We start from the raw sequence: 144,179 nt of genomic DNA on the forward strand, positions 1-144,179 counted from the left end.
AGGGGAAGGGAAGGGGAAGGGAAGGGGAAGGGAAGGGAAACTGAGTCTCTAGAAAGTTTCAGACTCAGGTGAAAATAAACATGCTATTTTACTTGGAGATCCAGTCTCTAGATTGATTTAGATAAATTTGTTTGGCTTTAGACTTCTTTCCTTATATTTTCCTTATCATATTTTCCTTTAGGGAGGCAACTAGGAAAGCTAAGGCCTCCTTAGAATTAAACCTGGTGAGAGGGGTCAAGGACAACAGAAAAAGCTTTTTCAAGATAAAACTAACACCAGAGGCAATATAGGCCCACTGATAACGAGGTGGGTGCCCTGGTGACAGAAGATACAGAGATGGCAAAGTTACTGAATACCTTCTTTGTCTCTGTCTACTCTGCCAGAGGCTGTCCTGAGGAGCCTCATACTTCTGAGGCCCCAGAGGAAGTCAGGACAATGGAGGAGTTTGCCTTGGGTGATGAGGACTGGGTTAGGGAGCAATTAAGCAATCTGGACATCCATAAATCCATGGATCCAGATGAGATGCACCCGCGGGTGCTGAGGGAGCTGGCTGAGGTCATTGCTGGGCCACTCTCCATCATCTTTGCCAAGTCTTGGGAAATGGGAGAGATGCTTGAGGACTGGAAGAAAGCAAATGTCACTCCAGTCTTGAAAAAGGGCAAGAAGGAGGACCCAGGTAATTATAGACCAGTCAGCCTCACCTCCATCCCTGCATAACTGCATCATTTGCATAACTGCAAAACTTGACGACATAGCTATCTAAACCATAAAAGGCATGAAACTTGTTTATCAGCACTCTCTAATTTCAACAGATTTCTGAGATACAAGCATTATTACCTGTTTGTGTTGATTTGCATTTCAAATCATGACAACACTTCAAGATGAACTAAAACACTATATTCCTGTGTTAAGTAGTCCATCAGAGATCTTTATTTCCAGCTTATTCAAATGCACGGATGGCATACAAGAACTACAGAATGCATGCCGGTCATCTGTATCATATCACGTTATTTGGCATGAAAAAAAAATGGAATAAGCCATGACACTGGAAGAGTTATATTTGACAATGCTGCTAAATAAAAGACGACAAAGGAATGGTGTTTTTTTTCAGAGTTCTAATGGCATCTCCAGTCTCATCTCACATTGTAGTCAGATCTTTCTACCAAAAAAGAAAAAAAATACAACCAAATTTAGAACAGTCAGAAACAGTCAGGGAAGATGTTAATAACTGTGTTGTGTGTAGATGGCAAGGGGTGATGCCAGGCACCCTCTGTGAGGAGAGTCCTGAACTACCCCATGCCAGATGCAGCTGGTTCCATCCAGCTCCAACCAACCCATTGCAGGGCACAGGTGAGTGTCTCAGTCAAAGAAACATTAGAAATATTGCATAGGCAATGAGGAAAAAAGTGAGAAACAATCCTGTAGTCAGAAAGGTGACGGAAGAATGTTGGAGACGAGGGAGAGAGTGGATGTTCCAAGCAAACAGAGCAAAGATTCCCTTGCAGCCCATGAAAGACAGTGCAGAAGATATCCACGCTGTAGCCCATGGAGGACTCCATGTCATGGCAGATGAAAGTGCCCTGAAGGAAGCTGCAACCCGTGGGAAAGACCCACACTGTAACAGCGGAAAAGTGCGAGGAGAAAGGAACAGCAGAGAGAAACTGTTATGGACAGCGTTCTATTCCCGATCTCACTCAAGTCACTCAGGAGTGCGAGGCAGAGAATGGAGGAATAAAGGAGTGAAGCTGAACCTGGGAAGAAGGTGTGTCTGGGAAAAGGTGTTTTAGTTTTCTGTCTTTGTTTCTTATTATCTTACTCTGTTTTAGGTTATCAATAAATTAAATATTCCCTGGGTTGGCTCTGTTCTGCCTGTTACAGTAACTGTCAAGTGATGTCCCTTTCTTTATACTGACCTCTGAGCTTTCTCATCTTATTTTCTCCCCCTATTGTGTTGAGAAATTGCAGAATGAGAGAACAGCTGGATAAGTGTCTGGCAGCTGGACAAAGTCACCCCATCACAGCAACGAGCAGGGTGTTCAATCCCTACTCCAATACATGAATACAAAGAGTGCCCTTCTTTTATAATATTTGAAAGTAATGGTATACTCAAGACTAAAGGTACTAGAAAAAAAGAGTGTCAATTGCTTTCTTAAGGTCTGAAGAGAAAAAGCTTTTACCATGTGAAATAAAAAACCAAAAAATTAGGAAGCTACAATTGTATCCTATAGAAGACAACAACTTCCATTTTTGTAGATTTAGAAAATTTCACAGTCTGACCTCTTGTACAACATGGCCATGGGCCATAGAATCTGATCTGGTGATTTCTGCAATTAGTTTTTAGCCAAGGAATGCTTCCTTGACTTTTTCTGATTTAGGTCTACTATTGAACTTTTGTGTTTAAAGGATAACTTTTATTTTAGTTAGAAATAAATATTAGTTGGGGAGATGTAAAGCTTTTGGAAATTGTTCCTTTAAACCTCACTTATCATAATTCCTTTTTATTATTTGTGTATGATTAGTTTTTTGGTGCCATGGAGATATCTGCCTATATGTTGCTAATTATATAGATTTTCATGTAGTCTCTTTGTAATGTGAAAGGAAAAAATTATCAACATTTATTGTTATTTCTTTCCCACCAGTCTAGGTACCAGTACCTGGTTTAGCCTACCACTAAAAAGCCAACCTACAGAAATGCTATCATTTATTCCATTATTGTGGAATTTGAAATACAGAAGGGATTTAGCTACTAAAATTTGTTATTTTAGAAGAGTATCTCATGTAGTAGAGTGTGGTAACTGTGGGTATTTTCTAATAGACCAAATAAATACAGTAAATCTAAAAAGGCTGAGGAGTGCAGATCCACTGCATGGGACAAAGATCTGTTACTGCATACATGAAATTTCTGATCCTATTATAATAAGCTGTCCCAAACTGTAGGCTCTGTAAGTCTTCATAAAATAAAAAGACAGAAGCACATTGTTCCCATACCATTCTAGAGTTCCTAATCCCAGCACATATTATATTTCTTGATTGTGTAGAGAACTTTTAAACTGACTCTTACACATATAGATCAGGAGAATAGAAGAATAAGCAAACAGAAAACATTCCCATGCAGAATTTGAGGAGCCCTGAAAGATACTCTCTGCACGTGCATACACCCACAGAGAAGCTTGTGGGTGGTAAATTCACTGACAAACAGTTAAAAATAAAAGTCAAAGCCCCCTTGGATAATTGATCTTCTTGCCTGCTTTCACAGTTGGCATTGTCTCAAACAAAAATGAACTACTTTTTTCCAATGTAAGACTTTTAGGACAACAGAAATGTTCAGCTAATTACAAACCCAGTAAACCATTTCCAGAATAGAATGTTTTTAACTTTCAAATGTAACACAGGAGAGAACCAGCAGAACAACAGCAGTTACCACCAATTTTAGTATTTTAGGTCAATGTATAAATTTGAACTAAGTTAATTGTGATCAGTACAATGACACTTAAAAGGAAATCAAGTAAATTAGAGTTGTCATATGATATGACAGGATTAAAATCTTTAATTGTTTCATTGCTTTCCTGTGAGCAATCTACAGGTATTTATGTACTGAAAAGTCATTTCACAAATTCTGTGATTAAAGCAGCCGTAGTTCTTTTAAGATCCAATTGGTGAGTGGACCAAAACCATTGTCTTAGCTGAAGCTATTCCCTCAAGTGATCGGCCTAATTGGTGTGTAACAGCAACCGTCACTTGCTATGCAGCACATGAGTGATGTGCTCCAAGTGCTTCTTTTCTCCTCTGACTATAATTGAATCTTTGAATGTCACAGTCAGATTTCTTAGTCTGCATTGTTGATTTCAACAGCTGGATGAGATGAATCCCCTGGCTATACTGATCCACAAATTCTTGGAAGGAATTAATAACAATTTAGTTGTACAGAAGGTGCAGAAAACATCTTGAGGATGTGATTCTAATTAATAGTTTTTATTCTAATTAATAGAGAAGAACTGGTTGGGAATATTGAGGTGGGATCTAGTTAGGTAGGCTAAGTAGGAAATGTTTACCTTCATAGTCTTCAGACAGGGAAAGAGGAAATACAATAGAAATGAAACAGGAAGGCAGGCTTGAAGAGAAATAGGAATTAGTTTGGAAGAATTCCGAGAAGCTGTGTCACCTTGTAGAGGGAAATTTGAAGAGTTAGGAGTCACAAACATGGCTACATTGCATACTTCTAATTGAACTCAAACACAATTGAAACAGTTTTATTGGTACAAAAATAAGGATGAAGACCCAGAACAAAGTGAAGACATTAAATCAAACAACCAGAAGATGTAGGCAGGCAACTAGGAAAGCTAAGGCCTCCTTAGAATTAAACCTGGTGAGAGGGGTCAAGGACAACAGAAAAAGCTTTTTCAAATACATAGCAGATAGAACTAACACCAGAGGCAACGTAGGCCCACTGACGAATGGGGTGGGTGCCCTGGTGACAGAAGATACAGAGAAGGCAGTTACTGAATGCCTTCTTTGTCTCTGTCTACTCTGCCAGAGGCTGTCCTGAGGAGCCCCATACTTCTGAGGCCCCAGAGGAAGTCAGGACAATGGAGGAGTTTGCCTTGGGTGATGAGGACTGGGTTAGGGAGCAATTAAGCAATCTGGACATCCATAAATCCATGGGTCCAGATGCGATGCACCCGCGGGTGCTGAGGGAGCTGGCTGAGGTCATTGCTGGGCCACTCTCCATCATCTTTGCCAAGTCTTGGGAAATGGGAGAGACGCCTGAGGACTGGAAGAAAGCAAATGTCACTCCAGTCTTGAAAAAGGGCAAGAAGGAGGACCTAGGTAACTCACCTCCATCCCTGGGAAATTAATGGAACAACTTATCCTTGGTGCCATCTCAAGGCATATCAAGGATAAGAGAGTCATTAGGGGCAGTCAACATGGCTTCACCAAGGGGAAGTCATGCTTGACCAACCTCATCACCTTTTATGAGGATATAACGAGGTGGCTAGATGATGGCAAAGCAGTGGATGTGGTCTACCTTGACTTCAGTAAAGCATTTGATAAAGTCTCCCACAGCATCCTTAGAGCTAAACTTAGGGAGTGCAGTCTGGACAATTGGGTAGTGAGGTGGACTGTGAACTGGCTGAAGGGAAGAAGCCAGAGAGTTGTGATCTGTGGAGCAGAGTCTAGTTGGAGGCCTGTATCTAGTTGAGTGCCTGAAGGGTCAGTACTAGGACCAGTATTATTCAATATATTAATTGATGACTTGGATGAGGGAACAGAGTGTAGTATAAGCAAGTTTGCTGATGACACCAAACTGGGAGGAGAAGCTGGCATGCTAGAAGGCTGTGCTGCCATCCAGTGAGACCTGGACGGGCTGGAGAGTTGGGCAGGGAAAAAATTAATGAAATATAACAAGGGAAAGTGTAGAGTCTTGCATCTGGGTAGGAACAATCCCAGGTTCCAGTATAAGTTGGGGAATGACCTATTAGAGAGCAGTGTAGGGGAAAGGGACCTGGTGGTCTTCATGGATAGCAGGATGGCCATGAGCCAGCACAGTGCCCTTGTGGCCAAGAAGGCCAATGGCATTCTGGGGTGTATTAGAAGGAGGGTGCTTAGTAGGTCGAGAGAGGTCCTTCTTTCCCTCTTCCTTGATGAGACTGCATCTGAAATACTGTGTCCTGTTCTGGACCTCTCAGTTCAAGAAGGAGAGGGAACTTCTTGGGAGTGTCCAGTGCAGAGCAACCGAGATGATTAAGGGAGTGGAGAATCTCCCTTATGAGGAAAGGCTGAGGGAACTGGTTCTCTTTAGCTTGGAGGATACTGAGGGGTGACCTCATTAATGTTTATAAATATGCAAAGGGTGAGTGTCATGAGGATGGAGCCAGGCTCTTCTCAGTGACAACCAATGATAGGACAAGGGGCAGTGGGTACAAAATGGAACACAGGAGGTTCCACTTAAATATGAGAAGAAAGTTCTTCTCAGTGAGGATAACAGAACACTGGAATATGCTGCCCAGGGAGGTTGTGGAGCCTCCTATTCTGGAGACATTCAAAAGGTCCTAGACTCCTTCCTGTATAGCCTCATCTAGGTGTTCCTGCTCTGGCAGGGGGATTGGACTAGATGAAATTTTGAGGTCCTTTCCAATCCCTAACATTTTGTGATTCTGTTAACTCAAATGACCTAGTAACTGTTCTCTGGTTTTCACTAACAATTTTACCACATAAGTAATATACAGCACTTAGCTCTGGATCTGATATAATATGGAGACTCTGTTGCAGTGAGGATCTGAGACCATATCTACATCAGCAAAGTTAACATGGCCAGGAACTGATGTCAGCTAACACTATATAGCTTGCAAACTGAATTTCCAAACTGTGGATGCAGGGAAATTCTCTATTGGACATAGCCCCAGTAAAGTTATAACTGCCAAGCTGTGCTGGGGAATGGCTGGTGCTAGCTTGAATGTGCCAAAACCCTACTGGGGATACTCCATCAGTTTGTGAGCAGAGAAAATTGTATTCCCTTGCCTGAGACTGCTCCTATGTGTAGCTGAATTTATATATACAGCTGGAAGATATGTATTGTTGCCTGCAGTGTATGACATGAGGGTATGTAGTGAGGATGGCCAGTGTAAAGCTTACTGCAATAGTTTTGGGGAACTGTAGAAAGCTCAGGGAATGAAATCTGATATAGTCTTGTTCAAATTACTGTACTGTACCTCCGTGATGCCTCAGGCAGTATGAGATGTAGTGAGCCAAACCACTGCCAAATGATGTGTAAATAATTATTAATATGAGCAATATTGATAATTTATTTAGCAGCAGAGATGTGGCTGGAAAGTTGTGGAGGCTTCTATTTGTTTTAAGAAAAGCCATCTATTATCCTCTGGTTAATGAAGTCTGTCAACAACTTCAGTGCAGGATCAGATCTCATCCTTGAATGAAGAAGAACAGGTTAGATACAATTTTCACAAATTACAGGTTTTCAGATTGTCTGGAACTATTGAGTTTCAGCCTCCATTATTTAAAATGTAAGCTGATGGAATCTGAGAACCATTAGTAATTATTTTTGAGAAGTCATTAAGCCTTTTTGAAAATACATGATCTTCTGTCAAAAGTCTGGAGGAAAATGGCCTTGGTCTCATCTTCAAAAAGAGGAAAGTAGAGAATGATACTCTTGTCACCTTGACACCCAGGACAGATAAACAAATAAATATTTGGAGACACCTATAGGAAAACAAGAAGAATTGTGACCTGTATGGGTTTATAAGGAATCAGTTAGTTTCTATGTATTAAAATGATGGAAGTGTTGTAAACAAAGGAGCAACAAGGCTCACATGTATCTTGATTTTAGTGAAGTCTGAATCAAATTGAGCAAGGCCATAAAAACAAACAAACAAACAAACAAAGAAACAAAACAACAACAACAAAAAAGCAAGAATAATAGGAAGAAGTAACCAGGAAGTATAACTTGGAAGATATGAAACAAGCTTTCTGCTCTGCTGAACACTGTATGATCTCCATAGCAATACTGCTTCCACTTTTGGGCCCCATATTTATTGACAGAAATATTTGGGCAACTGTGAATAGTCAAGCAATAGGCAAAATAAGAATAAAACATGAAATGTTTGGTGTAAAGGATCAAATGGAGAAACCCTGAATAAATTAGTATGTGCAGTTGAAAAAGAGAAAAGGAAGGCTGAGGCGTGAATGGAGTAAGCAGCTTCATAAAAAGACATATGTAATAGAGAACATAATAATTTTCTTTTCTATATTCCAAGCAGTGTAGGCCAAGAAGTAGTGAAGCTTAATCACACTGAGGAAAACCAGACAGCAGGAAAAAAATATATAATTTAAATGCTAAGCACTGGAATGGATTATTCCAGGGGTTTAGGATCCTCTTTAACTGAAAGGCAGACAAATTTGGCAGTAGTGATTACATCTACTTGATGAATGGAATATCTTATCTTTTGGAGTTCCTTCTAAAATTAAGATTTAAAGAAGTACTGTGGTCTTTCACAAAGTGTCAACTTATATTTCTGTGAATAATCATAGGAAGCTTAAACCTGATTTCATGTTACTCAATTCCTTTTTTCTCTGTGTTGTTTTGTTTTGTTTGTTTGTTTTTGTTTTGTTTTGTTTTGTTTTAACTGAGCCTTCCTACCTCTTGGCATGTTGTGGTGTTCTTTAATAAATCCAAATTATTCTGATGACCAGACTGAAACAGGTTTTTGTTTGATTGTTTTAAGCTTACTTTCAGATTCTGCTGATTTACTGAAATGAAATATACCTGAAAAATAGTTATAAGTATCTTGACTTTACAGATAATACTGAAAACTCCATTAGATGTAGTGCAGAATAACTAGTGAGATCTCAGTGGCATACACTTCCCTAAAATATGATGAGAAAAAATTATGAAAGTGGGGAGCTGATATTGGCAATTCTTCCTGTGGACTGCTTAGGAGATTTTTTATTTAAAAAAAAAAAAATCTATATTTAAATAATAGGGACATAATTTCCAAGTTGTATTTATTTGTACCTATTGCATTATAAATTCCGGTTTCTCGTTAGTTGTGTGGCCTTTTATTAAAAAGGAAAATACAGAATGACAAATCAGTAATGATTGTAGCTCCCAGTCTTCAGATAATAACTTCCTTTTCTGTTACTTCCTCCTTCCCTTTATTGTATCATATGGTGGAAGTGACGAACTATACAAGGGTGTGAGAGCTGATGGCACTAGCAGCTGTGCAGAACTTCAGCTTGTGAGGAACTCAAAAGGAGCTGCAACATTAAGCAGCAGCCAAAGTTTGGAGCACCAATGAGAACACAGAAGAAGTGAGGACAGATGTGCTAGATTCCTATTTTCAGGAATGCATTACCTTATTGTTAAGGTATTTCAAATTGATAAAAAAGATTTATTTGTGATTTTTTTAGAAAGATCCCTGCCCATCACTTCTTTGCTCATCAAAAGAGCTCTTGTATTTTTCAACTGTTTCTAATTTTCTCATTAATAAAAGCCTTTATCCTCTAATGTAAGAATAATTTTTTTCTTAATCTATTTTACTACAAGAAAAGCAAGAGAATACCTCTACATTTGATTATTCACTCATGAATGGAAGAATTTAGAATCTATTTGGTGAAATACCTAGCAGATAGCTGATGGATTCAACCAAAACTTCCCACTCAGTAAGACGCTAGGTAGCAATGATGAAAACTAGCATTACATTTGTACTCTGCATGACTCATATTAACCTGGGATGGTGAAAGCATAGCTGAATGAGTTTGTACAAGGTATTGAAGCCAATCATGTCAATAAGAAGCTCAGACAGATGTTTTATAATGTGCCATTGTATATTGATAATATTGAATACTGATACTACAATTCTATGCACTTCATCTTCTGAAGAAAGCTATTGCTGATGTGGGGGGCGGGGATGATGGGTGGTTTTGCATGTTTGCTTGTTTGTTCACAACATGAGATTAAACAGATACTGAGACTTTAAAAGTTTCTAGGGAAATGGAATTGTCATTCTCTAGTGAGTACCACCTTTTAGTGCTATTTGTACAGAAGTTTCCAAGGCTTGAGTTATATGTTTTTTTTCCTTTAAAGGCTCATTGAAAACAGTTTTGAATACATACGCTCCTATTTGAACTCTGAAAGTGTTTTCCATCATTCTGAGGCCTTCATATATATCTGCCAATTTATGAGCTCATGGCTGCAAAGTATATTTTGCTACAGCTGTTGAAATCAGTAATACAGTTTTCTTGACATGATTGCTCATGCAAGAAGTGAAATGTGACTATCTACTGAATCAGTAATCTTATTTTTTTCCCATGTCTTCTTCAGTCTTTACAATTCTTTGACCTCTAGCCCTAGTGTAGGTTCACTGCCTACACATTTGATAACTATAGAATATTTAATGCCACAGAAGAAAGGGAAAAAAAAAGCTTTCTGCCCTACTTTATGTTCTAGTACTGTCACTAAGTCTTACAAAAGAAGCATCTTGCACTTTGCACATAGGTGTTTTAAAGGAAAAAAATGGAGCTAACCTTTAAACACCGTAGGTAGTTGCTGCCTTCTGCTTCAGTAAAACACTCTGGAGGAAACTTCCTTACAGACTGTTCTTGAAAATTATGCAGGATAATATATCCCATAACAAGCTGAAAAAAAAAAAAAAAAAAAAAAAAAGTACAAATACTGAAAAAATCTATTCTTGAAAATATTGTAAAATCTTCTGCACAGATGGACTGAGAGTTTAATTACAGCAACCTCTGAGTGTCAAAGACATCACTGTTATCTTAGAACTGGAGACACAGGAACAAAAATATCCATCAGGAGGTAGTTTGACAGGTCTGTATCAGTTATGATTGCAAACAGATGCTATTTCATCTGTGTCACCCAAGCATCCAAAAATGTTGCAATGTCCTTATTACTATAGGGATGTCTATTTTTAGACATTTAATGGGATATTTCAAATACAGCAGGAAAAAAATGTCAATATACAAAGACCTAATTAATGACGTAATTTACTTAAAATGATGCTCTGAATACTTGCTTTTTGGCACATATGTGGAGACAACATATACACAATGGAATTCTCATTTGAGAATACCTGCTATTGAGATGCTGCACTTCAGCTGAAGAGCTATTCTACAATATTGTTTTAGTAATAGCCTAATAATAGTCTATGGTGATATATACAATATTGCAGTATATCACCACACATTTTTCTGATAAAGTGTAAGACACTTTGTCAAAACTGGATTGACTGTTATTATGATGAATCTGAATACAAATGACATAATATTCCTTTTGTTTTATTTTTTTTTCTTTCCTACCACGCAAAAAAAAATCTATGTTTGTTGTTTAAAAAAAAAATCTAAAAAAAAAAAAGAAAGTAATTATATTGCTCATAATCAGAAAGATATTTTTTGAAAACAATAGGTAGTGAATAATAACCTAAGTAGGCAGCACTGTGGCACAGTAGAGCAAAACAATCACTATCGGGAAGAAAATCACTCAATAAAGTAAATATCATTCTACTGATTTTATGGAATAGTACATGTGTAATGTCACAGTACGGGGGGATTTAATTATCCTCAAAATAATATACAACAAATACCATCTTTTGACTTAATCATATGACAGTACTTATTTTGTATGTCTTGCTTATATATGTGGGTACTACTTGTATTATAGAAGTCACTGGGGATATGCACTTTCCTTCAGCTTCCACAATGTCTTGCAATAATTAGGAAATATTTAAAAGGGTGGATGCAGATCGGCTGAATTTATTGCAGTAGTGCTTAGAGGTGGCTGGATGTGAGACAGTTATAGTATGGAAGCCAGTTACTCTGATGTGGCAGTGTGCATGATCTAGTATATCTTAGTGTACAGTATAACTTTTTATCAGAAGTGTTGACCTGCCATCAGAATTTTATTTTGTTCAATGGGTGACTAAAACTCAAGATGAAATGCTCAGTTTCTGATGAAAATATGAGGACAGTTATGTTTCCAGAATGCTGATGAAAATTCAAATTACATTGGTTAGTTTATGCTATTCATGATAAGGTAAACTGAGCAGAAGAAAGACAAAGTTCACACTGTAGTTTCTACCTTAACTATTGGCATAGTTCTTAATTTAGACAAAACACAGGAATTTGTGTGTAAATCTTGAAAATATGACAAAAACCAGTCTGATTTTGTTGCTAAACAGAAGTGGAGCTGAATAAGTGCTTCATGTTCAGCAAATAAGCTTACACAAAGACCATTTCTCAAACACTTTATTTTTAAATGCAGATGTTTTGTGAAGTTAATAATTTTGGTATTTTCATTTTTCTACCCTATTTGAAAGTATTATAATGGAAGGATTTGACATAATTATTACATCTCCCTTGTGTTTTATGGATAGGACTTATAAAGCCAAGTGCTTCTTGTAACCACTTTTTCATTTCTAAAAAGGCAATTATGAATTCCCTATCCATGGTAAACATTTAACCTCTCATGGTAGCAGGGCCTATCTTGTTTTCCTAAAGAGATTTTAGCTGTGAAGTGCAGATATATTGCATTAAGTGTTTCAGCTCCCTGGAAATTATATGAGCATCCTACCAACATCAGTCTAATCAGATCACTATTTCCACTCTTTTGCCTTAAATAGCTTCAGTTTGGGATGTGTATAGGGAGGAGAAGAATTGCTTTAACAAATTTTGCTACCAACTGATCCTCAAATGGTACAAAATGACATTGGTAGTGAATAGAGGGTGCTGAGTCTTATCTGTGGTTAATAATGTCTTTCACTGGCTCCCATTCAGCTGCCAGTTAGCACAAAGCCACGTCTGCATGACTTTTAAAGGGTCTGCATTAATACACCCAGCCAATCAATGGTTTCTGCCCCTTCCACAAGGACACTGGTCTGTTACCATTACTAGATGCTGTCAACAGAAAATGACACAGGAGTCACAAAAGGTAAAATGCTGTCAATTTAATCAGAGAGCACAAAAAAGGCAAACAATGCTGCCCTGGAAAGAAGTATAGCAAGGAGACTTAGAGGCTGGCATAAGCCACACTCGGCAGGTCCCAGTGAAATCAGATAGAAATTCAATGATACAAAATCCAGCAATGTGACACAAAGGATGAGAGCTGTTGTTTCCATTCAATTAAAATCAGTGACTGCTGCTGGCATAAAGTAAATTTGACAAAATACCAAGAGAATCTGTTTTGTAGGTCAAATTGTTTTCCTTCTAAACTGAAGGAAAGTAACAGCAATAAATGTGTTAGTGCAATTGCTGTCTAAATTACACACACTAATAACAATAACAATAATAATAATAATAATAATAATAATGATGATGATGATGTTGTCCTCCTGCAGTTTCCTGTTCACTGTGAAGTTAAACAAAACTCTAATGATTGAGATGGTTCCACCGTAAAAATTAAGCAATTTTAAGTGTTTACATATTTATAAAAATGGGCTGTAAGAAATATAAGATTCTTCCTTTTGCAATTAATATTGCGTTGTGCACATAACTTACTAGAAACTTATTTATTTTCAAGGATTCATGGAAAAACAACCTCAAATCAGTTCATGTTTGTGTAGTGAATTGAATATATGGGTTATTATCCAACCATATAAGGCTTTACAGCCAGTCTAGCTATGCATTTCTTTAATGTGGGTGTCCTGCACTGTCAGGATACTGGAACCTGACTGTATGTCAACACAAAGTTTGCAGCTTCATCCTTCCTCTCTGTGATCTTTCTTGTAAGGATACCTTGGTGCTTAGTGAAGGAGGGATCCAAATACTATCTGATCTGACCTTCCAGGCTTAGGAAAATGAATCTCACCTGTCAGAAGAAGGAATTTCACATGTCCTGCAACTTAGATGGAAGTTTACAAATATTGAGACTCAAGTTCTTTTTGTCAAATGTTAAGCATCAACATTTCATTTCTAGCTCATATAAATCCAAAGGGCTTTTTAATGTTTCCAACATCTGGATAAATTGGAGATATTCTGTTTCTTTCTCTACTATCTACATGAGAAATGGAAAGCTTAGGTTTTTAATATTAGATGGGATAACTTTGGTATGTCTACATAGAAAATAATCATGTGATGAACTATGAAGATAATTGTTAGAGTTCTGAAAACTCTTCAGATTCTTCTGCCTTCCATGTAAACGGAATGTAAAAAGAGATTAGAAATAAAATCTTTGGTTGTAAATATGCACTCTAAAAATTAAAATTGCAAGATCCTCAAGTTGATATAAAAAGCCATGGTCAGATGAACCAACTGTTTATCAATTATTGGTAATATATGGAAGCTTATATTAATGAACTCTTTGATTAATTTATCTGTTTAACATTCATGTTCTGTTTTACTGATTATTTATTGGGGTATAGCAAGAATTTTTGACTATTTGCAAAGAGTTTTACGTATGTATACTTCCTTGACCTACATAATATGACTAGAACAGAGTTGAATATTCTGAAGACCTTTCTGGTCATCCACATATTATTTCTGCATGCAAAGTACTTAAAAATAAATGAAAGTAACTATAATCAAAATGGCTTTGTAAGATGTAAAGTGACGAGGGCAGGTGCCAGCCTGGTAATAGCTCTTCAGTAATATAGCTTCCCACAGTGGAAAACAGCTGGACTGTGATTTATGAATGAGGATTCATTAAAAAAACATTAGTATAATCTGGCATGGACAATTAATCTAGTGGGAAGCCACCTAAGCTTGAATCCAGTGTAAGGCAGACTGCTGCTTTTCAGAAATAGTGTGGTCATTCTCCTTGATGAGGGAGTAACTTGTGTTGTAAGCAGTCACAAGTAAGTAGACAGTGACATGAGTTGAAGATGTAACTGCCTAAACCTAATATGTTGTCAAAAACAGGTGACTTATCTTTGGTTTTATCTATGTTAACATCAAGTACCTGAAAGATAAGAAGTTATCATGAACTAGGTGTTTATGCCTCCTATAAAACAGATGGAAAGAAGTCTCTCTAGGAAGACAGACACAGGCCACGCTAAAAGTTTGGATAGGATCACTTGTGCCCTGGAAGTGTATAGTTTTCTCTTTTGATAGACATACTATTTTTTAGCCTAAGCTCCTTATTTTCAGGAGCTTTAACGTTAGATAACATTAAACAGAAGCCTGATTTAATGATGTTCTAGTTAATTTCTGAGCAACATCAAGGTTTACACAAAAGTGTGATTTTGAAAAGCTACTTTAACGAGCTTTGCCACTGTAACATTTCAGAAAATATGTTTGGAATTAGTCATGATGATGAAAATATTACTGAGAAAAGTAAAAGTTTTTCCTTCTTCTAGTGTACAGTCATTGGATCTCGTGTGACAGAAATGATGTACTTAGATTTTCTCTATTTGAAGTAATATCTTTTCTACAGAGTGTGATTCAAAATTATTTGGGTAATATTACCTTTAGTGGATCTGGGAAGAGAGAAACACCCTTCAGTATTGATTTTTAATGAAAATTAATTTATATGAATAGGGGATTAATTTTACTGCATAATGATAGATGTATGATAAACAAATACAATGTGGTTTTATTAGCCCATCCTTAACATTTAAATTTATAAATTTTTCACTTAATTTATTTTGGTCTTTTTGACCAATAATTGTTTTTTTAGTATTTCTCTGCCTGTAGGTTATTCATAGAGAAGAAAGCAAGATATTGCATGACATTTGACATTACAGTACACTTATGGCTCAGAATGTTTAATGTAACACTAGTCTTTAACATTTGCTTGTATCTTATCTTGCTTTTTCTAGAGATTATTTCATTGCATATTGCATTGTAATAACAGCCACTACTGATGAAGTATATATGTACATTATAAAATTTATATTAATTTTACTTTTATTTATATTCAATAAATGTGTATCTATTTCTGTAAGTATATATAATAAAAATATATATTATATCATAGTGGGTGTAAAGAGCTGGTGTAGACATGACACATTTCTTTACTAGGATTCTTGATTTAAAATGTATCTGACATTTTAATGGGCTATGTTTAGCAATTATTTTTAATAAGACAATTGCTAATTTATTTCTAAATCCAAATTTCTAATTAGTATAACAAGTTGATATGCATATTGATATACCACTGAAACAGTAGATGTTGAATAGATTTATGAACCTCCAGTGTGCTACTCAGACATGCAACCCATGCTATACATATCCTTTTATGAGGTGTGATGGAAAGTACTCTATTTTTCTGCAGTAAAACATTATACAGGTGTACATAGACATTTTTTTCCAAAACAAATGTAAAGAAATTGTCTAAAAAAACAAATTCTTTTGGTTTTTTGTGACTGAGAAAAAAAAAAAAATAATTAGACATCCTTGGGAAAACATAACAAAAGAAAAGAAAACAGTGCTAATAGTTTTCAGTATAATAAAAAATGTTAGAGCTAGAGCTGTAAGACATAAGATTACAGAGACTTGAAACACATTAATAAGTTTCTACAGATTTCCAAGACTGTTCTGTTTGTCTATCAGGCTTCTGCACAAACTAGAAGCTGAAGTAATTGAATTGCTGTACCTTCAAATAACCTAATATCTAACTTCCTGAACTTGAAAATGAGTAGAGTCACTGACAATATATGACAATCACCAGATTCAGAGTTTGAGCCTCTTTCCAAATATTAATATTTACTTTGGAGTTGATTCTATGTATCTATGCTACCAAGTGACTAGCATGAGAATTTTTTAAATGTGTGAGCTTTTGTGTTCATAATTCTGCGAGCAGAATTATTTAACATTAATGAGAACAGAATAGGAAAAAAAATGTCAAAAATAGTAAAAAGCAATTTACATTTAAGTGGCAGTTACATACAAAACAGTAAACATGTTAAAAATTGAAAACCAAATAAAAAATAGACAAACAAAACCAACCAACTAACCAAATAAAACCCTTTAATTGTTTTGTGCTATCTTTTTCTTAGGGTTTTCTTGGGTTGGTGTGTGTGTATGTGTGTGTGAGTGGATCCTAAATGTAGCCACTACGTGCACCATTCTGGTTTTGTCATGTGTCTGGATTAAACATTTTCCAGACAGCATTTTTTCTACTCTTGAGGTAGAAGTTTAAGATAGGTCAAGTACATCCTGAAAATTACTATTTTTTCTTCTTACATACTTAAAGGAGGCTAGATGACTAGTTCATGTGGGTAACTACATAGTAAAAGTCTAAAGCTATTAAGGTTAATCCCATTCTATGCATATGTTTCAGGAGCGATCTTATGTTTGGTTCAATGCAGATGTCAACAAAATCTTGCATATGGAGCTCCAATAGACAGAAATAATGTGACTGAATTCTAGACTTCTCTATACTATATTATTCTTGTTTTATCTGCACTATTTTGAAATCCATAGGATAAGTTTTGATGTGTTGTATTTTTAGAGCAGAGCATTAACTATCTTACTCATTAATATAGCTTGGACATTCAACACCTTAAGAGAAAGCAGTCTGATTTAGTTTTTGATTGGAACCTTTCCTAGCATTTCTGTAAACTCTAGGGTTTTTTTCTAGCAAAGTATTTGAAAATGTTAGAATAAAGAAAATACATTTCAAAACCGGCAATACAATAGATGACATATTTTACCTATTTTCAGATTAATGGATTTATTTCTCAACTTCACTGAAAACTCATAATAAAGTGAATAACATGCAGGAGTACTTAAGCAATAAAGCATCAAATTTTAAAGTATAAGGGGACAGAGACAGTCCAGCTACTTATTAAAAACCACTTCTCCATGACTGTGTTAGGTAGAAGATTGTACTCATACATGAACTTCTGCAGAACTAAAGAAAAAAATACAGTTCAAGAGGTGTTTCTGATAGTTGTACAGCTCAGGTACACAATATTGGTAGCCCAAGTTATGTCCAAGCCTATTTTATGGCTATTTTGTAATTCTAGAATTAAACTTTATAAATTATCATTTTCTGTAGCTTTATTCAGTGGAAAGTGTCATTTAACTAGATTTAATTGTGAATGACTTTCTATTTGATCAAAGGGATTCTTAAAATAGCAGAAACTGTAACTGAGTATCCAGACTGGATAAAGCCCTGAGTAACTAATCCAATTTCACAGCTGACCCTGTTTTCAGCCAGAGACCTCCTGAAGTCCTTCCAGCCTGAACTATCATGCAATCCTATTCAATTCTCATCATACCAATACTTTTTTCCTTCCCATTCCAAGAATTATATAGAATTTCTATGGTTCAAAAGTATTAATTAGATACATATGCCTTGTTCTGCCTCTGCACTCTAAACTGTGCCAGACAACATTATAGATGGAATCATCACGTAAATCTGCAAATCTCCTAATCTACACATCACTAGAGTTTCTACATGCCAAATGATCAGGTATTTTCCCGCTCAGGAAACCATCCTAAATTCTATACTTGCATTTACTTTTCCACACCTTTATGAACTTTTGTACAATAGTTGCCTCATGGGATGTAAGAGTTTGAGAATGTTATAGCAAAATAGGAGAGAATCTCACAGAGACCTCTAAGTTAAGAACTATTCAACATTATGAATGTACCTTGAAATTTCTAAAAGAATGACAATGTAACAATTCAAGGGAAAAAAAAAAAAAAAAAGGATAAAGCTGAGGGCTGCTTGAGGAGTCTTCATCAGTACTAGGGAGAAATAGGTCCTGAAACATGCACCTGTGGAGGACAATAGAAGTATTTTCAAGAGATAAGAAGAATATTATAGGCACCTTAAAAACATCTAAGAAAATCTGTGTGCAAAGAGGAGTTGAGCTGAACCCTGAGAAAAAGAAAGGCAAAGTGCCAAGTTTGGATGGAATAAAAGAGCTAGTTAAGACACATTAATTATGTTGACTTTAAAATCTCTGTTCAGTTGATTTTGCTGTATTCTGATTCTATTTATTTCTGATTATGATGTATCAGAAGATTAAAAAAAAAAAAAAAAAAAGTGTAAAACCAGTGGTAATGTGTTCAAAGCAAAAGAAACAATTATGTGAGTTAAGATCTTTTTTCAGATGCATATTAGGATGTCATTGCTGGGTTTGGGCCATTTATTTCTTTGAGTGGGTTGCCTGCATAGCCTCCACTGTTACTGTTGACCAGAAAGGAGTGAATGCTTTTCCTCTGCAAATGTAGCAGGCACACCTTTATTCTGGCTCTCCAATACTCAGTAATATTAGAGACTCTGGCAGTCAAATTTTCCCCATTACAATTGGGGCAATGCCAGTTTTGAACTATTGACTTTTATAACTGACTTTCTTCTAATATTTAAAATTATATTGATCCTACCTGCTAGTGGGGGGAAAAAAAAAAAAAAAAAAAAAAAAAGATGATGATGTTTAAATCCTCCTTGAAAATAGTCATGATCTAGTACTTCTACATGTTCCTGTCATTCTCCTTGAAGACAACTGAGACAACTGTAGCAGTTGCACTCTTGCCCACTCTGAGAACTGCTGTGTGGCAGCTGTACATCCCCACATCCCCCTCTCTTTCAACGGGGCAGTTAATGGCTCTTTCGTGGCACTGGAGTCAGTTGGGCAGGGTTGTTAGCAGAGGAGCAGGGGCCCAGAGAAGGCTAGGAGCTTCTGGAATGCCAACAGCCAGATCTGATCAGACTACAAAATGGGGTCCCCGATGAAGATTCCCTTTGTGTGGTCTTAGAGCAGCAGGTCTCTACCAGAGCCCTCCCCTTAGGCAGAAATGCTGTCTAAGGAAACTTCCCAGGATTGGAAGTACCTCACCTCCTCGTTTGGGTGAGTGATAATCTACTGTAGTTCTTGCTGACCAGGCAATTGTACTCCTTGCTGAATCAGGCGAATGTAGTATCCTGGACTCAGAGGTCTCTGGCTTTGTTTCTTGTGAATGTGTGCATGCACGCTGTGGATCCTCATTATTCTCATTTGCTGCACCCCAATAATCTCCTCAACTGATATCCAAACCTTTATCTTATGTTACCAGAGTGATAACTAATTGTATAAACCCTGTTTTGGTCTATTCATTGGCTGTACTTTTCCGGCCAGAATAAAAAGTCTGTTTTGGAACTTGTTTTGTCCCCTAAAACTGACTTTGAGGTCTCTCCGTGACAACAACAGAGAAAAAAAAAAGGGCTTTGGTAATTTTTTTTTTTTTTTTTTTTTCCTCAGGAATACTGTAATTAGTTTCTCTTTTCCCTAAATCCATGAAGAAACATATCACCTCTTGATCACATAGTTAAAAGCATCTCGGGCTTCCAATGAGTTTATCAAGTCAGTTGACCACATATAAGCAGGACCTCCCATTAAGCTACCTTCCATTTTACAGACACAGGGGGAAAATGATGCTTTCCCCCAGAATGCTTATTCTGGTTTCAGGTACCTGACTCAAACAAAGTGTTTTCAGAGTTTATCTATTTTAGAACCATAGTCACCCCAAGCTATTTCTATGGTCATTTAAAGACTATAGAATATTCCTACAAGTGATTCAGTCCACTTCTGACCATCATTTCTGAAACATTTTTCCTCTTTCTCTCTCTGGACAAAAATGTGACTTACATTCTAATTTAGAGTATTCCTCCAGTTGCAGAAAGAAATCAGGGTCCAAATGTCCAGTATCTTCTTAAAGAGCTGAGTAACAACAACAACAACAACAAAAGAGATTAAATTATGGCATATTTATTCTAAATTCCTCATCTTTTCAAATATAATTTTCATATGATATTTTGTAAATGTTAAGTAAGCCATTTTCTAAACGATGTACATTTCAGAAAGTTGTGGTAGTCATTAGGATTGCTTCTACATTCATGACCTCCTTGTCCCAAGGTATTGCTACAAGTGGGTTGCAAGTACTGTCAAAGCTTGTTGTCTTGTATCAAAGGTGTGACAGTAAATGTAATTTAAAAGCATATTCAGAGAGGAACATTATAATCTGTGAACTGTCTCAGAAACACTTCTGTCTTTGATACTATCGAACAGTGGTTCTATACTAACCCCTCCGGGTTTCCCTGCCACGTCCCTGTCCAAGGTTCCCTGTGCCTCTGGTCTAGAATGCAGATTTAGATTACTTTAATAGGCTTGCTCTGAAATTTATCTTCAAATGAAGATAACTTAGCACCTGCTGAAAGAATAATATACTGGTTACTGGAGATGGAATTTGTCTGGACTATCACTTAAAAAAGAATATTTTTTTTTGTAAAGTAACTACTTCCTTGAGCTTTTTTCACCTTCCATTTTTATTTGTAATGTACTAAGTGATGTGAAAGTCTTGCTTTATGGTGCAAATTGTTATTCATGAGGAATCCAGTCTTGGAAAGATGCACAAACAGTACAGACTCTTAAATAAAATATTTTATTAAAGAATCATATGTACTATAAGGTAATTAATTACCCCCCCTATTTAAGTAAGTGCTGTTTTGTTCTTAAGGTTGTTGTATATTGAATGAGTCATTGAACAAACTCTGAAAGATCTTTCTTATTTCCCACCAGCATGCATGCATGGGCAAAATCAGTCAAGCTAGGAAAATAAAGAGATAATCAGAAACTAAGCATCTATTTACATTCCCGAGAGGCTGCATTTGTTCAGATGTGATAGTTCCTCTGTAACTTCAGAGTTTAAAAGGAGGATTTCACCTGAATTCCTCAGTGAATGATTATTGATCCAGAAGAATGAAAAATAAGAAAGACAGTAAAATTACCTTCTTCCCCAGAGGGGCAAAATTGTAATTTATTTTTTTTTTCCCCTAAATCTCTCATTCTAAAATGAGAAAAAGGAAAAAAAAAAAAAAGGCACAGAGATATATCCTGTAGATATGCAGTTATTTTCTGGACAGATGGATAAACTGACAGATACTTACAAACATCTCTGTGCATAGATAAAAAAAGAGCTTGCTGTTCTGAAAGAGTAAAGAGGTTGGAGCTTTTTCAGGATTGTGGAGCATCTTATTTTTGTTTTAAAGCTAAAAAACACTAAAAACAAACAAAAACAAACAAACAAAAAATACACACAAAAAAAACCCACCAAAAAATATCAGGATGTAATACTTTCGGGTTTTTTCAGTGTTTATTTATTTGTTTTTAGCAAAAGTTTTCTGAATATTCTTATAGGAAAACATACATTTAAAGACAATCACTGCAAGCACTAATCGAATGTATGGAGAATTAGCATCTGAACTTGAATGCTTGAATGAATACAATTACACATTTTAAATACATGCCTAAATACCTTATGTATTTATTCCAGTGTGGTTTATTCATTATATCTTTTATTATCTTTCTAAATGCTGAGGTAAATGCTTCTGCTTATTATACGGTTTTTACAAAATCATTTGTTAACCACTTCATGTAATATTAATGAATATTGGAAGACTATGGTGAAGCTTACTGACATAATTTCTGAATAAGAGTACAGATGTAAGAAGAATTTGTACTTGTTAGTTCTTATTTAATGTCAGTATTATGTGGAAGTAGGCAAACCAGATTTAAATATTAAAACACAATGTTGTATAAGAAAAGCTAAAATGGCATATAACTGCTTCAGTTAGATAACAGAGATGCGCTAAATATTGTAACAGGTACATAGCACAGAGGAACAAAGTTTTTATTCTTTCACTGGCCAGCCTTCCTGTATTACTTGGTTCAAATCACAGCCTTGTCTGACTTTTAAGACTAATTGAACTTCTCAGTTTTCAAAAGCCTTTAATTTCACCATTGTTTCTTCAACTTACTCAAAAATGTGGATGGTGATATATTTTTATTTTATATAGCTGTGCAGGAACTACTACAGTATGTGTTTGTCATTGAGTCTTGCTAATTGAAACATAAAGTACAGATTATGCATATCAAAAAGACCTTTCTAGTGACTAAATTAATCCATGTTATTCATAGTACAAACATGGTGCTAGTGGTTCCTTTAAGAAATCAGACTTTCTAGATCAGCTAAACATCAAACACTCCTATTTGCACACAAAGTGCCTTCATAATAACAAAAAAAAAAAAAAAAAAAGCGCTGCTTGGTTTTGATGTCTTCTGCATGTTATGGGAACTTTCTGTAAAGACTTCGGTGACGCCTCATGGAAAACTTCGAAAGTTCCTTTTTTTCCAAGTAATTCTGCAAATATTGTAAAGTATTTGTTTTTCCTTTCTTATTGTAAGATTCATTATCTAAGATAACATCTGTTCTATCTCTGTTATGAGCCTTTCTAAAGGTAGTAACCCATTATTTGTGTATGACATCTATTCTGAGTCACAATATACACTGTCATTACATTTCTTTATATTTAAGGTCAGGAAAGGAGCAATAATGGCTATATTTCCATTTTGGCCACTGTAGTTGTGAATGTCAGTCTTAAATAAACTTATCTAGTCTGAGGCATCCTTAGAGGACTACAGTAATAACTTTTTTCTTATCCCCTCACCCTATGTTATGAAATAAGTTTATCATTCTACAATATAGCTAACCCAATAACACTATATATGCATGGGCTTAACATCAGATATAGCACAGTTCCTGTTTATGCTTAAGCATTTTACTCTCTGTCATGTGCACTGTCTTAATATCTCTCCGTTAACTTTCATTTTCTTAGATGACAGTGAACTGGTGAAAATAAAGGATGAAGGCTTGTGGTAGTGGAAGGGAGTTGTTTAAATGTGATTGGAAAGAACTTAACTCTGAATAAAATTATGTGACTATGTTGCATTGATTTACCACCCATATATTTTTGCATTCAGCTGAAATAGAAAAGAGAGTGGAGGGTGCAAAAAGACAAGGAAATAAAATATTGTAAAGATCACCATAAATAATCAATTTAAAATAAAAGGATTTTTCTTCTTTCTAATAACAAAAGTTCAGCATTCCAAAGAAACTAAATGCTATATGTATTCTATTTCTTTTTCCTCTAAGCAATCTGATTCTTTGAAAGACTATGTGAAATCCAGATATAACAATATATTTTTTTTTAATGTAAATCAACAATGTATCTGTTTTTTTCTTTGCTTCCACACCTGTGCACATTTCCCAGCCAATGAAACAAAGGAAGGAAAGACAGCAGAAAGCCATTGACAGTGGCTTCATAATGAAAGCCAGTTTTGCACTTAAAGAAGGAATATACTTGTTATGTTTGAAGTACACTGTATAGTCCCCAAAATTACACTGTTTACAACAGGATTTACTGCTTGAGTTTTTAAGTATGCATAGAGTTTTCTTAGAACTTATAAGTAAATCTGTTTCTTAGTATGAGCTAATTTGAAAACTGGTTTAAAAAATTTAGCAATTTCTGTCAGAATTTGTCACAAATCATTTAAATAATAAAATAGCTCTTCAGACCTCTTGCTTGGCAAAATCAGATTCAGTGTTGATACGCAGGCATTACCTATGAACTGAATACTCTTTTTTTTTTTTGTTTTTCATTTTCCTGAGAATTTAGTTTCAGTGACTTGAAATACTGGCAACTTTATTTTTTTTTTTTTTTTCAAAATGGCACTAAATTTAATCTATGAACACAAGAACACTAGTGTTTTTGAGATGTGCAGGCCTAACTTTATTTGCTTTAAAATTGTTCCTATTTATTTTACTCCCCACTCTTTTTTTTCTTTCAGATATCTTCCCTGATTCTACTTTTTTCATATATTACGGAAAGAGATTTCTACTTTTTACATCTTTTAGTGTTCTTAAAGCGGAAAAGCGAATGCTGTACACCCCCAAATTTGAATTTAATTCCCTTAGATGTTCATTATACTGGACCTAGAAATCTAGAACCTTTATACTTCTGATTTCAAAGGTTCCAGAATTTCAAGTTCTTCCTGCTTTTGCATAAATATGTGAAAAAGAGAAAATTCTACTCTGGTAGGCAATTCAAAGAGAGATGATTAAGTTTTACAGAGCAACAAAACCGGCAATGTCAATCTGTGAGCTCAAATCAAGTTCCCTCTGACAAAAGCCTAAAAATTAGTTGAGTAGAATTGATAAGAACGTAATTATCATTCTTATTATCTGTTTGTTATTCCTACCTGTTACGGAACACAGATTGCTAATGGCAGGAGCTTGGCAAAAAAGAGGGAAGGCATAGTAAACCTAAAACTCATTAATATTTTAGTAGAATAGTTCATCTAATTGATTTCTTGGTTCAGGTTATTTTAAGTAATGCAATGAAGACATAGACATTTTCTGATGAATTTTTAGAGTATTGTAGGTAAAAACAGGAGCTCTTTTATCAATGGCCATGTTCTCTTGCTTAAAATTATGCATTTATTCAATCTGATAGTCATTCTGATTATGTTCCCTCCCTTCAGTTCTATAGAGTAGCTCTGTGTTGAGAGATACAGTAGAGTAACTTTCCAGGATCAGTAAGGATATCTCATGTCTTTTATGTTTTTGTCTGCAGGTATACTCTTTAGGTCTTTGGAACACTGAGAATTCATTAAACTTGGAAAAAAAAAAAAGTATCTAGAAGTCTTGTGAGATGTCATTTCCATATATCATTGTTTTTCAACACGTCTTTTCAACACTGTTATCATCTATGATGATAGCGCTACTAATTTTCATATCAAAAATGTTAATTAAAGTTATAAAACACTTAGTCAAAAGGTTTAACATTATAAAATGTTATTTCATTAATAATTTCTTCATTACATCTAAAACAATCTCAGACTGATTTAACTTCCTTTTCTTCTTGTTTATCTACAAATTAATCTTTCAAGTTGATTTAATGTATTTATTCATAAAAAGATTCTTATGAAATGTTCAAATAAGTTAAAAAATATTATGAGTTGTACATTTTATGCAATTTGACAAAACTGAAGGTGTATCTTACTGATTATTATACATAATCCTTTTTATCTCCAGCTTTAAATTAGTCTTCTGCATCTATCTGATTTAGAAATGCTTTGTAATAGGATGAAAATCCTGTACAGTTAGCTCTAGTACCATTTCAGGCAATCTAATTAATGTTGATAGCTATCATGAGTTAAGGAGCTTGCCTGGGTGAAAGGATTGGTTAAATTAAAGACAAAGGAATTTGCTTCAGCAGTGAGAACCCTGGTTAAAACACTAGCATTCCTGTAATACTGAACAGACACTACCAAGTCCAGTCTTCATCAAGAAACTGGAGAAAATCATTGTCTTTCTAAATTATAAATACACACACTTATAAGCATGTATGTCACATGTGCATAAATTTGTTTTCACTCGTAAGCATAGTGCCCATATAAAACAAGGAATAAAACCTAAACCAAACCTCAGACCAAGAAAAGTAGCAGGATATCATGCATTGAATTTTGAAAATTCAAAATTAATAAACCAAGCCAATATGTGTGTGCATATTTGTATATGTTTTCAAGTGAGACTCATCATTAGCACTGTCTTACAATACTCAAGTTCTGCACAGAGAGTGAGAATTCAGTAAAACAAATTTCTTTGCATAGTCAGTTTAGCTTACTCCTTCTGTTGTATTTTCATTGTATACATAAACATAGGAAAGCTCAGATCTTAGAAAAGAGCTTTCTTGATATGCAGCAGAAATATTGCTTGTATTTTTCAGAAACAGTGCCACCCAACTCTGTTAAGAGATTTTACCTTCTCAGCAGGTTGTTTTGTTCTGTATACTCAGCAGCAGGCAGGTCTTCACTTCCATAAAACAGTGTCTAAGTTCCATGAAGGATCCATTGTCTGTAGAATCCTAAATACAGTCCTTACACAGAGGAAGCACTCTCATCAGACACCATCTAACAAGAACATCATAGGAACATTCCTTTGGCAGAGGTGATTGGTATCTTTAGACTATTCATGTAGAACTGTGATAATTGAGGCCTCTCAGCCAGGTCATAGCTGGTCTCGTGCTTCTGCAGTTTGTTAGCCAGCTGTAATAATACAGCTGTATTGCACCAAATGTCAAATTGTACCAAAATGTACAGAAGTACCACTCAGGAAAAATTTTTGATGTTTTGCTCATCTACTCATTTTTTCTTGCTTGCTAATAGCTGTTGCCATAGACTTCTTTCACCTTTCTTCTAACTTTTTTCTACTTTAGGTTGCTAAGATTTTTTTTATTTTTTTTCTTTTTTGCTAAGATATGCTTCTTCATGGAAGTGAAAAGCTTTCATGGAAAATCCTGGTTACAATAAAACTTACTGAGCTTCAAGGTGAAATTATTAATTATAGAAGACCACTCCAGAGAGTAGCCAAAGGCTTAGTGGTTCAGTTAATCATCCCAAGAGTGAGAAAAATTGTAATGTCTACACTAAGTTATTTAAAGCAAGAAGTTTGACTCTTCCAAGAACCAAATAAGCACCCTACATGGCGCTGTGTCTTTGAAGGGATTGTTTGATTTATAAGAAATTTCAGTTTAATGCTGGTAAAAAATGAAAATTAATTTTGACCTCTTGACATTATATATGTGAAACTGAATTCTTGTTTACCAGACAATTTCAATATTTCTAATAAAGTTTTCTCATTTACTTCCCACAGACTCAGCCTGTGGTGATCTCTTGCATTCTGACAGTTTGAAAACTTAATTGTTCGTCTTTACCCTATAGCAATTAATATAACATTGTTCTGGGTTTGGAATCTCATGCAGCCCATAGTTCTTTTCTGATGTAAATAATCACATATATACAATTATTTGAATCCAGTTAAATAGTGATATTCATGACATTATCACAGTAAAATGGAAAAATAGACATAAAAGAGTATGTGACGTAAGCACATGAAACATGACTTTCTGTCTAAATACATTTAAGGTATAAATCCTAAGGTTCAGATGACAGGTATATTTCATCCTCCAGTTCCTAAAATGAAGGAAAATTGTACAAATGGGGCAAGTAGGAAAGAAAGAGAGTAATTTCCTTTGACCAAACATATTATCATTTAGAATGACGAACAGTATCCCCAATAGTCACTAACTGCCATGGATTCGGTATTGTGACTGCCTGTCTCTTATACTTTGGATATCTCAGAGGAACTCAAATGACACTTCAAGCTTCTGTTTAGGTTGCTGGCTTGGTTTCTGTATAATTATTTGTTTTTCATCAAGGATAACATAGAAAGATAAGCTTAGAACAGAATTGTCTGGTACCACAGGTAGATAGACCATGTAAATCTTTCATGTATCCCCCATCAGTGCAATTTCATTCCAAAGATGTGACTGTAATTTAAAGTTACAGTGAGTAGATTATGGTTATTATGTATTTTGATTATTTTATTTTTAATTACAATTAATAACTCTAGTACTAATAATATACTCTTATAGTCACAATAACATGCACTTTGAAACTACCTTTGATATTTACATGTAAATTTATGAAGTCAGCAATTCAAACAAAAAAAAACTAGTTATTATTTGAAAGTTATGTAAAGAGGCATGAATTCATATTTAAATAACAATAGCAATTTCCATTCAGGAAGTCTTTAATTCTTAGAATGAATTCCAAGTCCCAAAAGAAATGTACAATTTATAGCTGCTGGAACACAAAGCATGTGCTATATTATTTTTCCCTAGTAGTTCTTTCTTTCTACAGATACAAAAGCAGGGTTTTTAAACATCATCCTCACCAAGCTTTGTGGCAAGATGTCTCAGTTCAGAAAACTACATTTACGAACTGTTTAGTTTTGCCTTTTTCTTGCTTTACAAAGACAACTCTGCAGAATTTCTCTCCAAAATATCTTCTAAGCTACAGAATAGGAATTTCCTGTGTTGCCTGGGAAATAGCTTTAGGTAAACCAAAAAGCCACACTTAGTTTGGTGTAAAAATGTGGACACAGAGAATTATACTGGTATAAGTTCAGAATTTTAAGTGTGCTGGCATATATTGCGCTGGTGCAACTGGTAAAATTTCTGCAAACATTAATTGTTACTGTTGGTAATGGGTACCTCTGTATTAGGAAGCTTTCTGGTGGTCGCTTTGCCAGGACATGGAAAAACATTATGGGCTTAGTAGACAGTTGCCAAGGAATTTTCTACCAGACAGTTGATAAACTTATTATGGATCCTTCAGAGGCTACAAACTAGTTCATAGAGACCATTACTTCCAGGAGAATCGGGACAAAAGTTTTAAGTATCTGCTTTTAAAAGATCATCAAGATCAAATGAATCATGGACTCACCAGTTAACACAGATCCAGACGCAGCACTATGAATCTGGTAGATGTCATCATAATTTCTTTGGATTACCATCTCAAATGCTTTTATCAAGACACATTTTACTTGCTTGACTCTTAGCATCTAGCATCCTTTAAAATGTTCTAGACCAGGGGTGTCAAACTCATTTTCACCAGGGAACACATCAACCTCACGGCTGCCTTCAAAGGACCGAATGTAATTTTAGTACTGTATAAATGTAACTACTCACTTTAGAGATCTGTTTGTTTCATTTACTCCTATGCAGGAGTCTCATGTCATTTTAGATGCTCCATGGAACTCACTTCACCTCTAGCTGCATCATATCTATCAGCTTTTGTGGATGTCTTGGACATCATAGAGGCACCAGGTGCCTATGTTGCCTAAACTCTGCCCTTGACTTCTGAAAGCCAGCAATCTGTGCCTGAGAGTGTTCTTCTGGAGACCATTTTACACATACTCACAAAATGTCATTTGTGATGCCCTTCAGCTACCTGTCTGCTAGGCATACCCTGCAGACTCAAGCATGGTATATGTCTTCCACAGGTCTTCTGACATATCTACCCCACATTCTCCAAGGGTGCTTATCTGTGGGCCTTTAAACTCCTTGTGCAATCATTCAGTGGAGAGAAATAATCTTTTCCAGAGACATGAATCTGAACAGTTTGAGACACCAATCTTAGGATGAAACTAAATGAACCTGGAGGTGATTTTCTCAGACTTAAGTATCCAACACACAAGCTTTTTATCACTGTTTCAAATGCTGTGGGATATTGAAGTCTTCCTTGTGTGGCTGATAAATATGTCTTGGTAACTGTGGGAGACCTGTGGCCTGGAGTAGCAACTGAAACACAGACAGGATAACCAACTGCATTTTTAATGGTACTGCAAACAGATGGCTGAATCAACACCTTAACTTTTAGAAACTGAAGCTAGAGAAGAAGAATCCCACCACTGGCCTATTGAAAAAAGAAGGCTGAAGTTCACTGGTGTTAAGCAAATTATTGAAAAATTACTGAACCTTCAGTCTTTCAAAGAGACTGCTTTCATGCATTCCAGAAGGAGATTAAGCCTGGTGAAATCTGGCTACCTCTATTCAGTAGTGAAATATAAATGGGTATAACTTCAGATACATCATGGGCCTCACTCTTCCCTGTCATATTAATTACATTCTCAGAATATATGAAAGCACTATTGTATGGATGCATGCAGGTAGATGCATGTTTCTCTATAATCTGATGTGTCTATATGCTAGGCTAATGTGGATACAGGACTTCTAAGATGAAGCTGGTTAATAACCAATTGGCTTGGAGCATATATAACGTCTGCATTTTTCTGCATATACATGTGTATCTAAATCCTTTTAATTTTCATAAAGAGGAGAGCTCTGATTATGGCAGGATTTATGAAAAAAAAAAGTTTTGGAAATAAAGTATGGACTAATATAATACCTTCTGAGGAAAAACTTAAGTTTTATTATAAATGGAGAATGAGTCCATAAAAAGGGTAATTCTGAAGCCCTTTAAACATGTGTTTTAATTGACATAGATGCCCTTGAAACCTTTGAGATGAACTATGCAATTCCTATACTAAGACTTATTAGTTTTATTCAATCTTTTTGATAGCTGTATAACACAATTGTCTCTGCCGTTTCAGATATGTTCATGATATCAAACACTAAAAAATGTTTTCAAGAAAACATTAAAATACTATATCTGACTGATGGTTACCTTGTTCAGAAACTTACTTATGACAAAATCAGGGATTTTTTTTTACATTTTTTAAAAATGTGTATGTTCACTCATTAGCTTCAACATGATTTTTTTCCCCATCCTTGCAAAGTGGTCTCTGTGGGAATGTATGTAGTATATGTTTGTGTGTGAGAGATGACTAGAGGAAAGGAATACAAAGAACCTTTAAACACTTCACTTTTGTGAAAAGTAGCAAAATAATGCATTTTCTGGTGACCAAGCTGACTGCTGGATATAACATCTTGGTACTCACCAGAGATGCATAAATCGTTTGAAAGTGTCTCACTAGTAATTTATTGTATTCTAGCTTTTTAGTATATTAAAATCATATATAATAAAGTCTAGAACTAGTCTTCTTACGTGATATTAATTATGCCCGTAAAGACCCCTATGGGAGAGTGAACCTTGATTAAGTACTTTTAGGACTGTTAGCTATAATAAATCAGTTATAATAAAGCAGTTGGCTTTAGGTATTATTTCTACATACACAATTATGGTCTTGGCATTTCCAACTCCTTTAAAAATTTGTTACATTTTTATTGGTTAGGAAAAGGAGCATCATGCACTTTGTGGCAAACATGAAAGTTATCCAGAAACTCTGTATACTTACTTTTATTATAGTTGTCAAGATTTAGTCCTGGTATACATAGGCTGTAACAATATTAGTCACATAGCTTGGGAAGAAAATAGGTTACAAATAAACTATTTTTAGGGTGAGCATGAGTTTCAACTCCACTACCGAGAGCAGTGTGAATCTTTCATCAATATTTTATTAGATCAAATAATTTACAAATAACAATAATGTTGTTAGAGCAGGAACTGGGAAGAATCTTTGGTTATGTATCAATTGTACTGCAATACAAGTGCAGTGTCTAGAAAGCTCTAGCTCAACTTGGTCAGAGTTAAATTCAAAGCTCTTGACAAAATAGTAATAGACAGACAGTTTCTATAGACATTTGCTCCATATCCCTCTTTTAGGTAGCAAGACAGATCAAGTTAATAGCTTAATTTGCCATACAAACCAAACTATGTGATGTGCTTGCCAATATATACCTGTAAGGATGTAAACATTAGAAAAAAATAGAAAACATATTCAAACTGTATTTTTATGATTATCCAAGAATTTCCATCTAAATAAAAGCATGTGTTTCTGTATTTTTTTGAGACCTGATTCACCTGTTGGAAATGTTTATCTGTCTTAATAGACTATACAAGGACATTTCAATTATACATGTTTGTTACCTAAAATTAGATAAGAGCAATTGAAGTCAATAAGGAAAACTGAAGGCATGAATCACTAACTGTACACACTGCATCTGTACAACTAGAATGAACCTTGTCTTTTATTGATTTTTTTAAAGACTTCCTTTAAAATATGTATTTTAAGTTATTTCCCCTTGTTTTGTGAAAATTAACAGTCCACAGCTTTCATGAGAGCTGTCCTGTGCCTTGGTTTGCAGTAGTTTGGTGTTTAACCTAAGTAACTTTGGTAGCTCAAAATGTTTATTTCTTTGTAAAGCATAGCACATGCTACAGTTTTATATAAATGATTGCTAGTAATAATGATATAGCTATATTTTCTATTAGTGCTAATATTTACCAACAGTGAAATTCATTCCCTATTCTGTAGAAAGTCTGAATGATAGGCTTTTGTATAGAGCACAACAAGATGAGAGTATATATAAATATGAGAGATTATTAATAGATAATTCAGATATCTTGAATTTTAATTAGAATAAGTAAAAGACAGTAATGTATTTATTTTCATTGTCTAATCCTAGTGTGCAAGTAGGCTAAGGGTTCTTAGAAAATAAGGTAGTTTATTCTTAGTACAGCACTAGAGCTTTAGGAAGAGCTATTGTCCTTCTTTGTCCCTCCAGTCTTGAAAGTCCATATCTGTGAAAGCAGATGAACAGGTAAAGTATGTACAAGGGCACAAAGACTTGTTACAAAAAGCAACATATAAAGAAATTGGTATCACAAACATGACAGTCCTTGAGGACAGCAGAGAGATCATAACAGGAATAGTGTTGTACTTAGCAATATTTGTTTCCTATGCCTTGGGCAGAAAAAATTTGTTGCTGATGTGCTCAGTGTGAGAGACAATACGGTATTTTTAAGACCTTTCACCTTTGATATAAGACTTCTAGTTACCTTTTTCTAAAAAACCCCCTGAAATTACCCAAGTACAAATAAGCTACTGTGTTGGGTTTTTTTAAAGTTCAAATTAATAAGCTGCCTGCTTTCATGCCAAAACATTGCAACTTTTACTATTCATATGTTAGAATGATAGAATCATAAAATCATAGAATGTCCTGAGTTGGAAGGGACCCACAAGGATCATGGAGTCCAACTCCTGTCCCTGCATATGACAACCCCACAGTTCACACCATGTGTCTGAGAGCGTTGTCCAGTCTCTTCTTGAATACTGCCAGGCTTGGAGCCGTGACTGCCTCCTTGAGGAGCCTGTTCCAATGTTCCACTACCCTCTGGGTGAAGAACATTTTTCTAATGTCCAACCTAAACCTCCCCTGGCACATCTTCCTGTCATTCCATTGGATTCTGTAATTGGTCATCAGAGAGAACAGTGCCTGCCCCTCCTCTTCCCCTTGTGAGGAAGCTGTAGATGCAATGAGGTCCCCCCTCAGTCTCCTCTTCTCCAAGCTGAACAAAGTGTTGTTTTTATCTATCAGGGCTTTTTGAAAAATACTTTGGAAGCAGTTCAGAATATAACTTCAATTGACCTCAGCAACTAGTCAAAGTTCAGAACTCAGAGTTTCATGTTGGTTTTGTTTGTTTGTTTGTTTGTGGTTTTTGTTTGTTTTTGTTGTGGTTTTTTTTGTTTGTTTTTGTTTTTGTTTTTGTTTTAAATCCCTGAACACAGGATGACTTAAGCAACAAGGGACCCATTTCCTTTATCTTTTCGATTGATCAGCATACAGTTCCCCAAAAGTTTCCCCTCCCCCCTAATTCTGCTGCTACTACCTCGTTTCTGCACTTATCCATTATTATTTCTCTGCCTTGTCTCTCTGCTGGTACTTCTACTCATGCACTTACAGGTAAACTTCAAAATTCTCAGTGATACTTCCATTTCATTTAAGTCTTAATCTTGAGCATACTTAATGTATGTTTTCCCTGACCAGAGACTTTCACTCTCTATGGATACTTGAGTTTCAGAAAGCATTATTGTTTCTACTGTATTAAATGAAGGACACTGATTATGACCACTAGCTCCAACAGTATTTTCTTTATCTCAAAGAAAGCTTTCTTTACTTTTCAATGGGTGAGTTACAAACTACATCTGGCCTTATTAGTATGTGACTAGGACAGGTAATCAAGGCTGCTACATAAAGCAGACTCAAAGCATTAACTCAATCATTATCAGACTTCTGGGAAGAAATGGTCTGTTTCACTTAGAACTTTTCCAGAAAGTACCTTGGCACAGTTCCCAGCAGAGTGCCTTTCAGGTACTGTTAATAGTAATAATGTGTAGAAGTGGCTACTCACTATAAGGGACAAATGGAAGGAGAGCCAAATTTGATAGTGCAATCTGGACCATGTCACTTGGTGAAAAATTATCTCTGTTTTCTTTTATTTAGATATAAAAGTGTGAACATGTAGCTATGATAAATAACTCACTCAGGACTAGAAACATCAGTCTACATCTGTAAGATATTGTGCTGTTCACATTTTTTCTTTATTGGTTTATCTATACAAAGTGAAGCCTCACCTCTGTTCACTTTTTATCTTTTCCACTCCGCATGCAAAGAAAAGTGATTAAAAAAGCATATGGTATCTGTACTTGGAGTTGTACTAAGTTGTAGGAAGCTAGTGAAAGTGAGAGAGTCAAGTGGCTATGCCTCAAATGTCTTGTGAACTGAAACCTGTCATTCAGTGTAACCTCATCTAGGTGTTCCTGCTCCGGCAGGGGGATTGGACTAGATGATCTTTCGAGGACCCTTCCAAGCCCTAACATTCTGTGATTCTGTGATTCTGTCTACTGTGTTTTTGTTCTTTCCAGTACTCAGGTTTAGTGCTTGTGGGACTATGGAATAATCAAGTACACTTTATGTGTGTACACCTCTTTATCATATTCTCTTTTATAGTGCTCTCTACCTGTGAGCACCAAGATTAGCTAATCACTTGTCACATATTTCGATGGGTCTGAAGTGGCCAATCTCAGGTAGACTACCTAGCTCTCCCTAGGTTCACCCCTATGAGTCATAATTATCATGTGTCTACAGGACAGACATCATTTTAGGCAGTCTGAGGCTGGACTATCAATGTAAAATTGTAAATATCTTCTGATTAGCTACAGATAGACTGTAGAGGCAGTGAGGATATGAATTTCTGACTTGGACCTTTTCTTACATTCACCATTTTTTGTGGCAGTGCTGATGTAACTAGTGCTTCATTTCTTCCTAGGCTACCTGAAAGACATATGGTCCCATTACTTATTTTCCACCCATTACTTTGTACTTAGTGGCATCAATCACCTAATCAGACAAAATTGATTATGCTTAATTGAAAAGTCATTAAGGTATGTCTTGTGGAGGAGTTTGTGGAAGTATAATAGATAAAGGACCTTCTATAATGAGAAAGTAGACACCTTGCTCATATTTAGACATTTCAGACAGCTAGTGCTGAGTTCTGCTGATCAAACAACATCATCTATTGCTATTCCAGATGTTATTAGTGTAGCTCTTCTGTTCTTCAGACATAGAATACAGGATTTCAACTGGTGATGTTTAGTGTCTACCAGCTCCATGGAGATATCTCAGACATCTTTGGGTACTAGAAATGTGTAGAAAATAAATACAATTCCTAAATTTAAATAAAGTGAATGATACTCAGGGTGATTTCCATCTGTGCTTTGATTTAGCTTTTTTAATATTGTTTTTAAAAGAATGATTGCCCAAGACTTCTTTTCTTCATTATTACTGGTTGTTTATGGATGATGTCGTTGATGCCTGAATATTTTAGGATAAATAAACAACAGGAGTATTTTATAAAACTGTGTAAATAAGCACACATTTGTGAAAATTTGGAAATGTACCAGTATGTTAATTAATGGACAATTAGATAAATATATGTCCAAGAAAATTGCTCTAGTTTCTAATTCAACTTTAAAGGAACCTATGTTGACTGCAAAGAGGTTTTCTCACAGAAAGCATCAGCAAGTGAAGGATCAGCAAGGTATACATGAGCTAGAATATGTTTGTAGCTAACACAAACTTATCAGCTACCAGTATGCTAAGTTCTGAAACTTAATACTAGGTGAACTTGCCTTGTTTTGTGCATGTTTCTACTAATACAGCAAGTGGTGACTTTTCTAACATGTCAGATGAAGGGAAAAAAAAACAAAACAAAACACAACAACAGAGATACAAAGGTATACTTTCTTCTTAGGTTAGTTGCATTTCCTAGTGATTCAACTGAATGATCAATGACACCAAAAACTGGTTTATAACTTAGTTTGACAGCTAGTATGGTCTCAAGATTGCTCTTCTGTAATCTACTCTGTCTTCCTCGGTTAGCAAACATTATTCCAATTACAGCTATGCCAAATATAGACAGAAGTGATGCACCTCTTAACCAGCAATTAATTTCCAACTGAAAATTTATAAATATAAAAACACTGATTGCTAGGTCCAGGTGCATCCCATCAATGTTTAAAAGAGAAAAATGTTAAACTATGATGTGGTCTCATCAGAGCCAACTACTACAGACAAGCCGAAATCTTTAGTGATGTTTCTGTGGAAATGGGATTACAGTTATAGGGCTGGGTAGAGATTAAACTAAAAGGTAGAAGGAATCCTGACAGAATCCTTCCAAAAAGAATTTCAGTTCCAGTTCTCTCTGATGGAGAAAGATACTATAATTAGAACAGTTACAGTAGATGTACAGTTATAAACAGAATGCATAATTTCCACATAAATTCATCATAAACAATGGAGAAAAACCATCAAGTTAGACATGTGGAAAAAAAAAAAGTAAAAAATACGTTTTTGCTTCTACAATTGCTATCCTTTGGGTACTATCAGTACTGTATTAATACTTTCAGACAGAGGAAAAGTATTTCCTGTGGAAAGATAACAAAGTTGTACCAGATTTCTAACTCAGTATCATGGTACTAAATGGGTTTAATAGTAGATGCCTAGGAAACAGAATAAGAATATAACAATCAATATAAGTTCTTGGAATAGTTTATTTTTCTACATAATACCGGTATAGCCATAAGTAGTCTGCATACAGGTGGTTCAAGATTCTTGTTTAAAATTAGAAAAGTAACTTTAGGTGAAGAACTTAGAAAAATGCTATAAAACTATAAAGGCTTGAGAACAAAATAAGGGAACATGAATGTCAAATTTATCACAGATAATGACAAGTACTTTTTTATTTCTATGGGAACTGACCTTGTTTCTCTTTGGTTTTCTAGTCAGTCTGTATGACCAGAAAATAAAACAGATTGTTGTTCTTAGTTTGAAAATTTTATAAAGTGAATGAACATAGCATTATTTACTTTTCTTCAGTACACGTTCCTCAAAAGCATGTAATGAATTAACCTGTTGATCCTTGCCACTGGTTTCAAGAATGGGATGAGAAACCTGAATTTGAACATCCTCATGTTAAGAAGTATATTGAGACTGGATCTCCCAGTTCCTGAATGAGTAAAACTATGATATAATATTTAATAAGGATAATGTTATCTTTTTTTTTTTTTTTTCCTATCCTCACTTCCACATTTGTCAGTTGAAGGAGCAGCGGCTGCTGAATGCTGTGTCGCCCTGATTTTTTAGTGTGTTTTAGCTGTACTAAAGAATATCTCCCATTCCAACTGAGGTCTTTGGCAAAGCATGACTATGCAGATTACTAATGGAGCTAAGTATCAAACAAGTGTGTAGCAGCTCAGCCATACCAAGATGGCAACAATCCTGGCCATTCATGGCAGCAACATCCTGTGCATCTTGAGAATTTTCCTAAGGCAATCTTATGTGTCAGTAATCTCTGCTCGGGATGTTTTGAGGACTATAGCCTTTAATTTTGGTACTTAAATCCTGAGGACCACGTTTCATGCCTAGGAGCCTCACATTTGCAAACCAAAGCTTGGATTAGAAATTTTGTCTGCTTTCATAGCTCCTAAGTTCAAACTGTTATTTTAATAATTTCACTTGCAAATACTTTGGAAGAATAGAATTTTGAGATACTTTTGCATAATTATTCTTTATATCAGATGTATTTTTATTTGTTTGATTCCTATTATATTCCTGCTTAAATGGTTCAGACAAGCAATATTTTCAGAAAGAGTGTGACTGAATGGGTAATTAATACAAGTTCCCAAGTATGGATTAATGAACTTGTCAATTTCTTTGGGATTTTACAGCCAATAGTGATGTTTTATCCTTTATCATGTTCGGGAAGACTGGTAATACAAAGAATCTGAAACTGCATCAAGAAGCAGTGCAGACTTACAGGCAAGAGAGAGCATACTCAGGTCAAGAAATGATGTAGAGCTTTGACCAAAACAACAATGTGTTTTAGTCCTACCCATACTGATGGTTAAGAATGACTTAACAGTTGAGATATTACCTGTTTAAGAATGTTAAGCGTTATCTTCTTCTACTTTCAGGCAGGCTTGATAGGGTTATTTTTTGTTCAAAATTATTTTTTTCTTAACAGAGCTAACTAAATCACTAAATAATCCACTGTTAACCCCTGACAAAAGACTAGAGTACAGGAACAGTATTACTCAATAACTATAAATTTCAGAGACTGAAGAATAAAATGTCCAGTCCAGAAGACCTTGGCTGCCTATCCCAAGAGGGGGAAACTTTAGTGGAAGTTTTGCAGAATGCTGGCATTTGTGTAGAAGTTTAAGTAAATCTTTCCCTGTAAGGAAGGAAGCATGATTGCATGATTAAATTTTGCACAAAATGCTGGAAGATCAAGAAGGTTGTACTTCCCTATCTGTGATTTTTTATTTTTTTTTTTTTTCTGTACTGATTTGGATAGCAATAGTGTAGAAGTCCATGTACAAAGAATTATGTAATCTCAGATGATAAAAAGCAATCTTTTAAAGAATTCAATCAGGATTATATATGGTGTTTTGATCATTTATTCTGCTTGTGTATGTGGTGATGGTGGGAAATCAGTTTTTGTAGTTTCATCTTACATTATTTATATATTACTTAGATAAGAAATTTCAGCTCTCAGATATTAATTCTGGGTTCTATTGCAGCACAAATGTTTATAACATTTAGAAGTGAAACTGTAAAAATTGCCTTTACCAGTTTTCTTGATGTTCTTTCCTGAAAAATTTAGTAGGAGATCTTGGTGCAGATATTGTAAATTGTCTCCACTTATCAGGACTTAAGAGGAACAACTTTAGCCTTCATAATCTACAGAAAGCCGTAATGTGAAAAAGATGACACTGTAAAATCACAGAATCACAAAGTAAAAGTTGCATTAGTCTTCAGTGGAATGTATTCAACAACTTCATTGTATATATCACCTCTTCCTTAAGAAATCTAGTTCTACTTAAATAACCTGCTGACATAAATTAGGGTTTTAAAATTCTGGAGAGATGAGATCTGCTGAAAGAGCCTGTGAATAACAATCCTCATATCATCAGCGAATATTCTCCAGCACCTGATAGTGATCTAGTAAAAATCCTCTCTGGGAATCCTGTGTTTCACAACCTACAGTGCAAAAAGATGAAACAACTATGTAATTCTTACATAAGAATTTCACAGACTTGCTATAGTTGAAACTCTGAAAGATTTTCCATTATTTTTTTTCTCTTTTTCAGAGGTTTATAGCACTAAGTTAAAAAAAAAAAAATACAAAAAAAAAAAAACCCAAAACCAAACAAACAAAACCAAAAACAAACAAACAAAACATGATGATTTAGAATTTCACACATATAGCCTTAATGTTCTTTTGTCACATTATAGTGAAGTTATTAAACATCAGTTGTCAGAACAGGTTAGGAATGTATCATGAAATGTCTCAGGTTACCACACAGGATATGCAACACAAATCTGGAGCATGGGTGTGGGCTACAATTCAGATACATCCCTTGGCTATCTTTTACACACTAAATCCACAGCCAAGTGACCATCAGTGAATAGTTGTGTAGGAAATTCAAGCACGTGGCACTATTTAGTACAGATCTTCTCTGTGTTAGTTATCTGCAGTTTAAAATACATACATTGTGTCTGACCCGAAGAGGTCTATGTCTTCTTCTAGGGAATGCTGTGATGACATGGGTGGTTTTATTCTCTGAGGTAATAATGAGCCGTACCACAGCACAGTATTTTACAGTTGCTGTGTATCTCTGTAGGAACAGTTAAATGTTATGAGTATGATCACATTCAAGGTATGAAGTATGGAAGTATTAACCACACTACTTCACTGAATTACAGCTTGACCACACAGAATTCAAAGTGTCCTGTGTTAATTCATGACCTCCACTAAGGGCAGTTTCATGTGGGAATAATTAGCTGATCAAAACTTGAAATCATCACTTCTATACCAAAGTACCAGTATCACTTCCCAACTTGGATCTTTCTTGAGGCTAACAGAACACAGAGGAGTTAAGAAGGCAATATTTTTGATAGATCCTAGTCTAGCAGAAGCTGTTGCTTAAGGATAAAGTTGAGTAAAGATTAATATGAGGACATACTCATGGTTATTCTATATAATGTTGCTTAACAGCTCAACTCCTTTTGTCTGTCCTGAGAATTACATTCAAATCTCCCACTCATACTGCTAGAGTGTTGAAGGGGCTGTGACCTAACTGGTCTTTTCCATGAGCAGCACTACAGTATAAAGCTAATCATGTGAATCTGTTATTGATATAGATCCTCAAAACAAAACCAAAACAGGACAAGAAAACACACACTCTTTAGCATTTAGTAGAGTGCCTTGTCCTTTCTTTAAGGTTACAGTCTGCAATTTATTTTAAATACCACTTAAGGAAAATATTTCACAAGTTGCACAAAGGACAAAACAATGACATTAACTATTTAAGAGTGTTTTAAACCTGTTGACCTTCAATCTACTAAAAATCATCCTGGCCCACTGAGGAAAGTATTATTCCTATCAATACTTCTTTGGACAATGTGAGCTATCTTCTGCTATTTATCTGTATTATTCAGTAGCACTGATAATACTGACTTAAACTAAGGTAGAAACACAATTATTTACTGTTGTCTTTTGGATTATTTTCCCTCTGTAACACAGAAGATTAAACATAATCAGTTCCAGCTGGAAATACTTCTAAGCTTCATCAAGGACAAGCTCACAAATTAAGTTTGCCTGTTATTTAACATTCCATACAATAAATTGCTTAGAAAGTTTTTGTTGTGGGTTTTTTTTTTTTGTAAGGAAAACTATTTTTACATCAAAGTGTCAATAGTTATGTGAAAGGAAATTATATTTATTTTTCTGCAAACTAGGAAAATTTAGTGAAATATTAAAGTTTTGGAGTTGTGTTTTCTTTAAAAAAATGCGGTAAGAAAAATACACTATTTACTTAAAAGAAATAACAGTATAAAAACATGTGAAGATACTATAGTGTTGGTTGTCAAAATTTTAGTCTGTTTTTCACAGTTGTTTTGAAAGATATATCATTATGTTAGCATTATGTTAGTAATTCTGAAAGTAATTACTAACTACAAAGTAAGTAATTACTTACTTTCTATTTTCTGACCCTTTTTTTTTCAGAGAGTTTACGTGTGGATGCCCATTTTAAAATTTGTTTTGTTGACCAGAACAATTTGTTTCAATAAATTCTAAAGAAAACAAATACCCCATTTCAATTTTATCTTTTTTTCCTGAGATCAACCAGAAATAATTGCTTAATAGGATGCTGAATTACTATGACAAGTTTTTTGTTTTACACTTTCCGTAATGGAACATTTCAAAAACTTTTAATGGAGATTTCAGTGAAAATTCATTGTACAGAGACTTTAATTTAACATACTTTCCATCTTTATTCCATTAAGACCTGGTAAAGATTCTGTATCTTATCATAATACTAAGCCTGATAAACCCATATATTGTTTAGTATAACTACAGAAATATTTATTTCTTTTTTTTTTCTTGAGCTTATTGGTTGTTTTTGAAATATTTTTTAATGGTGGGAGACCTGTAAGAGTGTTTTTGGCTGGTGAAAATAATCCAAATATCGTCTTAAGTTGTGCTTAGTGTTACATAGTGCTGGTTGTCCTACAGCATTTGGACCTGAAGTATGGCCAAGATACTGCTCTGCTTGCATTCTTTTCAGTTACAAAAAGGGAAGGCCTGGTGTAATTCAGAACCTGGGTTTAGAAATCTGGAGCTGTACAGAGAATAGAACTGTTATTTTTGGCTGAGCAAAACAGTCAAACCTTCTAATGTGCCAGTTTTAACAGATTCTGCCATAGAAGATGCAATGTACTACTCACAGCCACATAAATGTACCCTAGGAAATGTCATTCCATTAGGAGAACAGTCACATTTTTTGCATTGCAACCACCACACACACTTAGAGGCTTTTAAGATAAAAAGAGAGGCACAACATAATTCCCAAATACCATACTGAATTCTTTTCATTGGGATGGCTGAATAGTTCAAAACAGCAGTTACCTTGAAAATAAATGACTATGCTGAAAGGGCAATTAATTAATTCAGATAAACTAAATAAACTTTGCAAACTGACTAATGTAGCAGAAATTACTGGATGCTGATACTGCTGTTTTAATTATTAAGTCTGCATTAATTAATTTCAAAGCTACCTCTTTTGAAATCCACAGTTTGACCAACATTCAGAGTATAAAACATTCCAAGAGACAAATTTTGCTTAGTAACACTTTTACAAAGACTGGAATCAAGACTTCATACAGCTAGAGGTGATGAATGTTAAAAGAAAGTGACAGTTTGAACAACATAAGATCCAAATAATTGTATGGTACTTGCTTGAACACAAACTGAAAAACAAAATTTGCTAGTGCCAACCTATTTCTTTCATGGAAGGAGCAGAGCTTTTCGTTAATTGTTAACATGGTTCTGAAAATAAAGGGAATTTAATGTCTCTTTGAGAGCTGCAGTAGAATCAGAGCTCATAGCTACCCCTGACTTCCCTGACTTTGCATGGCTACTGGACACAGTGGGATTCAGCTGTGATCTGAATGTTGTTGAATCTGACTTTTATAGGCTCTGTGCTTCATAATCAGCACATCTATTTGCTGATAGTGGAATTTTAAAGATATTATTTTATTTTTGAAACCTTGGAAGATTACTGATTTCTCAGTAGGTAGATTTTGCAACCCATTCATTGTATCTATTGAAGTACTGACCTATGGTCCCAAACAGGTTAGAACAGGTATCTACCAACATTACATATTATGTTACATTTAGTAGTTCTAGTCTTGATGATTCTTGTACGGCAGGATATAAGTAGCAAAAAATCTACTTATAATATACTTTGTGCCCTAACACTTATCATGTGTGAAAAACTCTTTCACATGTTGCAATGATTGAAGTACTTATTATGCATTTCTGTTTTGGAATGTTCAGCAGGGATTTTACTTTCTCTACATTACTCTGAAAAAAAACAGAAAGCAATGTATTTTGTATTTAGGACTATCTGTCATAATGATGAGTTCTATAAATTGCAAAAAGAAGATACAGCCAGTATATTAACATCTGCTGCATCACACAGCAGACAACAATAGCACCAATACAATAACTAAAAGATGCATTCCCGGAAGGATTTTGTTCTCTAATCCCTCATCATTTTGTTTCATTCTTAAAATTAAAACACCTGTAGCCATAATTTCTCCTGACAAGCTGAAAGGTATCAAACAGAGAACAAGTTTAATGAAACACTTTAATTACCATCTTTAGTATAGCTTCACCATGTATCAACACCTCTTACGAACATCTTAATAAAACTTGCTTTTTCATGTTTTCACTTGAAGCAAATTTAAATTTTTGCAGAAATCTACATACAATTTTAAGGACCAGAAAAGAATGGCTTTGAGAAAACCACAGATAAAATAGCTGTAACACAAACCCTTACCAACACTTTCTGTTGTCTACTCAAATTAAAATCACTTCAGGGCAGAAAAAACTTCTACAGAAACTTTGAATGCAAGCTTTTCTGTAATAACGTTGCTTTATCAGGCTACGCCTTCTGAGATTGTCTACTACATAAATTCTATGTAGGCAAAATCCCTGTTTAAAAAAAAATAGATAAATAGATAAAGGAAAGTAGAATTTTAAAAAAAATAAAATAAATTAAAAAAAATCATTGCCATATAAGAAGCAATTCTCACCAAAAAGTGGATAAATAAGTGACACCCTTAATAGTATTACTTACACCACAAATAATTTAAAAATACTACCTTCTGCTACCTTCTGTGTACCTTGAAAGAAAGAAGTTACCCTTTCTGCAGTGTCTCGTAATGATTAGCTTGGTAGTTTTCTGTTCAGCATACTGCCAGCTGGGATCCTTCTTCAGACTGTTTTAAATTTCTAGTATATTGTACAGGGAGCACAGGCACATTGCTCTGATGGGTGGATTTCCCTCTGGGAGTGAGGCATTACAAAGCTTAGTGTTACAGTACTCATGTCATTTTGCAGGTCTAGCACTGAGACTGTTAGAACTGAATGCTTGAGAAATTAATATGAGCAGTAACACTACAGGAGCCTCATACAACATCAGCATTGCCATTACAGCCTAAGCACCATATGCTTAATTTCAGCTCAGAAAGAATTTTTAATGTCATGTTATTCTAATCCCCTGAATTGAGAGGTTTTACAAAGGGAATTCTGGCACATTCTTAATCGTGACAATGCAGGCATCCTGCTGCAGGAGCTACGGAGGCTGACACAGGAAACAGTTTAAAATTCCACATATTGCCTGATATTTTCCAAATGCAGTATTGTGGTGGGTTGACTTTGGCTGGCTGTCAGTTGCCCATACAGTTGCTTTCTCACACCCCATCCTTGACAGAGCAAGGGGATAAAATAAGATGAAAAGCTCATGGGTTGAAATAGGGAGATTGCTTACCTGTTACCATCACAGGCAAAACAGACTTAACTTGGGGAAAAATAATTCAATTTATTGACCGTTATAAAAAGCAGGATTGTGAGAAACAAAGGCAAATAACTCAAACCCAAAACTCTAAAACATTTTCCTCTAGCCCCATCCTTCTTCCCAGGCTCAACTTCACTTTTTTGTTCCTGAATCCTCTACCTCCCCATCTCAAGAGGTGCAGAAAGGATAGGGAATAGGAGCTTGTGTTCAATCCATAATACTTTCTCTCTGACACACCTTCCTCTGCACACTCTTTCACTGCACCAGCGTGGGTCTTTCCTCTGGCCTGCAGTGTGATTATCTGCATAGCCTTTATACGGGCTGCAGGGGAATGGTTTGAGTAGGAGGGGACCTTTAAAGATTGTGTAGTTTCAACACCTTGGTGTGGGCAGGGGTATCTTTCATTAGATCAAGTTGCTAAAAGCTTCTCCAATCTGATCTTGAATGTTTCCTGGGATGGTGCATCCACAACTTCTCCTGGTAGCCTGTTCCACTGTTTCATCCCCTTCTCAAGGTTCTCATTGGACCCTATTTCTCAGTCCTGTCATGTTCCCTCTGAATGGCATGTCTTCCTTCAAATGTACCAGCTATGTCACTCAACTTGGCATCATCCACAAACTTGCTGAGGGTATGCTCAGTCCTACTGTCCATGCCATTAATAAAGATATTGAGCAGTGTCAGTCCCAGTTCAGATCCCTGAGAGACACCACTTGTTACTGATCATAATTTGGACATAGGGCCGTTGACTTCAACTCTTCGGATGTGGTCATCCAGACAATTCCTTATTCATCAATGGTCTGTCCATCAAACCCATATATCTCCAATTTAGTGACAAGGACATTCTGTGAGACCTTATCAAGTGCTTTACAGAAGTCTGAGTAGATGATATAAATTATTTTTCCCTTATCCACCAATGCAGTCACTCCATTCTAGGAGGTCACCAGATCAGTCAGGCACAATTTGCTCTTTGTGAAGCCATGTTGACTGTCTCTGATTACTTCTCTGACATCCATATGACTTGACATAACTTCCAGCAGAATCTCTATCCTTCTTCATGTTCACATGACTTTTTTATAACACTTGTTTTTCTTTTTTCTTTTTTCCTCCTCACACTTTTGTGCAGTGTTTTCTGCCTTTTCTTAAATATTGCTCCCCAGAGGTCCCATCATCCATCATCTTGGCTGAACGACTCATCCATGCCCTGTTTTCCCAGTCAGTTCCTTTTTTCCCAGCAAAATGAAAGCTAGACTTTATATTGCAGGTGCTTAGTGTAGTCTGCAGTTGCTTTTGGCAAATATGAGCTTAAAATTTTAGCAAATCTAGTCTTCTAAGTAACATGAATCAAAGAGTATATTAAAAAATCATACAACCTTGTATCTCTAAATAATCCGTTACATTTGGAGTGCCTCTACTTAAACTAAATTACTAATACTGAACTTGAATTGTGCTGACTTGTGAGTAAGAAAACCATTGCCATATAGCTCACTTATTTAGCAGGGAGAGCTCAAAGTGGGCTCATCCAGGCTGTTGTATTTATAGAATGAAGTGGTTGATTTGTAATCAAATTGCATACAGTAGGAAGAGTATACACGAGATTCCCTGCACCCACAAGCCACCGGCGTTCAGTGTGCCATTCTGCTTCCCTGTGGGTCTCCTGGAAGGAGTTCTTGGCCTGGCTGTGGCTCAGGCCTTTACCTCCTCTGGAGCTTGAACCAAACTGCTGCTGGTTTGGCTGGCAGGGGGGTTGAGTACACCTGCCACACATGTTAAAAGTTAAAATGTAGATTTTAAAATAAATTGGCTCATGTGAACAAGATTAAATTTTAGATGTGAAACTAATTTCCTTTTGGAAGTTCCTGTCTATGCAGAAAAAAAGACACTGTTGTTACCAAATAAAACCCAACAAAAAACAAAACAAAACAAACAAAAACAAACAAATAAAAACAACAAAAATCAAACAACAAAAACCCAAAACCCCCACATCTTTGTTTTCTTTTAATTCAAGCAAAATATTAGTTCAACTAGAAAAAACTCTTTTTCTATAATTAAAAAAAAACAAATCATAATAAATTTTAAAAAGCAAAAATTGTAAAAGATTTCATTTTGAAATTTTTGTCATTCTATATTTTGGCAACATAAAGAAAAAAAACAATAGTTATATTTCTGTTGGTAGACATTTGTTTTATGCTAAATATGCATTTAAGATAAATCAGATTTGTATCACTTTGTTCCAAGCATTAGATACAACAATCTTTTCTATCCTTGTAAGACTAGCTCTTAAAATGCAAGAGCTACCCTGTGATTTTAATAAATGTCTCTCATTTTAAAATCTTGGAGGCACATGAATACAGAAGAAATATGAACATGACCCTAAGAAATGTTTTCTGGAATTCCACAGTACCATATGGATACAGCTATCATCCACATTTCCAAGGGTGCAGCATGTGTTCTAACTTGCAGAGCTCTAGCTTAGAAAATGGTGTCATAGACAGCTTATCTGCTACTTGATTTTTTTTCTGCTTAGCTTTTAGTGTTAGTCTAGTAGAAATGAGATCATCTCCATTTTTTAAATTATTTCCTCTTCCTATATATTTTAATTTATACTCAACTATATGCAGGAATAGGTTCTTCTAGGTACTGGAACACAGCAACTTGCAATTTCCCAGATGGAAATTCTGAACAGCTGAGTTTCTGCTGTTTTCTTCCTAGTACAAGAAAAGGCATTTGTAGATCAAGCAAGCAGCAGATGGAGAACAATTGGAGTATATAATTATTCGGCCTGGGCTCCTTTTAAATGGGTAGGCTGAACTCTATCTATTTGGCTGGGAAGACAGAGGAATTGAGTGGCACATGGTAGATAAACCTTCCAAAGGTTCTCTAAAATAAATCTAGGCAAATATGTGAAATAACTTCATCAGTTACTAGCGTCTCTTTTTCCTGTGAACTCTAAAATCTGGCAGGTCACTGTTAGTCTCCTTTTGAAAGTTGAGATTAATACACAGCCTAGCCAAACGCTTCTGTATTAATAAACTATATTGATTTCAGTATGTTACCTGAGGACTCCATCTGGTGACTCTCCTTTACTTTGCCAGATTTTGAAAAGCTGCAGCCTTACTGTGTTCTATTGCCAAAATGTAAAATCCATCATAGGCAAGTATTAACACATTGTGATTCTTGCTCTGTGGAAATGAATAGTTGAATTGTGTGACTTTTTGAAACTGCCCTCATAGGAATGTTAGATTTTGTAAACTGACAGCTAACAGTAAAACCACATGCCAAAATCAGCGTCTAGAGAGCTATGATTATTTGCATTAATCATTCAAGATTAAGTGGACATATGAAGGAAAATACATAGAATATCAAAACAGGAGTAATAAATTATTATGAGAAAAAGAAGCCAATCAGAAGAATTAAAATACAATAAAATGTGAACTCAGAAACAAATAGAGGACAGTTAGGTATGTCAGAATGCAAATGGGAAGCATTGTACCTTCTTAACGTGTCTAAAATGCCTTCTGAAAGTACATAATCAAATCCAAAATTACTTATACATTTTCCCTAAAAAGTGTTTCACTGCAAAGAAAGACTAACAGGACAGAGAAAAATGAATGGAACATTTGTTTCTACTAAGAAAAATAAAGATTAGAGTTACACCTATGTGTAGTAAAATTTACTTTTATTTTTAAAATTGATACTGAAAACCAAAACTGATTTAATGAGTGAAGAAAATCTTGGGACTTATTGAAGTTTTCACTGTACTAAAATCTAAGAAAAATTAGAACTAAAGCTAGCAATTTAAAGTCACAGAAACCGGGAACAGGAAGAGTAGCTGAGCAGGAATAAAACTGTACATAGTTGCTCCTATTTTGGGGTTTCTGTCTTCTACCTTATTTGAAGTTTCAAAAGTTCATTCTTTGCTATGAAACTGTGACAAGAAAAATCTAAAACCTTACTGCTTCCTTAGATCATGTTAAATTGAAATACTTCTTTCAATTGCAGTGAGAATTCAGATGAAAAAATATGCAATGTAAACACAGCTTATGTGCAATTATTCGCTAAACCTTTTCATGTCTCTACTAAAATAATGTTGATAGAAATATTCAAGAATATGCAAGAGATTATCGAAGGTGCATTGCTTCTCAACATCATTCAGGAAATTTAAAGCAAGATGAATCTTACACAAGCATTCTAGAAAAGTCTCATTGTAACTCAGTACAGAATGACTAAGCAAAATCAGGGAGCTAATTCCTAGATTATGAGTCAAATATGTTTACAAATTACTTTTATTTCATATAGTATATACCAATTTGACCACATTCTTTGGATCTTACTATTTGTGCACATCACTGTTTTTAGTACGAAAAATAAATTTCATACTTAAACTTTTTTAAAAAAAACCCTTTATTGAAAAGTGACTCTCTTTTTGTGGGATTTGGGGTTCAAATACACAGGGATGTGGGCTAGAACCTCAATGAATTAATTTTTTGTTCACTTTTGACTTTACTGCATTTTAGAGATCTTGTTTTACACAATTAAATACAAGGCTTCAACTCAAAAAAATGAACAAGAATACATATGAAAATAGTAAATCTATACTTCATTGAAAGGCAGCAAAACTGTGATCTGGATTTTTTTTTTTTTTCTATATAGAGGAATGGGTATTATTTTGTTTTAGCCAAGCTGATGTGGGTGCATATACATACACCATTGCACACAGGCATGTTGGCACATAAAGAACCACTCTTCTGGACATGTCCTGAGAAAATTCTGAACAAGAACAGCAGATGTTAATACATTATCCTTCCAAGTCCAAATGCTGGCATTTTTTAAGCAATCTTAACAAAGCTATTACATCTGCTATATATTTAATAGTCTTTACTACCATCAGTATGACTAGAATTTGTATCCCATGTGCATTAATTGTAATTACTGGTGTGTAAGAAATGGTCTACCAGAATTAAAATTCTATTAATTGGATTTTATGTATTAAATACACTGTGTAGTAGGTGGAATGTATACAGTAGAAATACATTATTTTTAGAATATTTAGTAGACAAAGGGAGAGAAGCTCATAAATAAACATTAAAAGTTCATCTCAAACATTTGCTTGTCTCTGCTTTAAAACTGAGAATGAGAATTTCAGCCTGATTATTGTATCTGACTTAATATACAATAAATAAATGACTACTACCTTTTCTACCCGGAATCTTTCTTAGACTCATTTCAGCTGGAAGAGACCCTCAGGATCTCTGAGTCCAGCCACAATCTAACTCTGTTTCTAAACCATGTCCCTAAGAACCTCATCTAAATGCCTTTTAAATACCTCCGGGATGGTGACTCCACCACTTCCCTGGGCAGCCTGTTCCAACGGCTGACAACTTTTTATGTGAAAGTTTTTTTCCTAATAGCCAATCTAAACCTCCTCTGGTGCAACCTGAGACCATTTCCTCTTGTCCTATCACTTGCTACTTGGGAGACGAGCCCAACACCCTCCATGCTACAACCTTCTTTCAGGTAGTTGTAGACAGCGATAAGGTCTCCCCTGAGCCTCCTTTTCTCCAGGTTAATCAGCCACAGTTCTCTCAACTGTTCCTCATAAGACTTGTGCTCCAGGTCCCTCAAATCATAATCTACGTACGTAGGTGCAGTATATACCATGCTACTCTAGCTGTACAGGAGGATATAATCCTTTCAGCTTGCCAGAAAGAGTGCATTTTCACTGCTACAATGTCATAGTTGTCTTTGCACATAATGACTGCATTGTGTCCAACATTATTGTTTTCTTTTTTCCTGTTTTCTTGATTTTCTTTTTTTTTTTTTTTTTTTTTGGGGGGGGGCAGGGGTGGAGGAGGGTGGTGTTGAATTAGTTTTCTCTATATTTATAATTCAGAAAAGTAAAACATTGAAAGAAACACAATAAACTAAATTCATCTTCTTTTTCATGTTACTAAGGCTGAGATTAAATTAGCTCACAGGCAGCAGAAGACGCAGGATTCAGCACAGAGCTGTTACATGACAATCAAATACTTATATAGAGAGAAAGAAAATATGGTGATTAATGAGTCATGAATTTGGCCAGTGATTGTTGGTCAAACATCCTGTTGAGAATGTACTGTATAAAAGAAGCAATAGCCATTGTGAAGTAGCTGCACTACATACATAGCGTGCAGTTAAAAGCATTGCTCCACATTATTATCACATACCTTTTGACTATACCTGTTACTGATACTATCACAATATAATGTTAAGATGAAGTAAGTAATCTGTGATAGCTGTTTGGAGACGAAAAGGAAGTGTACATAATGACTGCGATTACTGATTCTTCAGCTGATGGGACTCATGGATCTACACCGTGTGCTATAGAGATGGAAGAGAAGGGTTTGAATATTGTTGTTAGATTGTACCATAGCATGGTTGTGTTTATGCTGGTTTTAATTCACTGATGTTGCAGTCATCCTCTACTTCAGCTATACTGATATCCTGAAACTGACAAAGGAAGAAGGTTGGAATGAAAACACAAACAGAGACATAACATTGCCATATTTGGTTTTGTTGCTATGGTTATAGCTGGAGGAGACAACATCTTGATGTCTGTTCACTGTGGAGATTAAAACCAGGAAAAGACAAGCAGAATCAAATGATCTGTCACACTAGGTAAAGAACAACAGAGATTACTATGTCATTCACTGCCTTCTCCCTTTTATTTATACAGAATTTTGGAACATATAGCTTTTCTCTTGCAAGAGTGTATATATACACAGATAATCTAAAAGCTTCAGGACAAAGAGAAAGTTGTTTTGCTTGAAGATGTCTGAAAGCGACTTTACAGATATACAAAAAAAACCAAAAAAACAACAAAAAAAAAAAAAAACACAAAGACAAACCAAAAAACCAAAACAACCACAACCAAACTATAAAGAGCCACTATTGATTTTTACTAGGGATCACCTCGTTTAATGATAGAACTATCCAGACACACTTCTTCCTGCAGCACAGTCCGTATATAAGCTTGCTTTGATTCTTATTCTGCTAATTATTTTTTTTTCCACTAATACTCTTGCTTTGTATACCATATTTCTTTAGTTCTCTTTTGCTGTTCTGTGTGCTGCCTTTGAGAGGGCTGCTTCCATAGTCTGAAGATGCCATGCTGGATCATCAATATGAATAGCCTGGATGCTGGAATAGAGAATAGTTATGTATGATACCAAGCTCAGGAGAGAATGCAAGTGTCTTGGAAGACAGGAATAGAATTCAAAATAATCTTGACAAATTGGAGGTAGGTTTGAAATAACAGGAAATGTTTCAGTAGGAAAAACTGCAAGATGCTCACTTAGGCAGAAATAATAAATTACACACATACAAATCAGGGAACAACTGGCCAAGTAAAAGTTCTGCAGGTGTCCAGGTTAGAGAGGATCCCGATTTAAGCATGAGTCAACAACATCATAGCATTGTTAAAATTAAAAAAAAAAAAAAAAAAAAAATTAGAATGTGGCCATTATGCTGAAGTATTTCTTGTGACCTACAAGATGAATGCACTTATCATTTTATTCAGTTCAGCATTCATGATTGGACTTGCATACTATGTGATTTTTTTTTTCCCACTAGATTTTATAAGGAGCAGGTACCGACTGGTGAGAGTGCAAACCAGAGCAGAAATACTGACTGAAGATATTGAGACTACGATCTGCAAGGAAAGATAGAATAAAGATAAGATTTAGGAAGGACATGATAATAGATTTCAAGAAAATAAAAGACTATTTCAAAGAAAGGGATAATACACTCTCTGTATCAAAAAAGAAGTAATGGACTTAAATTGCAGTTAAAAAAGATTCATTGTCTAGTGTAAGAGAAATTAGGAAACACTTTTGGAAGGAAAAGGTAATGAGGAACTGGAAAGTTTGCCGAAGAAACCAGTTGACCTTCTGTCATTGAAGGTACTTCTAAGCAGAAACAAATGTATGTCGCAAATGAATTAGTCTTCCAAAGTGTTTTTCATACTTAGTATAGTAAACCTGAATTAAGATGAAAACATTTTATTCTTCATTCTGCTTCTCTACATGTTTTCCACTTTCTAGTCTTCGATATTTCTGAGATGCTTCTTGTTATTTTTTTATTAACACCTGGCAATAATTAAGGATGACATTAAGAACACGTAAATTGGGGTTGTATTCTTTTTCTCCCTTTGTTGTATTAGAAGTATTCTTCTTTTGTTTCTCCCATTTTGGTGTGACTTTTTTTCCCCTCTTCTTTCAGCAAATCTTTTAGCTTCCTATATAGGTGAAACAATATTGTGTATTTGTACCCGCTGTCATATCAGTGTTGATTCTAAAGCTCTTCAGTATTAAACTTCCATGAACTTGCCTTTTCATCTCAGCCTCTTGTTATCTTCAGTCTTCTTTGTGTAACTCTACAGTACTCAGAAAAAATAAATAATGTATATAATATAGCTCAAAACTTACAATGGATAACCTATAGCTAATATTCACATTCATATTCTTCACATATCCTTTTATTTGCCTTCCTATCAGTATTTTTTATATCATGTCCTTTTGTTGTAATCACTGTGCATGGTGAGATCTCTGTGAACTAACACTTGCAATTAAATAGTACTATGAATTCACAAAGTGATGGAGTAAGTTTATATTTGTTGGAACTGCATAGAACTGATGAAACAAACATGAATATAAGCAAAGCATGCAAATGGTCATTAACTATGTTGCAAAAAAAAGATTTGTAACAGAACCAAAACTGGAAAACTCTGGTTCTTCCCCTTGCTTTTTTGGGAAAAATAAATTCAACCTGCTTGCCCTTTTTCCTAGTATAAGACACAACCTTATAACTAAAAGTTTGTAATACTCAGTAAAAGAGCAATTTTTGCATTTATGTGGAAAGTATAGATGCAAGTAAAAATATACTCAAAGTCTTATTTACATGCTAAACATAGTGTTGAAATTTGGATTTGTAAATCAACAGGAGAAAGGAAAACACCTGCAATTTGTTAATCTTCTGTGTGTTCTGTAAAAATACATCAGTCTGATGATACTTCTGGGTTAGGCTGAAGGTGTGAAGTCTGGATATATGCTTGGTTATATTTAGTCACCAGCCACTATAATGTAAACAGGATGTTGGATAATATTTGTGATATGAGATTTAATTGTTTGCCACATGAGAAAAGGTCTACTGAAAAAAAGCAGAAATAAATTTATAAAAAAAAACCATAAAACTAATTCATTTCTCTTTGTGGTCTTACGAAGTTTTGGAAAATGTGTAATGTATGTTGCTAAAAGACAATATTGTAGAAGAGTGTTAGCAGTGTATCTACAGGGGAGTGTGTATATCCATGCATGTGTAGCCATCTTAATAGAAGTAAAGCAAAAATAATCACGTAAAGAAGAAAAGAAAAAAAAAAAAAAAAAGACACTTCCACTACTGAATTAATCCTAATCTCTCAGATAAAACAGTTCACAGAATCATGGAGTGGTTGAGGTTGGAAGGGTCCTCTGGAGGTCACATTTTGCTCAAACAGGGACACCTAGAGCTGGTTGCCCAGGACCATGTCCAGACAGTATCTGAATTTTTCCAAGGATAATGACTCCATAACCTCTCAAGGCAATCTGTGCTAGTGCTCAGGCACTGTCACCATGGAAAAGGTTTCCTTCTGTTCAGTAAGAACTTATAAAGTTTTGGTTTGTGCTCACTGTCTGATGTCCTGACACTACACACCTCTTGAATGAGTCTGTCTCTGTCTTCCTTATAGCATTCCTTCAGATATTTGTACATGTTGATGGGATCTGCCTTGATCCTTCTGTAGGCTAAAGATTCCCAGCTTTCTCAGCCTTTCCTCCTATGGGAAATGCTCATCTACATGGTCCTTCACTGAAGTCTCTCCAGTAGTTCCATCTCTTGTACTCTTGTGGCCCAGAACTGCACACAGTACTCCAGCAGTGGCCTTAGCAGTGGTGAGGAGAGGTAAAGGATTGTCTACCTTGGCCTGCTCCCAGGACTCTTCCTTATGAAGCCCAGAATACTGGTGGCCTTCTTTGCTGCAGGGGCACAGTGCTGGCTCACTTTCAGCTTGCCATCATTCACCCCCATCCAAGTCCATTTTGCAAGTCTACTCCCAGCATGTACTGATGCATTGGGTTATTCCTGCCCAGATGCAGGGCTTCACACTTGCCTTTGCTGAACTGCATGAGATTCCTTATGGCACATCTCTTTAACCTGCTGAGGCTCCTCTAGATGGCAGCACAACACTTTGGTGTATCAGCCACTCCTCCCAGTTTTGATTCTTCAGCAAATTGGTCAAGGCTACAGCCATCATGCAGAGTATTAATGAACACATTGAAAAGTATTGGACCGAGTATGGACCTCTGTGGTAGACCACTAGTTAGCAGCCTAAAACTAGAATTTGTATCACTGATAACCACGCTCTGAACTCTTCTGTACAAAGTTTTAAATGAACCTCACTGTCTTCTCATCTTGTCCATACTTCAAGAGTTTGTCTATGAAGATATTATGGCAGACAATGTCAAAAGCCTTACTGAAGTCAAGGTAGGTAAATATCCACTTCTTTCCCCTCCCCTACTAAGCTAGCCATTAAATTGTAGAAATTTAACACATTTGTCAAGCATGATTTCCTCTTGATGAATCCATGCTGACTACTCCTGATCACTCCCTTGTCCTTCATGAGCCTGGAAATAGTTTCCCAGATTAGTTGTATGAGCACCTTCTCAGGCAGTGTGGCAGAATGCAACCCCCCCTCTCTCCCCCTCCTTTTCCCCCTCTCTCCTCCTCCCTCCTTCAGTATGGAGGAGTGGGCACATCTCCCTCTCTCCCTGCTACTTGAGGCTAACAACTTCTTTTGTTTGGCCCCAGAGCACCCTGACCAGGGCCATTAGGGAGTGCCGAGGCACCAGGGAGCTGCTGGGCACCTCTGGCCAGTGTGGGGGATAGTTTTTTTGGAGGCTTCAGGGGCACCCACAGCCAGTGTGGGGGTGCAGGGGAGCTTCTAGAATGCCTACAGTCAGGTCTGATCAGAAGCCATAAAAACGGGACTCTCGTCGAGACTCCGCGCATTGTGTGGGTCTCTTGGAGCACGAGCTTAGCCACTGCCGCCAGGAGCCACGCCCCTCCCCTGCTCCCCGGGACTTAGACTCCGCTTGCCTCGCCGCCACGTGTGTAAGTAAATTAACCCTCGCAGGATTGCGAGTATATTTATACTTTACCTGCACATTTGCACGTGTAACTAGCTCGTGCACATTTGCACATGTACTTTAAATTATTTTCCTCGCACAATCGCGAGTGTACTTTCCTCCCTTGCTTCCACATAAGCACGTGTAGTATTCCGTGCACATTTGCATGTGTAAGTAAGTTAACTCTCGCAGGATTGCGAGTGTATTATAAATTTACCCTCATGGAGTTGCAAGTGTACACTTTCCGTATTCACTACGAGTACGTGTATCTCTTTAAAAATAATCCTGCACTGTGTTTAGGCAAGTGTGTATTCGTCTTGGACTCAGGGCCGGCTCTGGCATTGTTTTGAGTGAAGCCACATGTATGCACTCTGTGGACCACCTGTTGTGTTAGTTGCTGCCCCTTAACAATTTTCCTCAACTGATATCCGAACCTTTATTGAAGTCACTTTTGGAGTGCTAAAACCCTGTTTCTCACCAGTTTAATAAAAGTTGTTTTTGAACCCCGTTGTCCCTTAAACTAACCTCGGGGTGCCTCCGTGACAGGCAGCCAGGAGAGGCTTACCTGCCTGTAGCTCCCTAGGTCCTCCTTCTTGCCCTTTTTGAAGATAGGAGTGACCTTTGATTTCCTTCAGTCCCCATGCAGGTCTCTCAATTGCCATGATTGTTTAAAGGTTATCAAGAATAACTATGACTTTTTAAGAATTATTGAGAGTGCCTCGTGTGTATGTCCAGTTTACTCAAGTATTCTTTGACTCAATTCTCTCCCAACACGGGTGTTTCTTCTGCACTCCAGACTTGCCTCCTCAGTCTCTGGGACCTGGGATTTCTCAAGGCTGCTTTTGCTTGTAAAGACTGAAGCAAAAAAGTCAGTTAGTACCCCAACGTTTTCCATGTCCTGCGTCACCAGGTCTCCTGCCTCATTCAGCAATGGGACCACGTTTTCTCTAGTCTTCTCTTTGACACATAGGTATTTAGAGAAGCCCTTCTTGTTGCCTGTGGTAGGCCTTGACAGATTCAGTTCCAAGTAGGCTTTCAACCCTTACTGGCAAGAACTCTCCTTATGCAGCCGGGCATACCATTAGACTTCTTTTCCAAAAGTACACAGTGCTGGCTCATGTTGAGCTCACTGTCCACCATTCCTCCCATGTCCTTCTCTGCAGAACTGAGGTTGGTCACTCACAGAAATGCTGCACAGGGGCCTTGCAGGCTGAAGGGGGTCAGTGTCTCCATCACTGGATGAGTCATTGTGTGATGCAGGGCAAAAGCACTTAAGGGTGCCCAAACATTACAGAAGGATATTGTTCAGGGGATTGTGTAACTGTGTGAGGCTCACCCTGGGATTTCTAAGGAAAGACCCAAATGTGGAAGAATGGGATGGGTCCATCTGGATGGGGGAGGAAGCAAGATGGAAAGAGAAAAGAAAAATCATGGGCTCATGGGAAAATTCAGGTTAGAAAGGATGCCAAAAGGTCCCAAGTGAAGCCTCCTGCTGGAAGCAGCATGAGCCTGAAGGTGTGACAATGTGTTTCAGGGCTTTCTCCAGCCTTGTCTTGAGAAGCAGCACAGCCTCTCTGGGCACCATACCCCACTCTGGACTGTCGCTATAAAGAAAAAGGTTTCCCTTTCTCTAGAGTGTGAACTTGTCTTCTTCCACTGTCTCTCATCCTACTGCCATGCACTACTGTGGGGAACCTGGCTCCATCTTCTCACCATGCAAATTGTAGCTCTGCTGCAGACATCTGCTCTGGGCCCTAATCTTGACACCTTTCCCCTGATGGTGGGCAGAAGAGTGACCTCTGTACTCTTCAGAGTCGTTGTCTGCTTGTACTGTGTACAGAACATGGTCATTTGCTGTTTGATGTCCCCCAGGGGCTTCTTCTGCAAAGCTGCTTTAGCGCATCTGGCTCTGAGACTGAAGAAGTTGGGCTATTTCTGGACTGTACCAAATCACAAGGACAGCTCACACCAGACTTAGTCACTAGAGGCAGTCAGGTTAGTGCCAATGCTGAGCAACTGTTCATGTCTTTGAAAGGCTTGTAGGCACAAATAAAGAAAAACTGTCTTTCCTCTTCTTGTTTACAGTTTATCTTCTGTGTTAGTGCCTGCATGTTTGTATCCCTTGCCAAAGGCTTATAAGGAAAATAAAATTTTGGATAGTTTGCAGATTGATCCTTTCTTAAACCACTGCAAATTTTCTCCTAGTAGAACTGTGATCTACTTAACATTTTTTTGTAGAAGTACAGTAATGAAAAGGATAGCTTAAATCTAGAAGACAAAGTCATTAAACAGAAGTAGATGAGTACATATATTTTAAGCACTGAGGTTCGACGCTCAGATGTCATTTAAAGTTATAACATTTTATCTCTGCTTCTCAAATCTGTAAGTTGATACACGCTTCTCAACTAAAACTTCATATTGGTGAATTCTCATGGATGATTTTTCATCTGACACTAAGCATTCTTATAGCAGCTTACCGTCACTTTTGTAATGCCATCTCCCCCATTTCTTCCTAGTCAGTAGGTATCCTTGAAGCTTGCTTGAAACACTTTCCCTTCTCTCTTCCCTTTTAAAAAGCAAAACTAGGTGGACAAGGATATTTTTGTGCTGCTGGTACTGCCTAGTATTACTCCATAGCTGACTAGCTATAACATAAACACAGTATGTTGAAGACTTAATCTTAAATTTTCTTTACATATCCAAGTATTAAAACCCTTTTTTTTTCACTTTGGAAATGCTCTATCCAACTGGAAAATAGGATTGTTGTGCATATGTATGAGACTGCCTTATCTAAACTAATTTAAGTTTATTCAGGAAAATAAGATGGTTTCTTCACCTGTGCCTCACAGTCTGTGTTCTTGTTCCTTGCACTGATGTCAAGACTTCCAGAGTACTCTTGTGGCCTGCTTTATAGATTTAAGTCCCACTTGAGTGCTGAGGCATTTACCTAGTCAAAACTGAGATGTAAGACTTTAAAGGTACAAACGTATAACTGTATGCCCTGGAAACTTTTGAAGTGAAGCAGTTAAGTATCTGTGGAATCTAGGTAAAGTATCTGACAGCTGACAGTTTCAACGTCAGTTACTAAGACTGGGATGATTCACATTATTTACCGTTACACCTCATTCAGTTAAGTCCACTTTTGGATTTTTTTGGGTCTAGCCTAGAAGCATAAGTCCATGTCAGTGAATCCTAAGTAAGAGTGGTTTCATAAACTACGATGAAGAAAATGACACATGATTCCCTTGCCAGTATTACTAACAAGCACACCTAGGTGGTCATACCAGCTTTAGTAGATCACATTCTTAGCAATCTGATTCTTCACAAGTAACATGAATTCAAACAAGCAACAGGCATCCTGTTAGCTACATCATTCAAGATAAAGCATAAAACCACCCTTGGGAGTCTAATCCCCAGGCTGAAGCCCTGACAGGTAACTGTACTGAAACTGTTTTTTCTGGCGCCTAGAGTATGCCTTAAGTATTTAGCCCAACTAGTGTGTTTGTTAATTATTTATTCTCTATGACTATAATTTTTCTCCTCTTTAAAAGTTTATTTTTACAAAACAAAATAACTGATAATATTAATAAAAAGTGGACATGGTAATTCAGAAGTATAATTTCATTAACATAGTATATCAAAAGTTGTCAAGAGGATCATGATCAAAGTCTTATTACAAAGTGCTAAACTTATTCTGATTCTATTTGTGTGAATAATGGGAGTCAGGATATTAAGCACAGGTCCTAATTAATTCAACAGTAAAGTTTTATAAATCAATCACAAGTCATGAGATGGCGATGGTAGTGTAACAAAAAAGTACTTCTGCAGTAACTGTTTAAATACTTAGGTAAAACAACTGAAATAAAAAATTCTTTTCTCAGGCCTGCTAGTTACTTATAGTCCTTTTCCATTCAGTCTTGCCAATTTACAGAGATACCTCTGTGTAAGATAACATATTCTGCCTCTTTTAACATAGATATGACTTATTTCTTCATCTGAAATCTAACAAGTTCATTAACATAAGCCATCATTAGACCAGCAAAATAGGTTGGATTGCATGTTCATTTTGTACATACAGCTATACATTTGTAATTATTTAAATGAATTTTCTACATGAACAAAACTAATATTAGAATCCTTTGAGATGTCACTTTTATGCTCAAGTCCTTTCAGCATGAGGATGAATCAGATTAAAATTCATGTTCTTTTTTAGTAGAAGATATGCAGATTTTTATTTTCTTGGACGTTATTAGAATATCAGTTTTTGATACTGTTGATTAAAGGCTACCAAGCTACTTTGATAGGTTTGTTAGCAAAGTAAATAGATACTGGAATCACTTGGGGGTCCTCATTCATAACAAAAATAACATAAATAATTATGCTGAGATTAATTTTGCATGGTTTGATATCGCAGCTATGTTTTTTAGAGGCAATCTCAGGGTTGAGTGTGGGAGGAGTGTTCCTTTTATTATCTTTCCTTCTAGTATACAGAAATTGGTCAAATCTCTCACGCAGGTATGAGATGGCAACTCCTAATTTTAGTACATACACCTGCAAGTGAACAACAGCTGAGAATGCAATCCAAATGTCTATAGATATTAATAGTTTTGACATTGAAAATCAGCGACAGAGTGCCCTCTCCCCAAATATGGTGCAGAAGGTGAAACTCATGTGATTGAAAGTACACATCCAAAAATGGAATTAGGTACCTCTTCTTAAATAGGCATCATTCAGTACATGATGAATTTCTTTCCTGAAGCAGTTCAGTCCTTGTAATGTCCTGCTAGCAGAAGAGCTTTTGTTCAGGAGTCATGGCTGAAGAAGGAGGGAAAAGGACTGAAGAGATACTCATATTTTTATATAGTAACAATTCTTGTCTGACCAACCTAGTGGCCTACTATGATGGAGTGACTACAACTGTGGACAAGTGAAGCACTACAGATGTCATCTTTGCTGACTTCTATAAGGCCTTTGATGGACAACATCCTTCTCCTTAAATTGGAGAGACGTAAATTTGATGGATGAACTATTTTGTGGATGAGAAACTGGTTAGATGGTCACATCCAGAGGGTAGTGGTCTGGAGCTCAACATCTGGATGGAGATCGGTGACAAGTGGTGTCCCTCAGGGGTCCGTATTGGGACCAGTGCTGTTTAATATCTTCATCAGTGACAGAGACAGTGGGATCGAGTGCACCCTCAACAAATTTTCAGATGAGACCAAGCTGAGTGGTGCAGTTGACATGCCTGAGGGATGGGACACCATCTGGAGGGACCTGGACAGGCTTGAGAAGTGGGCCCATGTGAACCTTATGAGGTTCAACAATGTCAAGTGCAAGGTCCTACATCCAGCTCAGGACAATCTCTGTTATCAAACAGGCTGGGGGATGTAGAGATTGAGAGCAGCCATGCAGAGACCTGGGGTTACTGGTGGATGAAAACCTGGACATGAGATGGGAATGTGTGTTCATAGCCCAGAAAGACAACCGTATCCTGGGCTGCATCAAAATAAATGTGGCCATTACATTGAGGGAGGTGATTCTGCTCTGCTCTGGTCTGCTCTGCTCTGGTCTGGTAAGACCCCACCTGAAGTACTACATTCAGTTCTGGAGCCCTCAGAACAGGAGAGATATGGGACTGTTGGAGAAGCTCTAGAGGAGGGCCACAAAAATGATCAGAGTGATGGAACACCTTTCCTATGAGGAAAGGATGAGAGAGTTCGGGATGCTTATCCTGGAGAAGAGAAGGTTCTGGGAAGACATTATTGTGGCCTTTCAGTACTTAAAAGGGTCTCTGTAAGAACGATGGAGACAGACTTTTTAGTACATGCTGTAGTGACAGGACAAGGGGTAATGGTTTTAAAATAAAAGAGGGTAGATTTAGACTAGACATACAGAAGAAATGTTTTACAAGAAGATTGGTGAAACAATGGAACAGGTCGCCCAGAGAGGTGGCAGATGCCTAAATCCCTAAAAACATTCAAGGTCAGTTTGGACAGGGCTCTGAGTAAGCTGATCTAGTGAAAGTTGTCCCTATTCATTGCAGAGTATTTGGACTAGATAACCTTTAAATGTCTTTTCCAACTCAAACCATTATATGATTCTAGGATTCTGTGATTATATGCAGTATTGATAGCATGGGGAACTGAAGGGAGTGAGTTTCTCAGGGAAAAATTGAGGGATGCATCCAGTGTAATAACCAAGATGCTAGATAGTGCTTATTTCAGCATCTACAATGGCAAGACTTGAGAAGCCAGACTTTTTACACATAGGTTGATGCTGTTAGTAAACAACAATCAAATACCAGAGATCAGATGTTTTTTTCATATTATAGATTTTGCTTGTTTGTATTTCTTGAACAACGTTGCCACATTTTCATTAAGCTGCACAGAGCAGACATTTAGGATAACTGAAAACTGATCAGGTTCTGTGCATATTTTTCACAATGCAAGAAACAACACAGTTTTACCATTTGAGTGAGTTTGTCCACTACAGCTTTAGTCTTCCTGTACTGTCTTTCCCTGGAGATTAAATCCATTTAGGAGGGATGCACAGGGAATGCAAAAGATATGTCTGCAGTGGGGTCCTTGTAGAGAGAAGAAAACATGTATGTATTTCTTTTCTGTATCTGTAGAATATCTGATTATGGCAATAGGTCAGTTTGAGTACTTGCATAAGTCGAATTAAGAGCTGTCTCACCCTGCTGATCTCATGAAAGAGCAGGTATGGCTTTTAAGAGTCAAAAAACCCTAAAACTGTACTTGAGCATTGCTGCTCACTGAAAGGTTCCTTATTCAAATGGTAAAAATGGACTACAGTCAGGATGGAGATGAAATCTATGACTTATTTTTCTAGAATGAAAATAAAATAATTTTAAAATATGTGAAGGTATTTGCAATAAAATAAGCTCAATGTAAATAAAAAGAGAGGATCTGATCTGTGTTTTCAGTAACTAAAAACTTATGGTGCATCAAAAGTACACAGAAATCAGACCGTATCACCACAGCCCATTTGTGCCAAGAAAGCTATCTGATTCCTGCTGTCTGAGAATCATTTTAGATTAATTCATTCAGTTTTGGAATATTTATTCAAAAAGTCAATTAATAGTCAGCAGAAAATGACTTGGAACTCATTCTCTTCTAAAAGTCTGCATCCACTGATATTTAGTTAGGCTTTGCATTTTAGCATATCCTTGTTGTAATAGACTTCAAATATACACTCATACAGTGCCAGATGGCCTGATGATTAGGTCACACATTGGAGTTATGGACATGATTCTCTTAGGAAAATCAACACATGTTTTATGTTTGTCACAAACTGGTGTAAAACTACACTGCTTGCAGTGAAATTGGTGTTGTCTTTCTCCACACTCTTACATGGCTACCACCCCACTTTATAGATCCTAATAAATACTCATGTGGCCTAGTAATTATTAGCTCAATATAGTCATGGAATTGTATCCTTATACCCTCCAGTAACTATTGAGCTCCATCTACTTTATATATTACCTATAAAACAAAGCATCATTACCAGACTGAGTCCAACAATCAAGAGAGGTGAACAAGCATCTAATTTGCAGATCATGATGGAGTTTGAAAGTTAAGCTATTTAGTATTTTACAAACACTTCAGGCATACCCAGATGCCATTCATTGCAAATACTTCTCTAACTAGGTGGCAACATTGTGGAGTTTTTTAGGATTTCAGTTTGGGATTTCTGTGATTATAATGTATCATTTAGAAAACCAAAGCTCACCAAAGCTCAGCTAAATCCTTTCTGTTTACCTGGCTATTTAAATTTACTGAGAAAGAAAAAAAAAAAATTGGTGGTTTTTTTTTTTTTAGAAGTTGCAAATTAAGAAGAATAGAGACTAGTTTTGCTGGGCATAAACCACAAATGCTTGTCAGCTGTTACTCTGTGAATGATACATTGCTTTTCAAACAAATTATAAAGTGAACATCTAAAGATGAGATAGTCTAAACCTTTATGACTAAAGTATTTGAATATTTATAGTCCTTGTGCAGCACTTTATGCTTCACAAAGACTCTGACCTCTCTGTGCCTTTAGTGAGTTTTACAAACAACTGATGAGACATCAGTCTTTGTCAACTGAGAAATAAGCTGGTTCTTGATGTGGGGGTTTTCTCATTGATTAAATTGTCATGGTGTATTCACAGCCTAAATGCTACCTTCTGGTCACTGTCCTTTTCTTGTATGGAAAATGACCTTTGTGAATAATTTCATGCCCTAGATGTGTCAAAATGAGGAGAAAGCAGCAATGAGAAGTAATAACACTGTAGGAACTATTTGTTCTCTGATTCTCTTGTAAACTCTATGGGGGATGGAGAGGGGGAAGGAAAAAAAAGTACCTGAAATATTTTTTACCAATGTATCCTCAACAGGTAATTTAAATTGCATTTAGGGAATTTTCTTTGTACTTTGTATTCTGCTTTCAAATATTTTAATGATTGCCTTGTGTTGCTTGTAAGGATAAGTACTTGCTGAGCTCTAGGTATTTTTTTGAGCTGTAGGTCCAGTCATTGCAACAGTAGTTCTGTTTTTAACTACCTTAACTACCTTTATGCTTCTATCTCTGAGGCTGTAAAAGAGTTACAGGTAATTTATAATTTTAGCACTGCTATATTTTATGCCAATATGGAAACATCATTATGCTGGTTGGGAATTTTTGGAGTGTAGTGTATTCGGGCTGCATTCCATCTTGCCCTATTTTATCATCTGTGCTGTAAGACTTAAATGGAATGTCACTGAAATGATACAAAAGTTCTTCCTCTACCTTGCTGAATTGCTGAAACTCAGAACAGAGCAAAACTTTACACCTAATAATTTTTCTCTCTGAAAACAGTTAATCTGATGCAATTAAAGACTTCTCTTGCAACTTTATTGACTTAACAGAAACTTATCAAAAAACAAAGCAGATGGGTAGGTTGGAAGGTTTGCATGAATGCCTGTTTTTCTGTCAGCTCACATACCAGTCAAATGACAGACACATGATTTCCCTGGCTCCTTGAAATCCCACCTGTTTGAGTGTGGGCTGCCCAAGTGCCCGGGAGCTCTGGCTAATTTATAGTACAACTAGTAGGACACAAGGGATACAAGAGTGCCATGGCGCCACGGATAACCTAGGCTGCATGGTTGCCTGGTCAGATTGTTTCTTGGCTGACTATATGTTTTTCTGGATCTCTGCCCAGAAAGCAGGCATGGGCCCAGTTCCTCAAGCTAGTTGGGCAGTCCAGATTGCTAGCCTACAAATGATGGAAAGTATGCATTCTGCCTTCTCTGAAGCAAGTTTATCTCAAAACATTATTTTTTCTATAAATTCACCTTTTATGTTATTCATTCTGATTCATAATGAAAATATGCCCCAAATTCTAGAATTTCTATAGGATGAGAGGTCCAATTCCAGATTCAAATGGCATTTCAAAGAATAAAGAAATTGATTGCAAGAAGCAGAAACTAGAATCAAACAAGTAATCAAATCCAGATGAAAATTAAAAGCATTTTCGCTTAGGAAGGGAAATCACAGTACTCTTACAAATGTGGAGGAAAAAGTCAGAGTCGTAACCCAGCTGTAACTGCAAAAATCCCATCATAACTCTCTACAGACAGTTCACAGGTCTTATGGCTGCTCCAGAAGACAATGTGACCGTTTATCAGAATCATGCCAGAACAGATTTTTGTATGCAGCTGTGAAGCAGAAGTATATTATCTAGATACAAGCTCCATTTCCTATAGTGTTTTAATATCTCTTCTTGTCTTATATGTCTCTTCCTGTTTCATAGCCAAGCAGTATGTGAGATTCAGTTACCTCAGGCTCAGTTGCATGGCTGTACCATGGGTTCTGCAGTTGTTTTGTGCATTCCTGTAGTTTTACTCTTCCTGCCTCTCAATGGATAGAAAATTATTACAGATAAATAATGCTAAGAACCTGTTCAAACAATATTGTTCTCAACTGTTCAAATAGAATTTAAGCTCTCATCTGTGTATGCATAGAAAAAGATATTTTTTCATATTTTCTTTAGAACATACCACTAATTGCTCACATTTATATGACTCTATATTTATATTGGTATGGATATTCGTTTGCATATATAAACACAGAGTTAAATAAAGAAGTGTGAATTACGTTAGCAGGAGCAGAGTGATAAGTGCTTTCTAAAAGTTTCTTCATATGCGTATAGTGCCTCTGCTTGTACATACCACAGACACACATACACATATGCACATATTACTGTCACATGGATCAAACACCACTAAAGGAATTCTTTCTGCTCTTTCATAAATCTTAGGCCAGACCCAATGTTTACTTCTCAGATAATAATGTAGGTCACAGAATATCATAAGAAATTACCTCACTCAAAATTCAAGACCGAAAGCAACCCTCCAGCTTATTTTGGAGTAACATCTGCATGAAAGATACATGACAAAACTAAAAACAATATGCAGAACATGTCCCTAAACCCTAATATCTATTTGCATAATTTAAGAGGAAAAAAAAAGAATATGCCATAAAACAACTGAATGACAAATGTTGTTACAGTATGTCTTTATTTTACTCATCTCCTGATTGCTGTCTTAATTTGTAAATAAATGTGCTTCTTGTAAATAGAAGTTTTGGGGATAAAAACCCAAAACAGTTAAAGTTGGCATGTTGCTACATTTTTAGTTCATGTTCCACTGAGTGAGGAAAAGTATTCAGCCAATCAGGCAAACATGACATGGACATATATATGATGTTATGTTAGAGTGAACTTTAAATTTCACTAGTGTCCCAGGTTTTCTATTTTGTCAGTGTGGCATATAGACTGATTAATGCAGTTTCCACCTGTGAAATGGAGAAGTTATACTGATGACAAAACTTTAACACAGTCTGGTGGATAGGGCCTTTTAGACATCTTCACCTGCATACAGTTTTCTGATTCAGACCTGGCTCTCAGGGACAACAATGCAACATATGCTGTCTCCAGAACTGACTAGTCATTGATACACTTGCCCTTCCAATCCTATCAAATATTTTGGGGTAGGATGGAGGAGGTGGGACTCATCACCATTTATTCGAGGGCTGGCAGCAGCTTGAGGCTTCAGATCCTACTGGACTGATAAGGCTGGTGAAAAGTTCATCTTGACTAGATTGTATCAGGGATTAAAGCTCAGAGATCAGTTGACCTGGAGGACAGGACAATGAAACACTGGTTTTGGAAACAGATGCATCAGGATTATGTAAAAAGAGGAAGAGGGCAGGACTGTGAGCCATTAGGTGCAATTACTGTTTGGATCCCCATGTACCTGAAGACTTTGAGTTTCTTGCCTCCAGAGCACCCTTAAGAATAAGCAGGACCTGGCTGTTTGTGTAACCTATTATTTAGAGTTACTGAAAGCATAGTAAGTATCAGGAATTTTTCTGTGACTTAGATGCAGTTCCTGGAGGGTTTGATTTAGCTTTAAAAATTGGATTTTATGATGAAAGTGATATGTTCTTTCCTGCCTTTCTGAATATTGCTGGCATAGCCCTTTTTTTTTCCTTTGTGGCTAATGTCTATGTATGAAGTCAGGTAAAGCCCTGTAAAAGTATGCTAGGTGTATTATATTATTCCTGTCATCACTGAAAGATGGAACTAAGCAGACAAATATGTAGGTGAAATAAACAGAGCAGCAATTCTAGAATGGATGTAACTGTGGAAAAGTATCAGAACAGGGCAGGTAGACTTCCTGAAAATAAATTATTGACTCGTCAGTTATGTCTGAGCCCACAACATGAAAGATCACAGTGTTTGACATCTACTGACCTATGATCGGCAGGCAGCAAAGGGTGCTGCATTTGCAAGGACAGAAAGAAAATAATCATTTATGTGCATGCAAATCTAGATGTTTTAATTCTACGTATGTGATATTGTGAGAGAGAAGTCTATAATTTCAAGCCCAGCTACCTTATTTTGGATTGCCTGACCCTTTCCCTCCAGTTGAAATATACAAAAAGAGAAGCAAAGAGCAGCCATCACTTTGCAATGATTGCAACACAAATGCTGAACGGATCTGCTAGGTCTGTCTTTCAGGAAGCAAGCAGGAAGCCAACAAACCCAAAGATAGATTTGTGTTGTTGAAGTGTACAGAATGATGGCATGATACCTGTACAGTAATGGCAGTCTGTCCAGTGTGCAGAGTGGGCACAACCATCTACTCCAAAATGTCTCAAGACTCTGAGTAAATATGCTGTATTGAAGTGTTTGTCCAGGAAACTATAAAGTGTTCAGTATAACTATGTAAGATAATAAAGGTGTAGCCTAAGTCATCTAAGGAAAAAGTCTAAAGAAGAAGGGGCTTCTGCAAGCAGAATATCTACCAATGCTAACTTAGGTGAACTTCTGTCCATTCAGGCTATTTTGTTCATAACAATCCAGTTTGACCAGCTCTCTGCTGAGAAGACCACATTAGTGACCTTGATCACTCTGCAAAAAAGTAGCACTAGTATCACAATAGTTCTGTACTTCTGGTATGATCTGACATGGAGTTCGGTCAATTATCTACATAAATGCAGTGGAACACTAAGTCCATGTTACCAGAGTGAGTAGCTCTGCACACCTTGTGCAGTGACAAAATCAGTCACCCAAGAAACATTTTAAGTAACCAGGAATGGACTTAAGGAACCAAAAATTTGTAGAGTAAACATTCCCAGCTCTATTTGGATTTACTTGTTATTTAGTAGGAAGACTTTAAGGACCTAAGTCCCCATCTTATGCAAGATATGGCTAGATCAGATCCAGTCATCTGTTCACTCATATTTAGCTGTCAGGACTCAGATAAAATTAAACAAGAAGAAAACTGAAGCTTAGTCATAAAATAAAAAAAAAAAAAGGAAAAAATTATGTTAAAGAAAAAAAAAAAAAGATGAATCTGTACACATTGATATAACTGAGGGAAGAAACAAAAAGGGTAAAAGTCCAGCTTACTTGAAAATAGTAGCCACCTAATTTAGATATTGTGAAGAAAATATATATTTATTGGAATTACTAGAGGTTATATGTAAAGGTCAAATTAAGCCTTATCATATGAAACTTTCTGTAATCTAATGGCATTCACTTCTGTAGCATATATATTTGTCTAGCTTTTGGATGCAGATTGCATGTTATTGTTGAAGCAGTATTAAATGAAATGGTACTTGACAATCAAGTAGAAAAGATTTGTAAATATTATTTTCTCTGAGTTGTATGGTATATGGATGTAGCATGTTAGTCTTATTTATCAATTGGAAATTAAAATACTGAAGTCAGCTAACATTTTCTTAGTAGCAAATGATGTTGTATGGCTCAAGTTCTGGCTTTAGCTCTGTGCTTATTACTTACCTACTCACAAGAAATGTAAAATTACTAAATTCTGTAGTCCAACCTTCAGAAAATTAAATGAAACTTTCATATCAGTCATTTGTTGCTAGAAGTCATTTATGGGAGTCTTAAAAGACTAAAAGCTTTTCTTACTGATTATATGCATATGCTGCATCTAGACTATTTACATATGAAATGCTGCTTCCAATACATTTGATGATCCTCTTTCAGAAAAAAAAAAAAAAAATTATTAGAGTTCTATGACTTAGGAAGACTTAAAAATATTTGTGTTCTCATTTGCATTGCTTCAATTTGGCAGCTACTCTAGCAGCAATACTTTAAAAATTATGTGCAAGTAATTAATTACTTCCTCTTCTTCTGCATTTTAATGCATTTCAAAGGTTCTAATTCATCTTCATGCTTATCAATAAATATTTCACTAAATGTAAATGCTGCATTAGCAACAATGTGCTTTTACTACATCTGTACTTCAAACATAGAAAAGCTAAATTATTTGGATGACAGCCAGGTATAACACTACAGAATCAAGAAGTTACTATATTTCATAGAGTTTAAGAATAATACTTTTTGGTTTCAAAGGAGACTGTTTCTTAATCTTCCATTACTATCCAAACTGATATTTATTTTATTATTACATCGTTCCCGAAGTGCCACTGTTCTCCTCCATTGCTTTTCATATTCCTGAATCCTATAATAAATGAAACGAGACACATTATTTAGAAATTATCTTTATATAAATAAGCTCTGGGTTTGGAATATTTCAGAACAGTTTTCCTTGTTTTACTCTTATTTGTATCATAACTGAACCAATTATAATCTCATATTTTTCAAGATTCAGAGAAATATTGATTATAAGAGTTTGCTCAAGAATGAATTTGTTTTCCTTTTCAGAAGGTCATAAATCAGCTAGCAGTAAAAAATTTACATTTCATGGATACTACCTAGAGGCATATTGAACTGATTATAATATCTCTTGTCGTATCAACATAAAAAAGAAAACAAAAAGGGAAAAGGTGGTTTCATAACGGAGAAGAGAGTAATGTGGAGTACATATCTGGGAAACTTTTTTTTTTTTTTCTAAATTTGAGTTCAGCACACATTTATTGGTCTACATAATAATAAATGACATTAAAAAAAAACAAACAAACAACAAAAAAAACAAAACAAAACAAAACAAAGCAAAAAAACCCAGCACCTATAATAATAATATAATCCAAAACCTTAAAGAGGTGATTTTAACACTTGAATTGCTAATGAGATAGTTTAAATTTTTAGGCTGCATTTAGCTTATAGGATACAAGTTGCCCCATCCTATCTACTGCCTAATAGATGACTAGATTTCTTCAAGAAAAAGTATCTCTTGACATATGGGTCTTCTGCTTTGCAGTGACTATTGCTCCTGCAGGAAGTCTAGCATAAAAAGTCATGTGGATTTTTTGTTTCCTCTACAGAGGACACTGTTTCCTCTGAGCAATGAAAATCTTTCAAATCACCTTCAAGTAGGAAACCTTTGAGAGTTGGAGGGATTGTGATTTGATGGTACAGTAAACTTTAGATGACAAGTTTAGTCACAACAAATGGCTTAAGTCTCTTCCTTTCATTACCTTCGAGTTTTCTTGCTCATGGGGTTGTGCCATGTGACTATTCCCACTACACCTTTGTGATGCATGTTCCCTGCCCTTGTCACCATGTTGACAGTTATCATTGCCGAAAGTCATGTAGGGCAGTATCTGTGAATAAGAAACTAGTTGATAATACGGTAACTAAAGAAAGAAAGTGATTTCTCACTGCACAGGAAAAGCAGAAGCATTTAGATGAACTGACAGTTACAGTTTGCATCCAAATTTTACTACTTCAAGGGACTCAATAAAGTGCTAAAATGTCATACAACATGATTTTTTTATATCCATTTAAATAATGTATTTTTAATAAAGTATATTAACAAACTAAGACAAATATTAAAAGACCATATGGGTAGAGAAAGCAACTGTTCACAAATGAGCAAAACAAAGACTTTCTAAAAACAAGAAAAATTAGTACTGTCTGAGATTCAAAATGGGAATGCCATGCTAAATTAACAGCTTCAAAGACAGAGTGGAAATCTGTAGTGGCTTAACAGTGAGCCTTCTGACTTTTAACTTTGGCAGTTAAAACGGAAGAGGCATGCATCCTTTTATCACTAGTAGGCATTGGCACAAAAAGTAAAAACAGCTGATTTAAAGCTCTGCTGGATATTCAACAATGCACATCATGACTGTAATGTCCTAGAGGCAAGATCTTCAGAACAACTTAATGTAACTCATAAAACATAAGCGGATGGCATATCTGGAAGACATGCTCCTGTAAAATGCAATGCAGGAGGATATTTATTGATTCCTAATTTGTTTTAGTCACCTTAATTACTTCAGTGTTGTATTACCCTATATCATCTTTGACGAACATGCTATAGCGTGACTCTCATTTTTTTTTTTTTAAGTTCTCTTTACTGTATCCATAAAAATGTACCTTAAAGTGGATGTGGATGTAATTTGCTGTAAAAAGCATTACAACCTCAAATTCAGAAACACAAAGCTTTAGTGATGTCATTTGTTTCTAGAAGGAAAAACATACTGAGATACAAGAGAAAGATTGAATTTGTCTGCTCCTTATCAGAGAAATCATACTGAAATAGACCATTTTCACTCATAACTGACAAATTATTTGGAGTCACAATACCTGATTTTTGAACAAGAGTAGCTGATCTTAAGCTATCTGTTGTTTCTCATCACTTACCATTTGGTTCAATAATGACCATCATATTTTGTGTAGTTCCTGAACTAAAAAAGTTAATATAAATGCAGTTTGTTATTCTGGATATCTACTGTAACATGGTAAAATATCAATGAAAAATAAATAGCTCTGTTCTATCATAACATGCATCAAAACAATGTAATTAATGTTGTCATACAATTCTTAATAGAATTACTGTGTTTAAAGGATAATTCAAGAGAGTTGAAGACCTATTCAAATTTCATTCTGACTCATCAAGGATGAAAGCCAATGTCTATTTTTATAGCACAAGATTATAAAAAAACCCTCACAATTAAGAGTAAATCTCTTTTTAGAAAAAATGTGGTTAACATGCCCACTAGATTGAACAATGCAAGAAAAAATTGGAAACATAAAATCGAAAATGGTCGGAAAAACTCATTTGTATCCCTACAGCACTTTCACTCTGAATTTTAAAATCAGTCAAGACCTTCCAATTATGACACAGTTTGTTAAAATTATACCTCTGTATTTTGAGTGTAAAATTATAATACACTGTTAAAATGCTAAAGGCTTGGGGAAGAGTGGTTGACAACAGAAAGTGTTGCCACGCATTGGAACAGGCTGCCCGGGAAAGTAGTAGAGTTGCCATCACTGGAGGCATTTAAAAGATGTATAGATGAGGTTCTTAGCGACATGGTTTAATGCTAGAGTTAGATTATGGTTGGACTTGATGATCTTAAGAGTCTCTTCTAACCAAAATGATTCTATGATTCTATGATAAAATGGTGTCATATTATCAAGTGTTGTTCAATAGTTCTCTACCTTTATGTCTTTATTGTTCTCATGAATATCTGAGAATTTGGAAGCTATAATTTAGGAGCTTTGGACACTACAATTCAACATTACACCTGAGCATGATCTCAGAAAACTTTAAAAAGCTATATATTCAAAAGTACATATTTTCAAAGATTATTTGATATTTTCTATTTACAGGTTAATTCTTACAAGACACAGAAAATAAAAATTCCTTGGTTGTGTCAAGTTGTACTAATATTATAAACACTTTACAGCACTTTGAAGGACCTGTGGGTATCCAAAACTAAAGTAGAATCTCTAAATAATTGATAAAGCATCAAAATACTCAAAATGCTCTGCTCTAGCCTAATGGTAGATACTGGATGGAAAGGTCACTGAACTGAAGATAAGACAGAATGAAATTAATATAAATTAACTTTATGTTGCTGGAAAACAGCTTGATTACTAAGATTATAAAACACAATTCCCTCCAGAAGCTATGTAACGAAAGCTAATAAAAGTCTCAGGCTTGAGTCCTGCTTTTTGAAGTTGGAAACACAAGGTGACATTTGACAGTTGAATAATAAAAAGGTTCATCTAGAGCAAGAAGAAATGCTTTTAAATCTTCTGTTTCCTAGTTAAGATCTAAAAATAGACTATCATTAAAGAACTGGTTTATGTCTTTCTCTTTCTTTGTTTTTACATTGATAGACATTAGTCCAGCTGTCCCCTTTCAAAGTTGTTGGTTTTTTGTTTTTGTTTTTGTTTTTTCTGGCATGATTTTGTCTAATAGAGATCTGCAGGAAAAATATTACTGCTTTGTAGAGTGACTATAAATCTTTTTCTTTGTGCTACCTCTATGTTTTAGATTAAATGATCAAGCATGTGTTTTACTTGGATTATGCAAGAAATAGTGTTAAAGCAGTCATTGGCAGTTGAAATAACCTGTGGCCATAAAGCTGTAAGCCTCTGATGTTACTTCTTCCCTGAGCAACTGGATGTTTTGCTAATTTGATTGGAGGATTTGTTGTCAGTGAGAATGTTTGTAGTTGCCTCTAGATAAGTGTTAAAATGTTATTAAATAGAAGGAACTAGTTTAAAACATCAAGGTTTTGACATATTGGCAGGAAAGAAATCTTTATATTGTGATGCCTTTAAAACAGCTAGAGGGTGAGAGAGAAACTATTCCAAGTGACTTTGATAGAGACCCAGGAGAATGAATTAGGGCAATTTTTGCTCTCATTTACACCAACATAAATCTTCAGTGACTCCACTGAAACAGATAGCTAATCCATAAGCTGATTAAGTGTAATTTCTTCTTTTTATTATTATTATTAGAATTGTTTTAAGTTATAATTTTTTGGCCTAATTAATTTCACTCAGGGATTCTCTTCAAGGTAGAATTTATTGGTAATCTGCATTTAGCTGTTATAATAGATTATGTGCCCTTTTAAACTCCTTTCTTTCATTTGTCCACTATTCCTTCAGCCCTGCAGATAATGTTTTTGTGATCTCAAGTATGGTTGTATTGTTATAGGGCAACACTGAGGAATCAGGTGACAAATTCCTTTCTCCCAGACTGGGCTACAAGGCAATCTTTGTAAAGGACGCTGTCTGTGCATATGACTTAAGGGTATGATCCAGACCCATGTTGTTGTTCAGGTTATGCAATGTTCACTATCCAGTTTGCACAACACATAAGAGACATGATACCTGCCCCAAGCAGTTTGCAATCTAAAATTAGATATGCTACAGCGAGCAACAAGTAATTATTTTTGCTGCAGTATAAGAGCTGGTGGGTTAGTAAAAAAAAAAATAAATAAAATAAAATAAAATCTCTTTTAATAAGTTTGTATGAATTTTCAAGATCCAGACCAGTTGTAGTTATAGGCATAGCATTAGCTACTCAAACAGCTTCCAGAAGGTAAGATAATTTGTCTGGACTAGACATTATGGATGCAAATTAAAGAGCACAAGAGGATACTAGAGCAAGATACCAGTGAAAAGTAAAAATTACCAGCACCATTTGATAATTTTAATTAATGTAGAGGACATGATATAGTTGTAACTGTCTTAGCTGCATAGCATTAGGATGATGGCTAATTTAGAAAGTACAGTAAAATATCTGGAAATTCTTTGCAGGGCAGCACCCTTCAATAAATAGGATGAAATTAAAGCTAGGGTCAAGGGGACTTTTTGTTTGGTGCAAACTTTTTGCATTGAAATGTTTAGTAGCTTGCTAGAGACAGAATATCAGAGAAAGATATATACTTTTAGTGGTTATTTTGAAACTGAAACCTAATAATTATATTTATGCCAGCAGTAATTCTTAACTGACTTGTACTTGAACAGTACTTTGGAAATGTAAAGTAGTGGTGTGTTTGTGCACAAGGGAGTATTATGGTGTGGTCTCTTCAGGAAAGATTAACTTGGTATGAGAAGTGTAAAATAAAGGTGAGAATAATACCTCAAAGTGGCACACATGTTACATTCATCTTGGTTACAGTTTGCTCCTATATCAACTTTTACATATTGAGATAGCATGGAGTCTGCTTAGTTCATGTATCAACAAACTCTGAACACGTGAAAAGACTGAGGATCAGCATAGCAGGAGGATGAAGTGTCAATGTAATTTTTCCTTCAGTTCAGATTCTCCAACAGTCTATTTTATCTGTTACAATGACTGTTTGCTATGGAAGGCTACCTCTGTCCTGAGGCCATATTGCAAATGTCCAGTGCAACTCAGCTTCAGGCTATTTCAAAACAGTGGAAAGCAATGCGATGTTCTGGTAACATGAGACTAGTACTTAGTTTATGAAAAGCAATATTACGCCTGACTAAACCAATTAGAAAGGAGGTGATTTTATAAGCCCCATTTCTATTTTTTGCTAATTCATTTATTGAATTTTCAGGAACTCTCTTTTTTCCTGTAAAGCTTAAAGTCTGGATGGTAGTAAAACGAATTTTATAACATTCAAATTATTTTTTTTTTTTTTCCCAGAAATATATTTTTTTTTCCCATAATATAACCTCTGTTTCTTTAGGCAGTTTGTATACAGTAGGAATTAATGACACAATGGAGCCAGAAGGTAAAGTATGTATCGGTGAAAAAGAACTGAAAGTCTTTGAGGCATGAGGAGATATATTTTGATCTTTGACACAATCTCTAAGTTTTCCTTTTTCTTGAATAAGACATGCATACCTCTCTGCTTCCTTGACATAACTTCTCCAATTAGAGCCTGCATGTATAACTTGGAGATAAATCTAATTTCAGCTCATAAAAACTTCATCTTCTGAAATTTCTATGATCTTCATTTGAGTTTTAGGTAGCACATAAATAGCCTTAACCAGTCTCTCTTCAGCTGTACAGCTACTTACTTATTTATTACTCTTTCATTTCTGTTACACCACTTTTTGTAAGATTTTATTTTAAACTACTTTCTAACTAGAACAAACAATTATGCAAATGAAAAATTAGATCCTTCAACATTTCAGAGAACTGCTGCACATTTAATTGCTACAAGGAACCACAAAGAATCAGTTAATTCCAGAATAATTCAACATCTGCTAGCAAATTTAAAGAAGATACTGAATTTATTGTAGATCTGTAAATACTTTGCAGCTTGGCAGGTGGTATTTTTATGGAGCAGAAAACGAAACAGAAAACAGAAATAGATGAACCTAATTTTCCTGAGTAAGGGACATCACTGCAGTATGTATATAGAAAATATTATAACCTTTTACACTTGGAAAAGTTTTGTTGTTATTGTTGATACTTTTTAAAAAAATACTTCATTACAACTTTGGGGCTCATTTCATTTGGTGTTACATATGGAATTTTCTGTGCTAACTTTGCTATCTCAGTGATTCAGGTATCACATTGCTGACATACTGCAGAAAACATCAGGCAAACTCCATGGGACTTTTTAAAGGGTGTTACAGTCACAGCAGAGCCTGAGGAAAGAGCAAGAGATCTCATGGAAGACTACTGATCTCTATGAAGTTCAGTTTATGTTGCAAAGAATGACATATGAATCCTTTGGTTGGAAGTATCATCTTAGCTGGCACAATTGTCAGATGACAGACAGCTGCATATTGTGTACAAATAGCTGAGAGATATAACTGCAAGATAGGATCACTTGGGACTGCAGATGGCAATTCCTGAAACACATTTATAAGAAGTGCATTTAACTTTAGATTTTATTTTGCTTTCATCTTAAGGGTACAAGGCTTGAGACAAATAGTGAATCTTTGAAGTCTGAAATCAAAATTCCAAACTTTCCAATAGTAAAAAACATATAAAAGTATTTTTGTAATAGCTGATCCAGTAAAACCTTAAGAATGTGACCACTATTATGAAAATATGATGAGGCCGAATTGTTTTTCCCAATAAAAAGATATAGCTAGTGGCCATGGACCTTCTATTTTCTATGAACATAAATGATTTGCTAGTGTTGTACCTGTCTATGCAAATGGCTGACACTGAGTCATAGACAAGGTGGACTTTAAAAATAAGCAAAGATGTCAGTGTCTAGAGAAGAAGAAAAAAAAAGGTACAAGGGGACCATGATGGTGTTGCTTATTTGTCTTCTTCTGAATTTGTTGGCATACCTGTGCAACCATATTGAATGTACTAAAAAACACAAAGCTTTTCACTGACCTACTTCTTATATAGTCACTTAAACATAAATCACCCAAACGAGACTAGTAATACAGAAGACACCAGTACAGATATCTTCTCATAAAAAATAATAATAATAATATGCATAAACACATATATATGTATATAAAACCACAATTCTAGAGCAGCTTATTTTTGTAAGGAAGAGAGGCATCTAATATGAAAAAATTGTTTTGAGGGAGCTAAAGCATAGCACTGGATTGTCAGATTATATCAGTGCAAGTAGATTCTTCAGAAATTATAATATTTTTCTATATTCAAACACAATTTAAGTGCATATTCTTTGTTTAGATTATCAAATGTAGTTTTAAAATGTATAATGAAATTTGAGTATGAAAAATTATTGTGAATTTCTCCAAATGTTATTCTTATAGGATACTCAGATTTGCAGTTATAACAACTAAGACTATGCTTATGAATATGTGCAGTGGATCTGATATATATTTTATTATTATCGTCATTAAGAACTAAAAGACCAAATTGATTCCTTTTAGTCATTGTGACATAATTTTCATGTTGTGCTGCTTTGCTGTTTGAAATCAAGTCAACCTTTCTGTTATTTAGCTGTATTTAACTAAATAGACAAAAATGAAAGTTTCAAACCTTGCAATGTAGCAGATTTCACCTATAAGATTTAGGTTTAGAAAACTGTCTTCCGTGAAACAACAACAATAAAGCCTTTATACATTGACTGAATATTTTCTACCATGAAAAACTTAAATTAAATTCTATTGAGGATTATCAAAATTAAATATATATATATATATATAATATACATATTATATTGGTTTTGCTACACATTTTCCTAATATTTCTTACTATAAAAGGTGGCAAACCATTCATCTTATGGGCTGGTCAGGAATAACTTCCTTAATCTCAAAAGAATTGTTTTCATATTTAAGCTACGTATTGTATGACAGAAAATAAATTCTAGAATGATTTTTAGGTCCTTATTGTGTATAAGTCTTATAAATATTTATACAGTAAATTACCTGTCTTAAAAAATATATTGTTGAAAATTTCTTTCTATAAAATTTACTATTATACATTATCTTAAGACCTGTAAAAACTTTCAGATAGATATATTAGAGTCTATAGTCCACTAAAAAGAGATAGAATTTGTCTTTTATCATACTTTTAGCTGAATACTGAATTAGGATAAAAACACAAATAACCCCTGGCAATACGGAGTGTCATTGCAGATTCCTGTTGTATCACAAAGATGAAGGTTATGTTTTGCATAAGAATTACCTGAGGCCTTTTTCTCATCTGGATATCAGAAGCTGAATATGTCAGTATAGTGGTTGCACATATGCAGTGTCAAACTTTCTGGAATGGATTTTTTTGTTTCCCTCAGAATAATATTTGTACTGTGGCCTTGGATATAAATCACAAATAACATGTTTCAGATCTTGTGTATCTACTGATCATACGGTAGACTAATCTTTCTCTCAGATTTAGCAGACTGGCCACACTTTGACACTATCCTGAGCAAGAAGAAAACATCAACTGGGTCTTAGAAGACAATCAGTTGCAAATATGTGAAGCATTGTTCCAGGTGTCTTCTCCTCCTCTTTTTTCTCAGATGAACACATCTCATAGTTTGAATGGGGGCAAGGGGCAGGACTCCTATCACATTAGGGAAGAGGAAAACATTCCCTTGTGGCTGTATAGGAGCTATGAAGGGGAAATATTGTTATTCTGTGTTCTCACTTTACCGCTCCCATCTCTCCAAGTTCTTTGTTAGATCTCTTGCAGTGGTAAGGCCAAGGTGAACTCCTGATTTCAGGTGAGGAAATACATTTTTTTTTTCACATGGCAAAATTTCTGGAAGTATGTAGTCTTTTTACCTGAGTCATGGTAGAACTATTTAACACCAAAAAAATATTCTTTTCTGGTTCATTTATAGTTGCTGGGCTTGTGAGTTTGGAAAATGATGGGCTTGAAGCCTCTGTGAACCACTGAATTGACTGAATATGGTTCCCACATCCTACAGTACACCATGGTGGTACTTGCCTCTGTTAGGATGCTTTGAACATTCCTCATATTTCTGACTTCTAACATGTAGGAAAGAGCTGTATAGAGACAAGAGTTTCAACACAATTTCTCACAGAGCCTCAAGATGTGAGTGAAGCACAGCACTTCAGCTTGTATTCAAACCTAGCAGCATTATGCTATCTGTACATATATGTAAGCCAAAAAAAAAAAAAAAAAACCAACAAACAGAGAGCATGGTTGATTGTTTCAGCTGGTTAATATTTTTTAAGGAATCCAAATAGATATCGATAACTTATCTAACATTGATGGATGTAAATGCTCTTAAATACTCTGTTGAATGAGACTTGTAATAAGCTGAAGCACACCTTAGACTTGTAAAGAAAACACATAGCAAACATAATGTTCAACAAACTTTTCTTTACTATGATCATTAGTGGCTAAGGCAAAGTAAAATGGCAAAAATTGCAATACAAAATACTATTAAAAAACAATGGAAATACCAGTGAAAGCAAGTTTATTAATGAAAAGGTAAGGGTACCACATGAAGTGTTACCAAATAATGTGCATTCAAAACTAAAAACTAGAAGTACTAAATTGAGCAGGTCATTCTCCAATATACTTAATATAAAGAAAAAAAATCCTTTTTTTAATAGATAAATATAAGGCTGAATACTTTAACATTTATTTCAAAGACTAAAAATATTCCTACTGCTTGGAGAAGAAAATGATATAATTTGATTTCTTTTACTTAAAATGAAAGGATAAAAATCAGATCTAAGAGGAAAAAGAAAAAAAAAATAAAACAAAGCTGGTTTAATTTGATTGGAAATAAGAATAGAAAAAATCGAAACATTTTGAAAGATATTAGGTATGTGGAATTTTTCTAAGGCTGTAAATATAAAACCTATTTTTTTTCAAGTCAACAAAAGCCGAGGCAATAAGTTAAAGGTCATTAAGTATACTAAAATAAAGTAAATTTTCATTATATTATCCTCCTGGACATCCATAAGTCATTTCAGCCTGTGATCTTCTCTTCATTATGACCTTACATGATCCAGATTCTTCTGCAAGGATATTAGCTGTCTTCTTAGGCATTTTTTTCACAATTTGACTTTCTCACACTAGGATCCCAAACTCATTCCATTTTTATGCCTCATACCATAACCCCTCTTCTGGATGTCTTCTGTTTTCCAAGTTCCTTTGTTGTGTTCCTTTATCTGAAAGAGCTGATCCCACCATGGCCTTGCCTATTTCTATCAGCGTAGCAGGAACCGCACCACAGCACAGCAGCATCAGCTTCTTATCAGTCCAAAGTGGTGCTTATAGAAATGATGAAGTCTTTTCTTTAAGAGAAAGAGCAGTGAAGTTCATGTAGAAGCTTCTTCTCCTTTCCCATCCCCACCTCTGCTTAACTGTATGGCAAAGTAAGCCTGATAATGCTTTTTAATGGTGTTTGCAAAGGTTTATTTTATTTTCATTACAGCCCTTAACACTCCAAAGAAGCATTCATGTAGCGAGTTCCACATACATGCACGCTATGAGGACTGAAAAGAATGTGTAATGCTTCACTGTATTAATCTAGATGGAAATTGTTTGAAGTAAACAAATAAACATATGCCACATCTGGGACTTTTCAAATTATACTGTACACCTGCAGATTGCACAGATGAACTGTCTTCATACTCTGAAGGTCATATTTAATTCAATATACTTTGTGTAGACCTGATACAATGTCAACATACGTTTCACTGTTCTATTCCCACTGACTTTCAAAACAGAACAGGTAAATGTAACTTGACCAGAATATATTTCTGGCAAAATCTATTCAAAATCCAGTTTTGCAGTCATTGAGGCAGGAGCATTCTTCATTTTCCAAAATTACTTTGAATAAACACAATACTATCGAATATCATATTCCAGCAGCAAAATTTAAGGTTATCTCAAAGAGAGAGAACAAATTAAAATATAGTTGTTCTCAGTTCAAATGGAATAAATATGTCCCAAAGGGAACACTCCTTAAAACAGTATTTCAAATTTAGAATCATCACAACTGATTGACACATTTATATACTGTAGATACAATACTCTTTGCTATTTGAAAATACATTTTTGTTCTTTATACCTCTTCCATCTTTTAGGTGTTTAAATTTCACCATGGCACAGCATATGAAGAGCATGAAATGTTTAACTAAATGTTAATAACCTATTTCTGCAAAATGTTGGTCCTTCCTGCATAATTTAAACATGAGTTCAGGTTTTACAATGAGAAAGGGGTGCCACAGATTTTGCCCAAGGCAAAGATTTCCATAATCACGACAGGTGAAACTGTTTTCTCCTTTAGCTTAAAAATCCTACGGGCCTTTTTTTCTTTAATTTCTGCATAACAACCCTACTCATGGGTATCCACAGTAGTCAGTAGTAAGAATGCCTGTCTCTTGTGACTGAATTGCTCAAAGTTTTGTTTATTCTTCTAAAACTAAACTCAAAACAACGTCTGTGATTTTTTTTTTTCACTGAATTTTGAAAAACACAATAAAATCTATTTATTTATTTATCTATTTATTTAGCTCAGTTTTCTGAATATAGACCTTTAAAAATTTGTCTCAGGGAGAGAAGTTGCCATTCAGCTATCTGTTTTTCTTAGCTTCTGTTATTTTCCAAAATTATGAAGATAATGAATTTAGAGGAAAACCAGATTGTAGCTGCTGCTTTGGCAGTTTGTTTGTTTGTTTTTGTTGGTTTTGGTTTTGTTTTATTTGAGTTTTTGTTTCATTTTTGTTTTGTTTTGTTTTGTTTTGTTTTGTTTTCTGAGAGTGTTTTTTTTCATTTGTTTTGTTTTGTTTGTTTCATTTGCTTTTATTTCCATGCAGTTATCCTGAACTCAAGTAACTGAAGCCTTTAACTATTTGGTTTCCATGATATAATGTTTTAAATGGTCTGTATTGGCCAATGCTTCATAATTCATATTCTGTGTCTTATTCTACTAAGAGTTAAGCAGGTAGTCATCCTTGGAAAGTATTAATCAACGGAGCAGACATAATGGAATAATCAGAAGTTCCTTGAGACAGAAGATTCTGTTCTGGCCCTCAAGATATGCTCTGCAAGAAGAAGAAGAAAAGGAGCTCAAGGATGAAATAGCCCATCTAGTAAATAGAGTTTACAAGCTCATGCTTAAAAACAGTCCCACATGCCTGAAATTTAGATAGTATACACAATAGATAAATAGATAATAGCAAATACCCTTCCCTGAAAACACAAACAGACAGTAATCACTAAGTCAAACCCCTGAGAATTTTATCACTACATAAGTGCCTCTTGGGCTTGCATGTTGAACATTGTGTTTAGTCCTGGTCCTGATATCTTGAAAATAATATAATAGAACATGAATAATATAATAGAACATGAAAAAGTTCAGAGAAGACTGCAAAGATGACTGAAGATTTTGAACAACTTCCATACTGGAAATGACTACATAAACAAACCAAAACCAACCAAAAATATGTATAGTTATTTCACATAAAATGATTAAATACTCTTATAAGTAAGTGGTTTAAGTCTAGGGTGACATCTCAAAAATGGTTAAAATGGGAATGTTAAAATCAGAGAAGACATTAAGTGTTGTAAGATACCTACCTAGGAACTGCAGGACAATTTTTATTATGAAAAAAAATAAATTGGTTGAAGGTTATATTTTATTATGAGAATCCAGATGGTATTGCTGAGGTGTTATTTTTACTCATCATAAACTGTCAAACAAATGACTTTGTTTCACTTGGACTGCAATAAACTATGCTATCATCAAATCAGTTCTTATTAGTTGCATGAAAATAAGCAGGACTTGTTAACTACTATGTCCAGGGGGGACATGAATAAATGAATGCTTGAAGTTTCTGAAAATACTTTCACTACACAGATTGAACAAACCAAAAGGGTCATACACTTTAAAATTGAACTGTATATAGTAAAAATTTATAAAAAACCATCACCCCATAACACAGACTTCCTTGAGTAATCATTGCTAAAACACATCATTTCACGGGAATATTTAAAAAACTCTTTAATAATATATGTTTATTAAGAGAGTGTTTATTGTTAGAGGAAATAAACAAATATCTGCTGCTCTTTGCAATGAAAAATCTTGAAGTTTAAATAGTATATTTTTTCTTTTTTTTTTTTTTTTCCAGAACCCATGTAAATTATAGTAGAACAAAATCATCAACTGCTTACTTTCATTTTCCCTTTTCTACAGAACCTTGCTTTAAATTTGTCATACATGATAATTATAATTATAGTAGCCTTGTGCAACTGATTATCACTGCTAGCTTTAATATCTTGGACTTGATGAGCCTTGTGGGTCTCTACCAACATTCTATGATTTGTGAAATACTTACATATGTGCATATATACTACTGCTGAAATAGTTGTGGACATGCCTGTTTATAAATCCATGAATTATCTCAGCAGATTCAGTGTGTAACTGGCCTGCTTAAAGTGTAAGCAGCTGAAAAATGGCATATCCAGGACTCTATGTATTTTAAAAAAAAACATTAAATACTCTTGTTTCATTAATTTGAAGTAAAGTATATAAGGAATAAATTAAAACCCAGTGAAGCTGATGGTATTATTTGGACAGACTTTGATAAAGTTTCAATCTGTCTTTCATGGTAGGGATTTCGAGTAGTTTTTAGTTGATTACCTTTAGATAATAGCTTTGAAAAATAGTCATATTAATTTCCTGAAAATTTTCAGAAGATGAATACAAATTCTTTATGTGGAATACAAAATTTCTTGTGGAAATATCCTTTCCATTGTTAAATAACTTTTATACCTAATAATAATAATAATAATAATAATAATAATAATAATAATAATAAAGTGTCTATGTGTTTTGCATGGTGGAGCAGAAACACTGTAGTTCAGATCTGACAAACAAGATTAATAACTGAGACTTATGAAGTTCAACTACCTCTGTCTAAGGGCAATTGGAGAGAAGATCACTGCATATACATTTACAGAAATAAATTATTTTATAACAAAGAGATTTCTACCCATTTACAAGAGTACAAAATTCAGTGCCCAGAGACTGAAGTTTGATTTATTTAAACCTGAAAAAAAACCCATGTACTTTTGAGGTACATTTGCACAGCACTGGAATGACTCCCTCAAATTAGGAGAAAAATTGTACTTTACTACATTCTTAAGGTACTTTTGATTATTCTTTTCTGACTGTATTTAATTCTAATTTTTAGGAGAAATTATGTAACTTCTGTGTGTAAAAAGAGGATTCTACAAAGTCCTTTCTGGCTTTGAAACTGGTGGTACATACTCCTTCTATTCACCTATTTTCTTAATGAGACAGGGTCAAAATTGTTTGCATTATACCTGCAATATTACTTCAGGTATGAAACACAGCTCTCTCTACTTCCTTAGTAGAATTGAATTACTAAGGGACTATTAGCTTTGAAAATCATCTAGAAGTTGTCTAACTACTGGTTAACTTTTTTTTTTTTTTTTTTTTTTTTTCACCTTCAACTTATCTGAAGAATGATCCTAATACAGGTGGTGTTATTTTACATCTTTACAAACATATCTTCTTTGAGGACTTTGGTAATGTCATCTAATATTAACAGCACTCTGAAATTGCAAAATATGAAACATGAATTGATTATCCTCCCATATAAAAAGTGTACAAACTGTTCCTCAAACTGGATAAAATTAGAGTATGTGTTTATTATTGCTCAAGACTTTCTGTTTTCTTCCAGCTGACATATGGCCATCTTCCAGTTCTCTTAATTTTCAGTGCTGGTGGGACATAGTCACTGAAGGTGACATGTGACTTGTGTCACAATTATACCTTTGAGATCCAACAGATGTTCCAGTAACCATCTCTGAGATCCAACAGATGTTCCGGTAACCATCTTTCCTATCTTCTAAGTTTATTCCTTAATTCTTCAACTTAATTTTGGAAGAGGCTTGTAAATATGCTTAGATGTCTAATGCCCACTGCTGTCTTGGAAACTGGGTGTCTAAATACCCTCAGAAATCTGGCATTACCGAGTGGAATAGATGTATACAAACCTAACTCAAATTTCAGCAAGTAATTCCATTCCCTTCAATGATTATGAAATGGGAGAAATTATAGTTTAGTTCAAAATGGATATTAATTTGTCTGCACAGTAATGACTACAAAGGCAGAAGTGGCAAAATGCCACAGACTTTTAAAAGAGGTCAGCTTCCATAAAATCAACAACTAATAGAAGAAGAGAGCTTTAGCAGACCAGGCATTACCCTAATGCCCAGAAAGGACCAGTTCCAAATTCAGCTATTTTCTGTTTTAACCCAGATGTCTAGGAACATGCATATGACCACTGAACAACACACCCGCTGCCCTGAAGAATAAAATATGTTAGTGAAAAAATGTATGAATTAGTATCTCTTGGCCTGGTAAAAACAGTTATTAAATAAAATATAAGCTTTCAAAACCTACTTTGCATTGGTATCTTAGCAGCAAAATTAAAAACTATGGAATCTTTAGAGTAATGATAAACAGTGGCAGTAAGAGAGAACCATCTGTGAGTAAAATGCTCAACTTGTTTATCACCAAGTGCTATATAATCACATATTTTAAGAAAAAAATGTACTGCAAAAAGACATGCAGGCACAGCAGCTAAACAGTGAGCATTACTGAAGCTAGATGCTAAGAGCAGAGAATGGCATATGTGAATTCCGAAAATTTTGGGACCTAGAGGCAAGGTCAAATTGTCTATAATGTCTCTAACCATAAGAAGTTCTCAGCTTGCAGCCTCTGAGCAGTGAAATCTTCTATGTCATATTTCTTGCTGGATCCCATATTTCCCGCTTTGTCTGCAAACATAACCTCTGGTTATTGTGGTATGTTGTTTTGAGATGAGCACTGTCAACAGTATGCACTGGCTGTAAGCATCTGTGCCGTTTGCCTCAATTCACTACAAACTGCTCTCTTCAGGGTCTTAATTCAAACTACTGTTGATTCCCTCATATAATATGTAGAATTTTTTATTGGAAAAAAAAAAAAATCAGTACCTAGGTCAGCAAAATAGGAAGTATCTTATCAACTGCGAGTTTTACAAGTATAAAAGCAGGTGGTTTTCCTTTATTCATACACAATTTGGAATTATGCTGGATTTCACTGGTTGTTACATTTCACATTACTATTTTGTCTCTTGGTACATTTTAATTATAATGAAGTGTTATTATGTACATAGTGCAGAAAAACCATAGAAAACTAGAAACATTTTTGCAAGTGAAATGTGAAAGCATTCTTTAAAACCTGAGAATCTGACCGATAAAGTCAGCTATTTTTGATCGTGCCTCTTCTCAGTCTATTATTTGCTTTCCAGTAAGTGTTTCAAGTTTCTATTTCTCCTCATAAATAGCTGATAAAATTTTGTTGTGGGTTAATGCTGCTAGGCAGCTCTACACCACACAGCTACTCACTCATTCCCCCACAGTGGGATGAGGGAGAGAATTGGGAGGGTAGAAGTGAAAAAACTTGTGGGTTGAGATAAAAGGTAAAGCAAAAGCTATGCACACAAGCAAAAGAAAAAAAAATAAAATAATTCCCATCAGTGATCAGATGTTTAACCACTTCCAGGAAAGTGGGACTACCCCATGTGTGATGGTTACTTGGGAACACAAGCATCATAACCCTGAATGTCCCCATTTCCTCATTCTCTCCCAGAGCTTTAATTGCTGAGCATAATGTCATATGGTACAGGATATCCCTTTGGTCAGTTGGGGTCATCTGCCCTGGTTGTGTCACCTCCCAGCTTCTCATGTACCCCCAGCCTACTCGTTGGCAGGCCAGTATGAGAAAAACAGGAAAGGACTTGCTTGACACTGTGTAAGCACTGTGCTGCAACAACTAAAACATCCATGTGTTACCAAAACTGTTTGGTCACAAATTCAAAACTTAGTACCATATGAGCTACTTTGAAGAAAATTAACTCCCTCACAACTAAAGCCAGTACAATCTCCATTCTTCATTCCATACAATTTATGTCATGTCCAACGCATCCCCATTAGATACCTCCTCTCTTCCCATCCTTTGATATATACATAGACATCACTCCCTTAGTCTATTGACCACTCTGTAAAGTGTCCATAAAACATCTATAAAATATTCATTGAGTTCATTCAGTCCATGACTTTGAGCTCCATCTGTTGTGGTGGTCACTCGGGACAGGAGTTGTGGTGTGTTGCATGGGGTTATCTGGCACTGAAACCAGCTCTGGTTGGCTCACTGTGACACTTGCACTGCTTCTTTTGAGGCTCACACTCCATTGGTTCATGAGTTTCCTGCTAATGGTACTTCCTATGACATACAACTCAAATCACAGGTTATGACAGTTTAAAGGTACATCCATTACACATTTAAATATTTTTATATTCCTTTCTAAGAACTGTACTTCTGGTGCTGTTCCATGGGGAAATTGTTTTGACATTTTTAGGATAAAACAAAAATTTGGAATTCCATTATACACATTTATAGAAACTTCCTCAGTTTTTAGTGGAGAAATTTTCAGGTAGTCTAATGGAAAGAAATGCTGATTCTCCAGTCAGGCAAATAGAAACATGACAGAAATTAATTCAACTCTGTTTATTGGTATCAGATCAGAATTTTTCTCAAAAATAATTTGTATCAAAAGTCAGGTGATAGAAAAATTGTTTTAAAAAGTGATAACAGAGATCCAAACAAATGCAAGTCTAATGCAGACCAAAAACCTCAGACAGTGCACAAAACCGGAATAACCTCATCTACCTTTGTGCATTTTTTTCTTGCCTTTCTAGCTGCGATACAAATCCCAGGCCAATTATTAAGACCACTTTAAACATTATTCTAGAACATAACTATCTAGCAAGAAAGAGAAACAACAGTATGTCTTATTTATCTAATAAAACTAACCAAGCTGCAGCTTTTCAGATCTCAGTAGGAAATGGTCATGCTGACCTATTTACAATCAAGCAATCATATAATCCTAAAACTCTTTAGATTTTTTGGAAACATATTATGTAATTACAGAAACAATTCTATGCATACCCTGTATGTTAACCGCTACCTGTGGGCTACCTATATGTATGTATATGTATATGTTGACTGTGGATGGATGCCAGGTGCCCACCAAAGCCATTTTATCACTCCCCCTCCTCAGATGGACCGGGGAGAAAAAATATGATTAAAGGCTCCTGGGTCAAGGTAAAGACAGGGAGAGATCATTCACCAGTTCCAGTCACAAGTAAAATGGACATGACTTGGGGAAATTAATTTAATTTATTACCAGTCCAATCAGTAGGGTAATGAGATATAAAACCAAATCTTAAAGCACCTTTCCCCACCTCTCCCTTCTTCCTGGGCTCAACTTCACTCCCAGTTTCTCTACCTCTTCCTCCTGGGCAGAGCAGGGGAACAGGGAATGGGGGCTGTGGTCAATTAATAACATGTTGTCTCTGTCACTCCCATAGGATGCAGTTCTCTATGAACTTCTTCAGTGTGAGTCCTTCCCATGGGCTGTAGTTCTTCACAAACTGCTTCAGTGTGGGTCCTTTCCACAGGGTGCAGTCCTTCAGAAGCAGACTGTTCAGCGTAGGTTCCCCATGAGGTCGCAAGTCCTGCCAGCATATCTACTCCAGCATTGACTCCTCTCTCCATGGGTCCATAGGTCCTGCTAGGAGCCTGCTGCAGTGCAGGCTTCCCGTGGGGTCACAGCTTCCTTCGGGTGCATCTGCCTGCTCTAGTGTGAGGTCCCCCATGGGCTGAAGGTGTATGTCTTCTCCACTGTGCACCCTCATGGGCTGCAGCGGGACAATCATCTTCACTGTGATCTTCACCACATGCTGCAGGGAAATCTCTGCTCCAGCTCCCAGAGCACATTCTTCACTGACCTTGGTGTCTGCAGAATTTTTTCTCTCACATATTCGCACTCCTCTCTCCATTGCTGTTGTGTAGCAGTTTTTTGTTTTGTTTTGTGTTGTTTTGTGGTTTTTTTCCCCCTTTCTTAAATATGTCATCACAGAGGTACTACCATCATCACTCAAGGGTTCAGCCTTGGCCAGCAGCAAGTTCATCTAGGAGCCAGCTGACATTGACTCTTTTGGACGTGGGGAAAGATTCTAAGAGCTTCCCACATAAGCTACCCTTGTAGCTCCCCCACTACCAAAACCTTGCCATGCAAACCCAATACAACAGGAAAGTGTAGTGGCCAAGTTCCCTGACAAGCTTGATCTGGCAGACATCTAACATAAGTGGATCCCTGCCAATAAATAGTCACAATTACTTTATTGAAAAAGAAAAAAACAACCTCCTCCCCTTAAAAACAGCACAAAAAACCCTAAAGAAATAATGACAACTTTCTTTTATACTATAAAATGTGTGATGCGTGATGAGGATGAGGAGACATTAATCTTTTATTGTATCTATACTCCTCCATGTTAAAGTTCTTCAAGTAAAGAAGGCTACAGTAAACTTTTCATTCAGTGCCCCTCACAGATCACTCAAGAAGATTTAGAAACCCAGAAGCATCTTCTTAGCCAGGAGTCAGAAATGGAAGGAACACATTATGTTAATTTAACTTGAGCATTAATAGCTTTATTGAGATGGAAAGATGAGTAATTGCAGATTGAATTTTGACTTGGTAAGGTTTCAAGTCCTGCTTCGGACTGTAAGACTTGAGTGTAGAGGCTGACAGATGGTCATGGGTGATTCTTCCTAATTACGGAAAACTGAAGGAATCTATATGCAGAAATCATGTCTGGGTAGTTGTCCATGGAACATATGGCAGAACGCTAATGAATATGTACTTTACACTTATACATATTTTTTGACAGAGAACAGTTATTGACAGGCAGTATAATACACAACAGTGGAATAAGGACCACATCATTTAAGATTATGTTTTAAAAAAGTTTTCTAAAACAGCTTTTTCATGTGTTTTGATCACTTGGCGTACAAAGAGACTACCTTATCACTTGTACAGCTTGACAGGAAAAATAAGCATTGTACTTGCTATACACAATGCCTTTCTCTGGAGTCACAGAATCACAGAATGTTAGGGATTGGAACGGACCTCAAAAGATCATCTAGTCCAATCCCCCTGCCAGAGCAGGAACACTCAGATGAGGTTACACAGGAAGGCGTCCAGGCGGGTTTTGAACGTCTGCAGAGAAGGAGACTCCACAATCTCCCTGGGCAGCCTTTTCCAGTGTTCTGTTACCATCACTGAAAAGAAGTTTCTTCTCAAATTTAGGTGGAACCTCTTGTGTTCCAGTTTGAACCCATTACCCCTTGTCCTATCATTGGATGTCGTTATCATAGTATAAGATCAAATCTAAAGTGATGTGAATAAATTGTATATATTTATGTAAACTGTTATTTGTAGACAAAACCAGGCAGGTTTTTCACTCTGTATGAAGAAGTATGGTTGCTATAAATCCATTTTGTGTCCTCTTTGTCAAAAATAGCTGAAAGAAATAAAACATACAGCCACCTCGGAATAATCAGACAGCCTGCTCAGCAAAATAACTTCTGAGATGCACCTGTCTGAAGAATACATGATCTATTCCATGATTTGCTGTCTGGAGTTCAGAAAGCAGTCCTTTTGACTTCCCATCTGTAACTATCTTTGCCTCCACAGGTTGAGTAACTGGGGTCACAGTTTGAAAAGGTATCTCTGTGTTAGAAGTGTTTTCCTTTTCAAACCTTCCAGTGAAAATTCTCAACAGTTTCTGCCACTGTAGTAACATTATCTTTATATACTTTTCATATTAATAGTATATCCTTGCAGAATGATATTAACTTTGTAAATATGATTTTAATGAAGAATAATTGCCATCTACTCTGTACCACTCTACTCTAGCTGAGTCCTATACTTTGGAAGTGTCCTGGTTTTGTTAAAAACAAGAGAAGTTTATCTCTTAGTGATTTTTCCTTTCACCTAAAGTCTTCTTAGTAACTACACTTTTCTAGAGTAGGATACATGTTTTGGTAGACATAGAAATGCAATGAAAGGTCTCTGATAAGGATACACTTCCCGTAAGTGAGAGACGCAAGGAGGAGCGAACTGAACAGGTGATTAAAACTGAGCAACTAAGTATTCCATCCCATTCATGTGATACTTCATATCAAAGTGGGAGATCACAAGGATCTCATCCTCTTTTTCAACTATGGCCAACATCTGGGAAGGACCCTGCCTGCCGTTCCTGTGAACTGAGGCCTAGTGACAGACTGAATCCAGTTCCAGGTTGCTGCAGAGTCCAACCCAGGCCTCCTGGGGGCTTGCTCTGCTGCTGCTGGAGCAGTGCTGATCTTTGTAGGGAAATTCAAGATTGGTTTTGGATATTTTGTATTATTTTCTCTATTTTATTACTAGCATTAGTAAAACATTTTAAATTTTTTCCACCTTCTCTCTTTTGGTCCTTCTTTGCCTTCCTATCACCTGAACTTAGTGTGGAGGCGGGGAGGGCTAAAGGGGTCTGAGGGAAAGAGGGGGTTAACAAAGCACCTGCCATGGTTTATTGTTGCCCTGCAATCAAACCTTGACAACAAGTTATCCCTGAAGAATTTTACCACTGTAACTTTCATCCACATTGACACTATCCTAAACACATATTCCTTCATGAAGTGCTGATAATCCTATCAGATAATTGCAGAAGTATTTCTGACTCAAAACTGCTTTTCTTGCCAGAGTACATACCACAACCTATTCTCTGTAACACAGCAGATCCCAGGCTATGTTTCCTCTATATGTGAGGATGACTCAGGGTCATGATGGCATGACATCTAATGCTTTCTGCATGGTGGTGCTTCTCAGACCCATAAAAAGACACACAGAAATCCTTATGAATGCTTCTGACATCAGAGATCCTCTTTCTTTCTGGTCAGAAGATTACCCAGGGACTCCCAGATAACTTCCTTGGTTCCTACTCTAAGTGAACTGTATCTGATATGGAGGCTATAGATTTAACATGTTTTGTAGTCATGAGAGGGAAACTGGTTTCAGAGGAAATAGTCCTTTTGAAGTTCTTGAAAGTCTTATACCTTCACACAACCCTGTGGTATAAAATGCCTGTTTGTTAAAACACTTTCAGTAAAAAATGTATTCCATCTGAATAATGGACTGTGCATAGAGGTGTTCAGCATAAAATATTCATGGTAGAAAAAAAGATACTTGTGGAAAATCAAGAATTTTTAAAAATTTAATCTTGATGAATTCATTAGATCACTTGTGAACCAAGACTTCATCACCTCACACACAGTACCTGCCAGAAAGGTAAAGGAAGCTGTAGGTATATGGTACTCAAATGTAATGCCAGAGACAAACACGGGATTTTTTTTTTATTTTTATTTTTATTTTTTTTTTTGTAACAACAACAGAAAATGTTACAACAAATAAGAAAATAATGATTATACCTTTATAAAGGAAAACAAACCTGAGGACACACCAACATGTTTCCAAATGAATTTAAAATAATTATTTTTTGAGACTGTCTATTGAAAATATGTGTTTAGACGTAGCAGCTTAGATATTGGACATTCCGGCTTGTAAAAGTGTAATGGTGCAACTAAAAGGGAGAAATTTTAAACATTTATTTGAGAGAGAAAACAATAGCTTATAGAGGATAGAGTCTGAATAAATTAAACAGATGAAGGGAATATAGAACTATTTTTCTTTTAAAAACATAAAATAGAATAATACATACCTGTGAAAGCCAAGAAGGAATAAATGTAAGCCAAAATGTTTTATTCAGAAAGGTAAATGTAAAGCATATTTATCTTTTAAAATACTTGTGGTAGAGTCAATCTATTCAAAGTAAATTTTCAGTCCTTTCTGATATCGATGTCTAGTAAACAAAGGAGCTAAAATAGAGAAAGGCAGACCATGAATTATAAATGTTCATAAGTATAGTAGTATCTTTGCATAAGATACTAGGACTTTTGCATATGAAGAAATCTCAATTTTAAACCAGACAAGAGAAGCTTCTTTGTTCATGTTTTGAACATTACTTTTGAAGTGAATATCCATGATTTTAGATTTGTTTTCCTTTTGGTAGTGAAAAAAACACAATACAATTAATGTCACAATAAAACATTACCTTTTAAATGCATATATCATTGTTTGTTCTGAATATATGAATTTAAAAGTAAGTAGAGTGCTACTAAAAACACACAAACAAACAAACAAAACAACAAAAGAAAACCAACCCCAAACCCTTGTATTTAAAAAATTATAATTTCTTTAATAAAGTATGCTTAGAATCATAGGAAAACCTAAGACTACAGGGACTCTCTGGGGAACTGATTGCAGACTGATTTTATCACATACTTTCTTGTCATATAAACATATAAATTTACTATGTTACTTCTCACATCTAAGAAATTATTCACGAAGCATTACTGATGTAGAAAGTAATTCTTTCAGGGATTGAATGTGTTCTAATTGTCTTACAAAGGTGCTCATAGTCATCTTACAGCCATATATTAATGAACTAACATTATATTTAAATACAAATATGCTCTTCCTATAAGGTGTTACTATAGATGACATAATACTTCTATAGATTTAATTGTGGGGTATAGCTATAAAACTAATTAGTGTATATTATATAGTGTACATTGTCATGCGCATTTCTGCAGACATTCTATAAAATAATAACAAAAAAAAATTTGTATCTTTGAAGTTCAGTACAATTGCTCAGATATATAAAGAAGGAATCCATTCTCTGCTGAATACCTGTGTATGATTCATCCATAAATTCCAGGTTCTTTCTGCCATTCTGAAAGCACAAAGTATCCATAAACTCAAACTGAATGACCATTTAGGCCTCCTTTAATAAATTTTTGTTTACTGAATTGATACCAAAGCATATTGGTAGTTCTGTTCATGAAGGCTTTAAAATTAAATTATTTACCATCTTAAAACAATTCTGCAGTTTTATATTGAGTTCTTATGTAGAAACATCCACAGAAATTTTCAGTTAGATCTCAACACACATATAACCTTTCTTTTACAGTATTGTTTAGCACTAATATTTCAAAATATGTTAAATCCTGAATGACTTTCCTATAGGAATTCGAGTAATATATATTATTTTCAAAAGCCCTATATGTTGATTATTACATTAAAAATTAAATTATTTTCACATAGAAATTTATGAATTCAGGAGTGTATTTTGTACCAGTAAAATAAATCAGAAAAGTTAGATTCAGTATTTGGACATTTTTATCACCTAAATTCTACTACTTACATGTTGTCTCTCCTGATAATAAAGTAAAATAGAAGTGATCATATTACTTCATTCTGGCTAGGTTTTAGTTGTGGTCTTAGTAGCTTGTTTGGTGAAAATAACATTTCAATGCTCAGTAGTGGTGAAGAAAACATATTTACTATCAGGAACTATTAGGAAAGGCATACAGAAAATGACACCCATGCAGTCATGTCACTACTAACAAATCCATGAACTGTCAGCATCTTGAATACCTTCTACAGTTCTGATCTCCCAAAAGATATTGTCCTCAAGAACTGGGAAAATATAAATTGGTCAAATGCCCAATGAAACAAATGAGGTCTATCCAGTCTGAAAAGTAAACAGCTGGAGATGGATAAGAGAGAAGTTATGAAACCATAAACAAGGTGGGAGAAATAAAAGGGGGGGATTGTTCATGATTCCTTCCATTGATAGTCTGTTAGCATGCTAGCTATTACTGCTGGGAACATTTTAGTGTTCAAGGTAATCGTTTCCTCCTCCTCGATCCTGGAGCCTGTTTGGGTCTATTTTTAATGTTTTCCTATCACAGTCTGCTCCATTGTTGTGGGCTCTCAGCTGAAGTTATTATGCTGCATGACAGCTTCTCCATGGAACAGGAAAGGAAAAGGTTAGAAGGGAGGAAATCTTTTCTTATTCATGACAACTACTTGTTTAATGGACTTCTGCATCTCATAGAATTTATACCTGTGGAGTTATTCAACTTGTCTTCAACAATGACAACTCATTTATGGACAATAATGGAAGAATATAGCTAGTAGGTAAAGTGTTATCTAAGCATGGCAGAGCTAATCAATATAATGCATCTCAGTAACTACTGGATCTTTGTAAGCTGCAGAAGAATATGATGTTTTTGCTGTCTTGTCTATAACTTTCATAACAGAAAATGGCACAGAATTTATTAATGGACCATAGTTACTATTATATGCCATAATTATGCACCATGGCAATTGATGTGAGTTTTGTCAATGACTTCATAAGTCAATCGAAGAGTTAATTTTCTTCTTTAACTGTTAAATGAAAAACAAAGCTGCATTCATTTCTCTTACATATTGTTTTCTACCATTTCTTCATCCTCCCAAATAAACCAAAGTCTTCAAAAATATGAAAATATACTTATTAATAACAATTATAACTTAGTAACTGTAAAGATAACTGAACCAACCAATGACTCTGTGTTCATTTTTCTACTAGAAGCTTATCTGGGATTGTAAGTGCTGTTCTCATGAGGATCCAAAATATTTCTAGCAACAAGTCTGGCCTTAATGACTAGTGGTTTTACCTCTTCTGAGCCGTTCCAGTGATCCAAACCCCTGTTCTTATTGTTAGAGGATACAATGGCATCTCTTTAATGGTATATTTTTTCACTAAAAATAAGTCTTGCTCAGAACTGTGTCATAGACAACAGTGGATGCTGGATGATTGGGATGCTTTTGTCTGTCATAATATTCTGATCCTTATTACACTCACACTTACCTGAACACTCCAGTGTTACTAACACACAAGATAGGCAACAAGTCACTGATTGACAGCACTGGGTTAAGCTAAGCAGAAATTTGAAGAAGCCTTGGGGAAGCAAGATATTAAATATCAAATCAGTATTTGCAGACAGGTTTTGGCATGGCAGAAGAAAGAGAGTGGTAAGTTTGCTGAAGAGAAAAACAAAAAAGAGAATAATGGAGCAGAAATGGAATTACTAGAGGACATGTCAGTAAACATTAAATGAAGAATATCTTTTGTTGCTTCCACGCTCTGCAGAGTAAGTGATTATAAAAACATGTGTTTTTCTTTAAACCCTCAGGAAATTATATTGGCACAGGTCTAATGCATACATTTGAAAGCTTTCCATTATGGATTACAAGGAGAGTTGGGTAGCATACAACAAACCTGAAAAATGGACAAAATGAAAAAAAAGGTTTGCTTAACTGTGATAAAATCAAATAGTCTTGTGATTTGCTTTAAATTAGAATAACTGTTAACTCTGCAGATTACATGGTACTCAGCCTATAAGCAGCTACTGCTACATGAGGGCAACAAATTTATAGTTTTTAAATTTATGGTAAGTCGCTTAATGTAATTTCATACTTCCTTATATTTTATTAATTAAACATTATTGTAATAGGATTTAACATTTGATTTAAAGAAGTAAATAAATTGTTTTCTGTACCTCATTTAGACATATTTTAAAGAATAATTTCACTTTTTCAAATGATGCTGGTATATATACAGCAATACATTATAACTTCATCGTTATCCTCCTGCATATAGATCATAAGGCAACAAATAAGACTAACTGTGCAATGCAGTTTGCCTAATTGGTTGCTGCAAGATTCATTGCATCTGTTATAGAATTAGAAAAAAATACATTTCATTTCACTGCCCCTGTCTCTACACAGACAGTGTAGAGTGTTTCTACACTCTACTGAAGCTTTAAATTAAAAGAAGTGTTGAAACTTCTGCTTAAATCTTATCAAAACCCAGTTAGGTTAATTAAGCAGATGTCTAAATGTTTTGCTGAATAAGGAGGTGCTGGTGAGTTGAAGTCTATATCAACAACAGAACAAATTCCAGATACTTAATATCTGGTTGTCTTCTGGGCACACACAGCAGCTTTACATAGAAATGTGAATTCTATTGTGTAAGCATTGTATCTTGTCATTTTATTTCCACAAATAAAATAAAGATCAGGTGAACATCAACTGAAGTATGATGGAATGGTGTAAAGAGCATCACAAAGAAAGATCAATTACTGTCTCTATGGCAAGATCAACTTTTGATCTTAGAAAGAATGGCATGCTACAATACAGGGTGTTTCAAAAAGATGGACCCATTTTCAAAGCAGTATATTTCACAAATCTGGTCCATGCTTTTGAAACACCCTGTAGTTTACTTCCAAAGGGGCAGGATATCACTCTACTTCATTCCTACAAAGTATGTCAAGAAGAGGGATAAGAAGTCTATTTAAGCGTACATGGGAAAAGAAGATATTCCTATTTCAAAGGCATGCTGCAGCTCAGGAAATGATGACCATAACTAGTATATCTGTAAGAAGAAAGATTAATGCAGTGTTGAAATATTGTCCTTTTCTCTGCCGTCAACATTCTTTTATTTCACAAACATGTAGTAAAATATTATTTTCTTGGCAAATTTTGAAGACTTCTATTATCCAGCTATTTTTTTCCTTTCTATGATACATAAACAAGGAACAGCAAAATTTCAAGCTCTTGTTTTGTGATCAAAAATGCTCTTAATTGTTGTCTCAGATAAGTGGAATCCTGCAATTTCAAATGTCACTAGTGGATGGCCCAATTTAAAGCATTATCATGGAAAAGACACACTTGAAGAGTATATTTTATGTTCTTTCAAGGTAAGCCTACACATGTATAACACTGAATATTAATGTAAAAAATGTAGGGAATTTCATTCTTTCGTATAAAACCAACATAGCACAAACTCCTAAATACTGCCATATTGTTTAAAGACTTAGAGATTATACATGCTTGCACTGATTGAAAGACTTAATCATTGCTACATTTCAAACCTTAAAAGCTATGTAACTGTGCATTTTTGTCATTTGTTTTTATGGCTTCTCTTTTTAAATGAAAAAATAAAGTGTATATTTAGTGGAAAGGAAATCTCCCAAGGCAATAGAACCCAATTTTTAGGGTTTGCATACTACAGGACAATATTTAGTCTTCAGATGAACACTTGTGAGGCTTATATTAAAGTCTAAGGGCAAGATCTGGTTCTTTATTATAAATAGTTGAAGGGATACATTTCTATACATTTATATAGCTGTTTTTGTCAAGAGACTTTAATGAAAGTAACTTTGTAAGTTGAAATATTCACACACACATGTAGACACAACCCCCATGTCATGATGAGTTTAAATCTTGAGCTATTAGCCTCTAGTCAGTGTTCAAGAGGAAAATAAATATTGGAAACAGAACCCACTTTTATAATACTTACTTTTAAACCTGCTGGCCCATATCTGTGTTCACTGCATTATAGTCCTCTCATGACTTCTTCGTCCCAAACCCTCAGATTCAAGGTTCACATTACTTATCATCCATCTAGAATTCCCTACCTAAATTTCAGAAAGAAAACAGTAACTGAAAACAGAGGAAATAGAAAGTCTGTTTTATATGTATAGCAATAAAAAGGTGAAGTTTATTTATTTGGAATGTCCCACACCTTGTGAGACTGCAAGGAAACAAGGAATGTGATCAAGAATATGCAGACATTGATACACTTTGTAATTGCAGCAATTAAAATTGTTGACTACACTACAGTCTACAGTGGAACATTCAGGTACATGTTCATACAAATATATCTGAAAAACATATTTTAATGAAAAGGGAAAACTAGAACTAGAAACTCTTCTCCATTTAAATAAAATACTGAAAATAAATTATTTTCTAGTATAGAGCCACCACATTCCATGAGGGAGTTGGCATACGGTGGCCGCAAGAATAAAACGTCACATTCAGTGACATATAATATAAGCCTTGCTGCTACACATACACTCTATACACCTCATATCAATCAAGCTACCTGCCTTTCCAGCCTAGTTTAGACCAGCACCATTGACTGGGCCTAGTAGGTCAGTCACTCTATCTGGTAGTCCTTGTCCTGAGTAGCATTCCAGTTTCTACCTGTAGCAGTTTCACCTCATTTCAGCTTTCTACGTTGATGACCATGTGTGTATGCACCTGATGAATTAGCTATTGTTTTAGTTACTAGTTGTTTTCTAAATTAAACAGTCAGTTTGAACCTTGAAGGCCCTACTAAACATGGAGCTGTGGGTCTATCTCTTTGCCAAATCACTAGTTACTAAATAATTTTCTAACAAGTTCTGATGTCCTGCCTCAAATGTGTTATATTAGTGTGAATTTAGAAAGAATTATACAGCCAAGTTAATTTATAGCTTTGTTTTCCAGACAGGAAGATATGGTGAATATCACATGTACCTGAGTAGTCTTTCTGGACAGGCTTCATGCTGTGATGCCTTGCCATTCATCAGTCGCTTTCCTCATTTCCACTTATGCATTCACCTACAACATAACTTATTTGCATGCCTCCCTAGAAAGAAGAGGAGGGAAGCGGAAAACAAAGTTACATTAAATAACATTAACAAATATACACTCTTTCTGTAGCTTGACTTCAGTTCCGGGGCTAACTAATGATAGCTACAGGGAGGATTTTGTCTACTTTCCTACTAAGGTACAAAATGGTGTGCATGCTCTGCTGTTCTGAGTTCCAATATTCAAGACAAGCATTTATCAGAGTGTATGTAGGATGTGTGCTGTTATTTTCTGTGAAACCCATAGCAGGAGGAAAGAAAGAAATTATCATATTTGCAGTTCTATACTTGTGTGGATGAAACTTCTAGGTACCATATCCAGACTTAGCCAGAAAATGGAAATGAAACCCTGCAAGAAAGTGATTTTATATTTGTGAGAAAGGAGGCTTCCTGCTGATATTTTAATAGTTTATATTCACTTGTATCATATAAGCAGTTGACTTAAAGGAATAAAGAAAAAGGAACCCTAAAAAAAATGTTTCTACAGTGTATTTTATCCTCAAAAATAAATCACCAAAATTTTATACTAGTTAACATTGATGTACCTCAATTTTAAAAATACGAAGCAACAAGGAATGAAAATCTCACCCTGGCATCTCCTAAAAATACTTGACTTCATGTCAAGTCGCAGAACTTAAGTAAGTGGATTTATGCTGTCTAAGAGGAGATTATTTCTCACAAGATTCAAATCAGAAAAGTTGTATAAATTATTAGAAAATATGACACCAGGCATGAACTTAAGAAGTTTTTTACCATGGAATCCTTGATACACTGCATTTGTGATAACATCTTGATACAACATTCCAAATTTTTAGTGGATTTTCTCATATTTAACTGACTTAGAAAAGGCACAATAAAGCATTATAAACATCAAGAGAAAATCAATGGAATTTGAAGCCACATGAAGTAGAAGCACAGCAGTATCCATACATGTGAATATTTACCTGTGTAATTAGAAATATTACTAACTTTTTCAGGACTAAAAATTGTGTTAAGCCTCAAAATGGTCACACAGAATCTATCAATAGTGGTATTTTCTAGAATAAAGAAGACACAATAATAGTTTGATCTGCTGTGTTTTAACTCAGGCAGTGTATAACTAGCATAGAGATATGTTGTTGCTTTCTACACAGTTGATAGCTACCACAGCTGGTATAATCACAAGAGCAACAGGAAATAAAGGTCAAGCTGCTTTCTTTTCAGTACAGTTCTCTAGTCAGGATTAGTAAAATTGCAACTTACGATGTTGTGTTCTAGATCATTGTGGCAAATGACTTTTCTGCCCTTAATAAACTTGTAACATGCCTGTGGAGAGTTTTTGGAAGAAAGAGGACATGGGCTGTGTGCTGTGAACAAGCCAGAGCTTGATGTGGCTGAGGTGTAGGCCAGGACCTGCATGGAGGGTTGTCTGGAGACACCAAAGACAGAACGGAAGTCTCTTAAGTAAACAGAAGCTGGTCTGTCCTCAACCCAGGCTGCAGGAGGGGCACTGTCGTCACTGTGCGTGAACAACTCATGGACAGTGCCATGCAGCTAATCACCACGGGGAGCGGGGGGGACGCGTGACTGCAGAGAGCAACCAATCATAGCCTGTGCTTGTCGCGTGACCACTAAATAAAGAGTATATATGAGTTGTTAAAACGTGTATTGGGGGACACTGATATTCAATGTGTTGTTAAAATATTCATTAAAGGGCATTGATGTTAAACTCATATTGAGGCCAAGTCTCTGTCCTCGACAGTCCACCCGTTGCACTCAAAGAGACTTACCATGCAAATTCTTCATTATCCACACGTGCCTTTGATGTCTTTCTCAGTATTCATTGTCTTCGCTAAAAACATTCCATTCATGTCACCATTATATTCATTACAAAGCATGTCCTAAGACCTACCTTAAAATCAGATAAACTCTTACTAAAAGCAAAGAAATACATTAAAAATTCAAGATCTTTCTTTGTCCTGGATTATATTATTTATAATAAATATAAATTATTATTTATTTTTATTTTTATTTTTTCTAACAGCCTTTAGCTTAAAAAAACCCATCTCCACAGGGTTTCATTTTTTTTATATAAAATACAGTATGTTTTTATTACACTCTTCAATATTTAGCCTCTGTTTGATCTAACATAAAGGTATGAAATACATCATAAATTCATGCTATTTCAGAAACAAGGCTTGAGGCTTTGTTACTGAGGAGCTGAAACTCTTCCAGTAGGCTCCATAGCTGCAGGTGCAACATCAGTAAATTGTCTCAGACTGTGTATAAAGAAGACATTTTTTACATTGAGGGTGGTAAAACGTTGGAACAGGTTGCCCAGAGTAGCTGTAGATGCCCCATCCCTGGAAACATTCAAGGTCAGGTTAGATGAGACTCTTAGCAACCTGACCCATTGAAGATGTCCTTGCTCATTGCAGGCTGTTTGTACTATATGACCTTTAAAGGTCCTTTCCAACCCAAAGCATTATATGATTTATGGGTGTTCAGTATTTCTGTGTACCTCGATTATTTTACTTTATTCCATTTTATATACTCCGTGTCCCATAAATTGCCCTCATTTTTCTTCAGAAATAACCCTGGACCCAAGAAATACTAATCTGATGAATAGTCTAAGTACTTAGGAGTTCTGGATTCCCTCCTACTTTCCTCTTTTTAAACATATGCCACGTAAAATGCAGATCTCATTATCCAGTTGGTCACATTCCTCTAGTGGGTCTCTTTTATTTTGCTGCTTTGCTCTGCAAATTTCTTTCATGTGATATGAATTGTCACTGAGACCAGTAAAACAGTACACAAGTTATTTTCCCTGGGGATTGATGACTAAACTGTTTGGACTTCTTGGCTACCGTTTGGTGCAGTACATACCTGTGGTGGGTTATGTTCCATAAGAGGGTGGGATCTGAGTAGATCAGTAGACATAAATTGTGGAGATGCAGAATGAGATTCAAACTTCAGAGGTCAAAAAAACAAGGAGATTTTCATAAGACCAGAGGAGACTTCACAGTGTTCCTTTCAATCCATGAAACCACTAAAAGAATTTGAACAAGGAAAAAATAATAGACCACAACCCTGCAAAGACTCTGTAGGAATAAAATAATCTTTTATGTTTTACTGAATGTTATAGAACCTGTGTTGTCACATCTAACCCCTCTCTGTTATAAAACAGTCTTTAACTTCTGTTATAAAGGAGACCAAGAAAGTTTTTATTATGTCTGCCTGAAAGAAGATGGTGCAGACAGTCAAAAGCTGTAGCTTGCTCAGACTCCTACCATAATCATCTTAAATAGATTGGTAAGGAAATAATCAAAACCTAAGGGAATATAGAATTGTGGAAGCTCTAGGAGTTAGATTAAAAACCAGCATTGTTACAAGTTGCCTTTAAGCAATCAGCTTCCTATGAGTAAAAATTCATTACCTGAAGTTGTAGCAACCAAATAAAATGGAACACTTCTAATTAGTAAATTCATATTATGATGTTTTAAGCTACATTTTCCATAGTCAGAATAGCTTGAGATTTTGTCAGCCAAATGATCTCTGCACTGTGCTCCTTATTGTGGTGTAAAGTTACAATTAGACTTATTTTCAGTGACTTGTCAGAGAGACACTTAAGTGAGGATAAGATTACCTTACTAATGAGCTCAAAGAATAGCTATTCCAGGTGCAGAGGAAATAATAAATAAAAACCCTAGTATGTCTCTGTTTCTGGAACTGTTGTTTTCAGAGGAGTGAATCAGGAGAAAAAGTCACCATATTCCTTATGTGGTATTTGTTTTCTGAACGTTCTTTTCTATAAATAAGCCTGTTTTGAGCTCTATAGCAGTTAAAAAATCTGGAGGTGTAACTAGTTATTCAGTTATCTCTTCACAGCACAATGAAATAAAAGTTAAACAATAAGCGATAGGTGCTGTCATCCACCTCTCAGCAGAGATCTGAATAAATATGCAAACAAATAATTACAGGGGGTGTCACTGCCACTTTTCAAGCTGTATTGCACTGCATAATACAAAGAGGAAAGGAAAATAAATTATTCCCCTGTGTGATCCCCATAGTTAGCAGATACTTTGTTGATCTGTTACCAGTCAGACAAAAATGGTGTTTGATCATATATGAGCATACACCCAAAGGCCTTTAATCTGTTGTAGTCATTAATGCCAATGGCGTTTTCACTGGCCTACTAGAATCCTTTAACTCTTTCTAGACAATGTTTCGTGACATATCCTTCCTTCCAATTAAATCTGATGATCATCTGACTGAGAGAATATTCTCTACATCAAAGGGAAAAAGCGTTCACCATTGTCTTTTAAATTACAGATCAAGATGATGGCCACATGACACTTAATTAGCAAAATACTCTGTAGAATATATTTTGTAATTTAGCTTCTGAATGACCCTTCTATTACAGGAGCCAGTGATGTGTAAGTTAATATGGTACTAAATATATCAGGAGAGCTGGAAAGAGACTAACTGTTGCATTTTGTACTTGCAAAGATTTACAAAAATGAATACATGGCAGAAATATAATTATATCTTTCTGACTCTCCTGAATGTTTTAATGGTAGACTTTCATTTAGCAGTCAGAGATTTTTTTCATGAGGAATGTGTACAAAGATAGAAAGAAATTCTGCATCATTTAGGATGTTTATATTGACAGGAACTCTCTAGAATAGGAAAATCAGGCATTGTTACTATTTGTTAAATCACAAAAATTCACTAAAACTGAACACCGAGGAAGATATCTTTATGTATCTTTATTACATAAGCTCTGAGGCTACCAGGAAGAAAAAAAAAAAAAAAAAGAGACATATTCTCTCTCCTTGTAGGTTTATGTGAAAATCTCTCTGCTGTATAATCAGACTAGGCATGTAATGATTTATTTTGATCACTATCCTCAGCAACTTCAGATGCTGCATAGGCAAAGCTTTTGAAAGCTTCAGTGTTAATTATTATGGAAACAGATGGGATTCACAGGCAGCCTGCACCCCAGATAACCTTACAACGACAACACCAAGAGTCATGAAGTTACTGAGCTTGTACAACCATTGATCTGGACATACAGCTGTCATCTGGCAAAATTTTGAGCCAAACCATATAGAAATTTAAGCCATTTTTATTCACATGAGTTAGTAAATCTTCCTGATGCTTCTGGAGATGGCAATTCTCCATCTTGCAGATTTTGTCCTAGAATGCTGTACTAGAACTGAAGTGTATGAATAAACCATTGCCTTCCACAGCTACACAGGAAAAAGGGAAATGAGATTTTAGAAGCTTTTATAGGTTTACTTCTTACATTTACACTGCCATTGTAGGTGTGTAGAGACAGATATTTCAGGGGGTTTAAAGGTTCTTTCTATCCTATTATCATTTTTACAGATACAGAGGACCTTTTGTTTCTTCAGTGGGTATTTTCAGATCACCTTGCCCTGTGTTGTCTTGTCAAAGTCAAAACTAAAAGTGAAAAAAATAAGATCCCTAAAGCTATATTATAAATCTAGGAGAATAATGTCTGTTTTATGGAAGGCCAGTATTGTAAGCTCTATCCTGTTCTCACATCTGCCAAGTTCAACAGGATGAGAGCCAGACAGTAGACAATAATGACTGACAGACCTCTGCACAAAAAACAAGAAAGTTTAATGAGAAAAGTAAGAAAAGCATAAAAGTTTTAAATATGAGAAGAAAACAGAATTATTTTCAGATGTTAGTGTATGAGATATGGAAATTCCATATTATGCTGTTGCTCAGGAGAGAGGGAATATGACTCAGAAAAACATCACGTTCTACACAGACATTTCTTAGTGTCCCATAGGAATACTTTTTTCTCTAGTAGATCCTCCTTTCTTCATGTCCTTGCACAAGTACAAGTTTCTAGAAGGTGCAATGCAGTAGAAGGTGACACGCAGTAGTATAAGTATTTTTCTCTCTGTTTACCTTTTTCCAGTTAATGATGGTTTAGGGGAAGCTGTGATAAAGCTCTTTACTCACTAATTCTTCATTAATGACTGCATCATGACATTCAATCTCAAGTGTCATCTTCATGTTGAGTACTACTAAGGCTGTCAGATTTTAAATTTGAAAATAAATTCTGTCATGCTATAAGTACCACCATTTCTGAAGCCTTCACTCCCCTGCATTTAGCACAACAGGAACACAGACAGCAAGCTCTTCTTTTTTTTCCTTCCCAAAGGAACCAAAAGAGGGGCGGGGGGGTGGGGGAAGGTAAGAGGAAAAAATGTAGACAAAGCTGGGCCTCAACACATGACTCCTTGCTGGGTTATCAGTAGAAAAGTCATTCTTATCACACAACAATGACAGGGAAGAAGGCAAAAAGGATTTGGTTGTTCCAGTTATATTGAAATTATGCTTTCATTTCTGGTGATGGAAAGTCTACCCAGTCTTGTCTGTTTAAGTGTCTGTCACGCATAGTATGAAACACACATACGCACTGCTAGATGATCCTGCTGGAGACTCTGAACATCTTCTCAGTATGATATGCAAATGCTGCTATGCTCTGTTAATCTAAAGCTCTGTAAAGTATGAGAAAAGTAATGTTCCGTATACTGTGGTAATAGGCATATGATCTGATTCTTGCATTCAACCCACTGTATGAAATATTTGATTATTATCTTTGACATTTCCCAAGTCATAGGAAAGATGATGAAAAATAAAAGGGATCTTCATGGGGTTTTGTATATCCACTTAATCTGGAAATAGAAAAGAACAGTCTGACATCTATCCTTTGCAAAATTACCAAAAGAGACTTCTATACTCTTTAGATTATTTAGCAAACAGTTCTCTAAATTGAGTCTTTCACTTAATCAGTATGGAGAAACAACATAGCACATTGATGTGTGTACCCCAGGAATGACTTCTAGCTGCCTTTGCATTATAAATCATTAATAAGTGCTAAATTCATAATGACCCTTACACTAAACTCACTGAATATATTATAGTATATTTAATGGCCCATGTCACGGAGGCACCCTGAGATTAGTTTAAGGGACAACAGAGTCCAAAACAACTTTTATTAAACCGGTGAGAAACAGTGTTTTAGGACTCCAAAAGTGACTTAAATACAGGTTCGGATATCAGTTGAGGAAAATGATTAAGGGGCAGCAACTAATACAACAGGCGGTCTACAGAGTGCATGCACATGGCTTCACCCAAAACAATGCCGGAGTCGGCCCTGAGTCCCGGAGGAGTACACACTTGCCTGAACACGGTGTGGGATTATTTTAAAGAGATACACGTACTCGTAGTGAGTACAGAAAGTGTACACTCGCGATTCTGCGAGGGTAAATTTATAATACATTCGCAATCCTGCGAGGGTTAATTTACTTACACGTGCAAATGTGCACAGAATATTACACGTGCTTACGTGGGAGCACAGGAGGAAAATACACTCGCGATTGTGCGTGGAAATGATTTATACACATGCTCGTATTGAGCATGGAAAGTTACGCATGCAAATGTGCACAGAAAGTACACGTGCTTGTATTAAGCACGGAAAGTACGCGTGCAAATGTGCATGGAAAGTTACACGTGCAAATGTGCACGGAAGGAAAATACACCCGTGATTATGCGAGGATTAATTTTACACGTGCTCATATTGAGCACGGAAAGTTACACGTGCATATGTGCACGGAAAGTATAAATATACTTGCAATCCTGTGAGAAGTTTTACTCACAGCCATGGCGGCAAGGCAACCGGAGTCTCCATCCCGGGGAGGAGAGCTCTCGGCTCCTGGTGGCAGTGGCTAAGGTCATTCTCTGAGAGACCCGCGACAAAATGGACTGAGTCTCGACGAGAGTCCCGTTTTTATTGGCTGATCAGATCTAACTGTAGGCATTCCAGAAGCTTCTCTGCACCCTCACATGGGCTGTGGGTGCCCCTGAAGCCTCCAAAAGTCCCCCACACTGGCCGCAGGTGCCCAATGGCTCACTGGTGCCTTGGCACTCCCTTCTCCTAATGGCGCTGGCCAGGGTGCTCTGGGGCCAAACAAAAGAAGCTGTTAGCCTCAAGTAGCAGAGAGAGAGGGAGATGTGCCTGCTCCTTCCATACTGAAGGAGGGATGGGGAGAGAGGGGGGTTTGCATCCTGCCACAGCCCATGCCCCCACTTTTATTTTTTTCTTTCTTTTATTTTTTTTTAAATTAATGATGCTTATATGCTTATAGTTGGAGACTTGTTATTTCTACAGCTTTTGTTGTAAGGGGATTGTGTTGTTTTTCACCTTGTTGTATGTTCATGGTTTTGGGTAGTAGTTTTTTGTAGGGTTTTTTTTTTTTTTTTAAAGGATAAAAGTTCACCCTCTCCATAATTATTTCTCCTTTGATTTCTCTTGAAAAAAAAAAAAAAAGGTTTTCAAACACTCTCCTGTCCTTCTCTGAACATAAAGACAACAAAGAACAAGATGAAAATACAGCAACTCCCTTCTCCCAAATATTAGCCTTCTTTTCTTTGGTAAACCTTAGTGGTTTGAACCATCATTAAAAGGAATTTGCTTTTCTTTCTCTTTAAGCCTCCTCTATTAAGCAAGAGTTCTGCAGAACACACAGCTACAAGTCAGTTGCAGAATATATGTTGCGGTAAGTAGAATTAACCTCTTGACCTTCATCTCTCCTCTCCTGTGATGTGCACAGGTACTTCTCTAACCATGAAGCAGGTTTTGCAGACAAACAAAGGATAGCTTTTTAGCTTTTTTTTTTTTTTTTTTCCCTGTTATTTCTCACTGAAAATCCAGCTAGAAGTCTACAGATTTCAAGGTAAAACATTTTTCAATCCCAGGCTATTTTAGCTGTACTTAGTGAAATTACAGAGGCACATTTCTACTAAATATCTGTCTTTTCAATAGCAAAAATGCATCCTTACTTAGTTGACTTGGGAAGATGAAATGAAGTATTTATATTAAAAAAACAGCTTGTTGTACTTGTTTTCTAGTTCTTATAAAAGTGTATTTAGAAGTGCCTGCACATTTTTCCCAATGATTTTTTTAAAAGTATACCCATGAATTTGAAGAAGAGAGTTGGGAATGAAACTGTGACTATCAACAAGAAACAACTGCAATATATTTAAAAAAATAATAACTGAAAAGAAATTATTTGACTAGCTCTATCTGGAGTGGTTCTGCAATACTCTGAGATCCAGCTGAATGCAATAAAGCTTAACAATACTCTGAACCTGACATAGTTCAAACAAAATACTTGAGAAAATTGTATTACATTTTCTAGAAATGGAAGCATCAATATAGTGAATAAGAGATGCAAAGAGAAACTATTTTCTTATTGATAAAATTAAAATTGAGAATGAACACCTTAACATTGTAAATTAAGACCTATGCCTGCCTTTTACACCAAAGACAACATGGGACTGAGGTATGCATGTAATTTCAAAAATATTTCTCAACTGAGTGAGAAATAAAACAGTAAAACCTGAATAAACAGAATGTCATATTTTTCACGATAAGATTCTGACCATTTTAGGGAAGAATTTATTTTCTTGAATAACTAAAAATCTATGTGTAAAATATTAGAAATATCAAGTGCTCTGTGACCACAGGACTAAAAAATAATATACTCAGAGTCACAGAACTGTGATGAATTAATTTCTCTGAATTTTAAATTCTCAGTGTATGAGACAGTAGCTATTTTAAGGTTTTCTCAGATACTTGAAATGAAAAAGGGCATTCAACTCAAAAAAGTTTAGGGCCTCATCCATCAAAAAGACTTATATATCAAAGCAGAATTTGAATACAATGAGAACACAGTCTGCAATTATGATCCTGCAAATACTCACAGCTGATTCCTAAGCACAAATATTCATAAATATCATACTATTTTAATGGCAAAGTTTCACAGAGATCTGAGTTCCTTCATCTGTATGTTCCAAGAGTTCTCATCTTGATAGGACTGAGCAATCCTTAGCTCATACTCATCTGTAGATACCAGGCATCCCTCTGCTTAAACACTCTGAAAGCGTTGCTTTTTTAGATCTATTAATGTAAGTTTTGCTGTTTACCAGAAGACTGTCAGCCTTATGTAATGGATTAATGCCTGGAATTTAAAAGGAAAGCATAACTAAAAGTGTTCTTTGTGTTCTTTGTGTTCCTTTCCTAGTTTGAAGGTGGTTACTTGCTGTGTGCTGTCTGCGAGCTGCATGGTCTGCAGAAAGACATAACAGAAAGTTCTGTATTCAGCCCCTCATTTTTTGTCAGTCCAGTTTTATGTTGGATAAAGTTTATAGACATAGAAGGAGGAAACAAAAAAATTGCAAAGGGTGTGAGATAATAAGTAACAACCAAGTAAATAATGAGATTTAGTTTTAGGGTTTAGGATCAGTCCTTCATTTAGTTTCAAGTCATACAACTGTACTTACGTCACTGGAACAAAAATTAATTCTTCTATCCATTATATGGACCTAAGTAGAGCAGCCAACACTTACACACCTGATTTGTTTTTCTCCTAAGAAGAGAAGGATCCATAAACCAGGAGGATATCATTCTTTGAAAACACTCCAGGTATGGATTCCATATATCACAGTATCACAGTATGTTTGGGATTGGAAGGGACCTCAAAAGATCATCTAGTCCAATCCCCCTGCCGGAGCAGGAATGCCTACGTGAGGTCACACAGGAACATGTCCAGGAGGGTTTTGAATGTCTCCAGAGAAGAAGACTCCACAGCCTCCCTGGGCAGCCTGTTCCAGTGTTCTGTCACCCTCACTGAGAAGTTTCTTCTCAAATTTAAGTGGAAGCTCTTGTGTTCCAGCTTGATCCCATTAGCCCTTGTCCTATCATTGTTTGCCACCGAGAAGAGCCTGGCTCCATCCTCATGGCATTCACCCTTTATATATTTATAAGCATTAATAAGGTCACCCCTCAGTCTCCTCCAAACTAAAGAGACCCAGCTCCCTCAGCCTTTCCTCATAAGGGAGGTGCTCCACTCCCTTAATCATCTTTGTTGCCCTACGCTGGACCCTCTCCAGCAGTTCCCTGTCCTTCTTGAACTGAGGAGCCCGGAATTGGACACAATATTCCAGATGGGGTCTCACCAGAGAGGAGTAGAGGGGAAGGAGGACCTCTCTTGATCTGCTAACCACCCCCCTTCTAATACACCCCAGGATGCCATTGGCCTTCTTGGCCACAAGGGCACAGTGCTGGCTCATGGTCATCCTGCTGTCCACCAGGACCCCCAGGTCCCTTTCCCCTACACTGCTCTCTAATATGTAATTTCCTAACCTATACTGGAACCTGAGGTTGTTCCTGCCCAGATGCAGGACTCTACACTTTCCCTTGTTAAATTTCATTGGGTTATTCCCTGCCCGACTCTCCAGTTTGTCCAGGTCCCACTGGATGGCAGCACAGCCTTCTGGCATGTCAGCCACTCCTCCCAGCTTAGTGTCATCAGCAAACTTGCTGATAGTACACTCAATTCCCTCGTCTAAATCGTTAATGAATATATTGAATAATATTGGCCCCAGTACTGACCCCTGAGGCACTCCACTAGATACTGGCCTCCAACTAGATTCTGCACCATTGACTACCACTCTCTGACTTCTCTCCTTAAGCCAGTTTGCAACTCACCTCACTACTCTATTGTCTAGACCACACCTCCTCAACTTAGCTGTGAGGATGCTGTGGGAGACTGTGTCAAAGGCTTTACTGAAGTCAAGTTAGACCACAAAGGAATGATGTAAATTTCCCTGTAGATATTGATGTCCTTTGTCTGGAGTGGAAAAGCAAAATTACTTCATTTATTATTTGGATGTATGACTTCTATGTAAGATTTGGAAGATTTGTACGCATGACATTGGTGTAGAGGTATTTATGTCAGTAAAAGCTACAGATTCCAATAAATAGAGATAGTTTTCACTGTTTGGGATTTTTTTTTTTCCTAACATGGGATTTTTCAAGAGGAGATTTTGTCTTAAAAACTAAAATTATATGACTGACTATAAAAAAAAGTAGATAATTGACTTCAGGGTTTACTAGGAGGTGATGGAGGCCTTTGTGGGTAGAGAGTATTGGGACCCATTAAATTGTTTAGTCAACCTGAACTGCATAAATCTTCCAGGGAGTTTTCTGTGTGTTACTTTTATTCTACTGTCTCAGCTGAAAGTATATGAGCAAAGAGATCTATTCAGCACATAATTTTTTTTGTCTGTAAGAAACTTTCATTTTTTCTTTATTTTTTTATACATATTATTTTATTTACTTAGAAAAACAAGAAGTATTATTGTGAAAGACTCCTGCCTCTGACATTGTTTTGCCAAGGCAGATGGACACATGAATCTCTGGGAGCTCTGTGTTTTACATGTTACAGTAACATTTATCGTACTTGTGAAAAATAACTATAAAAACAAAACCCCTCAGACTGTCTGGTAAAACAGGACACAATTCATATGTCTGTAAAACTATCACACATTATTTTATTTTGGTTCCTGGTTGTATAATTACAAATTTTCCTAAAGTGGCACATTTGTGTGTCTGCTAGAAAGATACATGTAATCTAAAACAATCAAGGCAAATCCTGGAAGGCCTTTGGGCTCTTCATTATACGACACAATTGTACTTTTTAAGGTCTTAAATACTGTACAGAAAGAATAAAATATTATCCTCATAGAAAGGTTCTAACGAGTAGAATGGCTTACTAATCCAATTAAGAGATTTTAACAATTTACTATAAAAACAACCCACAAGGATTATCATACTAACTCTGTCATGTTATTTCAAGTACATGTTCTTAGTTCATGAGAATGAGAAGTCATGTAACTTCAGCCTCTAATGAAGGACATGAACCCATAGGTCAAGGGATGCTTTTTACATCAGGTTAGTATATTTGAAATTGCTTAATGTAAGAGAAAAGCCTTATCAAGATATGGATGAATATACTCAACCAATCAAATGTTATACAATTTAATTAAATAAAAATAATGGAATATTTTTCTCAGGTGAAGCTAGCTGGTTTTATGTAATTCATGCAACAGATGCAAGTTGTGGGCATTGCATTGCTTGAGGTAAAAGATATTACTGAAAACTCTTGCCGTATTTTTGATATTTTCATTTTGTTTCTCTCAGGGAGAATTGTTGGTTGTTTCTTCTGCTAAGGCCACTGCAAGAACAGGAGAAATGAAGCTTTCCTGGGGAAATGGTCTCTCATGAACACAAACGGACATGTGTGCAGGTATGTATATTTGTGTATACTGTAAGGATATGTGCCCCTTTGTGTTCTCTAGGTCGCACAACAGATATGAGACTGGTTGAGAGATCTGAATGGGAAGAAGCATTTGTTTTTACAAATTCTGTTAAGATTCTTACTTTCCCATAAGGGCAAGAACAGAAGAAAGCACTAAGTCTCATACTGGAATATATATTTCTATTTCCAGGAGGCTGTAAGGGAAAATCAGCTGGATCAATAAACCTGAATAACTTACTTGGAGAACTAATAGTATGTTTTTCTTAAATGACAAATAATAAGAGCTCTTTGAACTTAAAACTGTAGTGAGTTTTGATACGAAAAGACATACAAACTTCTAAATGAGTATCAGTCATTGTAGTCAGTAGGTTGTAAGAAAAACAGAGATCTTTATTTCCCTCAGTCAGACTGCTTGTTTACTAACACTAATGACAGAAAGCAGTCTTCACTAAAATTGATTCTAGTTCCAACAATTATGGTTTTTCAGCCTGAAACAGTTAGAATATCAGTAACTCACTTGTTTTCTCTGCAGGGGGAAAAATATAGTTGTATTATTAATGCAAAATATACATTCCCAGTTCTAAATTGGTTATAGAACTGATGTCCTTTTTTTCTGAGCTCTCAGGATAGTCTCATGGGGTTTTACTCTACACTTCTCTTTCAGTCATTTCCTACTCAGTTCAGTCCTTTACATTCTATCTGGCCTCCTGTGTGATACAAGCTGCTTTGAAATTTGAGACAAAGAATCTGCCTTTTTCAATCCTTTCCTAAAAAAAAATGAAGCATCTGAAAGCATGAAGGCATTGGATCCTGGCCTCACTGCCAGTTTGTAGTAATTTGAAGCCAGATAGATTAGACAAGCTGTTCACATACAACAAATTCAAAGTGTCAGACTTGCTGTTTATGTACAGAATTACTCTATGATGTAAAATACCTGTAGCCACGACAGATGTAAAGTATGATAACAAAGTCCATGGCACCTTTGAGAAACCTTAAGTTTGACGCCTTACCTCACCTTTCTCATAAGTCTGTTTTAAGAATCATGGAAATATAGAAAATTGTCCTGAGACATTACGTGCTCATTAATAAGTTGTCCTGTGACAGCAAAGTCTTTTTTCATATCACCTTCTAACATCGTATTTTTGTGACTTGAATTTTAGGTAGCATTTATAAGTTCTTCTCACATCACCATTTTATTTTAATTGTTTTAAGGGTATTGGGTGCATTGTTGGGTAATGTGGATTTTCCTCTTTTGTCCAGCATTTCAGCACATGACAAACTGAGTCTCAAAGAGTGCTTTCCCATTTGTTTTGGTGCCAGATTTCTGAATAAAACTTTCCACTATTTTTCAACTTTCCTTTAACTTAAGGTTCTTTATAACATGTTCTGTGAGCTGTATATAGCAGAACTCCAAACAACATTAACAGTTATTAAAAAAAAATATATATATATATCTCCTACTGATACTTCTCTGATTTCTTGGAAATTTTACTTTCTCCCAAATTTTTATTTATAAGCTTGATTTCATTTCCTCTCATCTTCATTCTTCTATAAAGCTTATCTTTTCAAGAATGTTTTTTTCTGTTCATATATAATCACCATGGGAACAGTTTCAGCACTTAATGGTCTAAGAATTTCTAAGCATTATATGTCAACATGCAACATGACTGCATTTTCTTCATAATGTCTTTAAGTTTTAGATGTCATTCTGACATGTGTGTCAACATCCAGTTTTTGGGTAATAGGCTTTTATTTGTTCTAAAGGCTACGGTGACTCCAGAGACTGTAAGATACTTGCAAGACAGAGTTGTAGTAATGTTGTATTTATAAGTTTAGCGTTGTTGAGGTAATATAAAGGTAATACAGAACAAGCAAAATCATGCATTGTATGTATTGTATTACAGTATAAATGGCCACAGTTTGCACTGAGCACAGAACACCTTTTGGGAGGTGAAAAAGGTATGCCTGTGTTTTCTGTTTAAGTCTTGTTTCCACAAGATGAAGCATTTATCACCTGTAATCCGTCTTCCTGTAAAACAAGAAAATTATGAATATGAGAGCAAATAAATATAGATTTAATTTTGTGAAAATGTTTTCATGATTTTTATCAAGAAAGAATGCTAAATGTATGTCTTGTTTGTTTCTCTTATACAAGTATACAATATTTTTAATGTAAAGTTAATAATCTCCTTGGTCTGCTTAGAATACCAGGCTTCATAAAGGAGTAATATTTACCTGTTCCATCTTTAGCAGTAATAGCTGTCCATCTGCTCTCATTGTTTCCTATAACCTGACAAATTATATTTAATTCATTTAAGTTCAAATCAGAGTTTCAAAATAGTGAGTACAGAACTATGAAATTACAAATTGTCGCATGTTATTGTAAATACTTCTAAAATTGCTTTCTTCTTTTGAGTACTTATACAAAAAAACTATCTTCCTAAACTCTCACTTCTGCTAGTAGTACAGTATTTCTCAAAATCTACAAACACAGCCTGATAACTGACTTGTTTTTTGTAAACTAACTCTAGGATACTAAAACTAATGCCTCTTCATGCATGTTGTGTAAGTTCACATTGTTAACAAACAAACAAACAAACATTTTTTGCTTATCTTCTTTTACAGTCATTACACATATCCTCATGAAGAGACAAAACAGCTGTTTTAATATGCTCCAGTCATTCTCTTATGCATGTAGATGTGAAGTTTCACTGGATTCCTTAGTTGGAGTTCATAGCATTCAGCACCTTTTCTTCCATATTTCCCTCTACTTCTCTCATTTTAACTTTGCTTCTGGTGTTGTGCAATATTTTGATTGAATGAAAGAGGAGAACTCTGAGTCAAGGAGTGTAGTATGCTGAATGTTTACTATAGCAGAATGTAAAATGAAGTAGCAAATATTAAGAAAATATTAAAACAAAAGCAAAACAAACAAACAAAACAAAACAACAATAACAACAGAAAAACACTAAAGGAAAACTAACTAGTCCTATGCAGAATTCTCTGTGAATTGCAGTATTACACCCAAATATCTAAAAGACTTTAAAACTTGTCCTTCTGAATCAGACAATATGATAGGAGAGTTATGCCAGCAAAATGATCTGTGCTATTTCAGCTAGGCTGCCTTCCTAGGTGAGGTAAATTAATTCAAGTGTAGCTGTGTTTCACCACACTGGATAGTTTATCCATAGTCTACACAAGTAAGATTAAGTATCCTCATATACTATATCTATTATCTTAAGGTAAATTCAAAACCAATAACAGAATAATAGACAAGAATAGAAGCACAGATAAAAGAAATTCTGGCTTCACTGAATTAAGTGAGAAATACACATTGAACTCAACTTTTCTGCTATTTTGCTAACAGAAATGGTATTGGAACTCAAACATAGGTCTGCAAGTTATATTTTTTTTCTGTTTATAACTCCATACCCAGACTTTAAAAATAAATACTTTGTTGCATAGATAATCCTACCTCAGAAAACAATGTTAACTGAGCACTGGAACCTGCCTAAATAATTATTGCTTCTTGATTTCTTAAACCCAAGTATTCTTTTTTAAGTAAAGCATTGTGCAAATCTTAGCAACATCAAAGCTTTTCCATCTGTCATGAAGTCTGCAATTTTATTCTTTCAGTTACGTGATTCTAACAAGGGTCTTAAAGAATGTTTCAGACTTGTGATTGTCACTTTGCAATCAAGTTTACATAACTTCAAATCTCTTGTCAAAGTGGCTAGAAAGAAACATACTAAACATATTCTAGATTTGTTTGGGCTCAAAGAGTTTAAAATGAAACCTGGAACGATATTTACCTTTGTGTAGAGGACACAGGTTATATAGACTGTTGTGTGTACAGCTTATACATTCTTATCAGAAATATTTATGACAGTATGACTGTTCAGTAGATATTTATACCATACCATCTGAACACCTAATTAGAATAAAGGGAGAAATAAGTGTGTAAAGAAAACAAGGTAGAAAAGAACAAAAATGCATGGATTGCCTCTTGACACAAGAACATCTTCTGATTGGATAAAAAGCAAATTAATTCTAGAAAGTAAATACACTAGAAAAGGTCTTATCTTCTTTTACTTTTTAGATTTTTAAGGTACAAAAATGAAGCAAAAATATACTAAGGAACTATAGCACTTCCAATTTAAGTCTGCAAAAACGTTGTAGAAGAATTAATTTCTAGTTACTTTTTTTCCCACCTCCTTCATAATTTCCTCAATGTCCAGGAAAATTATTTCAAGTATACCATTCTTTCTATTAATCTTCCATAAGAATAAATGAAACTTATGCTTCTCTAAAACAACCAAAAGCTGATAAAATTTCCTGTAACACATTTTTATTTCTATTTTATTATTTCTTTTTTATTTATTTCAGATAAATTAAGATGCATTTAAAATCAAACGCAACTGACACTTGCAAATGAAAGCCCTTCTTAAGTCTAAGCAAAAGTATCAGCACTCCGTAAGAGCTGTTCACCCTTCAGAATCAGCTCATAAGGCTGGGTCCTAGTGACAAAAAATGAAAGGACAGACAGTAAAAGAAAAGAAAGTTATGCATTCCTGGAGATGTATTATGAACATTCACAAAATAATTGTTTGTATAAAGGACGTTTTATTACCATATTATTAAATTAACACACTATGGATGTGAATATATGTTACTATGTATAATAGCATAATAAAATTGCAACTGGATAGATAGCTGTGATGAAATGAGTATTGCTTCAGTGGTGTATGTCAACTTATAGAATACTAATGTCCGCTGAAGTAGCATTTTTTGGTTCAGTGACTTAGGTTATTGACATCCTGGAAGCCATCTCAATGAAAATGCTTTGGTCTGTTTCAGTGTTTAAAATATCATATGTTAAGAAAATATTTGCGTGTATGCTAAGTATTGGATAGAAGAAATCCTAATGCCTTTTTTTTTTTTTTTTTTAGAAATTTTTGAGGGATTACAGGTACCTTCTATCTATAATTTGTAACAAAGTCTTGAGAAATATCTACAGAGAGATATGGCATGATTATTTCTAAGCTAAGCTGCATGAATGCCCAATGGATCTGATTCAGAAGACATATGCTAGTGGATCTCAGGTGGACATATGCTAGTGAATCTCAGGTGTAGCTCAGGTGTAGTTTTCTACTGTTTTGACTGTAATGCACCTGAACAGCTTCAGTCTGCAATAGAGAAGGTAGGGTTTCGTGCATCTGTTTTGCAGATATGACATTAATTTCAGCAGTGTTTTTAATGTAATTGCTTTAATTTAAACATTTGAGGTCCTCATACTTTTAGGAAATTGAGTACCAAGATTCAGCAAAGTGACCAAAGAAGAAACACGAAAGCAAGAAACAGATGAGTAATACACTCTTTCAAAATGAAGGGAATTCTGATGTCTTCTCTAGGTAGTATTTAATTATTATAATTCAACGTGATTCCACCTTCACTCCATCCCTCACCCCCCAAATAAAAGGCATACAAGCCTGTTTCAAAATACATCTAGATTAATGCTGAGGACATGAGACAAGAGGGTTCAAACTCTTCCACAGAAACCAAAAGAAGGACTTCTTGATAAATTGATTTATCTCTGGGGTACTGTTTGAAGTGGTACTTCTGCGTCTTACTGTGTGTTGTGTGTGGCCTGATTTTTCATGGAATATTTTGAGCACACAGGTTTAAATTTAAGACATATATTTACTCTGTGTGTTTACCAAAGTAGAATATCCTGGCCACCTCCTCCTAGACTTGGCCTGTGTGGACAGTTCTATTCTTATTTTTGCAGGCAAAGATGTACATTATTTAGCCTCCATTCACTCTCTGTTGTCCAAGTCATTACTTCATTTATCTATATCAAATTGATCTGTGCAAAAGCAAAGCAAAGTAATGCAAAAAAAACAAAATATTGATCTCAACCGGAACATTCAATAAATTTCGAATGTATAGCTGTTCTGCAAGTCCTCAAACTTGATGCTTAAAAAACCCAACATGCTGGATATCTCTTTGGGTTTCCAGGAAATCTCTGTAAGATAGGGACTCTTGGCATAAATAATAAAGAATCATTCTGTTTTCTGTTGTGAACAGAGACAGGTAAAATAGAGGAGAACTACGTACCTGAATTTTTAATGTATGTAATACCAGGTTTTCTAAAACATGTGCAGATGTAAAGACGGTCTTAAATACCTGTCACAATTCTAAAAAAGAAAAATAGTTTTTTCTGAGATTGAAATTCAGCAGGTCTATGCAATATTTTAGTCTAACACAGCTGAATAATAGTGTTATTTAGGCAAAAGAAGCAGACTAATTGAAATTAATTTCCAACTTTAAATGTCTGCAGAGCTATGACAATCTCTCTTCGTAAAGATTCTTGAAACTTAGGAATTTCACTCAAATACCTAAAGGTCATTAAAGCTGAATAGTAAATTTTAAGAAGTTAGTTACTGTATATGTCAGCGAACGCCTTTATCCTTTTTGTTTCTGCATTCTTTGCCTATAAAATGATGAAAACATGTTCATAATCTCACAAGAATGCCCTGAAAGTAGTTGTAGGATGATGCATGAAATCTTTTGGAGGGATGTGGATCAGACTCAAAAGAATTCTAATATTAATGGAAGAAATTCACTTTACAATGCAAACAGGTTGGGATGATTTTTAATTAAGACTGGAAACCTACTCCTAAAGTCTTCTGGTCTGTTTGAATGGAATAATGCACAGTTCAAAAGAGGAGTGGCATTTACCTTCTGTATGATCAAAGGCAGTCTGGGGGAACAAGGGAATATAGTCCACTTGACAGAAACTTTAAAGTAGGAGTGTAAGAGTCTTCGACTCCTTATACATCTTTGCTGTTAAAAATTGCCAATCATTGCAGGAGGTGCTCAGCCCATTATAAAAGATGCATAACAATAACAAATTGGGAAAGATTCAGCAATGGTTATGCCATTATATGTCCTGGTTTTTAACTGTAACATTAGTGTGGATGCACACAATGTTCAGACTGCTATTTTTTTTCATGATTATGTACTTGTGCAAAAAAAATAATTTTAAGATCTTTCTACATTTTTTTTTAATGTAGAAATTTTTCAATCACTGTAAAGAAGAGTAATGATTTTTACTCATAGTGATCCCCAAACCCTTTAACAGCTTCTCATACTAATTCAGGATCTGTAGATGTTAAAGAACATCAATGAAACATGGTAATTTCTGAAAATAAATACAGCAGTTCTCACACCTTTCTCAGGTAGGAACAGGATATGTTAAGTCAGCTGAAATTAAAAAAAAAATTATGTAAAAAAGAAATTTTAATTTTGAAGAAGTTGATCACTTTAGGATATAATTATCTTCCTAAGTATCTTAGAACAATGTTTTTCTTCGTGGGATGTGTGGAGGGCTGTGTGTACATGGGGGTGTAAGTATGTAAATAGAATACAAACAGCATTTTTCCCTGGTTTTAAGTGCAGAGGGCATTTGCATTTAATGTAACCTTCAACAGAAATGCAATAACAGATTCCAGCTGAGAATCTGACAGTTTTCTCATTTTGGTTTTGTCTTCGTATTTTAGACATTTTAAAATAAGACTGCCACAAACATAAGCATAAGCCCCCCAGAAACTTAAGTTGAAAACACCAAGTGATGACATTTTATGATTTCTTTTGTTGGTGCTTTTCTTAGTGGTTTTTGGTGGTGGTGACAATATTGCTTTTTTTAAACAATAATGGATTCTTAGCGATGGTAGAGGAATTTCTCCTCTAGTTATGGACTTATGCTCTCCTCTTCATTCTTCATTTTAAAATACACCTCATATCTGTTAGAGACTGATGTATATGTATCTAAAATTAAAACTGTCTGTGGAATGAAATGTGCAAGCTTTTAATCCCCTCTTGCTGTATAAAGGTAGTTTGGATGTCAATGGAACAACTCAACAGGCTATATCTTACAGGAATTATATATGACTCCAGAGAAAAAATATTTTTAAAAAATCATAGAAATTACATATTTATTGGATAAGACCACATCTTTTGCATTTATTGTTGATATAGCACTTGAATTATGGCCATAAACTAAAATTACTTGATTTTAAAAATATAGATCTAATAAACATCAGGTTGGGAGAGGAGACAAAAATATGGAAGATGTGGCATTTATTGATTACAAGCCTTTTCATGATTTTTAGAGTAAAAGGAACTGGAAGAAACTAATTGACTAATTTGACCTTGGTGTCATAGCCTACTAAGGGTAATGACACTATTCTATTACATTTTTATTTAAGCTATTTTCCTTCTTAACTTCTGAAATATTGTGATGAACGTAAAAAAACACAGAAGTGTTCATCACTGTCAAATCTTGACTGCCAAAGTAGCAGGGAACTGAGTAACCAGTAGCAGGCAATTAATTTTTCTCCATGCAGAAGCACATTTTGTTCATATTTAACTACTGATACATAGTAACCAAGACACCTTTTTACCTTTTCACCTTTTCAATATGCTAAAAATACTGTTTTCTTCCAAGACTTTTATTATAAATTCTTGTTTCAAGCTTCTAAATAATTTCTGTACACCCCCTTTCAACTTCCTTTAGTGTATCATCATTTTTCTTGAAGGGGACACCAGAATGGAAGAAAATATTAAAGCAGCAGTTTCATGGAGTCTAGATTACTTAATGAATTAATCTTTGGTCTAATGTTTGCCTTTTAAAAATAAATCTAAGGGTGATTGTCAAATCATTTTGGTTTGGATGATCTGCAAAAGCATTTATTACTGCTTCCAAATCCATTCATAAATTATCAGTGTCACTTGAATAGATTCAATTAATATTATTTTAGCTCTTTTAAAGCACATTAGAAGACAATGTTTGTAAACGCTCTAGGAGTTTAGCTGTGAATGTTGAACTCACTCTCAAGTTTCAGGCACTTCTTCATGTACCTACAAGAAGACATGCAGGCTAGGATTCATTCAATAGTAATATAGAGGTTAAAAAAAAAACCAACTGTTAATAAACTGTTCATTTGGGTCATTTGGGCTACTTTTTGTAGTCAAGAAGAATCATTTTCTCTAGAAGGCACTTCATTTGACTTCTGTTAAACACCTAAACAAGATGCAAGATTTGCCCTTTTGCCCTCTGGAGGGCCCTGATCCTCCCTAGTGATCAGAAAAGGAGACTAGGGTAACTACTTCAGCCACAGACATCTGATTTTCAGATGACCAGGTAAGGAATTTTTATCTTGAGATCTTACTCCTGAAAAGTCAGATAATTTCAACTTCATATGTTTGTAGCTAAGTAAATGTTTTGATTGGTTTGTTGAACAAAAGGGCAGTTGGTCCTAAATTGCACATAAAAATGGTTAGAAGGTACTTATGGAAACATGTAAGAACTTCATATACTAGTTTCCTGTTTGCTTCATACTACCTGTGTCTGTTGAAGCACAAACTGCATTATGCTGGTGCAATGCCAGATAGATACCGTCTGACATGAAAAAAACAATATATATATTAGAAACACCCAACACAAATGCACATTCACACATTATTTTAGCTACGGCTGTCATGCACTTACAGCTTCCTGTATTAATTAATTATGTGGCTTTTATATGTTTGATGTTTAAGTTCCGTCTTCATCATGATAGACCTAGATATTACACTTAACATTTAAAACAAACTTCCAACTCCCTGCTTAATGTATCTTTATTAATAGAGGTGCCTGAAATATTTTACTTCTTTTTACCCAATGCCTAAATACATGCTTTTTAAATTATTATTTTTATCGTTTTAACCTCTATTAAGATCTTTTGCTTAATAAAACCAAACATTTAATAATATTCCTTAGAGGGAAATCTTTAGTTTTTGAGAAATTTTCAACCTGCTTTTTGATCATTTCATATAAATTTTAAGTTCACATACATGAGCTATCACTAGAATGAAAAGCCAAGCAGATGTTGAGTTGAATGACACATCTGTTGGCTTGAGAATAAATTATATGTATGCCAAATCGGATTTGTCCTTTATTTTTATCAGGAGACTGAATCTAATAACAGAAGCAGGCACAACATAATAATTAAAATAATTGCTTTGAAGTCATCAGTTCCATTGCAAACACATATTTTAATGACATTATTTTTCATAATTTTTTAAATTGCATAAAGAAAAAACATTTAACTTAAGATGAGCTGTACTTTGAGATACACAACTGAGGTTATGAAAATTATCACTGGGTGTCTTCAATAGCATATTAACAGTCAGAATAAAAATATAGAATTGGTTCATGTAATCAAGCAAATATATTTTTGTGGGCAATATAGTAATTGAAATTGGTTCATAATTACATCCCTAAGCATTTTATTATTTTGAAACAAATGGCTCGATCTATTGCTAAATAGCAAGAAGCACCGAAACCACTGTAATTTCTAAACAACAGAGGTAAGTACACTGAATATTACTGAGCAGGCAGCTTCAAAGAGAAAAAACTTCACACATTCAAATCATAAAAGTGTTTGGTCCTCTTCAGGGACAAGTAAGAATAATATTTATTCAGATGTACTGAAAAAGATCTTGTTACAGAGATGATAATACATTTTAAACATATAATAATAAAATCTCTTCCACTTAAATAACACTTACCAGTGAAAGGAGATGTACAGAAATTTGTAATACAGAAGTAAAGAAACACTGACTGAAATTGGAAAGCAACAAATACGAAATTGATACACAATACATAATTAACTTGTTGTTTTCATTGCCACAAGATATCTCTGAGAAAAGAGCTAAATTGTGTTGATAAAAGGATTAGACACTTATATAGATAATGAAAACTCTCACAGCCAAAGCAGAAAAAATATATATATACATATATATTTTACACATAATAACTAGCTGAAATAGCTGGTAAAACTTCTGCATTGTGGACATTATTTCATAATCGTTTATTACTGAGAGTTTTGTAACATTTCTCTGATCAAAAACATTAATTTTTTCAAAGACACATGGTCCCTCCTCTGCTCTTTCATTGTCCTTGCTGGGAGACTCAATGTTAATGGCTCCTTCTTATTTGTCATCATCATTTTGTCTATTTAGGTTTATTTTTATATATTTTCTTAATGGAATCTCCTTACATGTTCATTGGTTTCCTGTTACTCAGTTTTACTGTTATCTTTGCAACTACTTTTACTGAAAAACATAAGGTTGCATTCCTTTAGTTATTCCACACCATAATTTTTTCTAGAGTCACAGAAAATTCAATAACCAAACTTAGCTGCTCCCTATCAGTTTAACTTAAATTTAAAAAATGGCTTCCTGTTTCTAGGTCACTATTATGTCAGTTAAACAAACAAAAACTCAGCTCAAGACAAATCTAGTCAATTCCCAAGACCTGGCATCATTGTTACAACTGAAAGTCTTTTATTTTTCATTAGTAAATACAAAAATAATGTTTACTGGGAAAATCACACTAACATGAGGATTTTAAATATCTCTTATTCCCATTTAGGGTTAAAGGGACCTTAATTTTTTTTGCATCTTTCTTGTCATTTAAGGATTCACTAACATTAACTTTTGTGCTGGGGAGCATTAAGAATTAAACCAAAGAATACACTTAGAAAAATGTGCATTAGTAAGGATTTCTGGAGATCATCTAGTCCAATCCAATGCTTAAAGATTACTTTGAAAAAGGTCTTGTCCAGATGAACTTTGAAATTTCTAAGGATGGAGATTTCTCGGTCCTTCTGGACAACCTACTTCTTTACTTAGCTACCATCCCAGCGAAGAACTTTTTCCCTTGTTTGTGGTAAGAATTCTTTTTGCTGCAATTCATGTCCTTTTGCTTTGTACTTTAGAAGAAGACTGTGTCTTCTGTGTAATCCCCTTTCAAGGTCACTGAGAAAGCAATTATATCTTCCCTCAACTGTCTTCTCCAACCTGATGATACAAAGCAATTTCCTTTACCTCTTCCTGTGTGTCATTTTTTCCATATAACTTAGTGAGGAACTGAAGGACAAATAGTTGTTTCAAATGTTTACATCACTTGTTTCAAAATGTCACGGTACTTTTTAACTGAAAAAGCCCAATAGTTTTATTTCTGTTTGTATCTAAATGACACATGAAATGGACATATTGAACTGTTGAAGAAACCAGCTGCGTATGCACATCACAGTAATATAGAAAGGCTAGTTTTAAATGACCTAACTAATTAAACTTTATGTTACTGATGTTTAACTGTATCCATTACTTGACCTATACCTCTTAAAGCTACCTCAGAAAACTTTATCCTGTGATGAAACTTTCAGTATAGTTGTAGCTTAAATGATTTTTTGAACTATTCTAGCAAATGTTCTACATCAGTTGACCTTAATATTTCATGTCAACCCTTCTGTTGAGTTCTGTTGAACTCTTCAAGGAACAGAACACAGAGCCTTAAAACTGGAGAAATAATACAACTTTCTTCTAATACTGTGACTCAGAATCACAAGTGGAGCAAGCAGATCAAAGGAAGTATAAACACCAGAGTTGCAAACTCCATCAAGTTTTGTGTCTCTTAAGAAAAGAGCTTGAAAATGAACTCTTTTCATTGTCAGAGACTAAAGTTCACATTCTGATAATAACATCAGTCTTGGATGTAAAGCCATATAAAGTAAATTCATTGAGCTATGAAAAAAATGTAAAAATCAGGTATAAAGAATACAGTAGATGGAACTTATGGGTTTTCTTGTTTATGATAAAACAACAACAAAAATAAAATATTAAACCATTGTGACTGAAAAGGCAAAAATCTTGTATTTGATTTAGTAATTGTGTTTGAACAGATTCAAACATAACATTAAAATAGAAAAAAACAGTTGATATACAAAATGTTTTGTACAAGGGAAAATATCATACAAAACCCAACAGCAAATAAGTGAATTTGTTGAATAATTTTCAACAAATTGATGTGGGAAAACATGAAACAGTTAACTCTTTGTCAAATGCTCTTTTTTCTTTTGTAGTAGAACAGAAAAAAATATCTCATCCTTTTTCATGTTAACGGTTCTATTATATTTTGCAGTTCTGGGATCAGATAGCAAATGGTTGTCTATGAACAACAATTCATAACGACAGATTCTACTGAATTTTTAACCCGTAATGTGATATACTCCATCTGTTGCATCAACTGCTTCATGAAAATATCTCATTAAGGTATCTTATTAAAACATAGGAAATATTTTTCAGAAATTTTTTTGTTTACTCCTGACATAGAAGTTCTGAATTTTGGAGTAAGACATACGAAATACTTCAAAAGCCAAGACTGGAAACTGAAATTGATAATTCTGACACATACTAAAAATCACAGGCTTGACAGAAGCAGTCTTTTTATGGATTACTATAATTTTTCATGTTGTTCCTTCCTGATAACCAAATGGTAATGATTCTTTGTCTCTGTTCCACAAGCATTTCCTTTAAAGTGTTTTGACTCAATAACTTAACCACATCATAAATGGAATAACTGTATTTAATGCATTTTAGGTTAATTTTCCTGTTTCTTGTCCTACTTGCTTGAATTCTTTTTTCTGCTATACATCTCTACTACGTGGTGCAAAAACATCGTTTGTTGAAACTTGCTCTTCACTTCTTTTTAGGTTAGAAGCTGATCAATCTAGAATGTCTCTATGACCATAGATCCAGATGGTAGCTGACTGGATGACATTTTGGTAATTACTTTCTCTTTCCAGTGACTAAATTTTTAAAAGCAACTGTTAAATTGTATACCAAAATAAGCAACATGAAAGGGGCAAGACCCAAGTTAGTTGTCCAGCTATGTTTTTATAGTTCTAATAATTCCCTTCTTTTCTAATTAAAAGTTATTTTTCCTCAAAGTAGAGTACTGAAATTGTTTCATTGGGATCAGTATCTGGGACTGATCAACACTCCATAAAAGGAATTGTAGATATGACTAATCACACTATCATTTCATGTGTATTTTTGCTTCTCCCACCTAATAACTTATAAAACTTGACTGTGATTAGGAAGTCAGATCTGGTGAGATTTTAGCCTCAGTGGGCAGCATACTGGGAAAAAAGCAGCTCTGCCAAATTTTGTACCTAAATTTAGGTGCCAGGTCTAATTTACAAAGGGGACTGAAGAAAAGCCCAACCCACTGAAACTGAATCATATGATACCATACGTGTTTCCAAGTTACTGTGCTGATTTAAGCAAACCATACATTATAGCTCCATTGTTAGTCTGTTTTTAAAAAATATAATGCATTGAAGAAGCTCTAAGTATTAATTCTTTGTTCTCTCTTTCTATAATTTCAATAACTTTTTACCTTGCTTCTTTGTTGTAAGACTATCCCAATAAGTCTTGTAAGTCAACATCTTAGCCTTTTCTTTTCTAACTACTTCTAAATACTTTTCTAACTACTTTCTAAATTCTTACTACTTGTGTCTTTCTATTAACATACTTAATTTTTCATATTTTTCCCATATTCCAGATAGAATCACACCTATCTCTTATTGATTCAGGATAAACAAAATCCACAAAGTATTCAGCTCTTACTTGGTTATGAAAAACTGACAGCACTGTTTGTCCACTATATGGATGCTAAACTTCTCCAGTTTTAGTTCCAGCTCAAATGTTATAACTTCCATATTCATACTTCCATATTTAACTTTCACATTGCTTCCAATATTACTTCCAATTGCCTTTGTTTTGTCCCAGATTGGATATTTTGTCAAAGATGTTTATTGCTTGCTTACTTGTTTGGTTGGTTTGTTTTTTGTTTGTTTGGGTTTTTGTTTGCTTGTTTGTTGTTTTTAATGCTTTGGTGTGCTATTAAAATATTTTATTCCACTGTTTTTAAATCTATCTTTCTTGAACTGTTTCAGATATCATAGCTCTTGTATTTAGTTGTCACTATAATGTGAATTTTTTAAGTTGCAGACTGATGTGTCTAATTTTAGTTTCAAGAATGCATCTTGTAACCTTATTCCTGAAAGGAACTGCCACCTTCCTTTCTTTGTAGGCATTTGAGAAACAAGCCTGGTTTTACTTCTGAGCATGAAGCCCACATTGATAAAGACCTGCCTCTTGTCAGTATTTGGTACATTTGTGAAGTTTGTTTTGCCCCTTGTGCCTTATTCTCTGTGTTAGCAGATGATCCTGTCTTGCTTCTACTCTCACGGTTACCTATATATCATCCATACTTGCTTTAGAGGTTTGGTCCTTCTTTACTTTTTGTCATCACAGGTTTTCATCACTGGCTTTTTATATTAGAAAGTCCTGCAGAATGTATCAGTAACTACTTCTTTCATGCACTGTGTTGATTTCAGTTATATCTATCACATCACTATGTTGTGATGTGCAGAAAATACTGCAGTGTCTTATCTGCCTGTTTTACAAGAGTGTAGCTGCTTGTGGAATAGAGATGCCTCAAAGTGCCACTGTAGTTGTCAATTTTCAGAAGGTTTCACATCTGATCTGAGACCTTCCCTTCCTTCAGACAATCAGAAGGTAAAATATCAATTCCTCTCTTAAGTGTATGACTTTGTTTTATGATAAATCTTAGTGATTTATTGTATTTTAAAAATACTTCTGGTCATTCTAATATATATAATAACATAAATGCTGGAAATTGTGAGTTCACTTTTCAAGGAAAAGGGAAACAGCATTATTTTTGTTTATTTCTTTTTATTTTTTTTTTTTTTTTTTGTAGCAAGGATCTTATCCACAGCTTCCATCTTTCAAGGTTTTTATATTACAGAATTACTACTAACATGATAAGAAAAGAATTCACTAAAATGCACCCGTATGCAAATGCTGCATTTAATTTTAAATTATAATCTAATAGAAATGTCTGAGCAAATAACTATAAACTTTTATGGTAAAGATCTTGATCTATTAAGGTTATTTTGTAACGTTGAAAACATGGACAATTTGTTCTGAAGTACTTTAAACTAGTATTTCTACTTCAACAGTGTGATATCTGTGTATTAATAATAAATGGAAGGTATGTCCTTTTCATGCCTTATGAAGCACTAGGTGGAGGAGGTTTGATGTAGTTATGTCAGAATATTTGCATCCAGTGGGAATGTAGTGAGGAACAAAGGTAAGGATCATCTGCCATTTAGCATGTCAAACTTACAGGGGCCAGTGAAGCTGACAACCACTGAAGAAAGTGTGTTTTGCAATTTATAAAGATCGGAATACTCATTTCCTCTGCATTTGTAACTCATATAAGACATGTAGACAAACTAAGCTACAGTCTTACTGAATATTTCTGAGGTTGTTTGCATACAAAGTAAAATACCTAAGTTAAAGGGTTTTTTTTTGTGGATTTAGTATTGGAGGTGAAATCAATGACACTGGTCCCCTTAATTGACATGACAAATCTATCATAGAAGAATATTTGACACAATAAAAAGTATGTGTAGTGTAATTTTCTCTCTAAAAATAGTTATAAAGGAAAGAACAGTGACTTAAAAGTCAGAAATGTGGCCCTGAATGGCTAAAAGTTAACCAGACAGCAAATGTCTTGCTATGATAATGATAATGTCTAGGAAAAAAAAAAAAATAGAATTCAAACATGAAATGCAATAAAAGTATTTGCAAAGCTAAAAATACTTGGAGAAATCATTGCATGCTATGACCAATAAAGAAAAAAAAAAAAAAAAAAAAAGGACGGAACAACGTATCTCTCAATAAAACGCCTTCATTAACAAATAAATCACTATCCTGCATGTCTGCAGGTCTATAGCTATCATTTTAGAAACAAGACTAAAACAATACTGAGTTGCTGTCAGAGTTAAGAATAAGAGTGTTAAAGGAATTGAAGTGGACTTTTATATTTTTCAATTTTGAACTTAAAATCTCTATGATATAAATATAATTATTTCAGTTAATTTCACATCACACTACTCTTAAAAGGATGATTTAGTTTTTGTAGACATGATAATTTCACATTATTTCTCTCTGTGCAGGGGAAATATATCTAATGAAACAAGATCCCCCACTTCTAACAGTCAACCTGACACATATACAAACTGGAATGTACATAGAGATTATAGTTTATGCTTTATGGTAATTTATCAACAATGTTGCTACTATTGACAATTAGGTAGTAAGCTCAATTTATATGGTTGCCATGGGCCATCTTCATCTTATCACTTGGTGCAAAAGGCTTAAAAAATATTCATGTGGCTCTCATCTTCCAAACCTCTGCAATAACAATGAAAATCTTACTTATTTTTCATTAGATTAATTGAACATAAAGTCATTACAATTTAATCTCTGTCAGCATTAAAAGGATAAATTTTAACTGCATCTCATTAGCTGCAAGTCTATCAGTTCACTTTCCTACAATTATGAAAGCAAGATTGATAAAAATATCAAAATGGTTTATTTATTATCTGATAAAATAAGCAAAAGTAATAGGTAATCTGAGGTGTTTAATGCTGATCCCATAAACATTCTATGAAAATGGTAAAAAAAAAAAATCAGAGAAAATGTTACAGAATAGTAATTAAACAGAGGTGTTGAATGCTTTTAAGATACACTAGGCAGAACATTAAGGAAGACTACTGAATCCTGTATTCTTTCAGTATCTCCTAAAATTATACAAAATATTGGTCCAGTTGTCTTTTGAGAAATATTTTGTGGAGAAAGGTACTAAATAAATGTTATGAACCCGTCACCTCATTACCTTGTAACCCTTGTTTGTTTGTTTACTTGTTCACATAACAGAAACTATTTATTATTATTAGGTGTAGCAGGTACCCAAGTTATAATCCTAACCAAGGTCAAAAAACATGCTGGGCTAGAATTACCATGCACAAGAATGAAGTGGTTTAGGACAATATTTTGTGGAACAAATCCAGTCAGTCACTGAATAACACCTGGAAGAACTCATCCAAGAAGCAAACTTTTTAATATTGTAAAAAGAAAAATTATTGCAATTATTCGGGTTGAGACAGTTTAACACTTTTTTTTTTGTGCAGTAATCTCACCCAACTTTAAAGGCTGTTAATTCAATTTTAGTAAGTAATGTAACTAGAAACCCTTTAAAAATCATGAAATCATGCTTCATTTTTTTCCACTTGATCTCCAGCTTAAGTTGAGCATTTGTATCAGAAATACGTGCTCAATACAGGAAATAAAAGACCCTTGCTAAGTAATGCATGCTGAGGAAAAAAATGTTTGGGTTCAGTTCCACAAAATGTTCCAGTTTTCAAAGTAGTCATAGTTAAACTTCAGAGAACTGTAAAAGTTAAGACACAGCACATTCTGAAATTGCAAGTAAGCAAAGCTTCCTTTAAAAAAGAATTCCCTTGCTGTAGTTTGAAAATAATTAGGGCTAGCTCTGCAAGGGGTTTCACCTCCATATACTCTTTCAATGTCTCCAAGGATAGAATCATAGAATTGTATAATCATTTAGGCTGGAAAAGACATTTAAGATCATCTAGTCCAACTGGACAGTTTGGATAAAATTACTTATCAAACTTTGGTGTTTTAACATATGCAGAATCTCACTCTGAAGACTTTCTATGATAATTATCTCTTTCCAGTTAAGGGCACCTAGGACATTACCTACCAAATACTGTGATTTAAAAAAAAAATAATAATTTCAAATTAGGTGCCAAATGTCCTGGCTCTCACTTCAAAACATTTAATAAATTATACAGGCCTGATTTTTCTACCTGGCTTCACAAATACATCTTTTGCCCTGAGAACATTATTTGTGCTGCTCATATCATCTAGGACCCTTTCCTTTGTGATCCACAGTCCCATTCCCTTGCTTAGTTTTAACCTCTGCTTTCTTTTATTTTGTCTATAAGTTAGCTGTCATTCTTGTTGCATCTCTAGTCAGCCAGCTCCTCCCTGTGCTTCATGTCAGGTCATGGGCTGGGACACCATGATGGCAGCTTGCAGCTTGCTGCTTAGTGGTTGTCCTTGTCCAACAAGGTGGGAAATCTGATAACTTCATAGACTCAAAAAGTAACTCTCCATAGTCCAAGCTTCTGGCTAGTAGCCAAGTAAAAGAACGCTACCCTTTATGTATGTACTAATTATATACCTTGGAATAACAGGAATTATACAAATATTAAATATTATCTTTGGTTTCATAAATAGAAAAAATATGTCACAGAATGTGTAATGAGTATGTTGTTTAGAAAACTGCTGTATAAATGATGTGCTTATATAAAGCAAATCATATGCTTTAATGCTTAGATTCTACAGAGACTGTACCATAGAAATATTGAAGAGAGATGAAAATACAGGACTTGAAAAAAACATCCAAAAAATGGTGACAGGATCGAATCCTCATTTTATGTACTTTATGTAATGTCTTTTATAGAATCAAATGTCTTTTATAAAATGCAAAAGATTTAACATGATTAATTTTAATTATTTTGACAGCTGAAGATTCTTTCAGAATTATATGGAGCCCTATGATAATTTTTCTCAGAGAAGACAATATATTTATTTTTGTAAGGAGACCTAGAGTTTTTGAGTATTGTTCATGGCTACATGCTTTCTAGCTTTCTTCAAATTTCAGTTGCATCAATTTTCAGAGGTTCATATTAACTTTTTCTTCCATGTTGATTCTCCTTCCCACTCTCATGTTTTTATTTGAGTCAAACCTGTCAACTTTCACTTGATTTTGCTTTTTTAGGATGATAATCTCCTCTGTCTGCCACAATTAAAACTATGGGAACTTTCACCATAGAGCTGAAAAATCCCTAGACACATTCTCATTTTAAAAGCCCTCAGGGACTTTATAATAAAAATAGCATGATTACATTAAATAAGAGTGATAGTAAGAAGCTTTTCTCCTAAAATCTTTAAAAAAATAGTGAGAGAGTGTGTATGTGTGCATATGTGTGTGCATACACGTGTACGTTTGCACGTTGTTTAAAAAGTACTGAAGGCAGTATTTAGCCCTACCTTAATAACAGCTCTCTTTATGCACCTCTGTTCTGAAGCTTACCTTTAACCTTGTGTCTGCAAGCAGCTGTGGAACAAATTCCAAATAATTTAAATATCTAACACCTCATTTTAGAGGCATTCAGAGATGTATCAAATGATAACACATAGCTCTGTCAGTGGCCTGATAAGTGATCTAAATTAAGTTGCTTTGCCTCTCTGTGCCTACATTTCTTTATTTTTAAAATAGAATTCATGATTGCTCTATCATTTATGAGCTTCTCTGAGCTCTGTGGAGAACTACAATGGTGAACAACTTTTATTAACTGCAAAAGAAGAAAATATTAAAATGATAAGCTTTTTGAGGGTTGTTGGACATGATTTGCATGTATTTTTTTCTTTTTTTTTCTTTTTTTTTTTCTTTTTTTTAAGTGTAGGAACAGATAATAATCTGATAAACATGAGTTGTAACAGTCACAAAAGGAAGTGTGGTATGTCCATGTACATTCATTTCATAACTGATGTTATGTTTATTTGATAAAGTTAAACTGATTTGTGGAATTCATGGTCACATTTTAAAAGAAAGATTCAAATTAGATTTAGCTTAAAGCAAGTGGCTAAGAATAAGTTTATCAGAAAACAGTTTGGAACACAAGACTGAAAACTTACGATCTACTAATGAGGCTAAGACTTATTACTGCATAACTTCAGAAAGAAAATTGACATTTCTCTCTGAAGTTGAGGATAAAGATGGAGTTACTGTTAGAGATGTATTTCTGGACTAATATAGCACTGACTTTATTATTTTCATTGAAAATAGTCATTTTGCAGTAAAAATATTTTTTAATGGAAAAATATAGTGTCTTGAACAAAGAGAAGTGATTAGAGAGTAATTTATGTGTATTGCACAACGTATGTGTTTATTTGAGTACAGTATACAGTATTATTTAAAACATGGCATATCTGGACTGCTGTAAAATACTTGTTTTAAGTGTTTTGTAAATTGCATGTGAAATTCATCAAATTTATCAAACCATGCAAAGACTGGAGCAAGGAAAAGCAAAATAATAAAATTGTTCTCCACTGTTTCTGCTTTCAATTATGTGGTGGATACACTTGACCTGCCCCTCAGCCAAACCAGCAGCAGTTTGGTCCAGGTTCCAGAGGAGGGAAGGGTCTGAGCTGCAGCCAGACCAAAAACTCCTTCCAGGAGACCCACATGGAAGCAGAATGGCACACTGAACACCAGTGGCTTGTGGGTGCAAGGAGCCTCATGCATACTTCTCCTACTGTATGCAATTTGACTATGAGTCAACCACTTCATTCTATAAATACAACAGCCCACTTTGAGCTCTCCCTGCTAAATAAGTGAGCTGTATGGCAATGGTTTTATTACTCAGAGATCAGTGGATTAATCCAATTCAAGTTCAATATTAGTAATTTAGCTTAAGTACTGAATGTAATGGATTATTTAGAAATATAAGGTTGTATGATTTTTAGGGTACTCTTTGATTCATGTTACTTGGTAGACTAGATTTGCTAAAATTTTACCGAGGGCAACTGCAAACTACTATAAATGTTTGCAAGATAAAGTCTAGCTTGCATTTTGCTGAGAAGAATGGAAGTGACTAGGAAATCAATGATCCAAGGCTAATGCAGAGACATCACAGACATCTGCGAAATGGGGCCTATTTTGCAGTTTGCTGAGAAGAAAGGATATATCCAGACAAAGTGGCACCTTCAAGGATATGGACCAAAACCAATGTCTACAACTGAACATAACAAAGGCCCACCTGGAGTCAGGCAAAAAGGGTCCAATGGATCTGGTAGTGAAATATTGCTATTGAACTGAATCCTGGTGTGAATGGTGTGTAAATATATAGAAGTTTGTCGTTTTCTACGTTTGAATGGACCTCTGTGCAGGTACCCAGCTTAAGCCAGCCCTTCTCCTATTCCACTCCACTAAATTTTTTATTTTCTGAAAATTTTGTCTCCTGAAAGTCAGTTTTGCATGCAGTTAAGGGCCTTGCATGAAAGTTTGCCACTGGAGCTTTAAAAACAGGCTCCAGAGCAAACCATTATCAGGGAAGGAAGAATCCTGAACGTTTGCACCATGACAGACATAAGCCTCACCTGAGAGTTTGTCTCCAGAGCTCCAAGGCACAGTCCCTGGAGCAAATGGTCATCAGGGAGAGAAGTTGCCTGAAAGTTTGCTTCTGTGAATGAGTACAGGCATCTGGAGAGAAGATAAGCAGCATTTGGCTTCGCATATTCCCCATGCAGTAAATAACAGAATGAACCCACCACCGAACTCTTTAAAGAAACTGATTTCTTCTCTTTAAGAAACCTAAACATTGTTCTGCAGCAAGCAGAATGTTAAAAGTACTCCCTTGCGACAAATGACTATACTGTTACCTCTGTCACAGGACAAATAGCACCATGCAGTTAAGTGAGACCGTGGCTATATCTACCAAGCACTTAATTTACTAGGTGATTCCAGTATGTACTGGGAAATAAAAGAAGCATAGATGAAGGGAAGACTTATTGATGAGCTTGGGACTACATGTGACTTCCTCTTATGGTTTAGGTGTCCATGGAACAGAAATAAGGAAACGCAGAAAAAATAACAGCATTATACCAATTTAACACATTTGCAGCAGGAAGCCAGAATGTGATAGTAACCCAGGTAATGGCCACTAGATGGCTTTGGGTATGTGGAAGATCAAAGAGATCAGCCTAATGTGGCCATTGGTGATTCATGCTGATCATTCAAATTAGAAAGCACCACGTAGTGAAAAAATACCCCTTGGAGCAACATATCCATGGAAACCCAACACCAAACAGAAGCCCGAGCCAGGGTGGAATTGCTATGTCTAACACCTAGGCTACCAGGTAAGACTTGGGCAGGGTCACAACACTGTAAGGGCCAGCAACTTTCTGTGGGCAAGGGTTCAAGAGCAGTGGGGGGCACCTAGTGTCCATCAGGACAGGGCCTGGCAGTGAAGACCCATCCCACAGACAGGTCAAGTCACAGAATCACAGAATGGTTAGAGTCAGAAGGGACCTCTCAAGATCATCTAGTTCGACAAGTTTGGGCTGGAATGTGGGACCCATGGCTGGGCAGGGCATGGCTGTGGGGAGCTGGAGACTGGCCCTGCTGCAGCACCACTGGAGCAGGGACTGATGGCCCTGGGAAGCTGAAATGTGTTCCTGAGCTGCTGGCAGGGAAGGAGGAGGCCCCAGGAGAGGGGGTAAATGCCAGTAAGGCTTGTATGGCCCTCAGGGCCCTGAAAACAACTCAGTCATCTAGTGTGAGGTTTGTGTTCCCCCAAGGTCATGGTGCAGGTCGCAACTGGATCGGACACCTTTATTGGCGTGAACATGCTCTTTACAGAGCATTTGTGTGTGTTTGCTGATAAATGAAATCATTACCCACTCACTACTATACCTGTCGGTCATTAAGTAAGTCTTTGCTGTTATGTGACTGAGTGTTATAACTCTGTTTTTCCAACTATTTCTTTAACAATTCCCTCTGAGTCTCATCCTGAGGCTGATATTTTTTCCTGTCAGAAGAAGGACCACAGTTCTCATGCTAAAGCAACAAGAACTTTATTGCTGGACTATTGTGTCTCCTCCAGCCTGTAGGTTTCTAACCTTTGATATCTTTAAAACTATTTTGTTGACTGTGAAAGAGATAGATGGGCATATTACTTTCCCACTGAATTCAAAGAAAAGCCAAACACAGAAGATTCATAAGCATCATAAGTTAGGTATCTAAGGATAAGTGTGTCACTGCTGCCTTTCAGTGTAGTGGAGTGTAAGACTCAAATCATTAAGAGATTAAATTATTTTTCACTATTTAAATCAGCTTCTAGAAGTTCCTACTACTACTCTTTCAGAGGCTCTAGAGTACCTTGCATGGCTTCCCACTGCCACTCTAGAAAGGTCCAGGTCTGTAGTAAGACTACTGCCTTATGTATCAGTCCTGGAAGACATCTGAGATACACTAGGTTTAGACACATAACTGAATAGTTCCCAGTGGTGTCAGGAAAGCTACTTAGTTGCCTGAATGTTGATATTTATATTAAGATGAGCTGAACGGTTCTCTATGACCAGAGTTGATTGATCACATTTAGATGCTTAGTGCCATTTTTAGATATCCTAGTATATCTATTTGGAACTGGCAGATATGGCATAAGATATGACTTAAGCTCTTCTGGAGTGACAGCTGGAGGTCAGATTAGATACTTTAAGGCATCTCAGATGACACTAGATGCTTATGTTTAGACAACCAAATCAATCTGCTAGTTTCTATTATGTACTAAAATTATCACTGTATTTGATTCTTCTGGATCACTGTTTTCCTAAGCAAAGGAATGTTCTTGGGTATCTGATCTCGGCAAGAGGTCAAGTAAAAGAAAGAAATATGTTCTGTGAAATGAAAGTTCCTCAGCAGTACTCTGGATGGGAAAAGAAACTGCACAATAATTTATGCTGAAAGTTACAGGGCTCTTTAAAACAAAGAGATAAAATATACCAACAAATAAAAATATAAATGAGTAAGAATGACTGGTAAAAATAAACAGCCAAAGAAAGAGCCTGCTTTAAAATGCAGTAAATCCTCCAGCACTTGATGCCTTGACAGAAAGACTATTCTTCTTTCTGAAAGACAGATTTATATCTGATCAGATTTAGCTGAAGTAATAGATGGAAATACTGTAAAGAATTCCATGACCTTTGCATTGACAAAGCCAGATTATGTACTCATAAGTGATTCCTTCAGCCCATAAAAGCTTTCAGTTAATCTACTGGACAGAAAGTTATACTGTGGAAGCCTGTGTCTTTAATAGAAATTCTGATCACTGTAAAATGGGATTGTTCCCCTGGGGAAAGAATAGTCTTTTTCCTGGGGGAAGTCTTACAGTGGAAAGTGTTTAATGTTACTACCTATTGAAGATTTTTTTTTTTTTTTTTTTTCATAGAATAGGATCAGTCTGGATCTTACTGTGATGTTACTCCTTAAAGGGCCAGCAGTACTTTATTTTTTAAGTTTCTGAAGCCCGTGTACATTATCTATTCAACAGGTTTAAATTTGTATGACTCTTCACACAACTGGTGTATGGCAAATGATGAAGCAAAAATTACTCTTTTTTTTATCATTTAAAAGATTTCATAGATGGAATGTTTAAAATTTCTTTTAAACATAACCAATTTTCTGCAGCTTAATCTGAGAATGCGATTAAGTGACAGAGATTTCTGAATGGTATGAAACTTGCTTTGGATGAAAACATAATAAGGCAGACTCTGAGTTGATAGAGAACCTATAGTAATACACAGTGTGATTCATCCACTTTGAATTTTAGTCATTTAAAAATATATCTTTCTCAACAGTTACTATGTATGCAAGGGAAAAAAGAAATAACAAAAAAAAAAAAAAAGTAGTTAACTTCTCCAATCCAAACAGAAGGGCTGTCAGTCTGTTTTTATAGTAATTTACAATGCTGGTAGAAATGCTGAAGGAAGTGTCTGTGAGGCTGAAGGAAGCTGAACTCCTGAAAGTGACATACCTAGTTGATCAATCTAAACGTAGCATTTAGCTGAAGTGCACTTTCTGTGTTTAATACAGATCTGTAAATTAAACATACAACCTTAGATTATGAGTGCCAACAGAAACAAGAACTGCCTTTCATTCACCAATGCACAAAAATCAAAATATCCCACAATATTTTCCAGACGTCTCAAGTGAGTCATTTTAGTCACCAACAGAGAAGGCAAACAGTTGTGTTTATTGCTCAGATGAATTTCTTGAACAGAGATTATCAGACTTGGGCCAAGTATTTTCATTATCACCCAACATTACACCACAGTCACACATTAAAGCATGCCATGGTGCTGGATTGTTGTACATTGAAACACACTATGTAGCCAAGGCTAGCTGTGAATTTGGAATGATGTCGCTTGCGAATAGTAAGTTTCAGCTCTATTTAGCTATTGTGTACACAGTATTCCTGTACAGTTGTGAGATGTGGATCACCTTCTGTTATCATGTCAGTAGATTTGAACATTTCTATCTACTGTTTTCTTTCTGCTTGAAGGATTCAATATCATAAAAAAATTTCAGCTACTAAACAACAGCTGGACTTACTGAAGTTCATCTATGTCTTTTTGTACTCTGCAACTAGACCTGGCTGAAGTATTTTTGATTCAGGTTAATGAGTTTTCAGTATAGGAGAATAACCACTATTCTCCTTCTCCACTATTACATTTATATTGATGCAGACTACTAAGCTATTAGGATTCATTGCTGCCAGGGCATGAGGAACCCCAAAAGGACCTCTGAGCCTTTTCCAGTGGAGTTACCATCCAACATGGGAACCACCAACCTGCACTGAGGCTGGCACACACGAATGTAGGACTTTGCATTTGCTCATTATCTAGTTCCTGTGGTCTCATTTCACTGACCTGTTTAGGTCCCTCTGGATGGCAGCTGTGCCCTCATCCATATTGGCTGCATGCACACATACACACACATATACCCACAGAGTTAGAGTTGTTCACAAACTTGGTTAAGGTATGATATGTCTCCTCCACCATGTCACTGGAAAAGGTATTAAACAGGATAGGACACAAGATATATGCCTGAGGAACTCTCCTTAATAAATGGCATCTAAGTAGAGTACGAGAAACTAGAAATTTTTATCAAAGATCTGAATCACCTTTTGTTCTTGTCTCTTTTCATAGACTGTGGAAAGATCCTAGAGGTAGCAAGGTTCAGATAGTAGGTGCTGAATTTAGTGATTTTTTTAAGATGAATTCTGGCAAATGTGAATATTTTTTATTTTATTTTTTTATTTTTTTTTTTTTATATATATCTTTTGGCAGTATAAGTATCTAGGATGTATATTTTTTTTGTTACTGTTTCCAAATATTTCCTTGGGTAAGAAGAAGATGAAATAACTCCCAAATCAATCAGATGTTGGCTATTTGTCTTTCTTGTGGATTTGATATTCTCAATTCACCGTTGATAGGAAAGCAGTGTTCAGTAATAGAGCTATCACAAACTTTTTTCATATTTACATTTATTTGCATTTGCTGCCAAAATGATTACATTTATGGCAAACTGCCTTTACCAAATGCTGAACACATGCATATTCACTTCTGCACTTCCCACACTGACAGCTGATGTACCAGCTTGTTACAAGTTTTTAGTGACCATCTTTGTATTAATTGATTTCTTCAGATATTTTAGCTCACACTTAGTTATCTATTGCCTTTTCAGAATAACATTCTGAATTACCTGAGATAAGTTTTTCTCATAAATAACTAATTAGTAAATAACAGTCAAATGTAGGAACTCTTGGTCAGTTTTGATGATGGATTTGGAAGGAATGTAAGCATGATTCAGAAAATTTGGTGACAAACTTTGCTGATAAGATTATTCACAGAGTTAAAGATGGTAGCATCTGCAATGAACTGCAGAAGTACCTCATTATAAAGTGTAATTTATCAACAAAGATATAAGGGAAGAAACACTTGTGAATCAATTTAAACATGGATGCACCCACATAAAAGAAACTACTATTAGCTTTGGGTTGTCCATTTCAAAAAAATTAGAACTACAGGAGTTAAAGAGATGAGTGACAAAGTTGCTGTTGAAAGGAAAAAAACAGATTCCACTCTAGGAATAACTAAGAAGATAACTTTAAAGTCCGTGAAGTTATTGATGGCATGAGAAAAGAAAGAGTGGAGAAGGAGTATTTGCAGTTTCATTTATACGAATGCTTTGGAAAGCAAAAATTTATATGGATTCAAAAAGCAAGAACAAAACATTAATTGCCATTAAGAACAAGCAAATCACCTTTATCTTGGGATGTCTTTGAGCTACTGATCACTAGGAGAAAAAACAAGGACATATATAACTAGTTTTTCATACTTTTTCCATAGGTAACATTTGGTTACTGAGTAAGAGAGGATAGTGAATAGTGGATAGTGGACCTCTGATATAGCTATGTTCATGATACAGTTTCTTGACAATGCATCATACTTTTATACTATTTCTGTTCTTCTGCTTATTAAATTGCAGAGATTAGTTTACATTCATTGACAAAATACTTCTCATTGCTGTGCTTACATTAGATATGCCAGTCAGAGAAGCTGATAAACTGTAAAAATGCTAGTTCCTAGTTTCACAAGTATAACAAATCTTTAGATTACCTCACGGCTTTTCTACTTTTGTGTAACAAAAAGATCTTTCATAGTTTCATTCTTTTCCTGAGAACACATTAAGCTAGATTCTGTAAAAATCAGGACTGCTCAGAGGTGAGAGAAAAATGCTATTAAGGGATTTAAGTTGTGCCATGATTAAAACATGCCACAGACATAAATGTTTTGTATTGGATTTTTGGGGGGTGGTTTTGGGGGCAGGTCGGTGTTGTTTTGTTTTGTGTTATTTTTTACCCAAAGTAAAAATGAACAAACAAACAAACAAACCCATAAGTGCATCTATAATTCTGTTAGATTTTTAAACTGCCCTTTCTAGGTGTAAATATCTGCTATGGTGTTTGGAAGTATTATGAAAATTAATATTTGTTCTTAAGATCTGTTGACTAATGACATTGAGTATTAACCATTTGGCAAGGCAAGAACAGCCTGTGCTGAATAATTAAATTATTTCTATTAAAATGTTACATTGTAATGATAGTCTGCTGTAAGCTGTGGTCTGTGTCATCCTGTTCTGCTTTTGAAGACCAGAACTCCACATTCCAAAGAAAAACATGATGTTTTGTCTCTGTAGATATTTGTCACAGTCTTGCAAAAGGACAGCTGTTTTCTGTGCCCTTGATGATACTGATAAGACCTGATTTTTTTCAGTTGGTTTGCATAAGCTTAATTAATCAGAATGTAGGAAAGAAATACATGATGATATAAAAGAAATATATTTTGATATACAATGTTGTAATGGTATGAGTCACAGAAATGTTAGTGGGAGACCTTTTTTTTTTAATTTCTTGTCTGTTACCATATGCTATGGGTCAAGGCTACCAAAAGCCCCTCTAACATTGGGTGTTTCAATATACTTTGGATACTGGTGCATACACAAACACCATACTTCAGTTACATTATGCTTAAATAGATTTTCTGACATTTTGCTTACAAGGAAGTCAATCAGTTAAAACTTTCTAAAGAAAGCTGTTGTAATGTTGCGTGTATACCATGGATGAGGGATTTAATTACTGACAGGTAAGGGGGAAGGGCCAACAGAGGAAGCTAAAAGGAACATTCACCTCCTCTGTTCCCATTAACTTTGTGTGATATGTATTCTACGTCATATGACAGGCAGCATGCTATGCTGCTGCACTCTGTTCATACCTCCTTCCTAATCAGTACTCTACCTGAACAGAACCCTGCAGTGAAAGAGCCTCTGAAGTAAATATCTGTAATATTCAGAGTAAGTTATAAAATAGAACACCTGTTGCCCTAAAAAATCCAGTATTTTATGAGTTTTTCATTCTCCATAATTAAAAAAAAAAAAAAAAAAGATTGGGATTTTATTATAACATTGGATAAAAAATGTCAAGTGTTCTCTTCAGATATTACTTGTATACAAGTACAGATACATTTGAGAATACCATTAAAATTGTATTTATAATTGTGTAAAAGGTTTACTGAACTTAATTCAAATAGGAGATTTTATCTTGGTCAAAATGAAATGATATTGAAATTACATCAGTAAAATTAAAAAATGACATTTTCATTAAAAAAAAATAAATCAGCATGATGCACCTATGAAATATTTTTAATTTAACAAAACTTCTCTTACTAATAGGAAATAGTTCCATCCATATTTTTTGAAAGAGCACTATTTCTCTGTGCATGGCCAGTAATCAAATACAAACCACACTTTACCACCTCCATCTATTATTGGCGTGATCAAGAGGATATAGTCCAAATAGTTAAGCAGCCATAAATTTGCAGCAATATATTAATATGCACTAGCACCATCTAGCTTTACTTTCAGGATAACTCATATCAGACAAAAGTTCTTTGCAAATGAAGTGGGAGTTGTTTCATCTGAACCGATCAAAGAACAGTTTCAGAAGTAAGTCTTCTGGTTACAAAGAAACTTGAGAAGGAAGATGAAACTTCCCTGAGGTCTCATAAAAGTTTGGCTCAGGGTTTCTAAATTGCTTCTTAGTAGCAGTCAAAAATGCAAAATGTAGATTCTTTTCCATCCTTTATTTTTGTTATTTCTTATATAACTGTTACACTTTAAGTTTCTTATGAGCATTCTGATAGAGATATAATACAAAGGCTCTAGAGCTTTCATGCTGAAACTCAGACATAAATAAGCTGTTTTGCTCTTTAACGCATTTTATACTCCCAAGGATAGAAGTCTTTATCTTTATTTCTGTAATCATTATAATTTACTTCAATGGAGCTAGCCGTGAGAGTATACTAAAAGTTATCAAGAATATATATTTTCTAAAGCAAAAATTTTATGGCATCCCTAATAGGCCAAGAAGGGCAAGGAAGCAACTCAACTGAGATCAGACAGGATTAATATTTGCTATATTCCACATCATCCCCAGAAACCTAGCCTCCTCTTGTAAAATGGAGCATCTTGCTCTTGTGATGATATAACAGAAGGACAGTGCTCAATTACTCCATTAAAGGGAAGTAGTTGTTAATAGTAATCTGTTTCTCAGAAATAACTTTGCTCTCCTATTCCCATAGGAAATAAAGAAGTGGAGGGACAGGCAAATATTTTGTCTGCTGCACTTAATGCAACAGAATCTGCAAAGCCTTCATTTATAGGAATCCAAGTCCCTGAGACCAGACTTTCTTTTCATGACTTTTCCTTTTTCATTATGTTTGGAGATTCTGAATTGACCTTTGTTTTTGCTTGAATTTAATTTTATATGGTTGAAGGCTAAAAGTGACTTTAGTGGAATTCAAAACATGTTGAAGTGTGCTGATGAAGGATGTTTGGCAAGTTGTTTTTCTTATTTTTCAGGATGCTTTGAAAATGAAACAAAACCACCGAAATAGGGATAAAGTTATTTTCTGAATCCTTCCACCAACTTGATAGTGAGAACACTGAGCATGTTAATGTGTTTTCAATTACATTTTAGGAGTCCTTGAAGCCCTCAACTCTGATGGGAAGATGTAGGCTTAACTTGGATATTCTGTCACTTCTCTGAAACTTAAAAAAAAAAAAAAAAAAATAGTCAATGATAACACTGATGTATCCCACAGGGCAAAGTTAGAAGTGTTCTTCAGTCTCTTCTCTGAGACTGAGATATCTCTATGTTTATCTACTTTATTTAAACACAGTTATTTATAATATAAAATATAAATTTACCAATTTTCCTACAGGTTCTAGTCAGATATAAATTAAAAATATACCACTATAAATGTGTTCCTTTATGCCATTAAAACATAAATATGTTTTATATCAAAACTACAGATTTAAGAGTAAGTCTAGGTGTGTGTGATTTTTTCATAAGGCTCTCAATTCCAGAAT

This window comes from Nesoenas mayeri (genome assembly GCF_963082525.1).
Source record: "Nesoenas mayeri genome assembly, chromosome: 1".
Taxonomy (NCBI): Eukaryota; Metazoa; Chordata; class Aves; order Columbiformes; family Columbidae; genus Nesoenas; species Nesoenas mayeri.